At 53.3% G+C, this 113,783-nt stretch overlaps 4 protein-coding genes, 2 long non-coding RNA genes and 1 pseudogene across 25 annotated transcripts; 4 read left to right on the top strand and 3 right to left on the bottom strand.

Annotated features, from left to right (window-relative positions):
• Window positions 1-3,075: 3,075 nt before the first annotated feature.
• On the bottom strand, window positions 3,076-15,350 carry LOC147368117 (uncharacterized). Of its 2 annotated transcripts, XR_015166483.1 has the most exons (3): window positions 15,177-15,304; window positions 4,175-4,309; window positions 3,076-3,395 (listed from the first exon to the last, which is right to left on the bottom strand). It is a non-coding gene; the product is annotated as an uncharacterized LOC147368117 (long non-coding RNA). The 2 variants fall into 2 exon arrangements; XR_015166482.1 differs by lacking the exon at window positions 3,076-3,395 and having other exon boundaries at window positions 3,722-4,309; window positions 15,177-15,350.
• A 5,032-nt stretch (window positions 15,351-20,382) lies between these two features.
• On the bottom strand, window positions 20,383-37,987 carry IL12RB1 (interleukin 12 receptor subunit beta 1). Its single transcript, XM_086408430.1, has 16 exons — window positions 37,791-37,987; window positions 36,590-36,652; window positions 35,569-35,686; window positions 35,003-35,172; window positions 33,598-33,737; window positions 33,153-33,186; window positions 32,327-32,449; window positions 31,486-31,568; window positions 30,410-30,647; window positions 26,965-27,132; window positions 26,154-26,291; window positions 25,516-25,671; window positions 23,786-23,920; window positions 22,515-22,620; window positions 22,129-22,210; window positions 20,383-21,377 (listed from the first exon to the last, which is right to left on the bottom strand). Exons 1-16 carry the CDS (start codon window positions 37,849-37,851, stop codon window positions 21,012-21,014), a joined length of 2,181 nt encoding a protein of 726 aa, XP_086264556.1. The 5' UTR covers window positions 37,852-37,987; the 3' UTR covers window positions 20,383-21,011.
• A 49-nt stretch (window positions 37,988-38,036) lies between these two features.
• On the top strand, window positions 38,037-46,473 carry LOC147368115 (uncharacterized). Its single transcript, XR_015166479.1, has 3 exons — window positions 38,037-38,163; window positions 38,677-38,814; window positions 45,724-46,473. It is a non-coding gene; the product is annotated as an uncharacterized LOC147368115 (long non-coding RNA).
• A 319-nt stretch (window positions 46,474-46,792) lies between these two features.
• On the top strand, window positions 46,793-88,240 carry MAST3 (microtubule associated serine/threonine kinase 3). Of its 17 annotated transcripts, none has more exons than XM_086408421.1 (28): window positions 46,793-46,896; window positions 53,026-53,057; window positions 64,592-64,680; window positions 64,769-64,838; window positions 65,028-65,048; window positions 65,552-65,630; window positions 66,083-66,243; window positions 66,427-66,502; window positions 66,808-67,017; window positions 67,127-67,228; window positions 67,510-67,642; window positions 69,151-69,218; window positions 69,628-69,713; window positions 70,485-70,693; window positions 71,381-71,519; window positions 76,076-76,208; window positions 76,359-76,524; window positions 77,365-77,466; window positions 78,152-78,274; window positions 79,366-79,475; window positions 81,319-81,458; window positions 81,981-82,225; window positions 82,679-82,885; window positions 83,369-83,595; window positions 83,834-83,956; window positions 84,720-84,856; window positions 84,970-85,151; window positions 86,166-88,240. In XM_086408421.1, the coding sequence occupies exons 1-28, from the start codon at window positions 46,858-46,860 to the stop codon at window positions 86,696-86,698; spliced, it is 3,942 nt and encodes a 1,313-aa protein (XP_086264547.1). In that variant the 5' UTR covers window positions 46,793-46,857; the 3' UTR covers window positions 86,699-88,240. The 17 variants fall into 17 exon arrangements, with proteins under 17 accessions (XP_086264547.1, XP_086264545.1, XP_086264549.1 ...); XM_086408419.1 differs by having other exon boundaries at window positions 64,766-64,838; XM_086408428.1 differs by lacking the exons at window positions 46,793-46,896; window positions 65,028-65,048 and adding exons at window positions 51,614-51,715; window positions 56,195-56,284 and having other exon boundaries at window positions 86,166-88,235.
• Window positions 88,241-88,496: 256 nt separating this feature from the next.
• LOC147368113 (uncharacterized) lies at window positions 88,497-89,636 on the bottom strand (annotated as a pseudogene). The gene has a single exon (XR_015166478.1). The product of XR_015166478.1 is annotated as an uncharacterized LOC147368113 (transcript).
• On the top strand, window positions 89,319-101,982 carry PIK3R2 (phosphoinositide-3-kinase regulatory subunit 2). 2 transcript variants are annotated; one of them, XM_086408432.1, is made up of 16 exons: window positions 89,319-89,421; window positions 91,219-91,962; window positions 94,705-94,797; window positions 95,132-95,173; window positions 95,279-95,410; window positions 95,500-95,713; window positions 96,189-96,274; window positions 96,424-96,532; window positions 96,614-96,712; window positions 96,850-97,030; window positions 97,135-97,260; window positions 98,513-98,655; window positions 98,889-99,065; window positions 100,029-100,100; window positions 100,284-100,340; window positions 100,767-101,982. In XM_086408432.1, exons 2-16 carry the CDS (start codon window positions 91,641-91,643, stop codon window positions 100,972-100,974), a joined length of 2,061 nt encoding a protein of 686 aa, XP_086264558.1. In that variant the 5' UTR covers window positions 89,319-89,421; window positions 91,219-91,640; the 3' UTR covers window positions 100,975-101,982. The 2 variants fall into 2 exon arrangements, with proteins under 2 accessions (XP_086264558.1, XP_086264557.1); XM_086408431.1 differs by having other exon boundaries at window positions 100,284-100,454.
• Window positions 101,983-104,478: 2,496 nt separating this feature from the next.
• Window positions 104,479-107,843, top strand: IFI30 (IFI30 lysosomal thiol reductase). Its single transcript, XM_086408433.1, has 7 exons — window positions 104,479-104,626; window positions 105,640-105,822; window positions 105,911-105,985; window positions 106,240-106,332; window positions 107,146-107,298; window positions 107,425-107,478; window positions 107,568-107,843. Exons 1-7 carry the CDS (start codon window positions 104,513-104,515, stop codon window positions 107,628-107,630), a joined length of 735 nt encoding a protein of 244 aa, XP_086264559.1. The 5' UTR covers window positions 104,479-104,512; the 3' UTR covers window positions 107,631-107,843.
• The last annotated feature ends 5,940 nt before the right edge of the window (window positions 107,844-113,783 follow it).

The following is a 113,783-nucleotide window of genomic DNA, read 5'->3' as shown; positions in this document are numbered from 1 at the left end:
TGGACTATTACTCAACCATAAAAAAGAATGAAATATTCCCATTTGCAGCAACAAGGATGGTCCTGGACAATATTATGCTCAGTGAAGTAAGTCAGACAAAGAAAGGCAAATATTATATGATGTCACTTATATGCAGAATCTAAAAATTAATACAAATGAATCTATATACAAATCAGAAACAGACTCACAGATACAGAAAGCAAATTTATGGTTACCAAAGGGGAAAGGGAGGGTGGGGGTGATATATGAGAAGTATAGGACTTTGTGATATAAATAGATAAGCTATAATAGGTAAGCAATAAGGATTTACTGTATAGCATAAGAAACTATAGGGCTTCTCAGGTGGTGCTAGTGGAAAAAAATCCACTTGCCAATGCAGGAGATGTGGGTTCTATCCCTGGGTTGGGAAGATCCCCTGAAGGAGGAAATGGCAACCTGATCCAGTATTCTTGCCAGGAAAATCCCATGGACAGAGGAGCCTTGCGGGCTACAGTCCATGGGGCCACAGAGAGTCTGAAAATGACTTGAGAATGCACGCACAAGGAAGTATATTCAATGTCTTCTAATAACAGATAATGGAAAACGGTCTGAAATACACATATATAACTGCATCACTTTGGGGTACACCTGAAACGGACACAATATTGTAAATCAACTATACTTTTTTCAAAAGCCCCATCAAAAACAAAAAACAAACAAACAAAAAAATAAAAAGCCCCATCAGCTGGAAACAGGATCCAGAGGAAGAAACAGCTGGCTGAGGATTTGTAGTTGACCCCAGGATGCAGCAGGTTTTACTTTGGGTTGCTATGACAAAAATACCAAAGATTGGGGAGCTTAAACAATAGACATTCATTTCTCAGTCTGAGAGGCTGGAGAGTCCAAGATCGAGGTACCGGCAGATCTGGAGTCTGGTGAAAGCCCACTGCCTGGTTTGCAGACAGCTGCCTCCTTATTGCATCCTCACATGGCAGAAAGCACAAAACAGGCTCTCTCAAGTCTTAGAAGGGCACAAATCCCATCAATGGGAGTTGCACCCTGATGGCCTGATTACCTCTCAAAGGTTCATCTCCTTATAGCAACACTCTGGTGATCGGGATTTCAGTTTATGAATTTTGGGGGCATATATCCCTGGTGGCTCAGACAGTCAAGAATCTGCCTGCAATGTGGGAGACCTGCATTCGATCTCTGGGTTGGAAAGATCCCCTGGGAAAGGGAATGGCAACCCACTCCAATATTCTTGCCTGGAGAATTCCATGGACAGAGGAACCTGGTGGGCTACAGTTCACGGGGTCACAAAGAGTCGGACACGACTGAGCGACTAACACACATGTATGTGGGATATAAGCATTCAGTGGATAGCAGCACCCACTTTTCCTTTTTAAAAAATTCTTTTAAAATTAATTTTAATGAATTTATTTGGCTGCACCAGGTCTTAATTGCAGCACTGGGGTCTTAGTCCCCTGACCAGGGAGGGAACCCGGGCCCCCTGCATTGGGAGCCTGGAGTCTTAGCCACTGGGCCACCAGGGAAGTCCCTCTTCCTTTCCCTTTAATAATCTTTTTTTCCTTTTGGTCACATCACACAGCATGCAATATCTTAGTTCCCTGCCCAGGGATCAAGCCTGTGACTCCTTCAATGGAAGCAAGGCGTCTTGACCACTGGACCACCAAGGAAGTCTCTTTTTCACTTTTGAGATGAGGAGATGAAAACCCAACATCTAGGGCCAGAATTAAGGCCACAGGACCCACTGAGGCATTTGTCTCTAGCCTCAGTAGTACTGGCTGTAAAATGGGACTTTGGCCAATTGTGGCTATGTGCAGGCAGACCCCTCACACCAGGCCCTGGGCTCACTCCGGGCTCAGCCAAGGGGGATTGTGGCATGACAAGTCCCCATGTCCCTCCAGTTCAATCTTTAACTCTGACTCTCTGTATCCAGTGGGAAAAGATGAATGAGCTCACTCAGGACTCATCACTTATTGTATACCTGCAGTCGGGGAGGAATTAGTTGTAAAAGGGGCCCAGTGGAATTTTGGGGGTTGTGGGAATATATCCAGATTGACAGTTCCAAGACTATGCATTTCTCAAAACTCATCTAACTGTACTCTATGGTATGTGAATTATAATCTAACCAAGCAGACCTTAAAAAATAGGTATATGCTGGGCTTCCCTGGTAGCTCAGTGGTAAAGAATCTGCCTGCCAAGGCAGGAGACACAGGATTGATTCCTGATCTGAGAAGATCCCATATGCCGCAGAGCAACTAAGCCCATGCACCACCACTGCTGAGCCTGCGCTCTGGAGCCCGGGAGCCACAAGAGAGGCCACGGCAGTGAGAAGCCCGTGCATTGCAACAAAGAATAGCCCCTGCTTGCCCCAACTAGAAAACAACCCGAAGTGGCAACGAAGACCCAACACGGCCAAAAATAAATAGAAAATTTAAAAATAGGTATGTATTTTATTTTGAGACTTTGGGGATGGGGGACAGGGTCGGGGGGTGGTGAGGCAACATAAGAACAAAAACCTAAATGGATTATTATTGGAAGTCTGTGTAAGGAAGAAAAGTGATATCTTACTATATCTCTTGTAACAGTATTTTTATTTTATTTTATTTATGGGCCACACTGAGTGGTTTGCACTAGTCACCTAGTTACCTGCACCCTCAGCAGTGAAAGACTGGAGTCCCAAGTGCCAGACTACCAGGGAATTTCCTAACAATCTTTATTTTGAAGTCTCTTTTGTCTGTATTGCTACTTCAACTTTCTTTTGATTTCCATTTGCATGGAATACCTTTTCCATCCTCTCGCTTTCAGTCTGTGTGTGTCTCTAGCTCTGAAGAGGCTCTTGCAGACAACATACATACGGGTCTCGTTTTTGTATCTGACAGTCTATGTCTTTTGACTGGCACATTTAATCTGCTGTACATTTAAGGTAATTGTCGATACGTATGTTCTTATTGTCATTTTGTTAATCATTTTGGACTTGTTTTCGTAGGTCTTTCTTCTTCCTTTCCTCTTTTGTTCTTTTCTCTTGCGATTTGATGACTATCTTTCATGTGGTGCTTGGATTCCTTTTCCTTTTCTGTGCGTTTATCTATTCTAGATTTTTTCATTTGTGGTTACCATGAGGTTTTGATACAGCAGTCTCTATGTTTCCATGGCTGTTTTAAATTTCTGGTCTCTTTATTTCAAATGCATTTCCAGTATCCTGCATTTGTACTCCATTTCTTACTATATACTCTAGCAGTCCAGACGGGCCAGCAAATATTCTTTTCCTCCCTTCAAAATAGAAGAATCTGGGACTTCCCTGGTGGTCCAGTGGCTACACGTTCCCAATGCGAGGGGTCTGGGTTCGATTCCTGGTCAGGGAACTAGATCCCATATGCCACAGCTAAGATCTAGTGTAGCCAAATAAATAAACAATTTTTTAAAAATCTGTATTTTAAGTTGTGTCAATAAAAACATGCTATATATGAAGCATTTGTGAAGGATATGTGAGCACACCATAATATAAAAACAGAAAAAAGGTTAAAAAGCAATCCATTTGGAAATAGAGACATTATAGCTGTCACAGCTGCCCTGAGACGCTGCCCTGATGAGGCAGCTCATCTGTACCATGGGGGTAATGACCCCCATCTGCTGCGTGGGGCTCTTGTGGGGATCAGGTGGGTTGGGAGTGATGCAGTAGGTGCCATCAGGATAGGATAAATAAAGCCTGGGCTGGATTGAGTATCTTTCTGATGCATTTATTTATTTTATACTAATGAAAGTCAGTTTAAAGTCTAGCTCACATATCTCACCATTGCCCAAATGCTCAGACTGTTAATGTACAGGCCCTGCGAGGTCAGGGCCACCCTCATGAGGCAGCAGCACTGTCCCAGCCTCACCCCAGTGCACAGCTGCCCCTGACCATGGTCTAGTCCTGGGGCTGCTTCTATTCTAGAACAATCTTGGGGGTGGTGAGGAGCCCCAGGCTGGTGCCCTGGGATCCTGGAGTCTTTGGATCACCAGGAGTTGGACTCAGGGCGACCAGTGGGGGAGCTCCTGGCCTGGCAAGGGGATCTGGGGAGGCTGCTTTGGGGACTCAGCAGTGTGACCAGCAGGATGGGGGAGGGGTTTCACAGGGTCAGGGCAAGGTGGCCAGGCCCAGGTTGGACCCAGTGTGTGTAATTCTGACCTCATCAGAAAGTCCAGCCTGTCAACCATTCTCTGGAGGTTCAACAAGAGCTTGTCGGTCTCTCTCCAGCTCAGACTGGAGGTGCCAGGGGAGAGGTAAGGGTTGCAGGGAGATCAGACAGCGGACTCAATAAACCTGCAAGACAGAGGGAGACATAGAGACAAGAGAGAGACAGGGATACAGAAAAAGAGGGAGCGCCTTCCAATCCACACAGGGGTCACGGGTTCGATCCCTGGTGGGGGAATCAAGATTCCCAAATGCCATGGTGCACCCCACAACTAGAGAGAAACCCTCGCACCACAGTGAAGAGCCTGCCTGCCTCAACTAGGGCCCAATGCAGTCAAATAAATTAATATTAAGCAAAAGAACTCTGCAATGACCTATGTGGGAAAAGAGTGGATATATGTATACGTATAGCTGATACTCATTGGAAGGACTGATGCTGAAGCTGAAGCTCCAATACTTTGGCCACCTGATGCAAACAGCCGATTCACTGAAAAAGACCCTGATGCTGGGAAAGATTGGAGGCAGAAGGAAAAGAGGGCGACAGAGGATGAGATAGTTGGATGGCCTCACTGATTCAATGGACATGAATTTGGACAAACTCCAGGAGACGGCGAGGGACAGGGAGGCCCTGTGTGTTGCAGTCCATGGGGTCGCAAAGTCAGACACACCTGGTGACTGAACAATGACAACAGTCGCTGCTTCACTTTGCTGGACAGCAAGAAACTAACATTTTAAATCAACTATACGCCAGTAAAAAAATTTTTTTAAAAGAAAGAAAGATAGGGAGAGAGACACACACAAAGAGTGAGACAAAGATCGTGAGAGACAGACACACACACACACATAGATAAGGAGTGAGAAGGTGAGAGAGACAGGAAGAGAGATATGGATGAGAGGCAGGGAAAGAGAGAAATGAGGAGAGACAGAGAAATGGAAATAGAGAAACAGACAGTGAGAGACAGATGGTGGAGAGACAGAGGGGAAAAAACAGAGAAGAAGAGAGACAGAGAAACAGTAGGAAGGACAGGGGGTGGGGAGAGAGATTTGGGGACATTAATCCCACCCTCCCGCATCTGGCCTGTGGGCCCCTCCCCAGCCCCAGCCAGACTGGTGCCCCTTTGACATACAGACGGGGAAACCGAGGCCCCAGCTCCCGACCTGCCGCTGTGACATAGGCTGGAACCCTCAGGATAGAGAGGTGCCAGTAGGGCCCCAAAGGCTGGGAGGCAAGGAATGAAAGGGACCCTACTGTCTGGTGAGTTGCAGGGGTCAGGCTTGTCCTGTAAGAAGAATTTCACATCTTGGATGAGGGGCATGACCTTAGGATAAACATGAATCTTATAAGGTCACGGCAGGGGTGGGTAGCGTCATGGACGTGGGGAGAGTGTGGCCTGCGTCACTGTGAATCTGGGGATGGCCCTAGGGCCACTGTGCATTCTTAACTGTAGGGCACGTTTGAAAGTTTCCATGACACAGAGCGTTTTTAAATGAACTCTGGGCTCCTGAGGCTGATCCCAGGCCTGATGTCCAGGATCAAGGAAAATCTCAGCTCTTCCTGGAGACTGGCCCAGAGGCACCAGAGTGGGGGATGCTGAGAAAATTCTGAGAATGACCAGGGCCTGAGATGGAGGCGCCAGACAGCCTAGAGGGGGTGGCTGGGAATTCTGTTCCTGGCATCCCCCCACCCCCGCTGTGGCCATTGCAAGAACACATTATGCACACCCCCACACCTGCTGACAGGGTGACCTGAGCAGGGGGCTGCCCCTTACCCCTGGGGAGGCACTTGCAACAGACAGAGTGGCCCCCCACCTCCCATCAGCTGCCTGCCTGGGAGATGCTGGAAGGGAAGCTGGAACTAGTGAAGGAGGGGAAGGGAGAAGTGGTGGCCTAAGGTTTCAGGGGACTTGGGGACTCATCTCATTGTCTGAGACTGGGGTACTGCAGCTGGCCTTATCATTGAGTGTTAGGTGCTCAGTTGTGTCCGACTCTTTGCAACCGCATTGACTGTAGCCCATGGGATTCTCCAGGCAAGAATACTGGAGTGGGTTGCCGTTTCCTCCTCTAGATGATCTTCCCGACCCAGGGATCAGACCCAGGTCATCTGCATTGCAGATTCTTTACCATCTGAGCCACCATTATTGTTGATATTCCTGAGAAAATGGGCTGGAATCAAAAAGATCAGATTTGGAGAAACCCATCATTTCACGAGGAAAAAATTCTGAACCATGGCTTCCACTGAGAGCGAGGGCAGAAGGTCAGATAGGCCCGGAGCTTAAAATGAGCTCGAAGTGCATCCCAAACTGGGCAGGAAAATATGCCGGCCATGTGAAAGTGGGCCCATCTGCACAGAACAAAACAAAATTCAGAAAAGAAACAGACAGAAATAAAAAATACCACGCATGAAAACAACCCTCAAAGTGAAAACAAGTAAGCTGTAGTAAAGCAGAAAATCAGATGGAGGGCCCGCTGCATCACGGAAGAGTAATAAATGAAACAACTGATGTTCTCAGCCCTTCAGGGAAACATAAACAGCAGTACTGAGATTCTAAGGAAGTGACAGGGATGGTGGGTGTACCATATTCATGGACAGTGAGATTGAGGCTCAAGATGCTGATTCTCCCCATCTGAAGTTTTAACAGCCCCAGTCAAATTCACAACAGGATTGTGACTCCCCCCTGGAACTGGATGAGTCAAATTTTTATCTAGAAGAACAGAGTTGCAAGGATGCTTCTACAGAAGAACAGAGTGGTGTTACCTGCCCTACCAGATACTGAGAGCCATTACAGAACCTATAATTGAGTAAGAGGCACAGGGAGAGACACATTGACAAATGGATTGGAATGAAATGCCTTCATACAGCCAATGCAGGTCAGAGATTTTGTTCCAAAGTGGAGAAGGTCTGTCCTAGTAGTGGGGAAGGGAGAGTATCTCATAAAAGAATCTGGGAAGTGAGAGTCCAATTAAGTTGGATCCTTACATCACACAAAACTCAGCTTCATGTGGGGGAAGGGACAATATGGGGGGAAAGAGCTTGAATAAAGCTTGAATGTCTTGGTAGGAAATATAGGTGAACTTCAGTAAAGAAAGATTTCCTTGTAAAGAGCACCAAGGCTCTCTATGTACATGTTAGTCACTCAGCTGTTTCTGAGTCTTTTGCGACCCCGTGGGCTATAGCCCATCAAGCTTCTCTGTCCATGGGATTTCCCAGGCAAGAATACTGGAGTGGGTTGCCATTCCCTTTTCTAGGGATCAAACCCAGGTCTTCTGCATTGCAGGCAGATTCTTTACCAACTGAGCCACCAGACAAAGCCCAAGACATTGTATACTGTACAACAAAATATTGATCAACTTGTATATATTAAGACTTTTTGTTAATCTTTTTGAAGAAAGTAGAGACAAATTGTAAACAAGGGGAAGATATCTGCAACGCAGTGGACTGACGGAGGAGTAGTATCAAACATATAGAGGGAACTCCTATGACTAATCATAGAAACGGTTCCCAGGTGGTGCTAGTGGTAAAGAACCTGCCTGCCGACGCAGGAGACACAGGAGACGAGAGTTGGGAAGATCCCCCGGAGGAGGAAATGGCAACCCACTCCAGTATTCTTGCCTCAAGAATCCCCTGGACACAGGAGTCTGGTGGGTTACAGTTTATAGGGTTAAAAGAGTGGGACTCAATTGAAGTGACTTAGCATGCACGCATGCCTGACTCATCAAAAATAGTAGGAAGAAGCCAAAGAGGAAACCATGTGGCGAGATGTTCAGAATCGATAGGAGATAAGGAAGATGAAAACTGAAACTCCAGTGAGATGCTGTTTGGTTGACAAAAGCTACAAAACCCAACAAAACCAGTGTTTCCCAAGTCACAGATTCACAAGAAACTCAGACTTTTCGACACTTTAGGAAACCATCTGGAGTTTCTACAACCCTGAAATCCCCAAAAGACACGCCTCTCTACTCCTGGTCAGAATGCCCCAGGGGTAGGCACCCCTGTCTCAGGGCTGGGAGACCTGCGGGAAGACAGGGAACAAGTTATTTGGATGAGAGGAAGTGTGGGAGTTTCCTGAGGAGAATCTGTCCAAGGCCTCTCTCCTGGCATCTGCCTGGCTGGCAGCAACGCTTAGCATCCCTTGGCTTATAGCAGCATCATTCCAGGCTCTGCCTCTGTCTTCATATGGCTGTCTCTTCCCCCTCCTTTCTCTCATTTTATTGGGACACTTGTCATTAGATTTAGGACCCATCCTAATCCAGGATGAGCTCATCTCAAGATCCCTACCTTAATTATATCTGTGCTCAGTTGCATCTGACTCTTTGAGACCTTATGGACTGTAGCCCACCAGGCTCCTCTGTCCATGGGATTTTCCTAGCAAGAATACTGGAATGAGTTGTTATTTCCTACTCCAGGGGATCTTCCCCACCCAGGGATCGAACCCTTGTCTCCTGATTCTCCTGTACTAGCAGGCAGATTCTCTACCACTGAGCCGCCTGGGAAGCCCTGCAAAGACCTTATTTTCAAATAAGGTCCCATTCATCGGTACCAGGTAGACATGTCTTCCAGAGGATAACCATTCCGAGTCTCAGGGGAGACTCTCAATCTTCAGATCACACCCTAAAGTGAAACAGCCATCAGCCTGAGGTTCAAAAGCTGTGTCCCTAATATTGTAATTCTTGTTCCCCTCTGTGTCCCCAGCTCCTGGTGAAGACTTGGCACAGAGCAGACTGGAGGTGATTCCAGAACAGTGAAGTGAATAGATCTTGGCTCCAGCAGCCTGGGGTTTAAGTCCTAGTTCTTCAAATCAGCGACCTGATATCTCTGTGGCTCAGTTCTTTGACGTATAGAGTTGATAATATCTGCTTGGAGAGGGTTGAATCATGGTCCCCCCAAAAATATATCTACCCAGAACCTCCGAATGTGACCTTACTGGGGACAAGGGTCTCTGCAGATGTAATTAATTGAGGATCTTGAGACAAGATCAACCTGGATTAGGGACTTCCCTGGTGGTCCAGTGGTTGGGAATCTGCCTGACAATGCAGGGGACACGGGTTCAATTCCTGGTCTGGGAAGATCCTACATGCCGCAGAGCAACGAAGCCTGTGCACCACAGCTACTGAAGGCCGCCCACCTAGAGCCTGCGCTCTGCAGCAGGAGAAGCCACCGCAATGAGAAGCCCAGGGACTGCAACTAGAGAGTAACCCCTGCTCCCTAAAACTAGAGAGAGGTCCATGCAGAGCAACAAAGGTCCGGTGTAGCCAAAAATAAATAAGCACATAATTTTTCTAAAAAGATCAACCTGGGCTAGGGTGACCCTAAATCCAATGACAGGTGTCCTTCTAAGAGACAGAAAAGGAGAAGACAAAGAGAGACGGGGAGAAGATGGAGACAGAGGCTGGAAGGATGCGGCTGCAAGCCAAGGAATGCCAAGGGTTCCTGGCGGCCACCAGCAGCCAGGACAGAGGCAAGGGGTAGATTCTCCTTCAGAACCCTCAGAAGAAACCAGTCCTTACCCCAGTCCACACCTTGATTTCAGACTTCTGGCCTCCTGAACTGTCAGAGAATACATTGTTATTGTATTAGGAACCAGGTTTATGGCCACCTGTTACAGCCACCACAGGGAGCTCAAACATTGCCCCAGAGGATTTCGGGATAATGTTTAAGCGAGTGAGCACCGGGTATACAGCCTGGCATGCACATAATATACGCTCACGGGGAAAATAAAATGTGCCAATACAGCAAACATGAAGTATGCGATAGCTGTCGATTGAATGAAGGATTGAGGCTGAATGAGGATGAGGGGTCAGCGCACCCCCAGGCTCCTGACCCCTGACCACCCCCAGGCCTCAGCAGCACCCTGCCTCTCTGAGCCAGTAGGTTAGGTGTGCCCTTAGCTCAGATACTCTCCTGTAGGCAGCTGTCCAGCAAAGCTCCCCGGCTGAAGCAAGCAGTTGGACCCGGACGCTATTTGCAAACTGAAACCCAGGCCTGCGGCTTTAGCCACCCACTTGTGCAACCAGCTGCTGCTGCTTCTTCCTCATGAGAAAGTCCCTTGGTGAGGCTCCTCGGTGGAAGGGCAGGGCGCCTGGAGGGGGCGGGCTCTGTTCCCAGGGGACAGTACCTCCGTGCCTCAGTTTCCCCATCTGCAACTGGGCCGCATGGGGTGTGTGTGGGGGGCAGGGAAGGGGATTTCAGGCTCCAGGCAGGGGAGATTGGACCTAGGGAGGCTTCTCTTCATATCTCTGAACCTCTATTTCTCTAGCTGTGAACGAGTAAGAGATACCCTGCCACCAGAGTGAGCGCACGCGGTCACGTCTTTACCTTGGAGACACAACAGTCCTCTGCCTTTGCCCCTTGAGATTCTCCCAGGGTGCCTGCTTGCTTTTTTTTTTTCTGGCTGCACTGTGTGGCATGCAGGACCTTAGTTCCCTGACCAGGGATTGAACCTGCATCCCCTGCATTGGAAGCGTGGAGTCTTAACCATTGGGGCCAGCGAAGTCCCCACTGATTGTTTCTAAGGTAAGGACCATCACCCTGGGACTTCCCTGGCAGTCCAGTGGTTAAGATTCTGAGCTTCCGAGGCAGGGGATGCGGGTTTGATCCCTGGTGGAGGAACTAAGACCCCACATGCTGTGCGGTGTGGCCAAAAAAAGACAAAAAGAAAGACCAACAAACTCCCCATGGCCCTCAAGGTCCCATGAGGTCCAGCCCTCCTGCCCTTGCCCCATCATCTCACTCCACAGCCTCCCTGCCAACAAGCTCATTCCCGGGTCAGAGTCTTTGCCTCTGCTTGGAACCTTCTCACCACACTTCCTGCTCTCTCCTTCCCCTCATTCAGACCTGAACCCCAGTGTCACCTCTTCCAGGAGGCCCTCCACGACTGTTACTTCTGGAAAGACCCTCCCTCTGGTCCTGTGTGCCATTTTATCCGCTCTGTCCATCTCTCTCCCTTCCTCCAGATCTTGAGTCCCACAGGAGCATGGATGCTTCCACTGTCCCCAGCTACCAGCCCAGGCTTGACAGTAGGCATCTGAGTTGTGAGCTCATTAACCTGACACTGCCATGAAGAAAATCGAGACTCCTGAAGGCAGGAGAGGAAGAAAGGGCAGGTGGGCAGGAGTTGAGCCAAGACCTGAAGGAGGTTCAGAAAACACTTGGGTGACTCTGGGAAGATGGTCCCAGGTGGAGGTACTGCATGTGCAAAGTCCCTGAAGCACGAAAATGCCAGACTTATCGGAGGGGTTTTGAGGAGCCCGAATGTGACCAGAGCTTCTCTGGTGGCTCAGCAATAAAGAATCTGCTTGTCTATGCAGAAGACCTGCATAGGTTGGATCCCTGGGTCGGGAAGATCCCCTGGAGGAGGGCATGGCAACCCACTCCAGTATTCTTGCCTGGAGAATCCCACAGACAGAAGAGCCTGGTAGGTTATAGTCCATGGGGTCGCAAAGAGGGGGACACGACTGTGATTGAATCAAGGTTAAGGGGAGAAAGGAAGTGGGAGCAGCAAGACCAGCAGGGCCTTGCCATCTCAAGGAAGACTTCAGCTTTTACCTTGAGGGAGGTGGGAGTCATGGAGGTTCTGAAGAAAGGAAGGATGCGTCTGACTCGGGAAGAGACTACAGGGGAAGACGGCAGGAGTGGGGAGGACAGGGACGCCTGCGCTGGTCCCATCAATGATGGGGCTGGACTAGGTGGGGTGGGGGGGACTCTGGAGCACTTCACTCGTGCACGGGGGTGGGGGATGGAGAGTCAAGGATGCCTGCTTGGTCCCATTTCACAGATGGGGAACTGTTGAGGCTCTTGATCTAAGTAAAGGAGAGGCTGAAAGGGTCACCAGGAAGTCAAGAGGCAACCGAGTCTGGGAGGGAGCCTTACACCCCACCCTCCTTTCCCAACCAAGTGTACCAGCTTCCTTCTGATGCAACTACTCTCTTTCGGTCTCTGATTTTATCTCTATAATTTCAAACCTTGTCACAGGAGGAGGTTTACCATTCACAGTTGAAGACAGGCCTGACCCAGCTTCACACAGATTCACTTACTCCCACAACAACCCTGAAACAAGGGCACCATACCCATTTTACAGATGGGCAAACTGAGGTTCCGAGAAGCAAAATGGCGATCCAAGTCAATGAGTGACAGAGGCTAGATGTGAACCCTAACTTGGGGCTCCAGGGCCTGGGCCTGGGACTGCACCCCCTCCCCCCCCAAAGAAAGGAAGGATGCGTCTGACTCAGGTCTCCACACGGGGAAGAGACTACAGGGGAAGACGGCCGGAACGGGGAGGACAGGGATGCCTGCACTGGTCCCATCAATGATGGGGCTGGACTAGGTGGGGAGGGGGCAGGGTGGGGTGCAGATGGGCTCGTGTGTGCTGCATGCTTAGGTGTGTCCAACTCTTTGCAACCCCATGGACTGTAGCCCACCAGGCTCCTCTGTCCATGGAATTTTCCAGGCAAGAATATGGGAGAGTGTTGCCATTTCCTCCTCCAGGGGATCTTCCCAACCCAGAGATGGAACCCGTGTCCCCTGCATCTGGTGACTTCCTGGTGACCCTTTCCTTGGCAGGCAGATTCTTTACCACTGCGCCACGTGGGCGGCCCGGGGGCGCAGACACACACCGTCAAATGTCCTTCCCTCCCTGGAATGTATTATTCACTTCAGGCTTCAGACACAGGCTACAGTGGGAGCCCCTGGGGGGAGAGGGACGCTAAGAATTCCAGCTTCAGTGTTTAGGCCTACGTTTCCATGGTTCCAGGATGCATGTAAATCACGCGTTTGTTCACTCATTTGCTCACCGAGCCACCGTCAGGTACCTGCCTTATGCGGGTCAGTGTTCAAGGCCCCAGCTTGAGAGAGTCCCGGCCCAACACAGATACCCCCCACAGGGGTACCTATGGTTCCATGGGGTCAAGGCCAGCCCAGAGGGACGTACTCAGAGCTGGGGGTCCCCAGGAGTTTGGGAGGCAGCGGGAGATGCTTCCAGAAGAAGGGACCCTCAGTCTGCAAAGTGGCTCCCTCCCTGCCCCACCCCTGCACACGTCATGATGAAAGCCAGCAAGAGTGGGAATACTGTGGGACCCACCTCAGACCTCACCCTCCGGTCCCCATTTCCAGCTGGCACTAGGCAGCTGCCAATGCCACTGGGACACAGCCCGGGCCATCGGCCAGCTCTGCCACCGGGAAACCAGCTCTGGGAGGTGGGAGTGTCACTGCCTGGCCTGTCTGGGTGGAACCAGGTCGATTACCATTCACCGGGCAGGCCAGGGGCAGGGGTGAAGAGGTGGACGAGGGGAAGGGGGACTGGAGGGCCGCCTGAGAGCCACAGACCCTAGAGGCTGGACAAGGATGATGAGTGATGGCCCTGGAGCTGGCGGCTCTGGACAAGAGTCTTCATGATACAGGCCTTAAAGTCAGTCACTCAGTCGTGTCCGATTCTTTGTGACCTCACAGGCTGTAGCCCGCCAGGTTCCCCTGTTATGGGATTCCCCAGGCAAGAATACTGGAGTGGGTAGCCATTCCCTTCTCCAGGGGGATTTTCTCAACCCAGGATCTAACCCAGGTCTCCCTCATTTACTATCTGAGCCACCTGGGAAGCCCTATACAGGCCTCAGTTTCCCCATCTAAACGAATCATGGGGGAGGGGGAGTCAGTGTGTCCAAGACTGTGGGTTTTGATCTGTTGGGCTTTGGGGGGTTAGAGAGAGACTCTTAAGTCTGTTTGGGTGTTCCAGGCAGCAAGTGAGGGCCCCAAGCTGCCTGGATCCTCACCCTGAGGCCATGGGGGCGGGAGTCGGGGGCGGGGGGGAGGCTTCGGGGAGATTAGATTGGACCTTGTCTCACGGAAATGTGGGCTTAAGACACTGGTCAGGCCTAGGCTGAGCTGGCTGATGCAGGCCTGGTCTAGGGGATCTGGAGGAGATTTTAGGGAAAGACAGAGACTGTGAGAAATACAGAGAGACAGTGAAAGCCAGAGAAATGAGGTTGAGAGAAATAGGGAGAGATGAGACAGAAGAGAAAGGGAGGAACTTGCCTTGTGGTCCAGTGTCTAAAACTCTGGGACCCTGATGTGGGGTGGGGTGACTGGGTTGGATCCCTGGTCAGGGAACTAGATCCCACGTGGCAACTAAGGAAAAAGAAGGAGGAGAAGGAGGGCGAGAAACAGGAGAGCTGGGTAGACAGAGACAAAGAGAGAGGGAGGTGGGCAGTTAGGGAGACACAGGTGCCCCCACCTGGCCCCCTGTGCTCTTGAACAAACCAAGACTTTCATATTATTGAGGATGAGGTTATGGACAGCTTCCTAAGGTGTGTGCTTCCAGAGCCAGGTACCCTCTTCACCTCTCACAACACCCAAGGAGGGTTTTGTGTGTGTGTGTGTGTGTGTGTGTGTGTGTGTGTGTGTTAGTCAGTCGTGTCCGACTCTTTGCAACCCCATGGGCTGTAGCCCAACAGGCTCCTCTGTCCATGGGATTTCCCAGGCAAGAGTACTAGAGCAGCGTAGCCATTCCTTTCTCCAGGGGATTTTCTTGACCCAGGGATCGAACCAGAGTCTCTGGCATTGCAGGCAGATTCTCTACCGTCTCAAGCACTAACTACTCCCATCCCACCCATGGGGAAACGCGGCTGGAGAGCCCCAGGCTGCACAGCCAGCTGGAGGCAGAGCAGAACTCGGCCAAGACTTGAAAGACGTTTTTCCGTCTTCTGTGTGACACTGCACCCCTCCAGCCTCCCACCTGAGAGCGCACCAGGCTGGTAAAAAAACCTGCCCCGCCCCCGCTCCCCGCCGCCCGGCCCAGCTCGCCCGCCGCAGATTATTTTTCTTCTCTGCTCCTGGATGTTACGGTTTCATCCGGAACCGCCTTGCCCGCAGGCGGTTCCCGCCCGCCAGGGTCAGCTCAGGGCAGGGACCTGAGCCAGAAGCAGCTTGAGGGGGGCGACCTCCGCCATCACCCCAACCCGGGGACCAGGCCGGTTCCCTCCTGCTCCCTCCGTATCGTGGTTTCCCCACCTGGAAAGTTGCGGGCTCCCACGCGCGGCCATGGGGGAGCGGCGCTCGATGTGGCCAAGGGGCGGGTGCCTGCGGGCGGGGTTTCCCGCGTGGCTGCCAAGGTTCTGAGCTCTCCGTTATTAAGCACTGATGGGAGCTGCCCGGGTCTGCCAGGAGGCCTCCCAGTGCGGAGACAGGGTTGGACGGCTGATGCCCCAACAGGAATTGATGGGGGCGGGGCAGGTGGTGGGGAGGTCAGCGCTGGCCAGAGGGAGAGGCTGCACAGCGGCAAGTGTGTATCTGTGTGTGTGTGTGTGTGTGTGTGTGTGTGTGGATCAGTCGTGTTCAACACTTTGCAACCCCATGGACTGTAGACCCCCAGGCTCCTCTGTGCATGGGATTCCCCAGGCAAGAACACTGGATTGGGTTGCCATTTCCTTCTCCAGGGGATCCTGCTCACCTAGGGACCCAACCTGCTTCTCCAGCTTCTTCATCGGCAGGTGGATTCTTTACCACTGAGCTACCTGGGAAGCCCGTGCCTGCAAGAGGGGGCGTCAAAGACAAGGAGAATTCTTAGATACGAACCTAAAGCGCAAGGGACCAAACGAAAACACATAAATTGGACTCCGTGAAATGTAAGAGTTTTCTTTGATAAAGGACACTTAAGAGAGGGAAAAGCCAACCCACGGAATAGGAGAAAAGATTTGCAAATCATACATCTGACAAGAGATTAATATGCAGAATGTATGAGGAACACTCATAACTCGATAATAAAAAGAGAACCCAGTGAAAACTGCACAAAAGACTTGAATGGACATTTCTCCAGAGAAGATGTACAAATGGCAATATATACATGAAAAGATGCTCACCATCATTAGTCTTTGGGGAAATGCAAATCAAGCCCCCTGAGATACCACTTCACACTCACTAGGATGACCAGACTCAAAAAACAAACAAAAAAAAACTTGGAAATAATAGATGTTGATGAGAACGTGGGGAAATAAGGAGCCCTCACACACTTCTGATGGGAATGAAAAATGTGCAGGCACTTTGGAAAACAATCTGGCAGTTTCTTAATCATTTAAACATAGAATTACAATGTGATCAAATAATTCTGCTCCTAGGCATTTACCAAGAGAATTGAAAATAGGTTTTCACACCAACCCTTGTATGCAATGTTCATAGCACCACTAGTCACAATCGCCAGAAGGTGGAAATAACCCAAGTGTCCATCAGTAGATAAATGGATAAACAAAACGCAGCCCATCCATACAATGAAATATTACTCAGCCATAAAAAGAAATGAAGTGGGGAATTCCCTGGCAGTTGGTTAGGATTCCAAGCTCTCAGGGCTGGCCTGGATTCAATCCCGGGTCTGGGAACTAAGATCTCGCGAACCTTGCAGTACCGGCAAAAAAAAAAAAAAAAAGGAATGAAGTTCTGATATGCACTAGTGTGGATGAACCTGAAAAACACCAAGCTGAGTTTCTTTAACAAAAGAACAGACACAAAGATCACATATTATATGATGCCATTTATATGAAATGTCCAGGCAAATCCATAGAGACAGAAAGCAGATTAGCGGTGGCCTGGGGCTGGGGGAGTGGGAATGAGGGTGACTGGTCATGGGGTTAGGGTTTTCTTTTGGGGGTGATGGGAATGCTCTGGAACTATATAGTAATAATGGTTCCATAACATTGTGTATGCCCCTGAATTTTTCACTTTAAAAGCATAAGGGGACTTCCCTGGTGGTATAGTGGATAGGATGCCTGCTGGTGCAGGAGACACAGGTTCAATCCCTGGTCCGGGAAGATTCCACATGCCTCAGAGCAGCCATGCCTGTGAGCACAACCCCCGAGCCCCCGCTCTAGAGCCCTCAAGCCTCAAATGCCCTCATGGCGCAGCTACTGTAGCCTGTGTGTCTAGAGCCTGTGCTCCGCAACAAGAGAAGCCATGCAATGAGAAGCCCATGTAGGGGAACAGAGAGTAGCCCCCACTTGCCGCAACTAGAGAAAGCCTTCGCACAGCAACAAAGACCCAGTGCAGCTGAAAAAAATCAATCAATCAATAAAAGCGTGAGGGAATCCCCCAGGGTCCAGTGGTTAGGGCTCTCTGCTTCCACTGCAGGGGGCATGGGTTCAGTCCCTGGTTGGGCAACTAAGATCTCCCATACCTCGAGGCCAAAATAAATTTTAACAAATGAAAGGAGGTTAGATTTCCCTGGTGCTGCAGTGGATAAGAATCCACCTGCCGATGCAGGGGGCATGGGTTCGATCCCTGGTGCAGAAAGAGTCCATATGCCGTGGGCGACAAAATCCTATGAGCTGCAACTACTGAAGCCCGTGTGTGTCTAGAGCCCATGCTCTGCAATGAGAGAAGCCCCCACGATGAGAAGCCTGGGCACCACAGTGAAGAGCAGCCCTGAGCACTGCAACTGGAGAAAGCCCTTAATGAAAGGGTGAATAGTGTGGTATGTGGATACAGCCTTAAAAAAAAAAAAAAGATGAATGGGCAAAGATGCACAGTTAGGGGAAGGGCATTTCATTTCAGGCCAAGGGCCTGGCATCTGCAGGGTGAGGGCAGGGTCACATAACAGGCCAGGCCAGGGTTGTTCTGTGTCACCTCCTGCACCCCAGAGATCCCTGATATCCCAGCCCCATCCTGGCTCAAGGGAAGAGGCAGAGACAACATCTCTTTATGACCAAACTACCCAGAGGCTGCTGGAGTGACAAAAGAAGCAGGTTATCTGGGGAGGTAAACTGAGGCAGCCTGTCTCCCTGATGGAAATGTGCATCTTGACTCATGGGGGGATAAGTCTCTTTGTCTCTTGAGATCCTTCACCTCTCTTGCTCCAGAACCTCCCCTCCAACCCCCCACAAACTTAGGTCCCCAGGCCGCTGGAGGCTGTGACCTCTATCCCCACCCCCATCTATTCCCCACCGACCACATCTGCCACAGGGCCTCTGCTCCTGCTGTTCTGGCCTCTCTTCACCATTTGGCCCCAGCACCACCTCTTCCAGGAAGCCCTCCCTCACTTCTCTTCCTCACACTTTCACTTATCACTCGCCCAGGTTTATTGTAACTCTCTTTGTGATGATTAGATTAGCTTTTGTCCTCCCTACCCAACCAGGAGCCCCTCATGACTAGATCAATTCTGACCCGTGCAGAACAGGAACTGGTATACGGTAGATGTGCGATACTGATTTCCTGAATCAAGGAAGGAAGGAGACCGTGAAACAGGGTCTACCACAGTCTTGATTCCTGGAACTGCTGGGAGCAGCTGAGGAATCAACACTCAGAGAAGCCCTAGAATGATGAAGACACAGCAAGTGCTCAGTTAACACTGGGCCAGGGCTCTGCTAAGTAGGATCGCCCAACCCACGGAGGTAGGGCCCTCAAGCCAGTGCCCTGAGCCCTCTCCTATTACACAGATGGGCAAGTAGAGGCCCAGAGAGGAACTTCTTATGGGTCATTTTCTAGCAGCAGAAACAGAGCTCAAAATGCCTTTAACAACAAGAAAAACCAGAATTTTGGGCTTCAGGCATGGCTGGATCCAGGAACTAGGACGCCCTCTCTCTGCGTCGCTGTCCTTTCCACAAGCTTCTCTTCCAGGCATGTTCAACCTTCCCTGAATACAAGCAGGGTGTTCATTTTCTCCATTCATTTCAGCAAGAATTTCCAGTGGTGCTCCATAAATATCAAACTCCTAACTCCATGGAACCAGGAGGTGAGTTTGCCAACTCCAAGGGCCACCTAAGTGGGTACAATACTGGGTCCCATACTGGGATGGCCAGCATGGGGGCATTTAGTTCCCTGAAGCACCATGTACATGTGTATGTTGGGTGAGGGAGAGGGGAACTCTGGACTTGAGTTTGGTAGCTCTGAGCCTCTGTGGGTCGGGTCACTCTGGTCTTTCTCATGAGGCTGCTGACCCAGTATCCCCTCTATCCTGTCCACTTGGTCCTGCCACTGTCCAGGCCTCCTCCTCAGGCTGCAGCCCAGCCCTCAGGAATGAGGAGGGCTGATCTTTAGGGGAGGGTTTATCTAGGGGAGGGTTTATCTAGCGGAGGGCACAGGTTTCCCCATCCAGATGGGGAAACAGAAGACCCCAAAGAAGAAGGGCCAGGACCTCTTGATTCTCGACCCTACCGGCTGCCAGACCTTCTTCTTTTGCCACAAAATTCAGTGGTTCTGAGTTTTAATCTCTGTCCCGTCCGTGTTTAAAACCGGAAGAGTGTGTTTTGCAAACTCTCTGGGAGGTGGGAGGGGGCTGGGCGGACTGGGCGTGGGAGACACGCGCTGCTGCTGCCACCTGGTGGCCATAGAAGGAATCAGCACCAACTTGTTTAAGAATGAGGGAAGGTCTGGTCGGGGAAAGTATCGGAAGCTGTGGTTTCAGGTGTGTCTGGGGAGTAAAAACTCTGCTGCAGGTGTTCGATGTTAGGATGAGCGAAGAATTCCAGGTCTCCGCCGGAGCCCTGGACAGAGGAATGGGGTTGGGAGCAACCAAACCTCCTCCTGTTATTTATTTATTAAGCCTTAGACACCCCCTGCCCCACCAGCCTGTGAGGTCTACATGATCATCACCCTTATTTATTTTTTAATTTTTGGAGTTTGGGTGAATTTTATTCTAAATGGGGTAAGAAAACTGAATAGTAACAAAAGCAGTTAACTATTAAACTTAATTACTGATTCAGTAAGTTTAAAATCCTATCTTTTTATTTTTTTAAAATCCTATCTTTTTAAAATCACTCAATGATTTTTAATATTTAATACAATCAAATCCAGTGAAAGCTCTTTTTATCTAAACCTTTAAAATGACTGGAAAACTAAAACTTAATTCCCATTCATGACTGCATTGCACTCTTTGCTAATGCAATAATCTATAGCTTCCTAAAGACGTTGTGGCTTATAGCAAGGTAGTTTCTTCCTCTCCACCCTAGGTTTACTGAATTTTCTCCTTAGTTTTCAGTTTTTCATTTTCTCTTACAATAACTTCATATTTCTCTTTCAATTTTTCCAGTCCTAGGCAAAGCAGCTCTATTTCTGGATTTTCTGGGGTAGCAGCTCCCGAGTGATGCTTTAAAAAAAAAAAAAACAATCCAAAGCACTATTAGGTTTCTCTGGTTCTTCATATATGTCCAGGACTCCCAACTTTTCCAAGTACCTCTGGAACTGCTCAGCAGTTTTGTAATGAGATATAGTGACAGCAGCAGCGACCTCCCCATTTTATTATTATTTTTTATTTTATATTTTCACCCCCACTTTACAGGCGAGACATCTGCGGCCAGGGAGGGGCCATCACCTCCCTCAGAATGTTTAGCCTTCTTTCCCCCACATCTGGGTCATCCAAGCCTGGAGACCCTGCAGTGCAACAGAGAATTCAGCACCCAGATTCCCCATTCAGACAGGACGCCCAGCCCAGGATCTGGGATCACCCTGAGCCTCTTTGGGCCCCCCTTCAGTCTATCCCACACCCCCTCAACAGGCCAACCACAGCGCCCTACTCCGTGGATGCCAGGTCCTGGCCCTGGGCAGCAACTTCCGTTTCAAGGTGGTTTTTAAGGTTCCCACCATAGGATTGTGGCAGCTGGTGCTGGGCAGAGTCAGCGTCTATGGAGGGGAGTGGCTCCAAAGCCCGGGGAGTAAGGATGGAGTCTGAGCCACTGGGCGTGGATCAGAGTCTTGCGTGTGCTGTGTGGCCCCAGGCCAGCCACTAGCCCTCTCTGAACCTCACTGAGGCTCACTAAACTAGGTCCATAGGACAGCCATGTCACTCAGGGGCATCACCTGAGTGTCTGGAAAGAGCAGGCTGAGTATGCAGTAAACAATAACCAGCCGTCGTGGCGGCAGTCGTCAGGCTTCTCTGTAGGAGGAGGCAGACGCTCCTGTTTCTCCCTGGGAACCGAACCTGGGGGTCCACCCTAGGCCCCCCAGGAGCAGCAGTGGGGACCTAGCCGCCTGGGCAAGGCTGTCCTCCACCAGACCGTCCTGCCAGCCAGGCCCCGGAGCCCCAGCCTCAGGGCATCCTTGCATCTGCTTCCTGTCCTTCAAGTCCAGGGCTGGCTTAGGGGCATGCAGAGGCAGCTCCGTCTTCTCCTTGAGAGTCCCAAGTGTGCCCATGTCAGCTCCCTCGCCTTTTTCCCAGGATATATTCACCATCAGGGCCTCTTGTGGAGACACCTCCTCCGGGAAGTCTGCTGGGCTGGTCCACTGCCAAACCTGGAGAGGGAGGGCGGGGTCAAGGCTGTGGGCGGGGCCTTATTTCTCATCCACACAAGGATGGAGTGGACCAGGTCCCTTCCGGCTAAATTCTCTAAAATCCTGAGGCCAATTCAAGGATCAATAGGAAGGGCTCCCCATTTCTCTTTGGAAAACTGTCTCTCTTCCTCTGATGAGTGATGTGGTTGGGCAGGGCAGTAGCCCCAGGCTGATTCCTGCCATCAGCATGTGATCCTGGCCCAGTCGATCAGAGCATTCCAGCCCCCTGGTTCCAGTGATAGGCTCACGGATGGGCATGTGACCCAAGCTGGGCCAATCAGTGATGGCCCAGAATTTCGCTGCAGTTAATGGGAAAAAGGGATACCCTGTTTCCACAAGAGGAAGGCTGAACCTGCCTGGAAAAGAAGCCTGCAGGGAAGCTAGCACCCCAGAGAGATGGAGTCCTAGTTCCTGGATCCAGCCATGCCTGAAGCCCACAACCTTAGAGTTTTTTTTCCATCAGGTTATGTTGTGAAGTCATTCGAGTTCTGTTTCTGCTACTAGGAAATGATCCACATGAGGGTCACTTTGGGTTTCTATTTGCTTGTCTATAAAATAGGGTAGGGTTTTTTTTGTGTTTTTTTTTTTGAGTCCTTGCACCAATGGTTTGGAAAGAATAAAATGAGTTAACGCATGGCCGTTACTCTTCAGAGCCCTAATCCAGATACGGACCCAATAAACAAGACCTGGAATTAGAAAGAGGGGCCCTTACCTGCTTCCCCTGGCTGCCAGAGAACTTGATGGCAGTGCTGGCACCAGGTGTGGGCAGGGGTGGGCACAGGTGCCTTACAGCCCTGAGGAGAGAGGGGAACCGGTCAGTGCTTCTGTTTGTTCTTACTTTTTAATTGTTCTGACTTACTTTTTTCATCTCCATTAGGTTACAATAAGGCGAGTGAAGATGCGGCTGAGAGGTCAGAGCAGAGGGAAACTGGCAGACCCAGGTTGAAATTCCAGCACTGCTGGATGCCCTGGGCCTGACTATCTGGGCCTCAGTTTCCCATCTTGAAAGTGGACATAAAAACCTATTTGGGGCTAACAATTATTATTATTCATGCTACCACTATTACAGATCATCTCAGGGGAGGGGGTGCAAGTTACCTGTTCAAGCCGAGGTACCCAAAGATTCCCAGGAGAAGGATGCTCACGAAACTCCCCAAAGATGCGAGGAAGATGGACAGGTCGGACAACTCAGAAACCTGGACTTCTAGGAGCAGAAGAGCTTGGGCTGTGGGAGACACACCTTCTGCCTCTCGTTGAGGGGGGGACTGGCAGGGGCGGGCCCCCCATCAGCTAGCTCACTGCTGACCCTGGCGCAGCGCAAGCCGCTCTGAGCCTCAGTTTCCTCCTCTGGAAAGCGGGGCCCAGCCTGCCCTGTGACTGTGGGATAAAGCCCTGGGACACTAAGTGCTCGGGACACCGTAGTGCTGATCACCTGCAGGTGGGGCTCGTGTGGTTGCCCCCCTGGACCCAGACCTGCCCACCACACACCTAGTCTGACTCACTGCTTCTTTTACAACAAGATTTCACTGCGAGGACAACAGGTAGGGACTATGGCAAGAATAGGGGTCATTCGGTCCCCAAATCTCCCACTTCCACATGCCCCAAGACAGCAGAGCCCACCGACTTCCTTATGTTTATGATGAGACATGTTCATTCATATGCATTCATTCCCTCAATAAATACCCACCCCTGCTCCCTCCCTCTCCCCAATAGCTCCAAGGTTGGGGGAGGCAGAGCCCAGAAAGACACCCCCACCTGCTCCCAAGGTGTCAGGCTAGGTAGGCGGGGCAATCACAGCTGGAGGGGAGGGGGATGCCCCAGAAGGAAGCCTGGAAGGCTTCCTGAAGGAGAGAGCTTTTGAGCTGAGTTATGAAGGGTGAATAGGAGTTTGACAAGGAGACAAATATTCTAGGCAGAGGCCTGCAAGGGCAAGAACATGGGAGTGTGAGAAAAGGTTTATGGGAGGAAGATACAGCAGAGGAAGCTGGTGAAGGAGGTGGGAGCAGGTTAGCCTGTGACTTGCTCCTGAGGGAGATTCATGGGGAGCATGGAAATCTGGAGGGTCAGGGCAGAAATGCTTGTTGATGTGGGATGTGGGGCAATGCATGCTGGGTGAATACAGGGTCCACCCCCCACCCTCCTCCATTCAGGCTTCCCTAGTGGCTCAGATGGTAAAGAATCTGCCTGCAATGCAGGAGACCCATGTCCAATCCCTGGGTTGGGAAGATCCCCTGGAGAAGGAAATGGCAACCCACTCCAGTATTCTTGCCTGGAGAATCCCATGGACAGAGGAGCCCAGCAGGCTACAGTCCATGGGACTGCAAAGAGTTGGACATGACTGAGCGACTGTCACTCACCCCCTCACTCACCGATGCTGAAACGCAGGGGCTGGCTCCAGGCACCCCTCCGCTTGGCTGTATCTGCGCGAACCTGCACCTTGTAAGCTGTGCCAGCCCGCAGGCCTTGGAGGATGACCTGGGTCTCTGTGGGCTTCACGTGCAGCTCTGTGAACGGGAGGCAGCCGTGAGTTCCCAGACCCCCTTTATTCTGGGCTCCACCCTGGGAGGTGAGGATGGGGGTGGGGGCTCACAGACATTTTGTGGAAAACTCTTCCCTAAATGCACCCATTCACCTCGAGTTCATTTGGAAAAATATTCTTCATCAGAATCTTCAGCAAACGATGCTGTTTTTCTCAAATTCTGACCAATTCGCCCTTCCCCCACTCCTAGCCCACTCTCTGCCAGTCACGTGTGCCTTCTCCTCAGAGCTCCCTAAAGCCATCAGGTCCCATCATCAACCTCAGGGCCTTTGCACTGGCTGACTCCCTGGCCGCGTTTACCCTTTCCCCAGATGACTGCATGGTTTCCTCCCTCACCTCTTTCCCATCTTTCAGGTCAGGGTCGAGGTTACCTTTGTCTAAGTTGTTTCCCCACAGTGTCCCCAGCACCTTAGCACACAGTAGGACCTCAACAATTGTTTGTGGAATGGGCTGACTTAAAAAAATAAAGCACCTTATAAAAATCTTTAAAATGAGAATACAATTGGTGGTGGTTGTCCAGAAGAAAAAAATTCCTAGAACTCTAAATCCATATTCTTTGTAAATATCCACGAGGACTATTCTTCAAAAGAAATTTCAGGGAAGTCGGTACATTTGGCCAAATGGGCAGTTGGTGCATGAATCTTCAGCAATTTGGCTTTTGGCAAATCGGTTTTCAGCAAACGGGGCTGTTTCTGGCTGTGCCGGAATGCGTCACCAACTCCCATTAGGCTTTGTTTATCCCCTCTAAATCTACTTGTTGGAGATGCAAGAGATGCGTGTTCCATCCCTGGGTTGGGAAGATCCCCTGGAGTAGGAAATGGCAACCCACTCCAGTATTCTTGCCTGGAGAATCCCACGGACAGAGGAGCCTGGCGGGCTACAGTCCACGGGGTCGCAAAGAGTCGGGCACGACTGAGCGACTGACAGTGCATGCGCGAATGCACACTCCCTCTAAACATCACAGGGTGACCAGACTGGTGGCAGGACGTCTACGTCTGAATCTGGAGAGCCCCCATCCCCCCATCCCCCCTCCCCTACCCCTGGCATCATGCCTTGCCCTGTGCTGGGCTTGTGCAGAGAAGGCAGGAAGTAAACCCATGGTCTTGCTGGCCTGTTGCTGCAGGAGATGGGTGGATGAGGCTGTATCTGCAAGGCTGTGCTACCCAGTGGGAGAATGAGGCTCCCAGTGCAGGAAATGACAGGAAGATCCAGCCTTGGTGAGACCTGCCCTGTACATCCTCATTTCTTTCCCTCTTACGGGGCAGGAAGGGGCACCTGAGTTCAAATCCAATCTTGCTTAACCTTTGGGCAGGTGAATCCCAGGTGGGCAGGTGAAACTGGGCAGGCCTCAGTTTCCCCATCTGTGGAATGGGGACAGTCATTCCTGCTCCATGGGAGTTGCCGTCAGGGTCAATCAAACGATGAGTCCAACTCTATCATTTTATGGGTGGGGAAACCAAGGTCCAGAGAGGGACAGTGAGGTGCCCAGGGTCACATAGCAAGGCAGACTCCAGCCCAGACCCCTTCCCCCGCAAGCCAGGCCCGTGCTGCCTCACCTACCAGATACTTGGTTGCTGTCCTCCTCCTGGCAGCACACAACATACTCCTTCAGGACGCCAGGGCAGGTGCTCAGCAGAGATGGTGTCCAGTCCACAGACACCGAATCCTGGCTGAGTTTCCTCACCGACACGTGCTGTGGGCTTCCGGCCTCTGAGGCTGCAATCACACCATTGCCACAGTCATTTCCAAGGGTGCTGGCTCAGCATGTTCCGCCTCCCCAGCTGGTACCGTCCAGAGACCCAGGGAACCATGACCACCAAGTCAAGTGGGTCTGGGTTCAAATCCTGGCTGCACTACTCTGGTACCATCACTTCCCCTCTCAGAGCCTCAGTTTTCTTACCTATAAAATGGGGCAGTGCCTCTTGGGGTGTCTTAGAAGTCAATTGAGTTGACTTTTTTGGGTTTTTTTTTGGCATGTGGGATCTTAGTTTCCTGACCTGGGATTGAACCCACACCCCCTGCAGTAGAAGCAGAATCTTAACCACTGAACCACCAAGGATGTCCTGACTGAGCTGACTTCTAAGTGGCTTTTGGCCAGCCCTTGATAGACAGTAGGTGCCTCTAAATGGTATTCCCCATTCCTTATATCCAAGGACCACTGCTCAGTGGAGACCACCCTGCAGGTTTGGGCCACTCACCATTGCCTCCAAAATGGTAGGTGGACAAGACCGTAGACCATGAGGTTGGCTTCTCTGGGTGTGCAGAGGCAAAGATGGTGATGCGGTAACATGCCTTCTGTTCCAGTGCCCCAGATTCTTGGCTCCAGCTGTGAGTTGCTGGAAGAATAAGCAAGGGCCAGGCCAGTATACAGGTTGTGTCACCATCTTTGCACCTGTGCCATCTACCAGGAACTTTTAGAGCACTCCTACTCATGCCTCAAAACCCTTGCACCAATGTGCCTTCCTCCAGGATTCCTCCAGGATTCCTTTGTTTTGCCCTCTCCCAAAGCATCCCAGCACAGCTCTTACTCTGTGGTGCCAGGGATGTCTGTGTCCAGCCTGTCTCCCCTGGCTGGAAGCTCTTGGAGGGCCAGGCTAAGACTGAGGATTTTGGGGGACCTGGCCAAGACCAGGGCAGAGAGCAAGAGGCTGCCTGGGCCATTCAGTACCCCCTCTTTCCCTCCAGAGGCCTCATTAATTTGCCAGTAGCATCTTGCTAGTTGCCACCTTTCCTGGCACCAGTGAGTGTTTACAAACACCCCGGGACGTGAGACTCATTTCCTGCCAGGGTGCAACCTGCCCAGGGCTGAGCCCTGGCAAACCAGGATTGCAGCAGGAAACTCCAGACTTGTGCGAGTAGGAGGGTCTGACAGGTCTTGGCCTGTCTGTGTGACCTTGAGAAAGTAGCAAGAGCTCTCTGGGCCTCAGATACCCCACATGGAGGATGCCTATAGGTTTGAGTTGACTGGGAGTGGTAATGGAGGATGCAGGGTAACCAAAACTACGGTACCCGTCCCAGCAGCGTCCGGGTCCTGGGGGGCCGTCACGATGCAGGCGGCAAGGTTCTCCTCCTGGCCCTGGAGCTGCCACTCAATGCAGTACCTCATTCCCTGGGCCCGGGCTGGCCAACGTATGGTGGTCCCGTTGGCTCCGGCACTGATATTCAGAAGCCCTGGTTCTGGAAGAAAACAAGGGAGGCGCGTCAGACCAGGGGTCTTATGCCCCGCCCCCAACCACCCACCCAAGGCTCTGAGAGCCCCATCCCACTCTCTCGGCAAACTCTAACCCCCAGGGGGCCGGGAGTGTTTGTATCTGACTCTGTCTCCCCGCGCTGGGGGCTGCCGAGTTAAGGGCTGAGCCCCAAGGGGACAGCAGCGGCCGTTTGAATGAATCGAATCCTCCCCCAGCCTGACCACGGGTTCTCTGCCAGGATGCCCACCATCAGAGCTCCCTATGCTGCCACTTCTACCCTGCCAGGCTGGTAAGCAGACGCTCCAGCAGATGCCTGGCCGCCCACCACCGGCCTCGCGCTGCGGCAGTGGGTGGCTGTGGTGGGGGAGGGGCCTCCTCATCGGACCAGCGCTCAGAGGACACACCCACTCAGCCCTCTTGGGCTCATCTCTGCCACTCCCTACAACAAGGGTATCAGCACCAACCTGAGAGGTGGGTACTGCTTCCAGTTCTAGAGAGAACAGCTGTCATTGATGGAGTTCTGACTGTATGCACCAGGCCAGGGCTGTTTTACAGTCACCATGATCAATGATATAAATCATATCAATATCATGCCACATCAATATCAAATTATATCAATGATATAAAAACTGAGGCTCAAAGACAGAGAGCCACCAGCTCAAGGTCACATAGCAAGGCCATGGCCCAAACCAGACCAGGAACTGACAGACTCCCTGATGTGCCGCCCTGGCAAAGTGGCTGCATCTGTCTGAGCCTCAGTCGTCCCATCTCTGAAATGGGGCATCATCGTAATCACCCTGCTGGGTGCTCAGCAGGATCATGACTAAGGTGAAGCAAGCAGGGCACTTATCTTGGGCATGAAATTTAAGGAGGTGTCAAAGAATTCAGTTATCAGTATCAATGCTCTTTTAATGCAATATTTTTTTAAAATAGAAATGAATGGAAAAATATGTACTGAGTATTGTTCAGGGTTGCCAAACAATGGAAACAGCTTAAATGTTCATCAGTGGACAAACAGATAAACTAAGTGTGGCCCATCCACACAGCGAAATATTACTCAGCCATAAAACAGAATGAAGCATGACACACGATACAATGTAGTTAAATCTTGGAGACATCAGGCTGAGTGAAGGAAACCAGACACAAAAGATCACAAAGCATAGGATCAGTTTCTATGAAAAAGCCCAGGAACATCCACAGAGACAGAAACGAGATCAGAGATAATCAGAGGCTGGGGGAGGGGATGGGAAGTCACGGCTAATGGGGCAGGGTCTCCTTTTGGGGGTGATGAAATGTCCTGGAACTAGATGAGGTGATGGTTGCATGACACTGTGAATGCGATTAGTGCACCAAAGTGTGCTTGTTAACATGGTTCATTTTGCCATGTGAACCTTTCCTCAATAAAATATATGTGTATATACATACACATAAATCTTGATTTTTAAAATTTTAGATTTATTTTTTATTGCGGTAATGCTGGTTTATACTGGAGAAGGCAATGGCACCCCACTCCAGTACTCTTGCCTGGAAAATCCCATGGTGGAGGAGCCTGGTAGGCTACAGTCCATGGGGTCCCTAAGAGTCGGCTGAGCGACTTCACTCTCACTTTTCACTTTCATGCATTGGAGAAGGAAATGGCAACCCACTCCAGTGTTCTTGCCTGGAGAATCCCAGGGACAGGGGAGCCTGGTGGGCTGCCATCTATGGGATCGCACAGAGTTGGACACGACTGAAGCGACTTAGCAGCAGCAGCAGCAGCAGCTGGTTTATAATGGTATGTTTCATGAGTACAACATTATATTTCAACTTCTGAATACCCTACTGTGTGCTCACCATGGAAAATGTAGCTTCCATCTGTCACCATAGAGTTGATCTTCTTTACCCCTCCCCTCCCCCGTCTCTTCCCCTCTGGTAACCACTACTCTTTTCTCTCTGCCTATGTGTTTGTTTTGGTTTGTCCGTTTATTTATTTGGTTAGTCAGTTAGTTTGTTTGGTTTGTGGGGTGGTTTTTATATTCCACATCTGAGAGAAATTACAGCCTATCTTTCTCCATCTGACTTATTTCACTAAGGATAATATCCTCAGGGTCCATGCCTGCTGTCACAAATGCCAGCGTTTCACTCTCTTTACGGCTGAGTGGTTCTCCATTGTATACATGCACTGCATCTTTTTGCTCCATTGATGATCATTTAGGATGTTCCCATATCTTGGCTATTGTGAATAACGCTGCAATGAACATAGGGGTGAATATGTTGTTTCCAATTATGTTTTTCTTTTCTCTGGATAAATACACAGAAGTGGAATTGCTGGATCATATAGCTCAGATGGTAAAGAATCTGCCTGCAATGTAGGAGACCTGGGTTTGATCCCTGGATTGGGAAGATCCCCTGGAGAAGGGAATAACTACCCTCTCCAGTATTTTTGTCTGGAGAATTCCACGGACAGAGGAGCCTGGCAGGTCCATGGGGTCGCAAAGAGTCAGACACGACTGAGCAACTAACACTTTCACTTTTCATGGTAGTTCTAGTCTTAATTTTTTGAGGAATCTACATACTGTTTTCCCTAGTGGCTGCACCAACTTACATTCCTACCAATAGTGCGCAAGGATTCCTTTTTATCCACATCATCACCATTTATTTTTTCATTATATGTAAATATATGTATATATTTAATATATGTATGTGCCTGCGTGCATGCTAAGTCGCTTCGGTTGTGGCCGACTCTGTGACCCTATGGGCCATAGCCTCCCAGGCTCCTCTGTCCATGGGATTCTCCAGGCAAGAATACTGCAGTGGGTTGCCATGCTCTCCTCCAGGGGATCTTCCCAACCCAGGGATCGAACCTGCATTGGCAAGCAGGTTCTTTACCACTAGAGCCACCTGGAAAGCCCTTAATATACATATACCTGTATATAAAGTGAGCAAATTGCCTAGATTTTAAATGAAGACAGGATCAGCCCTGTTCTTGTACAACCCTGCCTCACTTGACACCCTGATCCTGCCTCTGGTCCCAATAAAACTTTATTTACAAAACCAAATGTTTGACCTGAGCTGTAGTTTGCCCGTGAGATTATTTTTTGAACCATTCCATTATAACACTATGCCTTTTTAAAAACACTATGCATTTTTGATGACTAACTTTTGATACACTCCTAAATTAGACACCCCCTTAAATTTTTGTGCTTCACTTGTCTGACCTAGTCTAGCTGAGGTTCAGATGCGCTCAGCTCCAAGGGGCCCTCCCACCACCCAGCCAAAGGCACCTGAGTGGATGCAGGCAGGAATGTGCCATGTCTGATTGGGGCCGAGGCCAAAGCGATTCCGGGAAACGACGGCCAGATCATAGGCAGCACTCGAGAGGACGAGCTTTTTCTTCAGGCGCAGAGTCCTCTTGGCCCTGGTCTTACATGGGCAGGACAGCATGTGCAGATGGATGTGGTAGGTCACCTCCATCCCAGAGTCAGGCCCAAGGCAGCCTTCCGGAAGCTCCAGTTGGGGCAGCTGTCATGAGTGTGAGAGATGGTATTTTGGGGACCTGAACATGCTCCTTGTCCCCATGGGTTGACATCAGGATTCAGCCCATGAACACAGACTCATCCACAGGCCCAGGTGATGACTTGAGCAAAAATTTACAAACTAGTAAACCTCAGTGCTGGCAAGACTGTTGGGAAACTGACACGTTCACTGATCGTTGGTCTGGGGGAAGGGGGGAATAATTTGGCAAAACCCACTGAAAGCCAGGGGAAAAAAAAAGTTTCCATCTTTGAACCCAGTTGCCTCAAGTCTGGAAATTTTTTCTAAGAAAAAGGATTCAAATTATAGGAAACCTAGGAAGAGAAGGAGCTTCCCTGTAACTTCACTGTGACAGGTCACTGGGGATCTGGCTGAATCAATTATGGTGAAATCAGGGGTTGAAACATATGTTTTTGCCCCTGACTCAGGCAGGAGACTTTTCCTCTGTACCTCGGTTTCCTTCTCTGTAAAATAGGTACATTTGACCATACTTAATGAGTTATTTGGGGGACTTCAAAGAAATTATCTCCCATCCAGACCAACTACAGTCAACTACTTCCTGTCCTCCCAGCTTCCACCTGAGCCCCCCACAATTTATTCTCCCAATGGCCACCACAGGGAGCCTGTGAACACCTGAGTCCAGCCATATTCTCAGCTCACACACCTACCACGGCTCCCCATTGCCTTCAGATTTCAACCTACAGTCTTTCCGGTCTCAGTCACCTTCACGGTTCATCTCCCTGAGCTTTACACATTTCCACTCTAGCCTCCTGTTGCCTTCTCTCTCTTCCCAGGCTAACCCACAGCCCAAGGACAACCCTGTTACCTGCTCATGCAGGGTCACCTGCCTCCTCCCATCTGGGCGAAGCTGCTCTACTGAGAACCTCACCTCAGCCTGTGGAGGGGTTTCTGCAATGAGACAGCAAGACAGTGACACTGGGGGTGGTGCCCTGGCTCACAACCTCCTGCAGACCCTGGATGAAGACATGGGACCTTTTCCCTCCCTCCCATGAAACACAGGATTCTGCGGGTTACATAGTTTTCAGAATCTGCAAACATGGAGATCCACCTCATGAGGGTGAATATACTTGATGCAACTGGCTAAAATGGTTCAAATGGTCAATTTTATATCATGTCCTTTTTTTAAATACTACAGATTTTTTTAGACAAATCTGGAAACAACTACTGGAGCTGTTTCCCAGCAGGTACACTCTTGGGCTGACAGGAGGAAGCTCCAGTTCAAAGGGTGGGGGCCAAATATTGACAGTCACCCCTTCTCTCCCTTGCACCCCCACCTTGGGCTACATGTCCACTCTGGAACTGCCCAGGCTCCAGCTTCCCGTGTTGTTTGGGAAAATCCATCTTCACAGCACAGCTACATGCACCCATCAACTCCCTGTTCAGCTTTCAGAGAACAAAACCCACCAAACTAACCGGAAGGAGAGAAGGACTGAGAAATGTTTTCTTTTGAGATGACAGGTTGGCTGCATTATATAAAGTGAAACTCTCTCACTGCCCTGTCACCTGGCACCAGGTTCCCCTAATTTGTCCTGCCAGCTTATTTCGAACACCCATCACCTTATTGCTAACACTTGCCACCTTATTTCTGATCCCACTACCATCTTTCGGATGCCTGTCTCCCTTCCTGTGGCCCAGGGTTTTCTCACCAGGGGGGATGCACACAGGGCTGCTCCAACTGCTCCAGGGACCTCTGGGGACCCCTGGCCCCAGACGCCGCCGCAGCTGGAATTCCTGGGCCATGTCCATCTCCAAGGGGCAGAGGCATGACTCTGAGGAGAAGCAGAACAAACTTCAGGCCAAGGGGCTGTCCCACAGCTAGCAGTACCCAGAGCTTGGGATGGTCACTTAGCCACCATGTACATATGAAGCGCCAACTGTATGTGCGCTTATTGAGCATCAACTGTGTCCATGCACTTATTGAGTGCCAACTGTGTTCATGCATTATTTGAGAGGTACCTGCGTGCCAGACCCTGGGGACAAGGACAGTCAGAATAGGCCAGGTCCTGTGCTCTGGGGCCTCAGGGATCACCCACTTCTTACACTGTCTGGGGTTCGAGTCTCAGCAATACCATTCCTTGGGATGTGACCTTGGCCTTGTTGGGCTTCTCAAGCCTGTGTTTCCTCCCCTGTGGGAATCATCCAGCATTGAACTACAAGGGGGCACAAGTCTACAAAGAATTTAGCACTGGGCCTATGACACAGTGGGGGCTTCTCCAGTGGCTCGGCAGTAAAGAACCTGCAGTAAAGAGATGCAGTTTTGATCCCTGAGTTGGGAAGACCCCATGGCAGAGGGCTTGGCAATCCACCCAGTATTCTTGCCTGGAGAATCCCATGGACGGAGGAGCCTGGTGGGCTACAGTCCATAGGGAAGCAAAGAGTCAGACACAACTGAAGCGACTTAGCACTAGCACACCGTGGGTGCCTAATTAGTGCTAACTTGCTGCTGCTGTCATTATTCATTATTATTCTCACCGAAGCCAGCATCATCCTGATGTCCACAGTCACCCTAAAATGAAATCATATTTATCCATGACTTTACACTTGGTGTTGAAAATATTAGTTAGCTCTTTTGAAATCTTCAACAATTATTTTGCTAAATGCCACACAGAACCCTGGACTGGATCTGGGAACAGAGAGAGGACATCCTTGGAAAAGCAAATGAAGGACTTCCATGGTGACCCAGTGCTTAGGAATCCGCCTTCTAACTCAGGGGATGCAGGTTCAATCCCTGGTTTGTGTGAGCAAGGGCAGTCGTAATCAGATCTTCAAGTCAGAGACAAACCCCAGAGGCTAACTATGGGGCAACAGTGGAGGCCGGGTGGAAGGGGTGATAGATACAGAGACTGCAAAGCTGATGGGGGAAATGTGAAGGTGCCCTGTGGCCTGTCCAAACCGCTGATCTGGGGAATAAACTCACCAGCTTCCACGGGCTGCCAGGTGTGCGGTGCCGGAACTGTACCTGGGCACCATCCTGGCGGGCTGGGGTCTCCCACTCCATACGCAGCTTCCCTGCTGACTTGGACACCTTGATGTTTTCTGGGGGAGGGTCGTATTTAACTGGAAGCAGAGGTGGGGGTTGGGGAAGGGAAGCAGGCGTGTGTGTGAGTTGCTGGTCCTGAAAATCCCAGAAAACCTGCACGTGATCCTCCCGGTCCAGAGAAAGCCCCAAGGCCCACCCCAGCAAGACCCCTCTACGCCTGGGATTCTATGAGTCAAAGAGTCAAGATTCATACACAGGATCCTGTTAGTAAAAATATCTTTAAAATATTAATACTCATTGCTGGCAAAGCTATGGTGAGACATACTTCTGTAAATTGCTGATGAGAGAGTAATTAACTGGTTCTATGTTTCTGGAGGACTATCGGGGAACTCTTGCTAGCTTTTTAAACTCACTTCAGGGAGCCTGACCTAAGGAGAGACATCTGTCACCCTTCCTGTCTTTTGGTCAATGGTGTTTGATTCTACCTCAGGGCCTTGGCACTTTGCTGCCTGAACCACACTTCCCTATCTTTATTCCTGCTGGATCTTTTTCATCCTTCAAGGACTCAGCTTGAACCAGGGGCCTTCCTGATCTGCCAGCAGTATCTCATCATGTGTAATGATCATTCCCTGTCCATCACCCTATTTGAATCTGGGCTCCATGAAGCCTTGTTCATCACCCTACTTGAATCTGGGCTCCATGAAGCAGGGATAGGGTTTGGATTAGGGTGAGGAGAGTGAGGCAGGGTTGTACAAATACAGGGTCAGATCCTCTCTTTATTTAAAATCTTGATATTTTGTTCGTCATGGCTTCTTTTTTTTTTTTTTTTGCATCAATATTATTTTTTTTAAACATTGCATCCTGATACCGTTTATCTTGACTACTGAGGTTTTTCGCCACCACCCCCCCTTAAGTTCTGTGGCCAAGGAGGGTGCCTCATTCACCCCTCCCTCGTCCCAGCCCTGGGCTCTGACCTCCTTTGGCCTTATCCGTGTCCTTTATGACTGAGCATGGCACACAGTGGCAGCTCAATACATCTAAACCAAGCGTGTGTTGTTGATTAACAAAAACAGATTCTAAAGACCCAATAGGATCTTGGGAGCATTACGGTATCAAGGAGAAACCAGAAGCTACCTAAATGTCCAGTAGTAGGGGATCGGTAAGGGAACCATGAAAGACTCTGCCAAGTCATAGGGCAGTGTTGGATGGGAAAACAGCTGGCACTATCCAACCCCTTGCCAGAGACCCAGAATCCCCCCAACCCCGGCTCAGGTCTTGGCTTGGGGACCAGAAGCTTCTCTGGGTGAGGAGAGGGTCGTGGGGAGGAGAGCAGGGTGCTGACCTGAGCTGTAGAGGTTCAGGGTAACGTTGGGGGACTTCTCTGTCCGGTTGGCGGCCCGGGATTCCACCCAGAGAGTGACATTGTGGAGCACGGATATGCCATCCTGGTCGGAGAACTGCAGCTTGGTGGCCGAGCCTGTGGCAAAGTAGCAACAGCGGCCAGACTGGAGGCTGCGGGAAGGAAGGTATTGGTGCTGGGTCTCGGCGGCCGCGGTGGATGACGTGCATCACAACCCACTGTCCTTTCCTGCCCCTTCCACCCCTCCTCCCAGCCTGGGGGCTTCTTGGGGATCAGCCTGGGACTAAGGGTTTTAGAGGACCCCAGAGTCTCCTAACAAAGCCTGTCACGGAGGGAAGGAAGAAATGAATGGGTGGATGAGTGAATAGAAGTATGAGTCAGTGAGAGGGCGAGGAGGAAGGAAGGACAGAGGGGTCCTAACTGCCGCCCAAACTGGGTACCCACCTGTGCTGAGCGCCCACAACACGGAGCCCCAGCCAAGGCCCAGGAAGGGGCACAGACCCCGAGAGCAGAGGCAGCCGTTGCGGAGCAAAGGGTAGGGTCCTCACCAGCATCTGAGGAAGTGGCTGACTCCAGCTGCAGGGCCCTCGTACTCCCAGGAACATTCATAACCAGCGCTGCTGAACACCCGGTAGCAGCTTGGGGCCCTGGGGCCTGAAGCTGAGCCTGGAGGTTTGAGAATAGGCTACAGTGTCAGGGAGGGGGTGTCCCCACACTGACTCAACTCAGGGAGGTATCTTTGTGACACTTATGTAACCCAGTAGTACCCCAGCTTAAACGCGCTGTGGCTTCCAGCACCTTCCACTGCCCTTCCCACCTGTCTCCTGCCATCTCCCCTGCACTTCCTGCTCCAGCCACTTCAACCTCCTCCCTGGTGTTCAAACGTATCGGACTCACTCCTACCTCGGGGCCTTCGCATGTGCTGTGCCCTCTGCCTGAAACACCCTTGCCCCAAATCGTCACATTCCAATTTCTCCTTCAGAGTCACCGCCTCAAACACTAGGTTATTTGAAGCAGCCCCTTCCCTCTCCACCTCCCACTCTGCTCTGTTTATTTCATAGCACATCATTATACACAGGATATGCATTAGTGTGACTGTCGTCCACCCCCTGCACTAGGCTGTGACCCCAGAGGACAGCTGGGTTCGCAGCTGATTCCTTCACATCCAGGACCGTGTCTGCACATAGTAACTGTTCAGTAAATATCTCTTGAACAAAAGAATAGATGAAACGCCTGCCCAGGGGCAGATCAGTGAATTTGTTATAAGCATGAGTGTTCCAGCAATGCTTGCTTCAGGGGAGGCAAAATATTTAGCGGCTGCTTAACCCCACATGCTGACCAGTCCGGACAGACACACAGTCCTGTGACTCTGTTAGGGGGCAGACAAAGCTTACAGAGGTGGATGACTGCACTGAGTTTGATGAGGACAGGCTGTCAGGACGTCAGGGCAGGGCTCCCAAGACCCCAGTCTTGGGCTGAGCAGGAAGGAGCTAAGGGAGGGGCTGCTAGGGAGGAGTCAGTCAGAGCCCAGCAGCAGCCCTCCCTTCCACGATGGGGAACTGCCCAGACCTGAGTCTGCATCTGGGTATGGTGGGTTCTGAAAACAGCATCCGACGGTACTGCAGGCTTCAGCTGCAAAGGCAATGAAGAGATAATGACAGTCTCAGCCTTTCACTGCAGAGGGAGAGGCGCTCACCCAGGGGTCATCCACACACCTATCCACTTTCCCACCTATGCACCCCCCACCCATCCATCCAGCTTTCTATCCATCTGTCCATCCTCCCATCCACTTATCTATCCATCCAGTCATCTATCCGTCTTTCCATCTACCTGCACATCCATCATCCATCCACCCACCCACTTGCCTATACATCCATTCATCCATCCACTCATCTATCCATTTACTCACCCATCCATGCATCTGCCCATCCATTCATCCATCCATTCAGCCATCTGCTTCTCAGGCTGTTCCTCTAAAGCAACTCGGTGTCCTCTGCCCCCTCCCTTTTGCTGGTCTCTAGGCCTGCCTGACTTCCAAAAGTCCCAAAACCTTGCTGATCTCCAGTTTACAGAGAGGGAAACTGAGGCACAAGGAAGTTATCCAAGTTTATGCAACAGCAGAGTTGGGATCGGAGTCCAGACTTGGCTCTTAGAAAGGGCTGAGTCCTTTCCCGTTGGAGTCCACAAGATGGAGAGAGAGTATGTATGTTACACACACTAGATACATATCTATTATATACATACTTGCTCTTTTTCCCTTCCTTAGCTACTCCTCACTAAACTCTGGCAAGTGGGAAAGATTCAGAGATTTAGCCCACTCCACCATGGTAGCTCAGCTGGTAAAGAATCTGCCTGCAGTTCAGGAGACCCTGCTTCGATTTCTGGGTCAGGAAGATCCCCTGGAGGAGGGCATGGCAACCCACTCCAGTATTCTTGCCTGGAGAAGCCCCAGTGGCAGAAGAGCCTGGTGGGCTACAGTCCATGGGGTCACAAAGAGTGGGACATGACTGAGTGACTAAGCACAAAATACAGCAGACAAAATTAAGACCGGAGAGGAAATGCCCAAGCCTGACATTAGAAGTCAAAAATTAAGACCGGAGAGGAAATGCCCAAGCCTGACATCAGAAGTCAAAATTACTGATGTCCCATTTGACAGAGGGAAAGACTGAGGCACAAAGACACGGAACTAACCCTGGAACTAGCCCTCCACATACACACAACCCCACCACCCCCAATAAGAAGAGGCGAATTGTCAGGGGAGGGGACTCACCGCCCTGTCTGTGGCACAAGAGGAGAAGGAGGGCAACCAGCCTGAACCCCCATTGCCCCATCCGGTCCTTGAAGAGGGCAGCAGCCCCAGATGAACTTCTGTGCTGCCGGTGAGGCCCCAGCCACCGGGTCTTTCCTCACCCAGGAACACGCTGAAGCTGATAAAGAAAGACTAAAGAGATTAAAAAAAAAAAAAAAGTTATGAGACATGGCCCCTCCCAGGGCAAGTCAAAGTGAAAGAGAAACCCAGGAAGTCAGCTTGGGGGTGGTGGCCTCATCTAGGCCACAAACCCACCTGAGCCCTAGACCCTGAGCTATACCCCCTGAGGGTCTGGGGTCTTCTCTGCTGGCTCCAGACGGGAGCCGGACACCAGGTGAGAACCCCGTGGGTGGCCTGGGGCTCTGTGTACTTGGCTAGGTCTCCAGCTCTCTCTGAGAGAAGGCAATGGCAGCCCACTCCAGTGTTCTTGCCTGGAGAATCCCAGGGATGGGGGAACCTGGTGGGCTCCCGTCTCTGGGGTTGCACAGAGTCCGACACGACTGAAGTGACTTGGCGGCAGCAGCCAGGCCTCTCTGGCCCACTTCTGAGACCCAGGAGCTCAATGAGAGGCCAGGGGCCTTTGGACATCAGAGTTCACTCTGCTGAAAAATTGTTATGAAGTGTATTCTGTAGGCTGGACCCCCCCCAAAATGTCCACCTCATTGTTTCCCAGACTCAAACCTCAGGGCACCCTGGGTCCCGTGTCTGAAGAATTTCCTTGTTTCCTTTAGATTCAACTTAGTCTTTTCTCTGTATCTGTTTCTCTGCCAGAGACGGGGAGGCTGGGGACTGGGGTGGGGAGGCGTTGTCTCAGTTTCTGATCTTCTCTCCCCACTGTCAACAAAAGTCCAAAATGTCCACAGAGAAGAGCTGATTCATGTTACAAAAAGTGGATAGCACCCCCAAGCAACATCCTGAGTGGAAAAAGTCAGACCCAGCAGCCCACATGTTGTACGATTCTGTATATACGAAACGTCCAGAACAGGTAAATCCACAGAGACAGAAGGTAGAATGATTGCCAGGGGCTGGGGAGGGGATGAGGAGTGACTGTTCATGGGGATGGGGTTGCCTTTGGGGATGCTGGAAATGTTTTGGAACTAAATAGAGGTGATCATTGTACAATATGGTGAATGTTCTCAGTGCCACTGAATTGTATATATTAACACAGTTCATTATATGTTGTGTGATTTTCACCTTTAAAAAAAAAAAGCTGTTCTCAGAACCCAGGTGGACAAAAAAACAGGATAAGGATCTCTCCTGGGGAAAAGCATCTGGGGAAACTGAGGCCCGGGGTGGCTGGGAGGAAGCACTTTTTCTGAGAGCCAGTTCCGAGAGGCAGCTGGGCCGGCCAGGGTCAGGCGCCCAGCAGGCCATGAAGTCAGAGCCATTGGAACAAAGAGGCAGTGTTCCAGGCCTGGCACAGTGGGGACGGGGACCCTGTGATCCTGTACAGAACAGCCTTCACTGGCAGCAGGGCCCAGGCCAGGCCAGGGGCGGAGTAGCTGTGAGGTCTGGGGGAGGGGCAGAGACAGAGAGAGAGAAATGAGAGAGACACACAGAGAGAAATATAAAGATGGAAGAGACCACTGGAGATAGGGTAAATCAATGGGCCCCCCCTCAGTGATCCTGAGACTCTTATCCCAGGCGCCCCATTTTACAGATGGAAAGACTGAGTCCAGAGACACTCAGCCTACTCAGGGCCCTGGCTAGAGGTAAAGACATAGATGCAAACCGAGGCAGAGCCCCCCACACAGTGGGGCTGAGCTTCCATGAGCAAGGCTCATGCCCTAGGGCTACTTCCTATCCCCAGGAAAGTCAGGCCTCCCACGCTTCAGCTTCCTCATCTGCAAATGGGCTAAAGTGAGGATAAATGGGGCTTCCCCAGGGGCTCAGCGGTAAAGAATCCACCTGCAATACAGGAGACACAAGAGATGCAGGTTCCATCCCTGGGTCAGGAAGATGCCCTGGAGAAGGAAGTGGCCACCCACTCCAATATTCTTGCCTGGAAAATCCCATGGATGGAGGAGCCTGATGGGCTGCAGTCCATGGGTCACAAAGAGTCAGACATGACTGCGCAACTGAGCCCAAGGATAAACAAGGGTTGCTGCCCACCAGACAGCCAGTACGATTTGTCATTCTTTGGGGGCTCTCAGTGACCTCTGCTCTTATCACACCTCTTTCCCATCCCCCCAAAGCTAAAGCAGCCACTGAAAAAACATCAAGGGGGTGGAGCAGAGCTAGACACAGATGCTCGCAGCTCCTTGGGGGTTAGGGGCTGGCTGCAGGGAGGGGTAGAGGTTGGGGGGCTCTGAGGGGGACCAGAGAGGGCTGCCCAGAGAAGGGAAGTATTAAACTGGCTTTGTAGAGCTAAAGGGCATTCCCAACAGAGGTCAAAGGAGAAGCAAAAGTCTGGGGGACGCGCTTTGGGGAACACCAAGATGAACTGGCAGGTCTGGGGCTCCATGTGAGAGATGAAGATGGCAGAGTGGACCAGACCCTTGACTGCTGAGCTGAAGGGCTGGGCTTTTCCCCAAGGAACTGTGGCAGCAGTATGAGCAGGAGTCCAGCCACGTGTGAGGTGTTGTTTCTACCCTTATTGAGGTCACAGTTGGAGGCTCACCCTGAGGTTCACCGCAGCCCACCTTCCCCGTGTCAAATCTTTGTACGCCCACCTCTCTTGGCCTGCCTTGCCTGCCTGCCACCTACTTCAGGAAGCCCTCCCAGCTGCCCCAGAAGCACAACTGAGGTACGTCCCCAGCACCGTCCCACTTTCAGATGCCCCACAAACTGAGGAGGGGCAGGAAGGATAGGTCATAGCCCCGCCCCCCCCCCTGCCCCCCGCGGCCCCTGCCCAGGAAATGGTAACAGGAGGAACCACAGAACTTCCCCACCCCCTCAGCTTCCGTCTTCTGTGGGGAGGGTGGGTAGTGACCTTTAGCCTGAGAAGAACTGAGCTACCCTCTATGTGGTCAAGAGATCTGATGCCCTTGAAGGGTATCTAAGGAGGATCTTGAGAGATGAGTAGGAGTTGGCAAGGAAACGATCCATTAGCTCATTTAACAAACACATTTATTAATAAGAACATCTTTTCCACCAATAAGAGCATTTTTCATTCACTCAGCCAGGACTTTCTGATGCCTCCAGAGGATCATTTGAGGATGTTTTAAAGGATACATAGTGGTGACCATTTTGTAAAGTATAGAAATATTGAACTAATATATATTATATTATATATGTATATTATATACTGACATAATGCTGTAGGTCAATATTTATTCAATTTTTTAAAAAAACATTTATTTAATTTATTTGGCTGTGCTGGGTCTTAGTGGGCTTCCCCCTGGCAGACTACAGTCTACCGTGTCACAAAGAGCTACTTAGCAGACACAGGTGTCACTCGTGGTAAAGAACCTGCCTGACGATGCAGGAGACGTAAGATACGTGGGTTCGATCCCTGGGTCCGGAAGATCCCCTGGAGGAGGAAATGGCAGCCCACTCCAGGATTCTTGCCTCGAGAATCCCATGGACAGAGGAGCCTGGCGGGCTGCAATCCCTGGGGTTGCAGAGTCGGACGCGACTGAATGACTAAGCCCAGCACGCGATGGGTCTTAGTAGAGGCATGTATGTGTATGCCAAGTCGCTTCAGTCGTGTCTGACTCTTTACGACTCTATGGACTGCAGACCACCAGGCTCCTCTGTCCGTGGGATTCTCCAGGCAAGAATCCTGGAGTGGGTTGCCATTTCCTCCTACAGGGAATCTTCCCGACCCAGGGATCGAACCCGCATCTCTTGCGTCTCCTTCGTTGGCAGGCAGGTTCTTCACCAGTAGCACCACTGCGAAGTAGCGGCACGTGGGGTCTTTTTTCAGCCGCAGCGTGTGAACTCCTAGCTGCACGTGAGATCTAGCTCCCTGACCAAGGATCAAACCCAGCCACCCTGCATTGGGAGCATGGAGTCCTAGCCACTGGAACCCCCAGGGAAGCCCCTCATTCATTTTTTATTTTTAAAGAATACATACAAAGTGTGTGTGTTGGTTGCTCAGTCATGTCTGACTCTTTGCAACCCCATGGGCTGTAGCCCCCCAGGCTCCTCTGTCCATGGGATTTTCTTGCCTGGAAAATCCCATGGAGTGGGATACCCACTGGAGTGGGTAGTCATGCTCTTCTCCAGGGGATCTTCTTAACCCAGGGATCAAATCTGGGTCTCCTGCATTGCAGGCAGACTCTTTACCATCTGAACTACCAGGGATGCCCATTTGCATACACATTATTCACTCCCTGATGCCCCTTATGGAGACATTTGAGGAGGGTTTTGATGAATGTGTAGAAGATTGCAAGGAAAAAAAAAAAAACACATTTATGTCCATTCAATAAATGATCTCTGATGTTTCTCAAAGAGAATTTGAAGTGGATTTTGAAGAATAGGTGTTCACTGTGGGAAAATTGCATTCAGTCAGCCCATCAGTGTGTCAGTCAACAAATGCTGCCTGTTGCCCGTTGAAGTGGTCTTTCAGAAAGGAGTTTTGGGAAGGAGTTCTTCAGAGGGATCAAGGACATTGAGACCTCTCTGGTGGCTCCCCCTCTACTAGCTCCTCATCTGTCCACCCAACCACCTCTGGTACATGAGAGTAACAGGGAGGAAGGCCAGAGGTCCCCAAGCGGCAGGAGGAAATAAACTTTAAGTGGCAGACATTGTCTTCCTTCTCTACACAAAATTAAAAGAGGCTTCTTTAACTATGTGTTGAGGACACCTGGTTCTGCCTTGACCTAACCAATGCGTTTTTCTTAGAGATGTTTTTCTTAAGCTATGTTAATGAAACTATGTATTTGTTTTAGAATCTGCCTTTCTTTATCTGCCTAAGACTAACTTTTTTTACTCTTCTCAAATCTTGGGCTGATAATGGCTCAACAAGCCAGTTTTCCTGGCAATTGTTTTATGGCCGGGGGATGGCACACCTCATGTCATCCTATTTTGAAAATACATATTGTTGGAGAGGGGCCTGGTGAAACTCTCTCAGCCTTGAGGTGTCTCTCTTATCTGATTAATAGTTTTCTAACAGACATAAATGGAGAAGGCAATGGCACCCCACTCCAGTACTCTTGCCTGGAAAATCCCATAGACGGAGGAGCCTGGTAGGCTGCAGTCCATGGGGTCTCGAAGAGTCGGACACGACTAAGCGACTTCACTTTCACTTTTCACTTTCATGCATTGGAGAAGGAAATGGCAACCCACTCCAGTGTTCTTGCCTGGAGAATCCCAGGAACAGGGTAGCCTGGTGGGCTGCCGTCTATGGGGTTGCACAGAGTTGAACACAACTGAAGCAATTTAGCAGCAGCAGCAGCAACAGACATAAAACACCTTGCTAAAAACTATCAAGGGGGCACTCTTTCTGTCCACTTCTGATGTCTGTGTCAGAAGTTTTCCCTATCTCTATTATACTTTAATAAAACTTGGCTACACAAAAAGCTTCAAGTAGTCAAGCCTTATCTCTGACCCCGGATAGAAATCCTCTGCTCCGGAGGTCACGAAACCTGGTGTAACATGCAGCTCGCAGCAACCTTTCATACATGGAACCTCTCCACCTCTGGATTCCGGCCAAGGTCCCAGGAAAGATACTGATTGGCTGAATTTGAGTCACATCTCCATCTTGAACCAATCACAGTGGCTGGATGCAAGACTCTAGGTCACATGTCCACCCCAGCCTGGACTACAATAGAACTTTTAGGCAGAACTAGCCAGAGACAGCCCACTCCAGTACTCTTGCCTGGCAAATCCCATGGATGGAGGAGCCCGGTAGTCTGCAGTCCATGGGCTCGCTAGGGGTCAGACACGACTGAGCGACTTCACTTTCACTTTTCACTTTCATGCATTGGAGAAGGAAATGGCAACCCACTCCAGTGTTTTTGCCTGGAGAATCCCAGGGATGGGGGAGCCTGGTGGGCTGCCGTCTCTGGGGTCACACAGAATCGGACACGACTGAAGTGACTTAGCAGCAGCAGCAGCCAGAGACAGAAAGTTGGCTATTTTAGGGCATGAGTTTACGATTACCTGGGTGTATGCAAGCTCCAACTGAAGCCCATTTAGTGTAGGGTTGTCAGATAAAATACGTGACCCCCCCCCCCCCCAGTTAAATTGGAATCTCAGATAAATGAAAGTGAAAAGTGAAAGTCACATTCAACTCTTTGGGACCCCATGAACTATACAGTCCATGGAATTCTCTAAGCCAGAATACTGGAGTGGGTAGCCTTTCTCTTCTCTAGGGTATCTTCCTAACCCAGGGATCAAACCCAGGTCTCCCACATTGCAGGTGGATTCTTTACCAACTGAGCCACAAGCGAAGCGCAAGAATACTGGAGTGGGTAAACTGTCTCTTCTCTAGCAGATCTTCCTGACCCAGGAATCAAACTGGGGTCTCCTGCATTGCAGGCAGACTCTTTATCAACTGAGTCATCAGGGAATCCCGATAAATAATAGAGGGCTTTTTGCATACTTACATCCCAATTATTGTGGAGAGTAATATACTGAAAAAGTATTCATTGTTCATCTGAAATGAAATGTAACTAGGGGTCTGTATGAGTTTGGTAGAACTGCCATAACAAAGTATCGTAGTCTGAATGACTTCAACAACAGAAATTTTCTTCCTTATAGTTCTAGAGGCTAGAAGTTTAAGACCAAGGTGTTGGCAGATTTGATTTCTTCCAGGATCTCTCTCCACAGCTTGAAAATGGCATCTTTCCCTCCTGTCTTCACATAGTCTTCCCTCATACATATTTGTATACTAATCTCCTTTTCTTGACTATCTGAGCCCTCAGGGAAGCCTCTTCTTATTAAAATATCAGCCATATTGGATTAGGATCCACCCATATGACCTCATTTTACTTTAATTACTTCTTCAAAGGCCTTTTCTCCAAGTACATTCAGAGGTACTGGGGGATGAGGATTTCAACTTACGAATTTGGGGAGAACACAGATCAACCCCTAACAGTGAGTGCTTTGGAAAACAGTTTGGTAGTTTTTTTAAATATTTAAAAGCAGGGTTACCACGCATGCATGCTAAGCCCCTTTAGTTGTGCCTGACTCGTGACTCTATGGACTGTAGCCCACAAGGCTCCTCTGTCCATGGGATTCTCCAGGCAAGAATACTGGAGTGGGTTGCCATGCCCTCCTCCAGGGAATCTTCCTGACTCAGGGATCGAACCTGCATCTCTTCCATCTCCTGCATTGGCAGGCAGGTTCTTTACCACCAGCACCACCTTGGAAGCGCACGCGACTATAGGACCCAGGAATTCCACTCCTAGGTATATTCCCAAGAGAACTAAAAGCATATTCATATCCACACAAAAGCTTGTAATACAGGTAATACATGAATGTTCACAGCAGCACTCTTCACAAGAGGCAAAACGTAGAATAACTCAAATGTCCATTAATGGATAGATGAATAAACAAAACACTCTCCATGCAATAGAATATTATTCATCCCTAAAAAGGAAAGGAGCAGCATTTGCTGCAATGTGAATGAATCTTGACAACACTGTGCCAAGTGAAAGACGTCAGACACAAGAGACCACACGTTGTGCAAGTCTATTTGCGTGAAATATCCAGAAAGGCAAATTCACAGAGATGGAAAGCAGATTGGCATTTACCAGGGGCTGAGGGGAGGGAGAGTAGGAGGTGACAGGTCACTAGTATAGGGGTTCTTTTGGGGTTGATGAAAGTGTTGCGGAGTTAGATAGTGGTGCTGATTGCACAACTCTGTGAATATGTCTAAAAACCACAAAATTGTACGCTTTAAAAAGGTAAACTTTAGGGTAGGCAAATTACATGCCAATTTCAACACATGTATGAGAAAAGCAAATTTTGCCTTGGAGTCCTGTATTTTTTTTTTTTTTAACAGGCTTCCCTGGTGGCTCAGTGGTAAAGAATCCACCTGGCAATACAGGAGACATGGGTTTGATCCCTGTGTCAGGAAGACCTGCTGGAGAACGAAATGGGAACCCACTCGAGTATTCTTGTCTGGGAAATTCCATGAACAGAGGAGCCTGGCGGACTATAGTCCATAGGGTTGCAAATTGTCGGACACAACTTAGCGACTAAACAACAACCACCACCTATATTTCTATATGCTCAGTCTGGCTACCATAACTTGGTGGGATCTTACAGTACCACACAGACGATTAGCCAGGTCACCTCCAACCTGAGAATGTACAGTCATGTCAGGTGGAACATTAGGGTAAACGAAGGAACCTGCGGCTGCAGAGACAGTGGGAGTTCCAGGGAAAGAGAGAATGCAGATGCCACCTTGGGACTTCAGGCTTTTTCCAGCCTCCCTTTCCCTTCTACAAACTCAGGTTGAACAATTACCATCAGATACCTATGAGGGGAGGTCTTCATGAAGCATTTAGTTGGGTGCTCAGTTGACACTCAGCAAAGGCAGTCATCATCAAAAAAGAAACTGACAACTATGGTGGTTGCTTATTCTTCTAAATAAAGTTTTATTGGGACAAGGGCCAGGATTGGAGTAAGGCAAGCAGTCGGGGTTGTGCAAGGGCAGAGTCTGATCCTGTATTTAAAATGTTGCTGTCTAGTTCATCATGCGTTTTTGCGTTAGCTTTGATTCTTTACACTATTGTTTTTAAAATGTTGTGTATCTTAAGGATTTTTGTGTGTGTGTGTGTGTGAGTCCTTGTTAAATTTTGCACAGCAGTGAATACCCCACCCACCTCACCTTTGTTGTGTGCCCCAGGCACATGGATCCTGAGCCTCAGTTTCCTCGTTTGCAAAATGGGGATAATTCTCTCTTCTAGGAAGATGTATTGCAAAGTGTTTACTTCTAGGCTCTAGGGGCGGGGCGGGGCCTGGAAGGGCGGGGCAGGCTCTCCCGAAAGGGGCGGGCCTTTCGCAACCAGCTCCTGGAGAGGGGCGGGGTCAGGCCTCGTCAGCTGACCAGCTTGGCCAATGGCGCGGGGTGGCGGGGCCTGGCCGGCTGAGGCGGGGCCGGGAGCCGGCCGGCAGTGCGGACTAGCGGGCAATGGACGAGCCGAGCCTCCTGCGGCGCCGTGGGCTCCAGGTGAGGCCCCGTGCGAGCGGGCAGAGATCGCTGGTGGAGTGAACCTGCCTGGGTGCAGGGTGCGGGATCCGGGCTTGGACGGACCAGGGGGGAAGCCGAGGCAGAGGGAGGGGCGCGCTCCGGGGTCTCCCGCTTGTGCACTCACATCTCAAAGTGCTTTTCGCTAGGTGAGAAGAGGGTATGCCCATTTGCCATATGGAGAAACTGAGGCTCCTTGGGGGAAAGGGGCTGAGGGTTTCGCTCTCTCCAGCAGGAGCTCTAATAATACGAGCAACGACAGCCTTTGAGCGCTCATCGTATGTTCATGTCGTTGGTGTTAATCCTTTTACTAGTGATATGTTGTATTAATCTTTTTACTAGGGATATAGTAATATTAATTAACGTGTATTAATACGTGCTTCGTGCCTTCGCAGCGCCATCGCACCCCTGTCTCAGCTCACCCATAAGGCAAGATGGGGAGGCTGGGGCTGTCAGGCAGCCCTTTCATCAGACGAGGAAATTGAGGCTCCAGTCTAAGAAAGTCACAATCCCGAGGTCCCCCAGCGGCATGTAATTTGCCCACGCTTAACCAGCTCTCTGGTGCACCAGTCACTGCCAACTGGCTGTGTGGCCTGAGGTGTGGGGGCAGGGGCGGTGGGAGGCACTCTTGCGTCTCCGGACTTCAGTTTCCCCATTCACTATAAGGGCCCTCCTTTTCTGACCCCTGGCCTCGGGTTTGTGTTGCGGAGGCTGCGCCACGAAGAGATAAGAAAAAAGGCGTCACAGCTAGCAGAGGCTGACCTTCCGATGTGGGTGACCTCAGGCGGCAATTCCTTTGATCTCTCTGGACCTCAGTTTCCCCGTCTGTTCAATGGGAATTTAGACAATCTAGCCCTTTCCCTGGAGCTTAGACCACACATGTAGAAGCCACGAGTTGCAAGTGGGGAAACCGGGATTCATCATTTATCCAACAAACATTTATTGAAGAGGCAGCGGTGGTGGTGAGGGGTGTTCACCCCTGGAACTGCCCTCCTGGATCTCCCAGCTTGTTGGGGGAAATGAATGCCTGAGCAGCAGTGACCCTGCCGAGGGGTCAGGTGCCATGGGGCACCCTCAGGCACCCCTGGAGAAGGTACCTGAACTGATGGTTGCCAGTGGCTTTGGGACAGAGAAGGCAGCCCCTGGTGGCAGGGCAGGGGGTTGGTTTTTGGGGAATGAATGAGGCTGAGAGAAGCCAGAAAGGACAGGGGTGGGGAAATGGGCACTGAAGCTGAGGAGAATGGGGAAAGGCAGGCTTTGAAACTGGCTGCCAGACTGTGAACTTGTCTAAAGGTGAAGGGGCTGCGGTCACCTGGATTTGGGTTGGGGAACAGGGAGGGTGTGCGTAGAGCTGCAAGGCAGAGACCCTGATGGCATGGGGAAGGAGGGGCAGGAGAAGGGCAGGGGTCATTGCCCAAGGCAAGAGTGGGGGGGCCCTGAGCATAGACGAAGGGGTGCAGCTGGACTAGTGAGCACTGGGGAACCAGGCCCCGCCCAGAGCCCCAGATAGATTTGAGCCCCGCCCACAGCCTCTTAAAATAGAGAAACTGCCTTTGGGTAGGCGAATGGGGGTGCAACTGACGTCAGAAAGTGGGGGCCTGTTCCATGGGGAGGAGGTACCCATTCCCTGAGGACAAATCCCACGTTACAAATGGGGAAACTAAGGCTCATAGACTCATAGGCTCTGTCCAGGTGTCCTGGTGGGTATCAGAGTCAAGATCTGAACCCACACAGACCTGGCTCTCCCTCCAGACCAACCCCACATTGGCAGGACTCCATCCAAGGAGGTGGAGGGACGAGTAGGGATTGCCCAGGTGAGTGAGGGCAACCTGAGCAGGGGGAACAGCACGTGGAAATGCTCAGAGGTATGCAAACATATGTGTTTATGGATCAACCAGAAGCCATTTCTTAGCGCTGAAACTGGGCACGCGAGATGGATTCATCTACTTCCAGGGCTTCTAGCGCTGATTTTGAAGAGGTTAGACTTTCTCCCTAGGGTGATTAGGAGCTGTGGAAGGTGCTGGAGCAGGGGAGGTTATGTCAGATCTGAGAGCTTTGAAAGACTCCTCTGGAGCAGGTGTGGGTCTAAAAAAGAGCCAGAAACAAGGAAAGCAGCTACAGTAAAGGACCAAGTAGGAGATACAATGAAAATATTTTTTTAAATAACAGTAGGAGTGTAAATAACTGCTCACATTATGCGGCACCTACAAATGCTAAATGCTAAGCATGTATTTAAGTTTCCAACAGCCCAGGGGACTATTAGCTTTATTTATCAGAGGGGGAAACTGAGGCTCAGAGAGGGAAAGTAACAGCCGGGAAGTCAGAATTGAAATTCTAACTGGTCTGGCACTTGAGAGTGCAAAGATGTTGAGGGCTTCGGTTTGGGGGATCAGTCACACACTCCTTTAATTGGAGCCCTGAGAGCCACCCCCCACCCCCAATCAGGGGGCAGCCTGCTGATCAGAGTCAGTCAAGTCAATCATTTATCCTGGAGGCTAATCTTTGCCACAGGTCAAAGAGTCAATTCATAAAAGTTTGAGAAAATCATGAGCTGATTGAGCAGTCCAGACAATACATGGAGGTGTCCTGGCCAATCTGACTGTGGCCATGCAGGGTATGCTGTTGGTTGAGTGGTTTTGTTGTTGTTTAGTTGATAAGTGTGTCCAGCTCTTTGCAACTCCATGGACTGTAGCCCAACAGGCTCCTCTGTCCATGAGATTTCCCAGGCAAGAATACTGGAGTGGGTTGCTTTTTCCTTCTCCAGGGGATCTTCCCCACCAAGGGATCAAGCCTTTGTCTCCTGCATTGGTGGGCAGATTCTTCATCGCTAAGCCACCAGGGAAGCCTGACTGAATACTAGGAGGTCATAAATAGGACCTGGCTTGGCCCATGGGCCACCAGTTTGCCTTGGCTGTGGGTAAAGGGAACAGGAGACTGGCTCTTCCTGGTTTGGGTTAGGCTCAGCCTCTGTGTAGCGATTGTCGGCGCCAGTTAACATAAGCTGTTATTACTAGGATTACTACCACTATTATCCTACCATTATTTTCATTTCCCATTTGGCCCTTTGCTTCACAAATGACAGAATTTTATAACACCAGATCCCCAAACAGAGCACGCAGGGACAGAGAAATTGGCCAGTCTGTGTCTGGACTTTGTCTCTTGTTGCTGCTGGGGAAGCTCCCTGGAAGGACCATCTGGCATTCTCATGGCCCAGTTCCAACTATTCTCCTCCTCCAGGAAGTCCTCTGGCTGGTGCCATGTGGTCCCTACTGGTCTCTCTCTCTCTCTGCTCCAGCTGCCATCTCCCCGTGAGACTTGGTCCCACTGGGCTGAGTCCCACCTCCACCCTACTGTCTCCCATTAGCCTGCTGGTCCAACTTGAAGACCCCTCCAGGAAGTCTTTTGGCTCCCCACTCCCTCCAGCCCCTTCTCTTCCTCTGGGTCCATGCTGGTGCCTCCAGTATGGGGGTGTCCATGCCTTCCCCTGTCTCCTTCAGACTGGGGATTCCTCCAGGTGGAGCTGAGGCTTCTGGTGAAGAGGCAGCATCACCCAGCCCAGAAGCGGATACCATAAATATTATCTTTAAAGGGCGGTTCCAGGGGGTTGGACCCGCCACACATACACACCTCCACCCCCTTTCTAGGCGAGAACCACTCCCTGAGGAACAGCTGGCAAAGAGGAGGCTGAAGGCAGAAGCAGATGGTTCAGGGAGCAGAGGGTCCGGGGGTGGTTCCGGGTTCCGGGAGAGTTCCATGTGGGCCCAGTGTTCCACTGAGCCTATGCAGGGGGCTACTGACCTTCCCTCATTTCTCTTTGCCACTTCTCACCTTTTTGTATTTTGGAAGTAAATTAAAATTTGTGGGTTAATTGTGATTTATCAACCTCACAAAACAAGTGTCTTGGCTTCTTTTTATCAAAGCCTCCCCCAGCATCAGGCCCTGAGCCTGCTGCTTGACTCCTTCAGGGCCCCATGTAACTGGACCATTTCCAAACAAGGAAACTGAGACTCAAAAGGATGAAGTTGTTTGGAGGAGATCATACAGCCCAGATTGGGGAGCCAGACTGGGAACCAAGGACTGTCAGGGTTTTAGAAGGAATTGGCTGGGATGGAGGGTGTGTGTGTGTGTGTGTGTACACGTGTGGGCACAGCAAAAACCCCTGAGCTCAGATCCCAGCTCCCCACGTTTTGTGGGTTAGTAGGGGAAGGAGGAAGCTGGCAAAAGAACTCACAACAATTGGAGGGGGCCAATTAGGGGAGCCCCTAATGGTGGTGGGTCTGGGACCCTTTGCCCTGCACGATACTGAGCTCTCCATCCCCAGAGGTATTCAAGCAAACAAGGAGACCTCAGGTTGGCAAATGAGCCTCCTCCCATCTTGAAGGGCTCTGACTTGGTTTTCTGAGCTCAAGGTAGTCGGGGTCCAGCCTCGGGGCTTCGCCCCACCCCTGCAGATCCATCTCTTCCTCCGCCTGGAGACCCTGTCAACCTTTCCCAGCCCTGTCATCTCCGCGCCCAGCAGCTTCCGGCCCCCTCCAATTGGCAGCGGGGGCTGATGACGTCATTGTTGCCATGACGAACGCCCAACTCTAGATGTGGGCAGCCCTGAACCCACCGAGATAAAAATAGTTGTGCATCCTCGACGCTACCGCCCCAGCGTGTGTGTTTGTGTGTGGTGTCCAGAGACCTGGATTCCCGACCCTACCTTAGTCAAGAGATGTGGACAGCTGCTGCCCTCCGCGCCTCAGTTACCCTGCCTCTAAAAAGGCCTCTGCTCCTGGTACGTAGTAGAGTCTCAGTGAATGTGAGTAAAATTTAGCGAGTATTGAGATAGTCTGCGAAGGCCCTTGCTAAGTTCAAAAATAACACAACAACAACACACGACGGTAATAATTTCTGATCATTTTTACCCCAGACCCCGTTTTACATTATCTCCACATTACACGTGGGGAAACCAAAGCACAGGGGGTACCAACCCCTTGGCTCAGGGTCCCACGGACAGGAAAAAAGAGATAATAGATCTGAACCCAGGTCTGAGTGTAAACTTGGGCTACACAGCCTTTTGAGAATTAAAAAGTCCTCTTGGGCAAACCACATTTCAGGGTGGACTCTGGAATCACAGTGGACCCCAAGCATAGGGATTTCTTGTATATGGTAAGGACACCCAGGATTGGTGCAGATCAGCTTGCTGAGCTCTGCATCTTCAATAGGGTTTGTGCCCCCAGCCCCCATTGATGACCAGGACCCAAACCTGCCTGGATTTTGCAGAGGGTGAACAGAAATAGCTTTCAGATCTGGGAGGGCACAGGGTAAGGATGATGCAGGAATCTCCCTTTCCTCAATTGTTGTTGTTCAGTTTCTAAGTTGTGTCTGACTCTTTGCGACCCCATGGGCTGCAGCACACTAGGCTTCCCTGTCCTTCACTATCCCCCAGAGTTTGCTTAAATTCATGTCCATTGAGTCAGTGATGCTATCTAATCATCTCATCCTCTGCCACTCTCTTCTCTTGCCCTCAGTCTTTCCCAGCATCAGTGTCTTTTCCAGTGAGCCAGCTCTTCGCATCAGGTGGCCAAAGTATTTGAGCTTCAGCTTCAGCATCAGTCCTACCAATGAATATTCACAGGCTGATTTCCTTTAGGACTGACTGATTTGATCTCCTTGAAGTCCAAGAGACTCTCAAGAGTTTTCCAGCACCACAATTTGAAAGCATCAGTTCTTCGGCTCTCAGTCTACTTTCCTCAGTAGAATATTAGTATTAATATTTAGCCACTACCGATAGAGTTCTTTGTTAAATCAACTAATTTATTTTAAATAATGAAGTTATTTTTAATGTAAGGAGTCTGAGAGGGCTTCCTGGAGGGAAGGATGTTTGAGCTGAGACCTGAGGGATGAACTTCAATTAACTAGCACCAAAGGGAGGGAAAGTGGTCCTGACAGAGGATACAGCTGGTGCAAAGGCCCTGAGGCAGGGCTGAGTTCAGTGTATGGGGTGAGCAGAAAAGAGGCATTGGTTGGAACAGGGTGAATAAGGGGCCAACTGGGAGATGAGGTGAGTGGAAGGCTAGGGAAGTGAGGGGTTTGTCTCCTTGGGAATGACTCCTGTTTTCTTTTCAGAAGGAGCTGAGCCTACCACGCCGGGGACGTGGGTGAGTTCACCTGGGGCCAGTTGGCTGGGTGGAGCCCTATGGTTCTGGGCACAGATATTTCAGTGGCAGCATCTGAATTGTGAATTTATTTAATAATTACTACAAAGCTTCTCACCTTGATCCTGCCCTGCCCCCTTTTCCCCCTGGTGTTTGCAAAGTGCTTCACAGGCACCTCACCACAGGCTGGGAGGTGAGGTACAAATCATGCCAGTTTGCAGATGGGAACCTGAAGTGCCTAAGAGTTGCATCACTGGCTCAAAAGCACCCAACTTGAAAGGGTGGTATCCAGGGTCCAGACTATAGAATTCCAATCTGGTGTCCTGGAATTGGCTTGCATGCCTCCCATGACAGAAAGCTCATTCTATTTCAGGGAACATTGGTGGAAAATCATACAATTCAGGGTCACATTAATGTTCCTGGTGGTTGGCATTGTGAGATCCCTCAAACTCAAAGAAGATTTGTTAAGTGTCTTCACTGGTTTGTTGATGTTGTTTAGTCACCAAGTTGTGTTCTACTCTTTGTGACCACCTGGACAGTAGTCCACCAGGTTCCTCTGTCCATAGGGTTTCTCAGGCAAGAATACTGGAGTGAGTTGCCATGCCCTCCTCCAGGGGATCTTCCTGACCCAGGGATTGAATCTGCATCTCTTGTGTGTCTTGCATTGGCAGGCAGATTCTTTATCACTGAGCCACCTGGGAAGCGCCCAGGTTTACACAGGTTTATGTGTGAGCTACCCTGGTAGCTCAGTTGGTAAAGACTTCGCATGCAATGCAGGAGACTGCCTGCAATATAGGAGACGCAGGATTGATGCCTGGGTCAGGAAAATGGCTGAGAAGAGAATGGCTACCCACTCCAATATGCTTGCCTGGGAAATCCCATGGTCAGAGAGCCTGGTGGGCTACAGTCCATGGGGTCACAAAGAGTTGGATATGAGTGAAGCCACTTAGCACACTTAGCAGCATTGGTGGGAAAACCAAAGTCCAGGAAGAGGAGGAGTTTGCCTTGTGCTGGTGGTCTGGGGCAGTGTGATGGCAAACACTCGCTCTTTGGAGGCTTGGAAGCTGTGTTGGCCTGAGTTGAGGGTGGGAATTCCCTTGCGCCTCAGTGAAATCACTCCCTCAGCAAACTTCTTTTGAGTATCTACTGTGTACTAGGTTCTGTTCCAGGCACAGGCGACAGGGTGAGAAGTCAATGCTGGACCCTGTCATGCAGCTTGCACTCTCTTGGACAAAATGATGAAGTGATGTTCTATAGCACTGTGTGTGTGTGTGTGTGTGTGTGCACTCTCTCAGTCATGTCTGATTCTTTGAAACCCCATGGACTGTAGCCTCCCAGCTTCCTCTGTCCATGGGATTTTTCAGGCAAGAATACTGGAGCAGGTTGCCATTTCCTACTCCAGGCTATCTTCCTGACCCAGCGATTGAACCCGTTGTCTCTTGGTCTCTTGTATTGGCAGGCAGATACTTTACCACTGTGCCACCTGGGAAGTGATGTTATACAGGGGAGAGATTAGAGGCAGACAGAGGGGGCTGGGGGGTGGCTTAGAGGAAGTGACATTTGAGACTAGATATGGAAGAGGAGGGAGAGAGGCCAAGGGAAAGGGTAGGGGGAACCGCATTCCAGGTAGAGAGAACGGCATGGTCGAAGGTCCTGAGATGCAAACCTGCTTAGTATTGGAGAAACAGCATGGAGACAGGAGTGGAGAGAGAGGAAAAGGGGTAGATCCTGGCGGCTGGATGAGAGTTTTAAGTCTGGTGGTGGGGCTGGTGTCAGAGTAGCCCCCAAGTTCAGACCCTCTCTTGTTGGACAGAGGGTAGTGCAGCAGGTGGGGAGGGACCTGCGGGCCCCGGTAGGGGCAGGGAATGGACGCCGCCGGGAAGGCCGGCACTGTCCCCAGCCTTTGCCCAGGCTGGGGGCGGGTGGTGGGCGGTGAATCAGTCCAAACTGCAGAGGGCGAAGTCCGGGACCGCTGCGTAGGACCAGGACAAACACTCCCTGAAGGCGGTCTACTCTTAGCCACCTGCGGTGTGCCTGACTCGTTCTAACCAGGATTTCTAGGGGCCTGCGGCCAAGCACAGACAACCCCAGACTTTCGGGAGTCTGGGCTGGGCAGGACGGAGGCTGGGGCTCGGAGCGCCGGAGGTCCACTTGTATTAGGGAGACTGGTGGGGCTGAATTCGGATATGAATGAGGGCGATGACGGTCCTGGCAGAGGGAATCCAGGGAAGCAAAGGCCCGGTGGCGTAGTCGGGGCCTCCGGTGTTCGGGGAGATGCTGACACCGGCTGTGGGTGGCTAGGGACGTGGGGCTGAGCCCCTGCGGTGGTGGCCAGTGGGAGGATAGGGGCGGGGCACGCTCAATCCCGGGTCCAGAGACGCCCCCCCCCCGAGGGCGGGGCTCGGCGAGGGCCGGGTCTCCTCCGGGAAGGGGCGGGGCCAGTTGATGGAGCAATGAAACTGGTTGAGAAGGCAGTGACCGCCTTTCTTTCCGACTGTGCAGCTCAGTGACTCGAAGCCCGGCACCCTCGCCGGCCCTTCCTGGGAGAAGGTGGCACGGGTGCCTCCCGCCTCCCGCAATCCGATCTTTCCTGCTAGGCTGGGCCTGCGCGTAGGTGCAGGGCTCGGAGCCCCGCCCCTGGGCGGAGAGAACCCGCCCTCCCCGCCCCCCGCAGCCCAGCCCCCACTCCGCGTCCGCCTCGCCTGCTAGGCGTGCTGTCCTGGCGTCCTGTGTCTGTCCGTCCGATTGCGACACGATCAGGGCGGCCACGAAGGGGGCGTCAGTACTCGGTCGCGGTCGCATAGACGCGGCCTCGGCATGAAGTCCCGCAGGGACAAGCTGCACATCCCGGCGCTGACCCTCGAGTGAGTGCTTGACCCTGGAAGGGGAGAGGGAGGGGAAGAGGGACAGGGTGACAACCACTCTTCCTCCGCGTCTCTGTTCAAGTCGCCCCGAATCGCACCACCGCCTCCGGGGAGCCCTCCCGGCTCATCGATCTGGCCCTGCCCTCGTGGCCTACGGTAGACCCAGTATCCCCAGCCTCAGGCCCCTTCTCCCTAAGGGAACCACGCCCTGGTCCGTCTCCAGCCACACGCAGGGGCTGTTGGCAGGTTCACCGTCCCCGGCCTCTTTCTTTGCAGTCTGTCTCCAAGCAGCCAGAGCCCGTCCTTGCTGAGTCCCAGCAGCCCCTGCAGCCCCTGCAGCCCCTCGCTGGGCCTGCACCCCTGGAGGTAAGTGACCGTGCACACGGGCGGGGCACGGACATTGCCCTGGCACCCCAGAGACTTGGAAGCCGCCCAGATCCAGCTCCCTCCCCCAAGGTACTGTGGGCTGGTGACTTGGACTCTCTGGGCCTCAGTTTACCCCTCCATAAAATGACACTGTGATCCACACTAGGACCATGATGGGAAAATTCCATATTCACTCAGAGCCAGCGGGTCCCCCTTCTGGCAGATGGCCAGGAGGAGGCCAGAACTTGAACTGTTGCCCAAGGACTTCCTTGAGACAGGTGCTGGGTTCCCAGCCTGTTCAGGGCCTTGATGAATTGGCCTGGCCTCCTGGGCTGTGACCCAGCTGAAGCTGGCCTGAAAACTCCTCCCTCTAAATGTACACACACACACATACACACACTCACTCACTCACTCACTCACTCACCCCTAAGGCTGAGAGTCCACCTTTGGAGCCCTGGCACCGAACTTAACCAGGCAGAGTAGTGTAGGGAGAAAAGAACCAGCTTGACTGAGCACCAGCTCTCTACCAAATGCCTTCTTTTCCCCTCCACAACCTTGGGAGAGAAGCGCCCTTTCTGATCCCATTTCCGAGCAGAGGAAACTGAGGTTCAGAGAGGAGACATCAGTTCTCCTGGTTCAGTATGTCTGGGGGCTAAGTGTCTGGACCAGCTTTGCCATCAGAGTCTGTTAAGGGTTTGAACTACCCTCTGTAACTGGCATCACCGACTCAATGGACGTGAGTTTGAGTGAACTCCGGGAGTTGGTGATGGACAGAGAGGCCTGGCGTGCTGCGATTCATGGGGTCACAAAGAGTCGGACACGACTGAGCGACTGAACTGACTGAACTGACTGTAACTGGAGAAGTGGGTGTCTCAGGCTCTTGCCCCTGTACAGGAAAGAACATCAAGGTTATAATGGGCTCCTCGCACAGCGTGGGCAAAATTTAGGGAGGTGACAGAGGTATAGGTGAGTGATGTCTAGAATTTGATGGCCTATCGACTATTTACACATTAGTATGAAGGGGCTGCTCGGACTCTTTCCCTGGGCCTTTAATGGAGAGAAGAGAGAGCACCTTGGAGCCCACACAAGGTGCTGGGCACCTACTGTGTGCCAGGTGCTAAGGGCATATCTGTGAACCAGAGGTGCATAGTTTCTTCCTCTTGGGGCTCTCAGTCAGTTCTTAGGCATCAGGCAATGAACAAGGGGATGAGCTAACAAGACGCATTCAGGGGGAGACCTCTGAATATGGTGTCTGAGCCAAGGCCTGAGCAGAGCTAGGGGAAGGAGGGCGCCAAACAGAGCGATGTGAACATGCAGAGGTCCTGAGGCAGGACCAAGACTTTTTGTTTTATTATTTATTTATGGCCACGCTCCCCGCACTATGTGGGATCTTAGTTCCCCAACCAGGGATCTAACCCACATGCCCTGCAGTAGAAGCACACAGTCATAGCAACTAGACCACTAGGGAAGTCTCAGGACCAAGATGTTAAAGCCTCTGTGGCCACCTTGGGGAGAGAAAGGTTGGCTGGGGACAGGAGATAGGAATGGAGGTGACAGAGGCAGAAAAGTGGCTAGGGCAACATCCAGGTAGGAGATGGTGTGGTCTGGACCAGGCTGGGGTGCCTCAGTGGAAGGCAGAGATGGTGTCGCCCCCCGTTTAGCAGAGGAGGCGATTACAGCTTAGGACCTCTGAGTGTGTTGTCCAGGGGCACCTTGGGAGAGAATATCAGGCCAGATCTGACTCTTGAGTCTTTGGCCTCAACCCCAGGTGAGGACCGGATGAGGGGAGGGACCTGTGGAAAGCAGATAAGCCAGTTTTACCAGGAGGAAATGGAGGCAGAGAGCTTGGGGCCCAAGCTCAGTCCGCCGGTCCCCTTTCTCGCCACCGGGGGGCAGCAGAGCCGCATTGCCTTGGGCCAGGCAAAGAACTGGGTCCTGGTCTCCTCTGCTCTGAGCACTTTAGGAATACGCCCACTCTTATCCCCTCAGCCTCCAAAGCCCTGTGGGTCCAGCCCACGGTGTGCCAGTAACTGTGTAAATAGGATAGTGTTAGGTGGACACAGTGATGCACCCCGCCACCCCTGCCCATCCATCTCTCTCCGGAGCTCACCTGACTACTCATGTGGCTTCCTGGACTGCCATAGTATAAGCTGGTCCAGCCTCAGGGCCTTTGCATTTGCTGCCCACCCTCTGCTTAGAGCTCCATTTTCTCTATTTACTCTTTTATTCATCTGTCAAGTCTCCGTCAAGCTCTCAGATAGGAAGCCTTTCCTTACCAACCCTCCCCGCCCCTGCCCCCCCATAAGGGCCCCAAGCCCCACTTACATTCATGTTGTACATCCTGACCCCCCCCATGAGTGTGTGATGCGGCGGGCCTTAGTTACAGCACTCAGGCTCCTGGTTGACGCATGCGGGATCTTTCATTGCAGTGCACAGGTTTCTCTCTAGCTGTGGTACTCGGGCTCAGGATGTAAGCTCAGTAGTTGGGGCGGGGTCAGTTGCCCCACAACATGTGGGATCCCAGTTCCCCAACCAGGGATTGAACCCGTGTCCCCTACATTAGATGGCAGATTCTCAACCACTGGACCACCAGGGAAGTCCCTCTATGTTTTCTTGTGTGATTATTGGGTTGTTTTTTTTCACCCAAAGGTTTGGGAGTCCCTTGAGGGCCTGACTTCATCTGTCCTGGTCATCCTATAGCCTCAGGCACAGCCTGGTAGACAGCAGGTGCTCAGTTAATGCTTGGGGCACAAATAGGAAGCGGCTGGGAGGGCCCCACCTGTGTTGGGGTGCAGGGAGCAGATTGAAGAGAAGGTCTTGAGTTGGGTCCATATGGCCAAGGGGACAACAAAGAGGCTGTTCCAAGCAGGAACAGCGTTGTCAGAGGAGGGTTCCCTCTGGCCTTAGATACCAAGGACAGGAAGATTTTGGATTTTCTACTGAGGGTACTGGGAACCCCACAAGGTATGGAGCTTGGAGGGGTGTGGACAGCTCATGGGCAGGTGGAAGGGGCTGTGATCGTCCGACCGATGTGGGGTCAGGAATGGGGGTCTGTATGTCCACCAAGGGCTTTCCTGTTTACACAGTTACTGGCACAGGCAGAGAGAGGCAACTCCCTAGACAGAAAGCTAGGATCTGAGCTCTAGGAAAGGGATTAACCCAGGAGTGCAGATTTGCTGTAAAATGAGGAGCCATGGAGGGTGTGTGAGCAGGGGAGGACCTTGATCTGGTGGGCAGTGGGCTGGTGCTGGAGATTACTGGCTCAGCCAGCCTTTCACGGGAGGTCTTTGCCATGGCCATGGGTCCCCTGGATTGCCAGCTGTGGCCTGGTCTGCAGAGGAGGAAACTGAGGCCAGATGGGCGTGGGAGAAGCAGCTGCTGGGGATGCCAGTGCCGTGGGCGTAATGGGAGGCAGGCAGGCGGTGCAGGCTGGGAATGATGGGCAGCTCCTTTCCTAACTGTGTGCAGAAGTGTTCCTGGCACATGTGGTGGTGGTGGTGGGGCGGGGGGGGAGCTTGTGGATACAGCGTGTTAGCATATGGTGCATGAGACTATGACTTCATCCCCACTTGGGTTCCTAGACCTATGGGACCCCGAATTCCTCCCAGGCAGGAGGCTCTGTTTCCTGTACGTGGCTCTGGCTAAATACCTGAGGATCCTGGGTGACCTCTCTTATCCTCATCTCTTCATCCGACCCCTTAACAGCACCTCTTCTTTAGCCTCAGAATACATCCAGAATTTACCCACTTCATTCTATGGCCCCACCCTGGTCCAACCCTCAGTATCCCCCTCCCAGGCCCTGTTACAGCTCCTCACTAGCCTCCTGCCACCTTCCACTCTTGCCCCAACAGCTCCTGTTCCCCATGGCAGACATGAGGGAGGCTATTTTACAATAGTCCGGATCACACCCTTCCTCTGCACACACATCCTCCATGGCTCCCTATTGCCCCTGCAGTAAAACTGCCATCCTCTCTGCAGCCCACAAGGCCTGTATGGAGAGTCTTGCTGGTGTCTTCCTGTCAGCCCTGCCTCAGGGCCTTTGCATGAGCTGTGCTCTCTGCCTGAGATGCTTTTTCTCCATGGCTGGCCCCTCTGCCTTCTCAGTGTGTGGCTGGCTGCAGTGTCACTTCAGAGAGGCTAAAGTTGTCTTTTGCCAGTGTTGCCCCTGTTCTTTGCCTTCCTTGACTTCAGAAATTAACTGGTTCACGTAAGTGTTTCATGTCTCCTCTCTGCCTCCTGAGTCCCCAGACTGGGGACCCTGGCTGCAGGGATTATTTGTGTCCTGCATCCCCCGTGTCCAGTACAAAGGGTGTATTTTTTTTTGAGTGAACGAGTGGCTAGGTATGTGTTGTTTGAGCCTCAGTCTGGAGGGCCTGGGGAGACACTCAGCAATATCTGGGCCACCTGAAGGTGACACCGGGCTTAGAGGGAGCAAGGTGGGGATTCTGAGAGAGACTTGAGAAGCAAAATCAGTGGCACGATGGATGCACAGGGTTAGGGCTATAGGGCTATGTACCAGGCAGCAACGCCCTCTGTATGCCTTGGTTTTCTCAGATGTGGGGTCAGGCTCCAGGTCAGTCCTGCCTGGGGTAGTTCCCAAAGTGTTGTATGGCCTGTGGAGGGTTCACCTTCAGGGTGACACTGTCCCTGATTTCCGGGGGGGCTGTCATGAAAGGAGGAAGCATTAACTCACAGTCTGCTGTGTGACACATTATGTAATGAAGGTGATCTGTGCCCCAGCTCTGTACCAGGCACTTTCTGTGCCTCTGATTTCGTTGTTATTCAGTCGCTAAGTCCTACCCGACTCTTTGGGACCTCATGGACTGTAGTCCACCAGGCTCCTCTGTCCTCCACTGTCTCCCAGAGTTTGCTCAAATTCATGTCCAATTGAGTTGGTGATGGTATCTTCGGCCGCCCCCTTCTCCTTTGGCTTTCAGTCTTTCCCAGCATCAGGGTCTTTTCCAATGAGTCAGCTCTTTTATTGCATTTTCACAAACAGACATGTGTAGATGGGGAAACAGGCCTGGAAGTTTACCTAATGCTAACATTGATCAAATGTTTACCAAGCACTCTTGGAGACACAGAGTAATCTTCGTGTCAGCCCCATATTCCTCCCATTTTACAGTTGAGAATACTGAGGCTTGAGAAGTTAAATCAGGTGTCTGATTCCTGATAGTAGCCAGGCTGATGGCCTTTCCTGTCATACAGACAAGAAGAGGATATCAGGTGCTCTACTCAGTTTGCTAAACACGTCCACTATTGGAAGATGCTGGGACAAAGAATCCCAAGCCAGGGGAAGACAGAGCTGGACAGACACAAGAGAAGTCTTCCTGGACGAGGGGGACACTGGATTTTGCCAGACAGGAAAGGCATTCCAAGGAGTAAAGCTAGCGTGGGCGTGGTAGCATGAGCTGAACCTGGCCACTGGATGGGTCTGAGTGCCACACTCCCTCCCGAAGGGCTTAATGCCTAGGGAATGGGTAGAGGGAGAAGCTGTCGTATTTACATTTTGCTGGAAGAGAGCCAAGTTCCAAGGCCCTGCATCCAGGTACCGCCAACGCCCCGCCCCTGCCGCCTGCAACCCTGGCAATGTCCCGCCCCTCCGCCCGCGGCCCTGGCAACGTCCCGCCCCTCCGCCCGCGGCCATGGCAACACCACGCCCACTCGCCAGCACGCGAGTCCGCCGGCCTGGCTTCCGAGTCGCTCACCCCTCCCAGCCAGGCCAGGCCCCGCCCCCGCGCGGTCCTGGGCGGGGTTCCCGGCCTCGCTCCCGGGCGCGCGCTTCCTCCTCTCCCTATACCCCCAGCCCCGCGGCGCGCCCCCCCGCCCCTCACCGTGGGGCTCCGGGAGCAGATTCCACGGTGAAGGTTCGCGCCCCGCCGCCGCTGGTTGCGCCCCCGTGCCTCTCGGGCCTCTAGCGGCGGCGGCGGCACAAAGGGAAGCAGCATGTCCGACCCCAGCTACTGGACGGCGGTGGCGGCGCCCGGCCACCGGAGCCGCCTGGCCAAGGGCGCGTTGCTGCAGCGCTCCAAGAGGTAGGGGGCTTCGCGCGGACCTACCGAGTGGCGCGGCGGCCGATCGAGCAGACACGAGTTGCTGAAAGTGCGTCTCGGCAGCGTGGCGAGGGCCACAGTGTGCGGCGGTGGGGGGAAGTGGGAGGATGCTTTGGGATCTAGGTATCCCCTGGGGTCCCAGGTACCCTCCTGTTACCGCTCCTTACCCAGACTGGAGTGTCTGTCCGCCAGGGTCAGCTCAGGTGGTGACAGAGGCTGTAGGGATTTGGGACTGAATCAGGATTCGAACCTAGGTCAGTCCTCTGGCCAGACCTGGGGAGGAGCTTCTTGGAAAAACTGAGACTCTTTGGTCCTTGGGGCCCAGTCAGCGGAAATGTTGGTTCAGAAGTAAACATTTGCTGCAGGAGGCTGGTGTGCATGTCGGTTATCAGGCGGGGGTGAAAAATCACTTCGTTCTATACAGAGCAAAGTGGAGTCTCAGTTTCTCCTTCTGAAAAGCAGAGAAGCTAAGTGAGGGCTGTGAGCCCTGCTGGACCTATGTGGAAATTCCAGCTCAGCCAATGTCAGGATATGTGACCTCAGGCAGTTCCTTAACCTCTCTGTGCTTAAGTGTCTCACCAGTGCTTGGTCTAGGCATTCCCAGAGGGAACACAGGCAAAGGCTGAGTAATGGGACCAGCAGCTGAAGGACCTTGAATGCCTAGTTTAGGATTCAGGCTCTTCTTCCAGAACCCGGGGAGCCGCAGAAGGCTCATGGGCCCCTCAGGGATCAGGTGCCAGAAACTGACCTCAGGCCCCTCTTTTCTAACATACTTCTCACTCTCTGTTGAACCACAAGGGTGATTCTTGAAAAACTAGGCAGCTTCTTGGGGTCCTGCGCCTTCTCCAGGAATGGCTGAGCAAATAGTTGGGGCTCAATAGATGCTCAGGAATTGAACAGAGGATGCCCAGATCCCCTTTGAGAGCTCAGATGTAGCTGTTTTTGAGAAGGCCCTGCCTGAGAGCAAGAGGGAGGAGGCCAAGTGTTTTCCCCAAATGCTGTTGGAAGTGAAAAACGATGCGTCGGAATGAAGAGTCCGGTGAGGGGTTGGAAGAGGATGTGGGCTGTGAGTGTGTGTGTGTGTTGGGGTGGGGGGTTGACAGGAAGTTTTGCAGGAACCTGTGGGTTTCACTTTTGCTTCTGCGCCTCAGACTAGAGGACAATCTCTGTGGCTGGTGACATCTGTGGCCTCAGTTTTCCAGGCTGGGAAATGGGTGTAGCCTGTCTCTCCCTCCTCTGGGCTTATTGGTATTGGTGAATGCTGGTGATTTCTCTGGCGAGTCATTGTCTTCTCTCCCACCATGCACCAAACCCTGTGAGTAATGGATACGTACCCGCCACACTTCACCCTGTGCCCCGCCCAAAGCTGAGAACTGTGTATGCACCTTGCAAGGTGTACAGATGGGGAAACTGAGGCTCAGGGGGGCAGCGGCAAGTACAGCAGTGGGTAGGCGGAACCCCTCCTCCCTATGCATTGAGTCTCCTGAGCGGGTTGCTGACCTCGCCTTCCTCGGCCTGCATTGTGCCTCTGCCTGGAACACTGTTCCTGGCCCCGCGAGGCCCCAGCGTTTCATCTCTCCCTCTCTACGCAGTTCTGCCGAGGCCGGGCTGCGTTGGCAGCTCTGGCTGCGTGGGCTGATGCACTTGTCGGGCGAGCAGAGCCGTTGCCAGGCGACTGCCAGGGTTGGGGGGGGGAACCATGTTGCTCGCAACTTCCCTATGCCAGGGCGGGGGCTGGGGCCAGGGCCCAGGTGGGAGAAACTGGGCCAGGGATCTGGTGGCCAGGAAGGAGCTGGGATGAAGGGAGGAAAGCACGTGGGCCAAAGTTTGGCAGAACAAGATGCAACTGTGCATGATGCCGGCTTTAGGGTTTCCAAGGGTCACATTGACGTTTTAGGGGGGTCTCAGGGGAGGGGATTGGCCAGGAGATTGGAGCAGTGGTCCTGGGAAGAGATGCTTAATATGGAGTAGGGGATCTGCCTTAACCCCTCTGTGGGTTCCAGGGTCCTCTTCACCCTCTGTCTTGTCTGCCAGTGTTCCTGGCAAGGCTCTGGGAGTGGGACTGTGAACACAGAAGCTGGAGAAGCAGGGCCAGGGGCTCCCAGGCTGAACTCAGGGCCATGGGGGAGTCCACCTGGGGAGCAGAGAGGGCACAGTCATGTCCCTGAAGCTGCCGCCCATGGGCTCCCGGTTGGGCATGTGGTTCTCTGAGCCAGGAGGTCCAGGTCTGACCTTATCCCCCCTCCCCCAATAGCTGCCGCAGCGGGAACCGCAAGAGCCTGGTGGTAGGAACACCCTCGCCCACCCTTTCCCGGCCCCTGTCGCCACTGTCCATCCCAACAGGTGAGTGCGGGACGGGGCAAGCGGGGTGGAGTGGAGGTGTCCTGTCTCCACTCCCGCTGACTCAGTTTCCCCACCTCCTCCTCAGCAGGCAGCAGCCCCCTAGATAGTCCTCGGAATTTCTCAGCTGCCTCTGCCATCAACTTCCCTTTCGCACGGAGGTGAGTGGTTGCCAGTTTTGGGGGATGGTGGCTGATACCATGGGCAAGGGGCCAGGCAGGGGCCTGCTCTTGGTGGCTGGACCTGCCTCCTCATCAGCCTTTTTTCCCCCTCCCCTGGCCTCTGCCCTGCGGTGGTCCCCCCTCTGGCTCCCGCCCCTGGCAAATGCATGCATGCACGACCTCTTACAGCCACATCACACGCACAGACAGGTAATTTCTAGGAGCCCTTGGGGAGGGGGTGGGGGTGGGGGTGGCATGGCCTGGTCCAGGAATCTCACTCCCTGAAAGTTATTAATTCACCTAACAAGAGCTGGTGGAGGAGCTGTTGTGTGCCAGGTGTTTAAATGCCGCTTATTCATTCAACATTTATTGCGTTCCCGTTGGGTGCCGTGCCCTCCGCTGGGGGGCTGAGGAATGGGAGGCTGGACTTTGGCCCTCAGGGCATCCTCAGGCTGGTGGGAGTGGCCAGCATGTACCCTAGCAGCTGTAACTCAGAGAGCAGCTTTGATGGCAGCTGGCATCAGGGAGCACTTCCTGGAGGACGCGTCTGGAGAACAAGGAGAAAAACACAGTGGATTCGCTCACCCTGTATTCGTGTTCTTGGCCTTTGCAGAAGATCCTTCCTCCGGCGGGGCCAGCCATAGTTCCTGCCCTTGGTCCCCACAAACCACAGGGGCCATGCTTCCCTTCCAACGTCTCCTTCTCCTCCCCAGGGCCGACGGCAGAAGATGGTCCCTCGCATCACTCCCGTCTTCTGGCTATGGAACCAACACGCCCAGCTCCACTGTCTCGGTACACACAGTCCTACCTTAACAGGCAGACCAGGGAGTGCCAGGTTGGGGGTGGGGGAGACACATCTTTGTTTTGTTTTGGTTTTTTTAAGGTGTTGAATAGTTGTCTAGTCAGTAAACATCCTGACTTCCCCCCTCTGTGCTCCATTTTGAGCGATGTGGGGGTCCCAGCCTTGGCCCAAAGGGTTCCTGGTCGGGTATACACAGATATCTGCATCCTTGTGTGGTAAGGGAAGGTCTGGTCAGAGGGGGTCTTGGAGTTGCCAAGGAAGCAGCGAGGGCTTCCTGGAGGAAGGGGCATCACAGCTGGAGTTTTGAAGCATGCACAGGAGAGAGGCAGGAGAGGTACCATGTTGACCGATAGACAGCTGGGCCTTGAGAGTTAGGATAATGCTGGGGTCCTGGCTGTGGTGCTGACCGTGAACGCGTGGCCCTGATACCCCCTCCTGCCAGTCGAGCTCATCCTCTCGGGAGCGCCTCCACCAGCTTCCTTTCCAGCCGACGCCGGACGAACTCTGCTTCCTGTCCAAGCATTTCCGCAGCTCAGACAGTGTGGCTGATGAGGAGGGCGGCCACCGCTCACCTCGCCTCCGCCCCCGCTCCCGCAGCCTCAGGTGGGCCTCCGCCTCTGACCCCAGCCCCAGCCCTTCCCTGGGCGCAGCTCCTCCTCCTCCACCTCCGGTCCTGACCCCACCCAAGCCTGGCCTCTAGCCCTGCGCCCTCAGTCCTGGCTCAGCCACCCTTCCCTGGGCTGTGTTTCGGGTCCCGTGTCTTAAGCCAGTTGTCCCCTCCTTCAGCCCCGGACGCACCACAGGGACCTTCGACAATGAGATCGTGATGATGAATCATGTGTACCGGGAGAGATTCCCCAAGGTGGGCAGCACCTGGTGGCTGGACCAGCCCCAGCTCCGCCCCCTCTGTTGTCCCTCTGTGGTGCGCGCTGCCCTCTTGGTTGTGTCCCTCTCCCCATCTGTGCGTTTCTGTTTTTCCCTGTCACTCTGTCTCACGCTGCACCCCCCGCCCCCTCGGCATCTGTGCACATCACTTCCTCCCCTCCGATCCTTGGACCCCATCGTCACACCTTCTCTCTCTCCTGCCCCCATCTGCACACGTTGCTCCCAGGCCCTGTCCAATGACCAGGTCGCCCCATCTCCCCCCCGCCCCCCACTTCTGCCCAGGCCACAGCACAGATGGAGGGCCGTCTGCAGGAGTTCCTGGCCGCCTTCTCACCCGGCGCCCGGCTGGCACTGGCTGACGGCGTCCTGGGTTTCATCCACCACCAAATCATCGAGCTGGCCCGCGACTGCCTGGCCAAGTCTGGAGAGGCGCTTGTCACCTCCCGCTACTTCCTGGAGATGCAGGAGAAGCTGGAGCGGCTGCTGCAGGATGTGCGTGGGGGTGGGACGGGGGGGAGTGGATACAGGGTTTTGGGGTCCCCAGACAGGGCAGGGCAGGACCAGGGGCTGGTGTATGATGCTACCATCCATCTGCTCCCAGGCCCACGAGCGCTCAGACAGTGAGGAAGTTGGCTTCATTGTCCAGCTCGTCCGGAAGCTGCTGATCATCATTTCACGGCCAGCGAGGCTCCTCGAGTGTCTGGTGAGTGTCTTGGCATGTGGCCGGGTGCAAGGCTCAGACCAGGCCCTCAGCAGTCCTGCAGAGGTTAAAAAGAGACAGTCCCCATCGTGTAGGGCTTTGTCAGGAACACTGGGGGCCACCAGACTCGGGCGGGCTTCCCAGAAGAGGGACCAGGAGCTAGGATCCCAGGGACAAGTCAGAGCCACCGGTAAAATGCTTCAGACAGAGGTCAGTGGGGGGAGGTGTGCAAAGGCCTGAAGGTGGGACCAGGCCTTGACTGACCAATCCCTCTGCATCCCCAGGAGTTTGACCCCGAGGAGTTTTACCACCTGCTGGAGGCTGCTGAGGGCCAGGCCCGAGAGGGCCAGGGCATCAAGACTGACTTGCCACAGTACATCATTGGGCAACTGGGCCTGGCTAAGGATCCGCTCCAGGGTGAGCTGGAGTGGGGGCAGGGCCAAAAGAGGAAACTGGGGTGAGAATGCGGACGGGCCAGGGTTCCAGCCTATGCCCGTGTGGCTGCAGCATGCGCCATACTGTCCTTCCCCTCTGTCTGGCCCTGTCCTCAGCCACCTGCAGGGCACATTTTGGGTAAGGTGCCCAGGATTCCAGGGTAAGGTGGCCACAAGTTGGACCCCCTGACCTGCCAGCTGCCTTGGAGCCTCAGCTTTCTCAATGCTAAATCGAGTTGGGCCAGAGTGCCAGGGAACCACTGTGAGCAGTGGCATTCACTTGAATTCCAAAGCACTTTCCCAGTTTCTTCTGACTGTGGCCTGGGAAGTGGGACACGGAGTCAGACAGGGCAATCCATGGGCACAACTGAAACAGCCAGGAACCTCCCCCAAACAGTCAGGACAGGGAAAAAGACATGGTGCTGGGGGAAGCATTGAACTTGAACCTGGCCTGGTCTCGGGGTGGTCAGGGGAGCTCTGGGGAAAGATTGTATTCAAACTGGGGCCTGGAGGATGGAGAAGCGACCGGGTGCAGATCTAGGGGAGAGAGGAAGTGAACCAGGCAGGGGAACCGTGAAGGCAGAGGTTGCGAGACAGGCAAGTGTCTGGCCTTTTGGAAGAGCCGTGAGGAAGGGGTGTGGCTGAGGAAGGGGCGACAGGGTCAGCAGGACCCAGCCGCAGTGGCTGGCACCCACGGGGACCAGGCTGCCACTGTCCCATTTGAAGTTGCAGAGACTGAGGCTCTATGCTGTTCAGCTGGATTCAGGTCCAGGCGTGCCCAAGGCCGGACCACGCTCAGACTAGCTGTCTGGCCGAGACTGTGCTCTGCCAGCGGGGCTGTGGCCGGGGTGGGGCCCCAGTGACGGAGGAAACGGGAAGTGGCCAGGCAGACAGGTGGCAGCTGAGGCTGAGTGCAGATCACCCGCCCAGTGCCGCAGGGGGCCCTCTGAGAGCATGAGGGGCTGCATCAGACCCTGGGCCTCGCTCACCCGAGGCTGTGCTGCCCCGTCTCAGCCTTGCTCTGTGACCATGAGACACTGTCTTCATGGTCACCGTCACCATTGATGTTCACCAGCTGCTGACTCTCACTCAAGACTGCCCCTGCTAAACCCCAGCTGAGGCTGGAGACTAAGGGGGCTCCCCCGGGCCCTGCCCCGAGCTGAGGAGCGTATCAGCCACCACCTAGAGGGCCTGCGTCACAGCGGGTTTTCACGGCCCCGAAGCATGGAGCCAGGATTCAAGATAGCCAGAGCAATCAGAACCTGGGCTTCCCACTGGCCCGTCTAGAAGGTTCCTCAGTCGTTGCTCAGTCCAGCCTCCTGGATTTGACTGAAACCTGGACGCAGTAGGGACTCAACAACAGGATCCTGGGAGCTGGTCAGGGGAGGCACTGTCTCCCCATTCCAAGATGAGCCCTGGAGGCCTCAGGAAGTCTCTGGTGGAGGGGCCGCACTCAGAAACCCCATCTGAGGCTCCTCCCACATTTTACAGAGATGGTGCCTCTGAGTCACCTCGATGACAATGGAGGACAGCCACCAGCACCAGAGGAGTCCCCTGAGGTAAGACAGCACGGAGCTTTAGAGCCCCCACGTGTCTTGTTCTTTTGATGGTAGACCAGGTGGCCCTGAGAGGGGCTAGGTTTGCCAGTTGCTGAGGGTTTGTATGTAGTAGGTGCTTAATGAATGCCTGTGACTTTGGGAGAAGGTGGGGGCAGGTGAGATTGCCCTGCTGGGAAGGTTGGGCAGGGCAGGGTTGGAGGGGGCACTGGAAAGTGGGATTTTGCAGGCTGTGTAGGAGTTTCCTGGTAGGAGGGCATGCATGGCTTCAGCTAAAATCTCAAACTTGGAGGGTGAGTTTGAGAAGTATGTACAGAAGAAGTAGCATTAGGTGCCAGCTGGGACTTGAGGGCAGGAAGAACACAGCGTGCTCTGAGCTGGGGCAGGACCCTGACCCCTGTTGCCCCACCAGAGTCGTGCCCTGGTCGGTCCTTCACGGAGGAAGCCATGTGAGAGTGACTTCGAGACTATCAAACTCATTAGCAATGGGGCCTATGGGTGAGTCCTTGGGTTCCCCGTAGACCCATTTCTCAGATGCCCTTGGGGATGACTGACGCCCACACAGCCCCTGAGTATGTAGACAGAGAAATAGACCTGCAGAGGGAAGTAAAGGCACAGCCCAGCAGGGACATGGCTTGGAAGGGTTCATCCATGATCTCGGTCCTTACTCGCCCCGAGTGTAGGGTTCTAGGAGTTTGGGGGCTGAGCAAGCGATGGCAGTAGTGCGAGCATTATTTAAATGCCACTTTGACAGATTTGCTTTGGCAGAGGTGGTAGGGGGGAATCCCTCATAGCATAAGACTGTCGTGTGGGGGAGGGCGGAGGGGGAAATTACAGAGGGGGCTTATGCATCCAGGCTAAAGTGTTAGCAACGCGGTGGGGAGTTGCTGAGTCAGAGAGCTCCATCAGGCGGAAGCAGCTTGGGGTTTTCATAGCCCCAGCATTTACCTTATCTGAGGGTATGCAAAACCAACAGGCTCTAAATGGCTAAAAATCTGCTTATTTGAGTTGTAATGGACACAATTTGAGTTTGTGCCAGTGAGGCTTCTGAACTAACGGGTCTCAGTCAGCTGTGAAGAAATAAACAACCTAGGAGCTGTCTTTGACTCTTCATATGACACCAGGGAGTGTGGCTTAAACCCTCGGAGAGGCTGCCTGGGTGGAGGGCACAGGCCAAGGCATGGCGTGTGGGCTTCTGGACCCAGGTCAGGTCCCGGTGCCTGCCGGGGCTTCAGCAGGCCCCCCACCCCCGCTGCAACCCCACCCCAGGGCCGTCTACCTGGTGCGGCACCGGGAAACGAGGCAGCGTTTTGCCATCAAGAAGATCAACAAGCAGAACCTGATGCTGCGCAACCAGATCCAGCAGGTCTTCGTGGAGCGTGACATCCTCACCTTCGCCGAGAACCCGTTCGTGGTCAGCATGTTCTGCTCGTTCGAGACCCGGCGCCACTTGTGCATGGTCATGGAGTATGTGGAAGGTGTGGTCACAAGGGCTTGCCTGCCTCCAGCAATGGGGAGCTCACCCCTTATCCAGGAGACAGTCTCTTCTTTGACCCAGCTAGAGTCTGCTCTGTCCTCCATGGGGTCCCAGCCTGCCTTGGTGAGAGGAAGGGCTCAGTCTGCAGTGGGGGACCCAGCAGTGGGGTTGGAGATGGGGAAGCCCAAAGACGAGTGTGAAGGCAGAAGCCTAGGGGATAGGGTAGGGGTAGGATGGACAGCCTAGGCAGAGGGGACTGGTGGGCAGAAGCTTGGAGGCTGGAATAAAAGCAAGGGAGGTCAGGAGGTGTGGGTTGGAAGGACTAGGATGGTTGGAAGCCAGGCTGAGGAGTTGTAGGATCAGGTTTCCAGCTCAGGAAAGAATAGTATCTTCAGGTAATGGCAGGAACAAGCATTTACCAAGGTAGCTGCCAGTCAAGGAGAGGGAGCATGCACTTAGGAGGCACCAGCTCTGTACAAGGGAAGGGGCTGTGCACTTAACAAAGCTGCTGCCTGCCCAGGGCAAATCAGAAAGTAGGGTCTGCATCCCCTCCTGCCCCTACCAGCTCCCCACCCCAATTCAGGACAGACTGGGGACACTGTGCCGGAGGTGGGGAGGGCAGGTGGGTACAAGTCTAGGCACAGCTGCAGAACCAAGATTCTCTGCAAGCGTGTCCACGCTTCTGCAGGTGGCGACTGTGCCACGCTCCTGAAGAACATGGGCCCGCTGCCTGTGGACATGGCACGCATGTACTTCGCCGAGACGGTGCTGGCACTGGAGTACCTGCACAACTACGGCATCGTCCACCGAGACCTCAAGCCTGACAAGTGAGTGACGGGGACCCCGGGAGCGGGGCCTCTGGAGTGGGTCTGGGGCTGCTCGGAAGCACCATTATCTGGATCCCACTGGCATCATGGGGCCCCGGCGGCAAGCAGATAATTAATAGATGCCTGCTATGTGCAGGGGAAAGACAGTGCACTTATGGAGGTGCTCTGGCAAAGAGGGTGCCCATGCACTCGAGCACTGCTACAATGTAACGGAAGTGAACTTGACTATATGAGGCACCAGCTGTATACAAAGGGCAGGGCCATGCACTGTGCAAAACCTCATGTGTGAAGAAAGGGACTGTGCGTGTCTTGAACACCTGGTGTGTACTAGTGCAGGGAAGAGAGTCTGGGGCTGTTTATTTCAGTCTAGCGTCTAGTAAGCATCTATTGAGTGCCAGGCCCTCTGTGAGTGGCTGGAAAACACGCGTGTGAGTGTGAATGACCCCTCAGGCTTTGTAACTCCTCCATAATTTTCAAAGCACTCTCCTCCTGCATTGAGCACCTGCTGTGTACACAGGAAAGGGCTGCTCTTATATCAAGTACCCTCTGGACATCAGGCAGGACATGCGAGTCTCAGGTACTTGCTGTGTGGAGGTGTGAACGTAAGCATCAAGAGTCGGCATGTTTTAGACTTACTTTCCTGGTGGCCCAGTGGCTAAGACACAGCACGTCCAGTGCAGGTTACACAGGTTCGTTCCCTGGCTGGGGAACTAAGATCCCACGTGCTGTGCTGCGCGGGGTGGCCAATGATTAGTTAATTCAGAGAGTCTGCATGTTTTCAGGCCATCTTGTATTTTGCAAATGGCTTAGAAAACAAAACACATGTGTTTGCACTTGCTGTCTACCTTGGGCCCAGATGGCGGCATAACTGACTCCTCACACACTGATGACTTTTGAGTTTCTAAAGCGCCTTTTTTTGCTGGTGTGTATTTATTGGTCACCAGCTGTGTAGAGGTGATCAGAACACCTCTGCTTAATAAATGTGTTATTAAGCGAGGACTGCGGAGAAGGCCATGGCATCCCACTCCAGTACTCTTGCCTGGAAAATCCCATGGACGGAGGAACCTGGTAGGCTGCAGTCCATGGGGTCGCTAAGAGTCGGACACAACTGAGCGACTTCACTTTCATTTTTCACTTTCATGTATTGGAGAAGGAAATGGCAACCCACTCCAGTGTTCTTGCCTGGAGAATCCCAGGGACGGGGAAGCCTGGTGGGCTGCCGTCTGTGGGGTCGCACAGAGTCGGACATGACTGAAGCGACTTAGCAGCAGCAGCAGCAAGCAAGGACTGTGTGTCAGGCCCTGAACACTGCAACTATCTTTTTATATGAAGTGTTTATGTTGAGGTCAGCATGGAATGAACACCTGCTGTATACTGGGGACAGGGGCCCTTTTCTCCAATGAAGGTACTTGCCGTGTGGAGTTGTGAACCTGAGTCTTAAGAGCCCTGCATGTTGTCAGGGCATCTTGTAGTTTGCCAGAGGCTTAGAACAGCAGTGCCCAGCCTTTTTGGCACCAGGGACCCATTTCATGGAAAATAATTCTCTCACGGACCAGGGTGGCACGGAATGGTTCCGGGGTGATTCCAGTGCATTATATATGTTGTGCACTTCACTTCTATTACTACATCAGTTCCACCTCAGATCATCAGGCGTTAGATACTCGAGGTTGGGGACCCCTGGCTTAGGAAACAAGCAAATGTGTAGTTGGCGCCTGTTGTATACCTAGGCCTCCATGCTCCATGTCCTCTGGCTGCTTGCTTTGTGCCCATCAGACCTCTTTGCGATCATCCTGGACTGGGGTCTTCCCAGTGTTCCCGAGGCAGGACTGGCCCCTCCCATGCTCACGACCCTCATCTGCAAAACGGGATGGGAAGGGGTCCAGCCCCAGAGGGTTCAGGGAGGGATAGGTCCCCACAGTTGGTGCTGGAGATAAATAATTTTTCCTTTGCAGTTCAGAAAATTTCAGGTACACCCCAAGTCAAGAGAAGGTGCATTCATTTGCTAGGGCTGCCCTAACTAAGGGCTTAAACAACAAGAAGTTTATTCTTGGGACTTCCCTGGCTGTCCAGTGGTTAAGACTCTGCACTTGCACTACAGTAGGCGTGAGTTCGATCCCCGGTTAGTGAACTGAGATCCCACATGCCGTGCAGTGTGGCCAAAAATAGATTAACTAATTCAAGTTTTTTTAAAAGAAATTTACTCTCTCAGTTCTGGAGGCTAGAAGTTCAAGATCAAAGGGTCAGCTCCCTTTGAAGGTACCAGGGAAGGATGTATCCAGGCTTCTCTCCTGCCTTCTGGTGGTTCCTAGGCTGTGGTGGCATAATTCTAACCTTTGCATGGTGTTCCCCACTGTGTGCAAGTCTGTGTCCAAATCCCCGCTTTTTATAAGGACTCCAGTCCTGCTGAAATTGTGGTTACCTGGTGGCACAGCGGGCAACGAATCTGCCTGCAATGCAAGAGCCTCAGGAGACGCAGGTTCGATCCCTGGGTCAGGAAGATCCCCTGGAGGAGGGCATGGCAACCCACTCCAGTATTCTTGCCTGGAGAGTCCCTGTGGACAGAGGAGCTTGGCGGGCTACAGTCCATAGGGTGTCAAAGAGTTGGACACAACTGAGCGACTAAGCACAGCATAGCACAGCAGCTAGCTATGTACTCCAGAATGACCTCATCTTAAGTAATGACATTTGCAGTGACCCCGTGCCCAGATAAGACCCCATCATAGTTCCTGGGGGTTAGGAGCTCAGCATGTGAAGTTGGGGGATACACAGTTCAGTCCATAACGGAAGAGGGGTACAGCGTCCCACCCCCACAGCTGTCAACATTCATCCAGTCCAGTTTCCTCCCAGGCCATTCAGTCCTCCCCACTGGGTGAGTTGAAGCAAATTCCAGGCATTGTCTCATTTTCTCTGTGACAAGGAAACAAATTTTTAAATACCACATATAGTCAACATTCAAGAAATGAACTTTTTAAAAAAGATTTATTTATTTGTTATTTTATTTTTATTTGGCTGCACCAGGTCTCAGCTGCAGTTTGTGGGATCTAGTTCCTTTAGCAGGGATCGAACCCGGGCACCTTACATTGGGAGCGTGGAGTCTTAGCCACCCGACCACCAGGGCAGTCCCAGGAAATGAATGTCTTTGAGGCAGGGACATGCCCATAGGCACTCAGGAAACACTGGTTTGTCTTAGCAGAGCATGGCCAAAGGCCTGCTATGAGGCCTTGGTTTTTGGAGGGAGTTGGCTTAGCTGGTAGCTACACCAAAGTGTTTCTTCCACAGCTGGTATACACAGTAGTTGCTTAAGAAGCATCATTTTAAAAAACAAACAAGAACCAGCAGAGGCATGGAGTGGGCACACAGAATTGTTTCTTTCTAGAGTTGAGGTATGCAGTAGGTGTCAAATAAATGACTCCTGCAACTACTTGGATACAAACAGTGAATTCTCCAGAAATTTATTTATTTATTTTAAAATACATTTTCAAATACTTGTATTTACTTATTTTTGGCTGTGCTGGATCTTGGTTGCTGCATGGGCTTTGCTCTAGTTGCGGCGAGTGGATGCGCCTCTCTAGTTGTGCTGCTCAAGCTTCTTCTTGTGGCGGCTCCTCTTGCTGCGGAGCACAGGCTCGAGGGCTCACGGGCTTCAGGAGCTGCAGTTCCCAGGCTCTAGAGCCCAGGCTCAATAGTTGTGGCGCCTGGGGTTAGTTGCTCCATGTCCTGTGGGATCTTCCTGGACCAGGGATCAAATCTGTGTCTCCCGCACTGGCAGGCAGGTTCTTTACCTCTGAGCCACCAGGGAAGCCCCTATTTATTTGTTTCTCATTTTATTTATTTTTGGTTGTACCTTGTGGTATGCACAATCTCAGCGCCCAGACCAGGGACTGAACCCATGCCCTCTGCCCTGGGGGCACAGAATTTTAACCACTGGGCCACTGGGGAAGTCCTGCAGATATTTATTTTTAAATGGGCAGGTGTACCCAGGAGGTGCATGAAAACATGACTTTATAAAGCTGATGCATGTGATTTTTATCACTTAAAATATTTATATATTTAAACTTGCAAGAGAACAGGAACAGCAGCGTACATGATAGGTGTGTGAGTTTTAAACAACTGGTGCACCCATGAGGGGCACAAATATTTCTAAAGACATGTTCACTTCACAGTAGGTGCTTGCACAATATTTAATTTGTTAAAAATAATGGCTGTAGGTACAAAAATATACTGTAGCTCTCCTGCTAGGAGGTGTTCAGGAAATGTTTTATTGCCTAGTGGGGAGATGCCATGATTCTCAGGAACTTAATTTTTGCACAGCAAAGTATACAGTAGGTGCTCAACGGTAATACCCGACGCACCCAGAAAGTGCACAGAGATGTTTGCCAAATTTGTAATGTTCCCCAAGAACCTCTGTTTCTTTCAGTAATGTAATCAGGCATAGGACGTGCGTTCCGACCCTTGGTGGGGTTGGGCTACCTTGGATGGGACAAAGTTCGTGATGGGGGGCGGCAGGAGCAGCCAAGTACCCCCCAGCCCTGAGCGCCCCACCCACCTGCCCACAGCCTGCTCATCACCTCACTTGGCCACATCAAGCTCACTGACTTCGGCCTGTCTAAGATTGGGCTCATGAGTATGGCCACCAACCTCTACGAAGGCCACATCGAGAAAGACACCCGGGAGTTCGTGGACAAGCAGGTGGGCAGCCTCCCCCTGCCCAAAGCCCAGCCCCGGGCCATGGGGAGACTCTGCAGCAGAAAGGCGTATGTGAACCCTTCCCGTGATTCTCCCCACCCTCCCTTTCCCGACTGGGAGCCGCCCTCAGTTTCCCTGTCCCGCCCGGCCCAGGTATGCGGGACGCCTGAGTACATCGCCCCCGAGGTGATCTTCCGCCAGGGCTACGGGAAGCCAGTGGACTGGTGGGCCATGGGCGTCGTCCTCTATGAATTCCTGGTGGGCTGTGTGCCCTTCTTCGGCGATACCCCCGAGGAACTCTTTGGCCAGGTGGTCAGTGGTGCGTTCCCCACCCCCGTGGCCCAGGTTTCATCCCTGTGTCGGGGAGGGGAGCAGCCCCCGTGTGGATAGATTGGGCACCTTTGGCATGCCAGGCCCTGGCTGAGCACTGGAGATACAGCCAAGGGCAAGATGGACAGTAAGGGAGATAAATAAGCGAACTATGGAGGGACTTTCCTTGCGGTCCAGTGGTTAAGACTCCACCTTCCTGTGCGGGGCTAGGGGTGGGGGGTTCGATGCCTCTCGGGGAGCCAAGATCCCGAATGCCCTCCTGGTGTGGCCAAAAAAAACCCACAAAACTGTAGAACAATCAGAGGCAAAAATGCAGAGGAAGAAAAGAAGCAGGAAGAAGGGAGGGCGTGGGGTGGCAGGTGTGGGGTGGTTAGTCACTCAGTCACACCTGACTCTTTTGCGACCCTATGGATTGTAGGAGCCCAAACGGGCTCCTCTGTCCATGGGATTTTCCCAGGCAAGAATACTGGAGTAGGTTGCCATTTCCTCCTCTAGGAGCTCTTCCCAACTCAGGGATTGAACCTAAGTCTCCTGGGTCTTCTGCATGGCAGTGCAGGGAAGCCCCAGGTGTGGGGTAGAGGAGCTGTATTAAAAGAGTCACAGAGAATGACACTGGGGTGACATGTGAGCAGAGTTTTAAAGGAGCAAGAGATGGAGGAAAGGAAGGTGCTCAAGGCAGAGAGCGTGGCCAGAGCAAAGGCTGTGAGGGACCAAAGCTGGAATGCTGAAGGAGCAGAGCAGGCTGATGGCTTGGAGTGCAGAAAGCAGAAGGGCTAGGAGATGCTAGGAAGCACTAGCCCAGCTTCCTCACTCTCTCCTCTCACTTCAGACGAGATCATGTGGCCAGAGGGAGAGGAGGCCCTCCCAGCCGATGCCCAGGACCTCATCACCAGGCTGCTCCGACAGAGCCCACTGGACCGCCTGGGCACTGGTATGTTGGAGTGGGTGGGCCGGAGGCTGGAGTAAGCATGAGCTCTATTTGAGAGGCTGCATAGAGGAAGGGGACTTGAAGCTGGGGTTTTGAAGGATGCATATGAGCTCACTAGGAACTTGCGTAAGACTGAAAGTAGCTGGGTCTAGTGCAGACATGGGGCACTGAGGCTGTGTATGGGAGCCCGCCAGGTCACCATGGGCTGTGTCCTAAGGTCCCTAAGGACCAGCGCAGTGGGTCCCACTGTCCAAGTTTCCCCAGCCACCAAAATGGTGATAAGAGGATTATTTAATACTGATGCAGCCACCCAGTATGTGGCCACTACGGATCACTTTCAGGATGAAACTTGGCCACTGGAGAGGACCACGAGCGCTGAGGTTGGGGAACAGGATACATTTGTGCATTCGACTCTGCTCGTTGGGGTAGAAACATGTGGACAGGGGCCCTGGAAGGAATCTCTCCTGAGGTCCTGGGGTTTCTCCGGGCGTTGGGATCTCAGAATCCAGCCGAGGGAAGATCAGGGCCTAGGTTTTAGCCCTACCTTGGTTCCCCTCTGGGCTCTTAAACGATGGCTGTTTTCCCTTCCCATCTTTGTGGCTCTGCGCTGGCCAAGTTTGGGTTCATAACTGGCCTAGGGGGTCGTGGGGGGTGGGGCCCAGCAGGGCTCAGCCGGCTTTGTCTGCAGGAGGCACCCACGAGGTGAAGCAGCACCCCTTCTTCTGGACGCTGGACTGGGCCGGGCTTCTGCGACACAAGGCCGAGTTCGTGCCGCAGCTGGAAGCGGAGGACGACACCAGCTACTTCGACAGTAAGCGGGGGCCCAGGAGACGGGCTGTGCTGTCCCGTACTCTCCTAGGGCAGCAAGGGGTCTCTGCCAGGGTCCCCATCCCAGCTCGGCGCCTCACACTGGGCCTGGAGCTTCTGACTTGCTGAGCTTTCCAGGACTCTGGGCATATGTGTGCTGGCTGCCCCACCCCCTACCCCCCCCCACACACCCCCCTGCTAGGATTTCCTTTGCATCTGAGCTCAGGTACTGCAGCGCCCCCTCAGGTTGCAGGAGGGGACACCATGCTACTTAGGGTGGCAGACCCTTTTCTGGGATCCCGCATCAGGTTCGGCCTCCTGAATCTCAGTCCTGACCAGGCATGGAACCTTGCCTGTCATACAAGAGGGTGGGCTGCCTCACTCAGCTTGGGTGGAGGTGCTCCCCTCAAGCACTTCAGATGGGCTCAGACAAATCTCCCTCTTCCTACGTGGGGCTCTGGCCAATCCCAGAGTAAATGCTCTTGGCTTCCAGCGCCTCCTCCAGAACTGGATGTGTGACCTTGAGCATGTCAGAGGTCCTCTGTGAACGTCTGTTTCCTTTTCTGTAAAATGAGGAACGTCTTTTATGTTTGAGCTGTGCAGTGTTACCTAGCTCTAGGGGACCCATCTCAAGAGTGAGGAAACTGAGACACAGGAATTCCCATCCACAGCCCCACAACTTTTAGGGACACACCTGAGATTTATTCCCAGACACTAAATCTGCCAGGGGTTCCCTGGTGGCTCACAGGTAGAAAATCCACCTGCCAATTCAGGAGACGTGGGTTTGATCCCTGAGTCGGGAAGATCCCCTGGAGGAGGGCACACAAACCCTTCCAGTACTCTTGCCTGGGAAATCCCATGGACAGAGCAGCCTGGCAGGCTACAGTCCACGGGGTCGCAAAGAGTCGAACATGAATGAGCAACTAAACAGCAGCTGAATCTGCCACCCAAGCCTCCTCTGCCCTTAAACGTACCAGGCATAGTCCCACCTCAGTGCCTGTGCTCTGACGGTGTCTCCCCACCCGGGAGCCCTCCCCACATCACCCCTGTGTCCACCTCCGGGGATCAGGTGGGTGATGCCTTTCCCTCCTGCAGCCCGCTCGGAACGTTACCGCCACCTGGGCTCTGAAGATGACGAGACTAACGATGAGGAGTCATCCACAGAGATCCCCCAGTTCTCGTCCTGTTCCCACCGCTTCAGCAAGGTGAGACCGGGATCCTGGGTGTAGCTGGCACTCAGGAAACAGGGCAAGGTGTTTGTTTGGGGTTGTTTTGTTTCTTTGGGCTGTGTCAGGCCTTAGTTGCGGCATGTGGAATATTCACTGCAACCTGTGGGCTTCATCTCTAGCTGAGGTGCACGGGCTCAGCAGCTCACGGGCTTAGTTGCCCTGAGGCATATGGAAGCTTAGTTCCCCATCTTGGGAATCAAACCCGTGCCCCCTGCATTGCGAGGGGATTCTTAACCACTGGACCATCAGGGGAGTCCCTGTTTGGGTTTTTGGTTTTTTTTTTTAATTTTTGTTTTCATTGTAGTGAAATATATATAACATAAAATATACTATTTTAACTTTTTTAAACTGTACAGTCCAGTGACATTTAGTACATTCACAGTGTTGTGCAACCATCACATTTATCTGGTTCCAGAACATTCCATCATGCCCAAAGAGCAACTTTGTACCTGTGGGCAGCCACTCCTTACTTCCTCCTCCTGTCTCCCCCTCCCTCACCCCTGCTTTCTGTTTCTATGCATTTACCTGTTCTGGACATATCACATACATGATGTATGTATGTGATACATATCATGTATCACCCAGTCCAGCGTCCAGAAGAAGGGGTGCTGCTTCACCTCATGGGTGCCTCCTGCAGACAAGGCTGGCTGAGCCCTGCTGATCCCCACCCCCCACGACCCCCTGGGCCAATTATGAGCCCAAACTTGGCTAGCACAGAACCACAGAGATAGGAGGGGAAAACCAGCCGTTGATTAAGAGCCTGGAGGGGAACCAAGCTAGGGCTAGAACCTAGGCCCTAATCTTCCCTTGTCTGGATTCTGAGATCCCAACATGCGGAGAAACTGCAGCACCTCAGGAGAGGTTCCTTCCGGGGCCCCTTTCCACGTTTCTACTCCATACACTCTGTGGGCTTTCGTGTCTGGCTTCTTCTTCTTCTTTTTTTAATATTTATTTATTTGTCTATGTGGGCTCTTAGTTGCAGTGCGTGGGATCTAGTTCCCTGACCAGGGATCAAATCCGGGCCCCCTGCGTTGGGAGCTCAGAGTCTTAGCCACTGGACCACCAGCCAAGTCCCTGGCCTTTTTTTTTTGGCTTCCCTGCATGGCTTGTAGGATCTTAGATCTCTGACCAGGGATTGAACCCAGCAGCAATGAGCACTCGGAGTCCTAACCACTGAATCACTAGGGAAGTCCCTGTTTCTGGCTTCTTAAGGCTGATCTACGTGACAGCGTGTCAGTACTTCACTCCTAGTTATGGCTGAGTAATATTCCACCGTGTGACTGGACCACAGTTTTGTTTATCCGCTCATCAGTTGATGAACCATTTTGCCTTTTTCCACTTTGGGGCAATTGTGAATAGACCTGCTATGCTAGGTGTTACTTTATAGCGTCATTAGCTTCACTCAAGTTCCTTCCTTTGTTTATAATTGGATCAGAAAACCTGCACAGGGACTTCCCTGGCAGCCCAGTGGTTAAGACTCCAAGCTTCCACTGCAGGGGGCATGGGTTCAATCCCTGGTGGGGGAACTAAGAGCCTGCATGCCGTGCAGCATGACCTAAAAAACCCCCCAAAGCCTGCACTGCTTATGGGCCTGGGGCCCACGGGTGGGAAACTTCAGCCGGGGCCCCTTGGTAACCAGGCCTGTCAGAGCCTCAGTCTCTCCATCTGTACAGTAGGGTAAAGACACTGTGTCTTTAAAGAAGTGGTGAGAAAGGATTTGAGGAAATGACTCAGAAGCGTCAGGCATGTAGGAAGCACTCAACTGAGCCATCCCCCAGGGATGCGGTTGTTGTGACTGTTATTTTTAATTGCTTCCCAGGTCTATAGCAGTTCTGAGTTCCTGGCCGCCCAGCCCACCCCAACCTTCGCTGAACGGAGCTTCAGTGAGGACCGGGAGGAAGGGTGGGAACGCAGCAGCGAGGGGAACTATGGGCGCCGGCTGAGCACCACTGAGGTCCGGTAGGTGGGCTGGGGAGTGGAGCCTGCTGGGAGGTGGAGCCACCAAACCCAACATTGGAAAGAGCTGCCCAGTGGCCCAGTAGAAAAGGGTCACACATATTGGCCAGCCTATCAGACCCCTGCCAACCTGGCCTCTATCATCACTCCCTTTGGATTTGCATTCCTAACCATACTAAAGGTAAAAGCAGCCATATACCATCATGCTTCTAGGCTTTTGCTTGTTTCCTCTGCCCAGAATGCTCTTTGCTTATGCTCACGAAGTCTCATTCATCTGTCAAAGTCCAGACTCAACACAAATAATCAGTGTCTGTTTGAGGAGGGGCATTGGAAGCTGGGTTTTAAAAGATGAATAGGAGTTCTCTGGGCAGTCACAGAGGATGGAGCAGGCACAGGGAGCTCACTTTGTCTTTACAGATTACCTCTGACTCTAGGCTGAGGGTTAAGATGCAGCCACTAGAGGAGACTGGGTGCTCTGGGGTGAGGGCACCAGGCAAGTGTGACACAGGCTGTTCCCCACTACAGGCTGAGATCCTGCACATCTTCTGGTTCATCTTGCCACTCATCCTCCTCCCAGCCTGAGCGGGGCCCTAGCCCATCTCTCCTGAACACCATCAGCCTGGACACGATGCCCAAGTTTGCCTTCTCATCAGAGGATGAGGGAGCTGGCCCCGGTCCTGTGGGCCCCAAAAGGCCCATCTTCATTCTCGGGGAGCCCGATGCTCCCCCAGAAACCACCCCAGTGATACCCAAGCCCTCCAGCCTTTCTGGTAGGTAGAATCCAGGATGGGAGCAGTAGTCTTATTTCAAATTTCCCACAGGAGGGACTATTTAAGATGGGTTTTGAAGGATGAGTAGGAGTTCTCTAGAGAGAACATTCACTTGTTTAACACAGGCCTCAGTCTAGGGATGATACCCTCAGCTTCAGTGGATCAGGACAGGAGAGAGGAATTGAACTGGGGAGCTCTGAGAGTGGGAGTAGGGATCTAACTGGAATGAGGGGAAGGTTTCGTGAAGGAGGGGACCTGAAGAATGGAGGTTCCCAGGGAGAGCAGTGCAGGAAGGGTGTGCAAGAAAAGGGAACAGCCTGTGTAACAGCCAGGAGACTGGACCGTGTGCATGCCGACCAGGAAGGAAGGGGCTTTGCCTTCTGAGGGCAGAAGGGCCACATGGTAAGCTGGAGGGTGGGGCAGACTAACCCCCGACCCTGTTGTCCCTCACAGCTGACACCGCCGCCCTCAGCCATGCGCGCCTACGAAGCAACAGCACCGGTGCACGACACTCCACGCCACGGGCCCTGGATGCTGGCCGGGGCCGCCGCCTCGGGAGCCAGAGAGACTCTGCCCCCGAGAAATCCAGGACCTCCCCCAGCGGAGGCCGCGTGCCCAAGTCAGCCTCGGTGTCCGCCCTGTCGCTCATCATCACAGCAGGTAACACCCATGGCCCAGCCTTGTCTTGGTGTGCCTGCCCACGTCCATTTTTAACCACAGGGTGGAGGCAGTTTTGGCCAGTGGTAGCTGGCAGGGGTCCTTCCAGGTGATGTGGGGGCTGCTGTTTACAGCTGAGCCCAGGAGAGGGGAAGCAGCAGGGGGAGGGGACTGGCATTCTTGGCAGTGGGCACTGCATGTGCCAAGACTTGAAGGGGAGGGGGAGGGGTCTGGGGGCATTGAAGCAGCAGCAAAGCAGCCAGAGTGATCAGTACGGGAACTTCCCTGGTAGTCCAGTGATTAAGACTCTGTGCTCCCACTGGAGGGGCATGGTTCGATCCCTGGAAGGGAACTAAGATCCTACAGGCCGCGTGGTGGTCAAAAAACAAAAACATGAAACAGCCATCAGTGTGCAGGGGGAGGGGAAGGTGCCTTGTGAGGGGCCCCCCAAGGCAGTGACCCCCTCCCTGAACCTTGTCCCTGCAGATGATGGCAGCGGTGGCCCCCTCATGAGCCCCCTGTCCCCACGCTCACTGTCCTCTAACCCATCGTCCCGCGACTCCTCTCCAAGCCGAGACCCTTCCCCCGTGTGTGGCAGCCTGCGGCCCCCCATCGTCATCCACAGCTCAGGCAAGAAGTACGGCTTCAACCTGCGGGCAATCCGCGTCTACATGGGCGACAGTGACGTCTACACTGTGCACCACGTGGTGTGGGTAAGTTGGCCCTGGGATGGGCAGGAACAGCCGGACCTGGTTGGAGTCCAGCTCTGCCCTGGTGCGGGGCTTTCCTTGCAGAGCTGCGTTTGTTAGTCTGGGAAAGCTGGGAAACCAGGCAGAGTGGAAGCATCAGCTTGCTGGGGGCCCGAGGCTGACTCAGCTGGGCTGGGGTCTCTGTCTGTGGGGCCCAGACCACTGACCGTCTGCCCCCCGTGCCCCGCTACCCCCACCCCAGAGTGTGGAGGAAGGAAGCCCTGCCCAGGAGGCAGGTCTGCGAGCTGGGGACCTGATCACCCACATCAATGGGGAGTCCGTCCTGGGACTGGTGCACATGGACGTCGTGGAGCTGTTGCTGAAGGTGCAGCCCTCTTCCCCCTACTCCCACCACCCACCCCGGCCTACCCATAGGGCTCTGAGCCCCCACCCCTGGTCCATCCTCAAAGTACCCTGATCTCCCCGCGCTGCTCCTGTAACCCCTGTCCCCTCCCCTTTGTCTCAGGTGCCGATTCCGTGTGGTTCTCCCCCTCCAACCACAGCATTCCACTTGGGCCCTACATTCTTCTCCCTTCTGCTTCTTTCTTCTCTTTTTCTTCCTTCTTTTTTATTTTTTTGGCCAAGTGGCATGCGGCATCTTAGTTCCCTGAACAGGGCTCAAACCCGCACCCCCTGCAGTGGAATTGCAAGTCCTAATCACTGGACAGCCAGGAAAGTCCCAGCTTCCTTCTTTAGCCCTCTTATATCACCCCTCATAGCCATTCCTCCAGGAAGCCCCCTGGGGCCCCACTCCTGACCTTCCCTCTGGCCCACCTTGACCCTGTGGGGGTGGTATCTGGGCCATCTTTGCCTCCTGCCTCCTTGAGGGCTGAGGCCCAGGGGAGGAAAGGTGGGCACAAGTGAGGAGGCAGGCCACTGGTTGGATAGCTCCTGGGACCAGTGGGTGAGTCGATGGCTCATTGGATGGATGGACAGATGGCACACATCCATCTTTGGCCCAGTGAGTGCGGAGGCCATTAGTTGAGAAATGGGTGGTTAGGATCCAGGGCTTTTGATGGACGAGTAGGTGGGTGGAGGTATCACTGGCTAGGAGGCACACTGGCGACCCCTCGCCATCCTTCCTGCAGAGTGGCAACAAGATCGCCCTTCGGACCACAGCACTGGAGAACACGTCCATCAAGGTGGGCCCCGCGCGGAAGAACGTGACCAAGGGCCGCATGGCGCGCAGGAGCAAGCGGAGCCGAAGGCGGGAGACACAGGACCGGTGAGCGGTGGGCTGGCCCCCGTGGAGGGTTGATGCAGGACGCGTGGCATGGTTGGGCAGCCCCGGCCACTGGGGGGCGGGACTTGTGGAGAATCTGGGTTTCTAACCCCTAGGCGGAAATCACTCTTCAAGAAGATCTCAAAACAGTCGTCCGTGCTGCACACCAGCCGCAGCTTCTCCTCTGGCCTCCACCAGTCCCTGTCGTCCAGCGAAAGCCTCCCAGGCTCCCCCACCCACAGCCTGTCCCCCAGCCCCACCACACCCTGCCGCAGCCCGGCTCCCGATGCCCCAGCAGGTGGGTGCACCCCCCAGAACCATCCTGGGAAGAAGGACCACACGGGGCTGCAGTGGTTGGCCCAGGGAGGGGGGGCGAACAGAGTTGGAAGGATGAAGTGACGTGATGAATGACTGCCTCAAAGGCAGCCTGGGGTGGGCAGGGCGGGTGTGAGGGCAGGGAAAGGCGTGTCCAGCAGAAGGGAACATCACAAGCTATGGGCGTCTAGATAAGAGGGATGCGGAAGCTAGAGGGAGGCTAGGCAGAGGGGATTGGGGGATGGATCAAGCCAAAGAGCTGGGCTTAAATTGGGGTGGGGGGCAATAGGTAGCCACAGAGAGTGAGTGAGCCAGAGAAGATATGGAAGGATAGTTCTAGAGCAGGAAAGGATGGTCCCCCTGAGGTTCGCCAGTCTGTGAGAGACAGCCAGAGATGGACATCCCTGTTTCCACTGGGTTAGCATCAGTCTAGAGGGAGAGAGAGACAGGCTGAGGCAGTCCACAGAGGAAGGAAGGCATCCTAGAGGAGAGCCACAGAGCTGCTCTCCCAGGAAGCCCTCCCTGCCTTCTGAGGGCCCCACTGCTGTCTCTCTCTCTAGCCTTCCCTGACTTCAAGGGGCTGGGGTTATCTATGCCATCGTTGCCCTCCTTAGACCCCTAGACCAGCCTCTGAGGCTGAGGCCTAGGGGTGGAGAGTGGGTACAGGCAGAAGCAGGGCCCTTATTGGATAACTTCCTGAACCAGTGGGTAGATGGCTCATGGGATGGACAGATGGACAGTGGACAGGTACCTTTGGCCGAATGATTTGGTGGGACATTTAGATAAGAAGTGGGTGAAAAGGTGCTAGAACTTTGATGGTTGAATAGGAGTTTACCAGATCTAAGCCAAAGGAAGAACCCGTGCAGACAAAGGGAAAACCAGGCCTGATAGGTGACCACATGCCTGGAAATGATATGGGCTTTGCAGTCAGTCCCAGGGCCCACCTCGAGGCTGGGACATTGAGACTGGTGGCCTGACCCTCCGCTGTCACCCGCAGACACAGCGTCTCCACCCAGTATATCCCCAAGCTCCAGCAGCCCTGCATCTCCAGCTGCCGCTGGCCACACCCGCCCCAGCTCCCTGCATGGCCTGGCCGCCAAGCTCGGGCCACCTCGCCCCAAAGCCGGCCGCCGCAAGTCCACCAGCAGCATCCCACCCTCCCCACTGGCCTGCCCACCTGTGCCTGCACCCCCACCCCGCTCACCCTCACCCCTGTCAGGGCACCCGCCTGTGCCTGCCCGATCCCCAAGGCTGCGCCGAGGCCAGTCAGCTGACAAGCTGGGTACAGGTGAGCGACTGGACGGGGATCTGGGGCGCCGCAGCCGAGGGCCGGACTCTGAGCTGGTGATCATGCGACGGCTGCATCTGTCTGAGCGCCGAGACTCCTTCAAGAAGCAGGAGGCTGTGCAGGAGGTGAGCTTTGATGAGCCACTGGAAGAAGCCACTGGGCCACCCACCTTGGTGCCGCAAATTGCCGTGGAGGGTGCTGAGGCTGTGTCAGGAGCCCTTGGACCCTCTGGGAAAGACTAATCTACCTGGCCTCCCCCTGGCCTGGCAGTCAATGCATTTTCTGTGGAATGTGTTTTCCATAAACTGACACCTGGATGGAGACTGAGCCACCAGCCTTTGACATCTGAAAGAAGAGAGGTCATCGCAGTTCTTGCCGGAAGGTGTAGACAGTGCCTCCTTAATGTCCTGGAGCTGGTCGATCTGGGGCCCGTAGGGGCAGGAATGGGAGACTAGGGTGGTATTGTAAATAGCAGCAAATCCCTGCAACTAATTTATTACTTTTTATAAGCGATAGTCAGACTGAGTCGCCACCCTTAAGGCGGCTGCCCGGGTCTTGCCCCAGGCACCTGGGACCCATTTGTAAACCCTGCCCCCCTGGGCTGAGAAGGAAGCACTTTGGACAAGTCAACGCGTGTTCATGTTTTATGGTTTTTCTGTTCTTTTAAAGTTTTTTTGTGTATTGTGTTACTTAACCCATCCCTGACTTAAGACCCATACATTTGAAGGGATGCAGCCTAGCTTATCAGTCCAGGCCCAGTTTGGATGACTTGGAGAGTCTGTAAACAATTCCCCTCCACCACAAAACGAAGTAATTCTGATGATGGACTGGATTCTGCAGGCCACTTCCCACCATCATGGCCTCCATCTCCAGGCCAGCCTTGCTAGAGTCTGCCTCCAGTTCTGTAGGCTTAGGGGTTGTGGGAACTGGGGCTTTGATGTATGAGTAGAAGTTCACCAAATATAGACAGAGGAGTCATGCACTTCACAGGCAGACACTGATGCCCCAGGAGGCAGAGGCCTCAAAGGGCACTGCCAGGGTAGGGGAAGAATGTCCACCCTGGACAAGATTGTTTTGTATTTGATGCCTACCAGGGTGAGAACTTGACCATGATGTGTCTAAAACACCCCCTGGGAAGTGCCCTCGATATGTCAGAGCCTTGCTGGGATGAAATCCGAATAAGAAAATCCAACTGGGGGTCAGTGAGGCCCAAGTTGCAATCTTGGCTTCACTGGCTCTGGGAAAATGGCTTCCCCACTCTGTGCCTCAGTTTCCTTGTGTTTACAAAACTAATACTAATGACTATTTATTAAGCACCTACTGTATGCCAAGCGCTTTTACTTGTGGCTTCTCCCTCAGTCAGTCAGAAGGCTGGAGGTGGTGGTGTCCTCCCCATAACTAAGGCCTGGCAAGGGGCACAGACATGCCCCACACTTTCCTGGTAAGAGTCATGCAGCCAGCCCCTGTCCTGGGCATTGTCAAGGGAGCTGTGGAGAATTTGTTGTCAGATACAACAGACTCCAACTCCAAGCCTCTCCCCTGAAATGCTGTGTGACCCACCGGGCATCTCAGAGCCTCCATTTTCCATTGGGAGATGGCTAACGTAATGGCTGTGTCCCACATGATAAGGGCACTTTCCAGGCTCTGCAGCCCACTCTGCGTTCCTTCTGGAGACACCCACACAGCACTGCCTGGTGTTGGAGCTAGATCAAGGCTGTGCATGACTTTTGCTCCCGCCTTCCATCCTGGAGCTGACAGTGAATAAAAGCTCACATTTACAAAGAGGAGGTCCGATGTCTGGATTTCTGAGGGGGTGAGAAAAGGGTAAGGGAAGAATGGGGTGGGGTTGGGATGAAAATGGACCCTTGGCTCAAAGTCACCTGAAGTGGGTTTTGAAGGCTGCTGGGAGTTCACCATTGAGATCCTTCTTGATGCCTTCTCTGATCCAGGGCTCCTGCTACCCTCTCCCGGTTGAGTACCTATCAGGGGCTCTGTCCCTAAAAGCTTCATACAGACACCGTCTGGGCCTTGAAGCCGTGATAATAAATAAGCCATCTTTGCGACCTTTTTATACTGGTCTTCGCTTGGGCTGTGCCCTAAAATTCCCCTCACCACGTCGGAACCCAGCCTGAGCGCGTTCAGATTACTTCTGAAGTGTTAGGAAGGGTCGGAAAGCTTTGGCCACGTCCCTTGTCTCCGAGTGTCTTCGGCTCTTTCCGGAAACAGTCGTACGCCTGTGGGCCGGCATTGGGGTAGTTCTCTCCGCCCGCGAGTTCAGTTGTTTCTAGACGCTCTGGGCTACCATGGAAACCCCGGCTTTGAAGCCTGATCCCTTCTCGGCCCTCCCTTCCACCTAAATGCCACCTTCAGTTCCTTGAGCTCAGGGCCACCTCACTTGCTCTCGGGAGCCGTCCCTGCTTCGGCAGTTTCCAGAAGTGGGTAGTCGCCTCTGGATCTAAGTTCTCAGGGCCTCATTTGAGGTCAAGCCCATTTGGTTCTTTCCAGTAAGTTTCCGAAGTTTCGGGGGCCAGCCTGTTTTGCGAGTCCGGCTGGAGAGCGCTCAGCCGTTTCCACAATCTCGGGCATCTCAGTACAGCCGAGCCCAGCCGAGCCCAGCCTCCGAATGACTCATCTGACCCGATTGTGTTCGACTATTTCCGGAAATGATCGGCTGTCTCGGGGCACGTTCGCCCCACAGCACCCTCCAGTCCCGCGGGAGTACGTTCGGCTCTTTCCGGAAGCATTCGGGCGTCCTCTGGCCCCGTCTCGGTCCCAGAGCACTCGCCCGGCCCGAATGCACTCGGCCGTTTCCGCCGGGGGGCGGACCCGACCGTTCGGAACCGCGGCGGCAGCGGCGGAGGCGGGGATCCCGCGGCTGCGGCGACGGCGGCCGCGGTGAAGCCACGGGTCTGGCTCGGTTCGGCGTGACGGTGGCCGCGGCGGCAGCGGTGGCGGCTGCGACCAGGTAAGTGTGAGCTGTCCGCGTGGCAGGCCGGGTTAGGGGTGCGCTCAGATGCGGGGCGCCCAGGCAGAGTATGGGGCCGCGGTGGAAGCCGGAACGCGAGCAGGGCTGCATCGGGCCCCGCGGGAACTGGGGGCCGCAGGGAGCGGGAGGCCTCGGGCTCGACCTGGCCCTGGTGCAGCCTGCCCTGGAAGATGAGGGTGGAACGGCGAACTGTAGGCAGAGATAAGGGGTTGGAGCCGCGGCCCTGAATTGAGGGAGGCCCTGCCGGGAGTGGGGCGTCGAGCAGTAAAGAGGGGTCGCCCAGGCATTGTGTGGGGCACAGTGGGGTGGTGGGGTGCAAGACGGTAGAGGGTCGACTGCGCTTCCGGCCCCCGAGCTGGGCTTCGGGGTCCACGCAGGCCCGAGTGCGCGTTTGCACACGCGTGAGCGCGCAGGCCCTGCGTCCCCCGCCAAACCCCCAGCCTGGCCCCTCCACCCCGCCTCTTGGATTCGGGGAGCGCTGGTTCCCAGGCGCGCACACCGGGGCGTGTGCAAACGTGTGCACGGCGGGGCGCGGAGGCGGGCAGGCAAGCGGATTCAGGCGGTTTTCTGGACGTCCCTGTCGCTGGGCCTCAGTTTCCCCATCTGTAGAATGGGGCGCCAGGGGCCAGGGAGCGGATAAGTTGGGGCGTCCTGGAATGTGGAGCTTGTGCCCAGTACTTGGACACCTCTAGCGGTTCCCCGCGGTCCACGGATAAAGCCTGACCCTCTACCTGGACCCCAAGGCCTGCATGGCCTGTGGCTTTAAGGCCACTCTGAACTCTTGACAAGTATTTCTGGCTATCCAGCCTTTGCCTGTACTAGTCCTTCTGACCAGTGCTCCTCCTGTCCTCTGTGAGGACCCGCCTTTTGGAAAAGCACCGCCCCCCACCCCACCCCACCCCCAATCTCTCAGGAAGACCCAACCTGCAGGGCTGTGATTGAGAATGTGTCTGTGCTGGGCTGTGTCTCCTGAGATTGGTGGCTCCTTGGGGGTGATCATTGCCCCTGCATACAGCAGCCACCCACTTGGCAGCTGCAGTGCCCTCCTTCCTTCTACCGTTTCCCAGCTCCATGTCTGTTGTGGGGCTAAGGCCCTCTTGGCCTCCCACCAACCCTCTTCTATTTTAAGTAACTACTGTGGGCCTGAAGCTGAGACATGTCAGGGACCCCCACCACCACCGCCCCGTTCTCTCCTCCCCCTACAGAGATCAGAGATCCATTTGCTTGGACTCACCTTTGCTTGTGCTATGACATCTGCTTGGACTTCATCCCCTATCCCTTTTGGCCCCTGCAGCCACTTACTGCACTCAGCCATCACAGCCCCTCCTCAGGGCTCCACAGCACGCTGAACATCATCACCCATTATGCTCTGAGCATTCAGGGTTTAACTGGCCATTTGGGATGGATGCATCCTGGGCCTTGTGAAAATGGGCAGCTCTGAGCTTTTCAGTCCTGGCTTCCTGGCCCATTGAATGTCCAACAGAGACCTGCCTACTCTGAGCCTTAGTATCCCCATTTCTAACAGGGGCGAAGAAGAACTTGTTTACTGAACTTGCAGTATGCCCAGAACAGATTCTTGGGAGCTCTGCCCCCAACAACCCCAAGGGAGGGCCATTCACCCATTTTACAGCTGGGGAAACGGAGGCCCAGAGAGGTGCAGGGACTGACCCAAGGGTACCCAGTTAGGGGATTCTAACCTGGGATTTGGGTTTGGCTCTGAATTGAGGGTGGCAGGAGTTCAAACCGACTCATGCTGCCCCACCCCTCTCCCCCTAGGTCGGTGTCCCGAGCCGAGCATGGTGACAGCCCGTGCCCTCGGCCCCCTCGCCTGGCGCAGCTGGAAGAGCCGCCAGCCTCGGGAGCCGATGGCCCCCCACGTGAGGGAGTGAGCGACCTGGCCCCGCCCTACGGATTGAGGGGGGACGCAGCAGCTGAGTGACCTGAGATCAGGCTGCCGAGCCCCTCCCACCAGTTGACGAATGGTGGACAAGCAACGAGTGACCCTTGTTAGGGTCATGAAATAATGGTGGGAAGCAAAGCGTGAGCATCCCGGGTGGTCACCTGTAACTTCTTGGTGAAAATCGAAGCCTGAGTCCCCAAGCCCTCCCAGCGGACCCTCCCGGCCCCCCACCCGGGGCTGATGGGGCCACTGGGGCCCCAAGCAGCCACCTGACCATCCAGACCCCACCCCGCCAGCCATGGCTGGCCCTGAGGGCTTCCAATACCGTGCATTGTACCCATTCCGCCGGGAGCGGCCGGAGGACCTGGAGCTGCTTCCGGGTGATGTGCTGGTGGTGAGCAGGGCCGCCCTGCAGGCGCTGGGCGTGGCCGAGGGCAACGAGCGCTGCCCGCAGAGCGTAGGCTGGATGCCTGGCCTCAATGAGCGTACCCGGCAGCGCGGCGACTTCCCTGGCACCTATGTGGAGTTCCTGGGGCCCGTGGCCCTGGCCCGGCCTGGCCCTCGCCCACGTGGCCCCCGCCCACTGCCCGCCAGGCCCCGAGACGGGCCCCCTGAGTCAGGTGAGCAGCAGACTGGGCCCCTGGCAGGAATGAGGGAAACCGGGAGTGCCCGCAGAGCCTCAGTTTCCTCTTGTTTCCCATGAGGCAATGGTGCTTCTCCCCGGAGAGGAGGAATGAGGATATCTGATTGGTTGGCAGGTATCAATTACACTGCTATGGAGGACTGGGTGCAGTTCGTGGCTGGGCACCCAGAGGCGGACACACTAGCCTCACCCTGCTCTCATGGGGCTTCTGGTTCAAGAAGTGAGAAGAAGGTGATTAAGTGATGACAGATGCCAAGAGAAAGCAGCCTCTCAGAGAGTAGGGGGAGAAGGCAGCAGGCAAAGCAAAGACAAAGGCCCTGAGGGAATGTCACAGCGGGTTCAGGGAACCAGCCCTGACAAGTGGAGCCGAGTGAGGAAGGGGCAGGGTCCTCACCTTGGATTTCATGGGATTGATTCTGAAGATAATAGGGAGTGTCCGGGAAGATTCAGAGGCTCAATTTAACTTCATCTTGTGGTTTGCAGACGGAATCCCTTGAGAAACCCGCCCCCTTTGTTATAACCCTGGTTTTCTGATTTCCAGAATGATGGGAGCCAAAAAGCCCAAAGGTGGGCTACTCAGTTGAGGCCACACAGCACAGTGGCATGTGAGGATGCTCCGTCCCTTTCAAAGAGACCCTCGGCCCCCCCTCCCTCCAAAGAGCATGCTCGGAATGGAGAACCAGGACACTGAACGTACATTGTGACTGCATGCCGGCCTGTATGCTGGGCAGAGAAACGAGGCACAAGTTGTAGGAAGGAGGCTGATGAGTGCTGAGCACCCAGCATGGTCTGCCTCATCACTCACAGTGGCCCAGCGTGGTCCCGTGTACACATAGGGAGACCAAGGTGCTAGGGAGTCAAACCACTCGCTCAGGGAGTCACCCAGTGAAGGCTAAAGCCTTGAGAGGCACCATGGCCCCTCCCAATGGCCCACCTGGTTTTGTGCCCAAGGGACTCTGATGCCCAAAGAGGGTCAGCCCAGAGTCCCCATGGCGTGGGGTGGGATGGCGGGGTGCCGAGGCGGCATGCTGCAGGCTTGGGCTTTGCAGCATCTGGTGTCTCCGGAGCCTGTGCCTGCGTCCCGCCTCAGCCTGGAGGAGCAGGAGGCGGCCCCATCCGGGCTCCCCGCCAGAGTCTGCCTCTCCCCCTGGTAACAGCCGCCTCCCTCCTCTGCCTGGCCTGGGTCCAGCCACCACACACATCCCCACTCCCAGGCAGCCACCCAGCTCCGCCCTCCCAATATCCCAATATCCACGTGACATGGGTTAGGGCCAGCCCTCTCCAGGCCTCGGTCTCCTCATCTGGAAATGGGGGGTATTGGTCCTTCTGTTCAAGCCCTGACCCTCTGAGGACCACTAGGCAACACGCTGTAGCTGCCTGCCTTCCCTCCATGCAGCTCTGCACAGGGAGCTGCGTGCCGAGCCCTGATGTCACCTGGGCCCCCGCTGGCCTGTGCATCTAGGGGAACTTGCTCTTTTCCTGAAACTCAGTTTCTCATCCATAAAATGGGGGGTGACATCTATTCTAATGGGACCTCCCTCCCTGCGTTGCAGACAGGCAAATTTCAGAGTGGAGTTTCGGAACTGTGGCCCCCTTACCAGCTGGATGTCACCCACCTCCCCTTGTTTGCTCTTTTTTTTTTTTTTTTTTTTGCATTTTTGACACAGCTGGGCCTTTCTGCAGTTCAAGCACCACCTGGCCCATCACTCAGGGAGGCCCCACAGGCCCTGGCTTGCCCCTGCTGTGTGCCAGGGCGTCCCCGCCAAGGGCCAAAGCTGCATCAAATGGTGGCTGTGCCGGCAGAGAGCGCCTGCACACAAAAGGTTGGGTGGGGCGAAATGGGGCCAGGAGGGGCTGGGACAGGGAGGGGGCCAGCATTTTTAAAAGGGGGGACTTTTTTTTTTTTTTTTTAAAAACAAAGTGACTTAGAAAATGGAGATTTTTCTTGGGATGAGATGTCCTGACCCCGATGAGATATTTTCCGTTTATTCTTTTCAACTGCTTTGTTGTTCCCGCTAAGAAAGGAGAGATGATGCCATTGACCAGTTTCTCAGCTGCAGGATTCAAGGCACAGAGAGGGTATGTCCTGTGCCCGAGGTTGGCCAGCAAGCAACAGCAGAGTCCTAAACCTGCTGCATGAGTGTCCTGTGGCTGCTGTAATGAACTGCCACGAGCCAGTGGCCGTTCAAACGACGGGAGCATGTTCTCATGGTTCTAGAGACCAGAATTCTAGACCAAGGTGTGGGCAGGGCTGTGCTTTCTCCAGAGACCTTAAGGGAGGAGCTTTCCTTGCTTCTTCCAGCTTTTAGGGGTTCCAGGCATACTTTGGTTTAGTGCTACATCACCCCAATCTCTGCCTCTCTCTTCAGATGGCCTTCTCTTATAAAGACACCAGTCCTTGGGTTTAGGACCCTTAATCCAAGATGGTCTCGTCGTGAAACCCTTATCTTCATTATATCTGAGAGATTAGGAAGTGGACATCCCATTTGGTTGACACTGGTCAATCCGCTCCACCTCATGTCTGAAGTTGTGTGAACTAATCTTTTAACCCAGAACACTGCTTCCCACCAGCTCAGCCCTCCCAGCTCCACCAGCTGGGCCTTCTGTCTCCCCCAGGGTAGTGGGCCAGATGCCAGGCCCTTGGGCTGAGATGCAGCAGGCAAAGACGGGGCTGGGGTCCTTCTAGGGACCCTGCCAACACTGCGTCCCCTCCTGCCAGGCCTTACACTCCCTGACCTACCCGAGCAGTTCTCCCCCCCTGATGTGGCTCCCCCTATCCTGGTGAAGCTGGTGGAGGCCATTGAACGGACAGGTGAGCCTTGGCCTGCCTGCAGCCCCTGGATTCTGCTTGCTTACCTCTGGGGATGGGCAACTCATCCTCTTCCCTGGGCTCAGGTTGCATGGAGAGGCTGAGTCTGGATGCTCTGGGTCTCCCTGTTGAGTTGGGGAAGGAATAACTCCCTAGGGAACGTGGACCCCTGCATAGCATGTGCCGCGCCCTCTGCTACCATTTCCCTCCCCTCCCTCTGCTCTTACCTCTGGGGGGTTGAGTAGCCACCCCAGACCCCACATGGGGTAGAGGCAGCATTTGAGAGCTGGTCTTGGCACCTAGGGTGACGCTGACCTACCCCATCCCTTCCCCCCAGGGCTGGACAGCTACAGGCCTGAGCCACCTGCCGTGCGCACAGGTGAGGGCAAGCTTCAGTGGGTGAGTGGGAAAGGAACCTGCCCTGGACGGATGTGTCCCCTCCCTGCGCCCGCCTTGGACCGAGGTATCCCTCTTGCACCCACAGACTGGTCCCTGAGTGATGTGGAGCAGTGGGATGCGGCAGCCCTGTCAGATGGTGTGAAAGGCTTCCTGCTGGCGCTGCCAGCGCCCCTCGTGACACCCGAGGCTGCGGCCGAGGCACACCGAGCCCTGCGGGGTAAATCTGGAGGGAAGCCCGGGCTGGGGAAGGCATTGGGCAGGCGGGCTCAGGCCCTGGCTCACTCAACCCTGGCCATCTGTCCACAGAGGCTGCGGGGCCCGTGGGGCCGGCCTTGGAGCCCCCGACGCTGCCACTGCACCATGCGCTCACGCTGCGCTTCCTGCTCCAGCACCTGGGCCGGGTGGCCGGGCGCGCCCCAGCCCCGGGCCCCGCGGTCCGTGCCCTGGGCGCCACCTTCGGGCCGCTACTGCTACGCGCGCCGCCGCCGCCCTCTCCGCCGCCAGGGGGCGCACCCGACGGGTGAGAGGCCGATGCTGGGGGGCGGGGCTGAGTCGAAGCAGAAAGGGGTGGCCGGAGACGTAGCCAGGGAGGGGTCTAGAAAGGAGAGGGGAGTGTGGATGAGGGTCCCATGGGGAAGAGGCCAGAGCTGTCGTGATGGGCGGGCTAGGAAAGATGACTGGGGGTGAGACTTGAGCTCCAAGAAGACTCCATCAGGGCTTGGGACAAGGCGAAGGGGCTTGGACGAGAGAGCAGGCAAGTGGATTGTGTCTGTTCTTTCTGCTTCCCCACCCACGTGCTGGACTCCTGTTGTTTGTTGCATGAGACTTACCCATCGCTTGCTGTATGTGCAGAGACAGTAGTGGGTCTCCCACGCCTGCCTGCAGCATCTACTCTTCTTCCACTCGCGTGCTTTCACACATACCCCCTGCCAGTTGTGCAAGCACACAGAAGGCCATGTGCACACCAGCACTCACCACACTCCCCTTCCCCCTAGGACCGAGCCCACCCCTGACTTTCCGGCGCTGCTGGTGGAGAAGCTGCTTCAGGAACATCTGGAGGAGCAGGAGGTTGCCCCCCCAGGTGACCCCCACCCCCTTGGATTAGCTCTTTTTGTTGGGGATGAGAATGCTGACTCGGGGCCCTGCCTGTATCAGCAGGCTCAGTTGCCAGGGGAGCTCACCCTGGGATACAGTTGGTGCTCAACGCATATTTGTTTTCCTGTCCCCCAGCACTGCCACCAAAACCCCCCAAGACAAAGCCAGCCCCCACAGGCCTGGCCAATGGGGGCAGCCCACCCTCCCTGCAGGACGCCGAGTGGTACTGGGGTGACATCTCCAGGTAGGACTGTTGGGTGGGGCCGCAGAACCCAGGGGTGGGGCAGGGCCTCCCAGCAGGCACCCATCCCGGCTGTCTCCACAGGGAGGAGGTAAACGAGAAACTTCGGGACACGCCCGATGGCACCTTCCTGGTCCGAGATGCCTCCAGCAAGATCCAGGGAGAGTACACGCTGACCCTCAGGTGGGGGCCCATCCCTTCAGGGAGACTGGGGCGAGGGGTGGGAGTGGGCCACTCAGGTCAGAGGACTGGGGGTCACACAGGCAGTGCCACACGGATGGACCTGCCGCTGGGCACTGACACCCCCTCACCCACCCCAGGAAGGGCGGAAACAACAAGCTGATCAAGGTCTTCCACCGAGATGGGCACTATGGCTTCTCGGAGCCGCTCACCTTCTGCTCTGTCGTGGACCTCATCACCCACTACCGCCATGAGTCACTGGCCCAGTACAACGCCAAGCTGGACACGCGGCTCCTCTACCCGGTGTCCAAGTACCAACAGGTCGGGGGCTGGGGTGGGCGCTGGGGGTGGGGGTTGGCGATGCCCGGCTGGCGCTGGGCCTCAGTTTCCCAGGTAGCTTGCCTGATGGCACCGGGTATTCCCAGGACCAGATCGTCAAGGAGGACAGCGTGGAGGCGGTGGGTGCCCAGCTCAAGGTCTACCACCAGCAGTACCAGGACAAGAGCCGCGAGTACGACCAGCTCTACGAGGAGTACACACGCACCTCCCAGGTACCACGGCAAGCACACCCCAAGGAGGCCTGGGCACAGGGGCAGTGCTGAGGTCGCAGTGCCACACGTCCACTTCTAGGTCACGAGCAGGCTCTTAGCACCAGGGACTGACTGAAAACATAGAAATCAATGCGGGGGTGGTTTAGTTGCTGAGTTGTGTCTGACTCTTGAGATCCCATGGACTGTAGCCTGCCAGGCTCCTCTGTCCATGGGATTCTCCAGGCAAAAATACTGGAGTGGGTTGCCATTTCCTTCTCCAGAGGATCTTCCCGACCTAAGGATTGAATCTGTGACTCCTGCATTGCAGGCAGATTCTTTACCAACTGAGCTCTGAGGGAAGCCCAGAAATCAATATATATGATTCTAAAAAACAAAAACACAGATGAGGAGGTACCCAGCAGCCTCACGAGCGGCTGAGCCATGGGAGGCATCTTGGTTGAGCCTCTGGGCCTCAGTCTCCCCATCTGGAAACTGGGACCATGAGTTTCAGTTCCTTTTCTTCTCCATCCCCTTCAACCTGGATGTTATCAAAATGATGGTAACCACCTCACCAAGAGTTGCCTAAGACAAAGGGTCAGGAGGTCATGGGAAACAGCAGTATCTTTTAAAAACAGGCAAGTGGGGAAAGGTTTTATCACTCCAGGACTGTGTTAATCAACTTCTTTTGTAAGTTGAGATGCAACTTATTCAGATTGAACATCCCATCTCCATCAGGGAGTTTCTCTGTCTCCCCTGTAATCTCTGAGCAGTCTCTTTCTTGTCTCCTTTCTAAAGACAGGTTACCTGAGGTTCTGAGTGGACAGGACAACTGTCTGGGATCAGTTAGGAGCATCATGACCTTGGAAATGGCTTAGGCCTCCCAAGCCTCAGTTTCCCCATTAACAATTCTGACTTTGTATAGGCTGTTGGGAGGTTTGATGAGAGGATGCATGAAAGGGGCTTGGTGCAGCATCTACCCTGAGAAGGAGCCCCACGAATTGTAGCAACTAGATTTATCATTAATTCTGAGCAGCGCTCACGCACTCAGTTGTTTTGTAAGATGCCCAAAGGAGAATCTAAAAGAAGAGTGGGTTGGGGGATGTGGGCTTTGAAGGCGGAACAGGAGTTCGTTTGGTGCAGCTGGAGGAACGGTGCCCTTGGTGGAGGAACCAGCTTGAACAGTGCCTCCACATCAGAGTTGGGATCTGCCTTTACCTCTCATGAGGGATTTGCCGGGAGTCCCAGGAGGTGCTCAGACTTACCCCTCTTCCAGGAACTGCAGATGAAGCGCACAGCCATCGAAGCCTTCAATGAGACCATCAAGATCTTTGAAGAGCAGGGCCAGACGCAGGAGAAGTGCAGCAAGGAATATCTGGAGCGCTTCCGACGTGAGGGCAATGAGAAAGAAATGCAGAGGTGAGTCCAGTTCCTCTTCTCTGCCCTACCGCACCCTGCTCCAACACAGCTCAAGTGGGGAAAGAAAGGAAACAGGGTGGGCAGCCTGGGTTCCAAGGTGGGGAGAGGGTCGGTTGAAGTGGACTTTGAAGGACGAATAGGAGTTTGCCAGAAAGAGAACTCAGGGAAGCAGCCTGTCCAGAGGCTTAGAGACTGGGAGCCAGTCTGAGGCCTCTGAGCCACTCCTCCCACAGGATCCTGCTAAACTCGGAGCGGCTCAAGTCTCGCATTGCCGAGATCCACGAGAGCCGCACAAAGCTGGAGCAGGAGCTGCGGGCACAGGCCTCTGACAACCGAGAGATCGACAAGCGCATGAACAGCCTCAAGCCAGACCTCATGCAGTTGCGCAAGATCCGAGACCAGTACCTTGTGTGAGTGCCTGGCTCTGCGCTTGCCTGGGGGGGGTCCCCCCTGTTAATGCAGGGGCACCTGGAGCAGTGACCTCTGCATGTATCTCACTTTCTCCACCAGGTAGTCCCATCTACCTCCCTACCCCATTATCTGTCCACCAGCCCCCTTCCCTCTCGATCAGGCCCCTCCTGGCCCACTCAGAAGGGCTCTTGGACTTCCCTGGTGATCCAGTGGTTAAGATTCTGTGCTTCCATGGCAGGGGGCACGGGTTTGATCCCTGGCGGAGGAACTAAGCATGGTGCTGCCAAAAAAAAGGGCTCCCTGTACAGCAGCTCCATTCAGCCTCAGCTGTGAAATGGGAGCGCTGCTGCAACACAGCGGAGTCACTGGGAGCCCCGGATAAATGCCGACTCCGTGACCCAGCATGCAGTGCCCAACCCGAGCCCCAGATCCCGTCTCTGAGGCTTCCCCCTCCCACCTGGACCTTTGACACTTGTGTGCACCTAGTGTGTGCTGAGCACCGTGCATACATTAGCTCACTTGGTCCTCTGAAATATTGTAAAGTTTCTCTTTTGCAGGTGGGGGAAACTAAGGTTCAGAACAGGCAGCTGCCATGGGCAAAGGCGTACTACCGTGCAGCCCCCTGGACTGAGCTTCTGATGCTGATAACACCTGTGATGGCACAATCTGGGGTCTCAAAAAGTGTTAACAGAAACATAATAAATGGCGGCGGCACGGGTAGCGGGGGCAGAGCGGGTTTCCCTGGCATAGCCTGGGGCATCCACCTGAGTTGAAGCTGTCCTTGCCCTGGCCAAGGCTGACCCCTTGTGGTAACCGGGGGTACTGCACCCAGAACCTACTCTGGTCAGCCCTTGCCTCCAGCCTGGCTGGCCAGGACCACGGAGGGCTTGCCTTTCCTATGCTGCAGCCTCTGTTCCCCTCCCAGCCAAGCAGCAGGAGCCCACCTTTCCTCTTCCCTCCAGGTGGCTCACTCAGAAGGGTGCCCGGCAGAAGAAAATCAACGAATGGTTGGGGATCAAGAACGAGACTGAGGAGTGAGTAACCACTTCAGCCAAGGGGTGGAGGGGTTGGAGGGGTGTTCTTAGAGGAGGGGCCATTTTGCGTGGGTTTTGCAGGGTGAATAGGAGTTCACCAGGGAAGGAGCGTTGTCCAGGTGACAGGGGGACCTTGGAGGCTGGTGAGTAGGTGACCAGGGCTCCTCCCTGCCTCCTCCACAGCCAGTACTCACTGATGGAGGATGAGGATGACCTCCCCCACCACGAGGAACGCACCTGGTATGTAGGCAAGATCAACCGCACCCAAGCTGAGGAAATGCTGAGTGGCAAGCGGGACGGTACCTTCCTTATCCGTGAGAGCAGCCAGCGGGGTTGCTACGCCTGTTCTGTGGTGTGAGTGCCTGGCCAGGGAACTGAGAATGGCTGAATGTTGGGAGGGGGATCTACCCATTCCTTCTGAGGGCTCTCATTGAGCACCAGCTGTATGTTCGGCCTTGGGAGACAGCCGGGAAGAAGCCCTGGGTTCTTGGGGACAGGGGAGGAAGCTGGGGCAGGATCAAAGCAGGGTCGGGGCCTGGTCAGCAGCCAGCACCCAGGAGATGGGGAAGTAGGGGTCCCAGGCAGGGTCACCTGAGAGGAGCCGTGGGGCGGAGTTGGGAAAGCCTGCGGGGGCGGGCGCCCTTCTGACCCAGCCCGCCCCCGCAGGGTGGACGGGGATACCAAGCACTGCGTCATCTACCGCACGGCCACCGGCTTCGGCTTCGCGGAGCCCTACAACCTGTACGGGTCCCTGAAGGAGCTCGTCCTCCACTACCAGCACGCCTCGCTGGTGCAGCACAACGACGCGCTGACCGTCACGCTCGCCCACCCCGTGCGCGCCCCCGGCCCTGGGCCCCCGCCGGCTGCGCGCTGAGCAGGCGCGCCCCCCGGGCCTGGGCCCCGCCGGCTGGGCCCAGAGCGGAGCCGCTGCATCTGGAGTCTGTCTGTCTAATCTGTCTCTTCCTTGGGTCTCCTCCGCCTGTCTCTTCTTTGTGAATCTCTCAAGGTGTATCTGTTTTTCTTTTCCTCTCTCCGCAGTTCTGTCTGTCTCTCTGTGTCTGCCTCTCTCTCCATCTTTCTCTGAGTCTCTTTCTGTCCCCTGCTGTCACTCTGTCTCTTTCTAGCTCCATCTGTCCGTCCCCGCCCCCCCCCCCCCCCCGTCTCTGTGTATCCGTGTTGGGGGTCCCGCCTCCCCAACTCCACAGCCCTTGCCCCCACAATCACTGCCCTCCAACGGCTCTGGCCACCCACAACCTTGTGCCCTGTCCCCCACGGGCCTCCGGGGGTCCCCAGAGCCCCACCTGGCTGCACCTGCCGTGTTTACAGAGGCCCCTGGGCTGCGTGGCCCCCGCCTGGGTGCCCCCATTTTTAAGCCATAGACCTGGGGTCAGGGCAGGAAGGAACTTCGCTTGGCCACTTCCAAGAACCTCAGCCGTGACGTCTGGGGCCAGGCGGGACCTGCCCCATAGACCCCAACTTCCCCTTCAAACCCTGAAGTGAAACCCGGCCCCGGGTTGTCCCCACCTTGGGGCTGCTGCCAAGAAGTACCCCTGAAAAAGAAAATAATTAAAAATAAACTCACAGGCTGACCCCAGGCCTCCCAGGAACTGAGGCCACCAGCACCTCCGGGCAGTCGGCACATAACGGTGCCAGCACCCTAGTCAACGCAGACTCAAGGCTTCTCCATCATGTTGGGCTCTGGTTTCATTTTCCCTCAAGTGTACCTAAAGCCCTCTTTTCTCTCCTCTTTTGGGACGAGAGCCCTGATTTTCTATGCCACCCACGGACCCTACCCCCCTTTTCCTGCCTGTCTGGCTAGGCTGGCAGGCGGGTTTTGTATGGTACGTTGATACTGATAATGGATATAAAACATTGAACTCGATGGACGCTTCTGTTTTCAGTGACAGGCTTTAGCTCTGGGCTGCCGAATGGAGGCTGCCAGCCCCTGCCTTGTCCCCCACCTCCCTCGCCATCGCAGCTTAGATTGCTCATGTGCAGAGAGATTGAGACCTGCCTGAGGTCACACAGCAGAGAGTCTCAGACCCCAGCCTCTGCTGCAGGGACCCCAGGCCATAGCTCCCAAGTTTTGAGTTTGAGTTTGAATTCTGACACTCAGCCACCATCCCTGGCCCCAGAAAATCGCCACCCCTCTAATGTGCAGCTTCCTCGTGGCCAAGCAGAAAAGACTGTCACACCCACTCCCATGCCATCCAGAGGGGCCTCCTGTGTCCTGGATCCCCACAGTGTCAAACCCCTCTTCTCCACACCTGCCCAATGCGGCCTGCCGTGGCTCTAGGGACACTGAGCTGGGTCCTCATGGTGGCACTGACCCGGACTCAGTCACCATTCCCTGGCTGCCCTCCCCTCACATACCCCCAGGGCTGGGAACCTCCTCTCCTCCCCAGCCCAACGGCACCTGTCAGGACCCAATGTGGCTGAGACAGCCCCCAGGGATGAAGGAGCCGCTGTCTGATCCATCTCTCCCCTGGGCTCTCAGAGGGACAGGAGTTACCTTCCTTGGCCTCAAAGCTTCGGTCCTCCAAGCACTGTCCCCACTTGAGTGACTGACCAGTCAGGAGGCACCCTCTAAATAACTCCAGCCCAGACTCTGCCCCCACTGAGGGCTTCCCCAACGCCCTGAGTGGAAGCACGGTAAAGCTCACCTTCTCAGTCCCATGAGCCCAGCCGGGTGGAGCCTGAGCACAGAAGAGAACGTCCCACATAGCCTCTAGCTGGTCTCCACACTCAACCAACTGTGTCTCCTTGGGAACGTCACCTCCCGTTTCCGTCCCATTTCCTCTTATCAAGTAAGGCCAACAGTCTCTACTGGGCATCTCTGAGGATTTCATGCTCAAATGGGTGAGGTTACCTTTAGGAATTCCTCCAAATAAGGCTGGTGATTAATACCCACTGGAAAAATTGTAGCAATTATATTTATTGCTATTTCTTCAGCCCAGTACAGGACTGAATACAGACTAAGTTCCCCAAAGCCGTGTCGCTTAGCCTTGCAGAGGCTTCACAAAGGAAAGGGGTTCTGCGAAGAGTTCAAAAGAATGAGGTGGGATCTTCCAGCCATGGGGACTTCAGGGGAACCCCAGCACCCGAACCTGCTGCTATGCATGTAGCCATGTGGGCTGGGGTTTCCCCAGAACTGGAGGGGGACCTGGGCTGTGGAGCTGGGGGCTAGACTGATTTCCCGGCAAGGGTGGGGAGCGTTTCCTCCCGTGGGGCCCAAATCTTTGCCATGCAAAGTCTGAATGTGTTGGTTCCTTCCCCAACACTCCTAGCCTCCAAGCCTTTATCTAGGTTATTCTCTCTGCCCAGTCTGCCGTCCTGCAAATACCTCCCACCCTACCCCCAGCCTGGGGCAATTCTCTCTGTTCCGAGCCCTTCATGATAGCTTTAGTCCCTAAACCTCACTTCTCCTACTTTATAGAAGGAGAAGTTGGGGCTTCATCACCTGAGGTGTCCAGCACAGTCCTGGAGCAAACCTGGGTCTGCCTGATTCCCCTGGATTTGGGTCCTACAGGGCCACTCCCACATCCCATGTATTAATACATCACACAGGCTTCAGGTAATGACTGCTCCAACCCAGGCTTCTCTTCTACCAAAGGAGCTGGCAGAGGGCAGGGGTGCACCCCTCCTCAAGCCTGGGAGAGCGGCAAGAAGGAAGACCAGCTTTCTCTTCCCACCCTCCAGCCAGGGATGGGGGTGCCGAGGGAAGTGAGGTGCCCCTCCCAGCACTGGCTTCTGCTTTCTGGCCCTGCTGTGGTCAAGCCTGAGTCAGCCCCACGCGACCACGCTGTCCGGGTTGCGGGGGGAGCCTGAGAGGGGGAGGGGTGAAGCTTGGGAATGAGGAGGGGTATGGGCCAAGCTAGGAGAGGGGGCCTGGCTGCCCACGCCGGGGCAAGGGATCACCTCCCGTGGGAACACAGGGTAGGGAGGTCGGAGAGTTGGCTCCATGGGCTAGGTCCGGGGTGGGGGCGGGGCAGGGCTGCTCTAACGGCCCCTCGAGGAATCCGTGGACGCATAGAGACCTCCTATCTCTCGATCTCTCTGTTTCTCTGTCTCTAAGCCCCCACCTCACCTCTGCTCGAGGTGCTCAGCCTCAGCTTCACAGGGCTGGGCCGGGCTGATTGCGGGGAAGGGTTGGGGGAGACGGAAGGGCAGCGCGTTGTTCAGGTAACTGGGGGGCCCAGCACCTGGCGGGGAGAATGGGGCTGGGGTGGGGTTGGGATGGGAAGAAAGACCCAGAGAGAAAAGTAGAGATACCCAGAGGCACCAGCCCGGGCCCCCGAAGGGCGTGGGCACCGGGAGGCGGGTTCCGCCTGGGGGCCGGGCCACCGCCGAGTTAAAGGCGGCTTCTTCCCGGGGCCACGGCTCCCCGCCGTCGCGTGTTCGCCGCCGCTGTGATGGCCTCGTCGCCTCTCCTGTTCGTGTTGCTGCTGCTGCTGCCGCTGGAGGTCCCCGCCGCAACGCGGTGGTCCTTGCTGGAAGCACTCCCCGAGGGGGCGGCCCCCTGCCAGGTAGCGTCGGCGACGCGGCGGGCGGGCCAGCCGGGACCCGCGCCCAGGTCGGGGGCCGGCCACTCCTCTCCTCTCACCACCCCGCCGACTTCGACGGGGACCACCGGGGTCCGGAGAGGATGCTACACGGGGGGGAGGGGAGTGGCGAGCCCCTCCCCAACCCCACCCTTCAATCCGGCACTTTGGCCATACTTTCTTTTCCCTTTCTCTTTCCTATCTGGAGTCCGAGTCCCTCAGCTGTCCCCCACCCCATCCTCCCGCAACTCCCTCCTCCCCTCAAGGTGCACTGAGCACCAACTGTGTACATCTGGAGCGAGAATCAGAGTCTCCTCTTTTAGGCCAGGGGAAGGAAGCCCAGACTAGCTGAGCTGCCGGCCCCTGGCCACGGGCATTCATCGAGGGTGCGTTTCGTTCCGGGAAGAGCGCGCGTTTTTGTGGTCCGGAGTAAACAGATGCCCCGGAGGCTAAACCACTTGCTCACAGACTCGGCCGCCCGCACCCCTCAGCTGGAGCCGGAAGTCAGCACCTATTAGGCGCCGCCTCTGCAGTAGCCTTGGGAGGAGTTCAGTGGGCTGGTGGAGAGGAAGAGTAAATAAGGAGTCAGTGAGGTGTAGGGCCTTGCTCAGCCCGGGGCCATGGCTCGAGGGGATGAAGTGGCCACAAAGGAGCAGGCGGTGGTGATACACACCACCGGAAGTCAGGGCTGACCCGCAGTGACCCAGGCGGGTGAAGGCCATGAATTCTTCCACCCTGTCTCCCCCTGGGTAAGAAGTTTCATCTCTGGAGGAAAGCAAGTCTTGTGCCTCCATTAACTGCCTACTGTTTGCAAATCTGTGTCACATCCATCTTGCAATTTGACTGATATTTAGGAAGATTTAGGCTTTCGGTGAAGCCTCAGCATCAGACTCCCACCTGGCAAGGTGGGGAAGGAGTGTGAGATAGAACACCTACTGTCTGCAGCTTCCTTCCTCCGAGAGGGTTTAACTTGACTCACACCCCTTTCTCCTGTGCAGGTCGGTGAGCTGTGCCTGCAGGCATCGCCCCAGAAGCCTGATGTTCCACTGGTCAACGTGAGCCTCTACTATGAGGCGCTGTGCCCTGGCTGCCGGGAATTCCTGATCCGAGAGCTCTTCCCGACGTGGCTGATGGTGTTGGAAATCCTCAACGTCACCTTGGTGCCTTATGGGAACGCTCAGGTGCCTGGGGACCAAAAGGGAGGCACGTGGCCACAGGAAGGAGGTCTGGGGGAGGGGCCAGCCAGCACTCACCTCTCTTGTTTTTCAGGAAAGAAACGTCAGTGGCAAGTGGGAGTTCACATGCCAGCATGGCGAGCGGGAGTGCCTGCTTAACAAAGTGGAGGTGAGCAGCTCCCTTCTCCCCCAGTTCCCAAGGGAGGGGCACAGAGGCTGGGGCGACTGCCCTGATAAGGAAGGTGAAATCGTGACTCAGAAGGGATTGCAGACAGCTCTGTCCCTTGCCTCTGTGCCTCCATTTAATCATGTCTTTGTTCTCCACTTGATTGGTGGACACCTCGTGATTATTCCTGGGGTGGTCCTTGGGGTGGAGGGTGCTCTGAGCCATTCACATCCTTGCCTGCCCGCTTCCACCCCCAGGCCTGCCTGCTGGACCAGCTGGAGCAGAAAGTAGCCTTCCTGACCATTGTCTGCCTAGAGGAAATGGATGACATGGAGCAAAACCTGAAGCCGGTGAGTAGCACCCCTCATTCAGCCTGGGTTGGGGGGCCCTGGCCTCCCTGCATCCAGACAGACCCAAGCTCAAGTCCTGGCCCCAACTGCCACTCACTGTGCAGTCCCAGGAATACAGCCTCCTTTCTCAAAGATTCAGTCTCTGAATGGAGAGAACCAAGATCTTCTGCGGGCCTGCCTGATAGATCAAGGAGGGCTTCCTGGACGAGGTGCCTCTGAGCTGGGCTTGGTTGAACAGGAATATACAAGGATACAGACAGTGATCCTTCTCTGGGGTATGGAGATGACACATCTGGCCCACCTCCCTCCCTGGAGGATTATGAAAAAGAACTCCCAAAAGGGTGACTCATCTGCCCTGATTGTTTGTTTATTCATCAAGCATCTGGGCCACCCAAGAGACCTGAAGCCTCCCTGAGACACCTCCAAGCCCTGCAGAGTCATAGTGTGGCTGGGGGTGTGCAAAGGAGGAGGGAACACTCAGGAGACTCAGAGGAAGGAGGAGGAAAAGTGTTCCCGGCAGAGGGAACAGCGACTACGGATGCTCTGGGGAAAATAAAACACTGCAGGGGTGGGGCTGCAGGTCTGGTCTTCTTGGAGGCAGCCTGAGCCCCTGCCCTGGGGCCTCCACTCAGGCATGTGTTAAGCACTTGCTGTTTAGGAGCCTTGCTGCATCCCTGGAAACCACAGTCGTAAGTGAGGAGGCAGAAACTGGGCTTGAGGGCGTGGGGGTTGCTAGAAGGAGGACCGTTGGGGAGATAGCAGGGAGGAAGCTGAGGCAATGCCCCTGCTGATCAGCTCCCCATCTGCCCTCAGTGCCTGCAGATCTATGCGCCAAAGGTGTCCGCGGATTCCATCATGGAGTGTGCTACGGGGAACCGTGGCATGCAGCTCTTGCACATCAACGCTCAGCTCACGGACGCTCTGCGGCCACCCCACAAATACGTGCCCTGGGTCGTCGTCAATGGGGTAAGAACTCTTGGGGCCCCCTGGCAGGGACTGGGCTGATGGGCATGTACATTGATCTGGGAGGCAGGAGGCAAGGGCCAGACTGGGAGCCAGTGGAACTTTTAACCCCCTGTCTTGCTTGTTCAGGAACACATGAAAGATGAGGAACATCTCCTACACCTTGTCTGCCGGTTGTACCAGGTAAGCCAGGCAGGGAATGGAGGGATCTGGCTAGTGGGGGTAGGGTAGGGTCTCCTTTCAGGACCCCAACTCACGGCCACCTTCTCCAGGGCCAGAAGCCAGATGTCTGCCAACTCACAGCTGAGCTGTCCAAGGAAGTCCACTTCAAGTGACTGACAACCAGTGTCCTGGGAGGGAGCTGGTGCAAGAAGAACGAAATCACACCTGTCCTTGTTTTTTGATCCCTGACTCAGCAAAGCCACTACTTCTACCTATTCTATGAAGCCCAGACTCAAAATTCTGCCCCAGGATCAAGAATCTTGTCTCACTGTGAATGGTGCTACGTCAAAACTCACTTAATAAACACTTTTGGATTTTGTGATTCAGCAAATCTCCTTTTTCCAGATATGCACAATGCTGGGACCCCTGAGAACCTCCCTGTCCTGGGGATGAAGAGCCAGACAGATAGCCCTAGTCCCATGGGGCAAGGATGGGCCAGAGTGGGAGGCACCAGTACTAGAGGAGCCCAGAGGAGAAATGAAGGTTCTTCATAGGAAGGAGGGACATTAGGGCTGGGGTTTTGAAGGGTGACTAGGAGTTCATTAGGCAAAAAATATATCTGTTACATCAACACACATCCCTAGCTACTCTTTTTCGCTGCCCCACACTAGGTGTTATGGGTTAAGCCAGAAGGTGGTAACTGGAGTCATGCAAGGCCACAAGTGGGGCAGTGACCTTGTCTGGGGAGTTTGAAAGAATATGTTTACTGGGGAGAAGTCATGGAGTTCCAGGGAAGGGGAACAAGTGTGAAAAGACCCAGACAGCAGCAAGATCTGGAGTTAGAGTGCCAGGCTGAGGCATCTAAGAACAACAGGCCATGTTACAGGATAACTTTCAAAGAAGGGGAACAAGTCATGGTTCTCACGCTGGTGTAAAATGATTGCATGTTAAAGATTTTCTCTATTTCATGATTTATGAGGGGCAGCTGGTCAGATAGTCAAAGAACAAACAGGTTTATAGATCAGGAATATTGAAATGATTGGGCAAACTGACTCACAGGGGCAGAGAAATGATCAGCTTTCCCTTTTTTTGCGCCCAGTTTTATGATGTTTTTATAATCTTAATACAGTTGACCCTTGAACAACACAGGCTTGAACTGCATAGATCCACTTCTACACAGATTTTGTAAAATAATTTTATTTATTTATTTTTGGCTAAGCTGGATCTTTGTTGCTGCGTGCAGGCTTCCTCTAGTTGCGGCGAGCTGGGGTCTACTCTTCACTGCAGTCCATGGGCCTCTCATTGCAGCGGCTTCTCCTGTTGCCGCGCACAGGCTTGAGGGCGTTCAGGCTTCATGGCGGCTCACAGACTCTAGAGCACAGGCTTGTCGTTGTGGCGCAAGGGCGTAGTGGCTGCTCAGCATGTGGGATTGTAATAGACCAGAGATGGAATCAGTGTCCATACACTGCAAGGCGGACTCTTAATCACTGGACCACCAGGGAAACACCCTACACAGATTTTTCCCCCCAATAAATACAGTCCTGCATGATCTGCAGTTGGTGTGTGTGGTTAGAATGCTTAAAACGTACTTGCTTAGCAACTTTCACATGTGACAATACAGCACTCTAACTATAGTCACCATGCTGTGCCTTGGATCCTCAGGGCTTATGGTAAAAGTTTGTACCCTTTGACCAACGTCACCCCATTCCTCACCCCATCCCCTAGCTCCTGAAAACCGGCATTCTTCTGTTTCTGTGAGTTGGGCTATTTTAACTTCCACACATAAGTGAAATCATGCAGATTTTAATCGTTCTCTGTCTGGCTAATTTCTCTTAGCATGACACCTACCAGCTTCATCCACGGTGCCACAGATAGCAAGATTTGCTTCTGTTTTTTTATGACTAAATAATATCTGAGCTGTCCCTTTTGTTAAAAATAATCTCAAAGAAAGACCTTCCTTGCCAGGTCTCATCGAATTTGCCCTGATTATTTTACATGGGTACAGCAAGAGTTCAGCTTGCTTTACTGGAAGTTTCCATAAGGAATCTCAGAGTGGACTTCCAAAAGCCTCTATCCTTTGCTAACTGAAGATACGAGCCCGAGCTTCACCTGCTATATCTATGCCTTTTGGTGAATTTGGCTCTTCTTTGATGTCCCCGAAATCTGCAAAGCTTGGCCTGGCTGGATCTGTAAGGCTTACCCTGCAAGCTAGGGACAAGCCAGCTTTCCTGAGAGGGTTTTGTAGAACTTGCTGCCAAAAGTCGAACTTAGTCTCTTGACACTGGTTGATGAAATCCTATCTGGGGATGGTCTCTCTTCCAGAAAGTGGAGCTTAATTCCACCCCCTCACCCCAACCCTGAGAGTGGGCTGGATTCAGGGACTCAATTCCAAAGAAGGGAAAGTGAGAAATGGTAACTCGATAGTGGAGCAGAAACAGCTGGCAGACAGCCCCTGAACTACGTGGTCCAGGTGAGGGTCACATGCTTCGGACGAGCGTCACCAGGAGTAAGTCATGCAGTATCATGCACTTTCTCACAGACACCTTTGTGAACCCCAATCTAACCACGAGAAAACAGCACCTGAACCCAGATGGAGGGACATTCTACCAAATGCCCCACCGGTCCTCTTCAAAGGTGTCATGGTCATAAAAAGCAAGAAAAAACCCTGAAGGACAAGAAAAAAACCAGAAAGATCAGAGACCAGAGGAGCCTAAGGAGAGGGATAGCTAAATGCAATATGGTGGGATCATGGCCAAGTTTACATTTGAACAAATAACTGGAATTAGGACTGATAAGTCTGTCCTGTGGTTCCCTGATATCAGTAAATGCCCCTTCAGGAATCTGCCCCATAGAAATGTTTCACAGAGCTAAAAAACGACAACCTGCTAGTAAATATACCAAAAAAGAGGCAGAGTCCCAGATATAGAGAACAAAATAGTGATTACCAGTGGAGGGGGTAGAGGGGCAATATAGAGGTAAGGGATTAAGAGTATACAGACCATCAGGCATAAAATATGCTACAAAGGGGCTTCCCTGGTGGCTCAGTGGGTAAAGAATCTGCCTGCAGTGCAGGAGATGGAAGCAGATGAAAGTTCAATCCCAGGGCTGGGAAGATCCCCTGGAGGAGGGCATGGCAACCCACTCCAGTATTCTTGCCTGGAGAATCCCATGGACAGAGGAGCCTGGTGGGTTACAGTCCTAAGGTCCCAAAGAGTCAGACATGACTGAAGTGACTGAACACACACACACGCACACCCTACAAGGATGGGCTTCCCTGGTGGCTCACACAGTAAAGAACCTGATTACAATGCGGAAGATCAGGATTTGAATCCCCCAGTCAGAAAGATTCTCTGGAGAAGGGAATGGTTTCTCACCCCAGTATTCTTGCCTGGAGAATTCCATGTTGCCATCAGACACGACTGAGCGACCAACACACATATTCTACAAGGATACATTGTATAACATGGAAACTATAGCCTGAGCGACCAACACACATATTCTACAAGGATACATTGTATAACACGGAAACTATAGCCAATGTTTTATAATAACTACAAATGGAGTGTAACCTTTAAAAATTGTGTATCTTTATATTGTACAACTAATTTATATACTAGGATATATCAACTATACATCAATGAAGAAAAAGAAATATGTCACAAGGAGGGCACTAGCCAAGCTCCTTTTTAATTAACTGACTAGAGTAATTACGACTACAAAGTCCCTTCTAAAAATTAATACAGCATTGTAAAGCAACCATACTTGAGTAAAATGAAATTTTTTACAAATTCCTTCTAAAATACAACATCACATCATATTCGCCATTTTATCATATTCACAAGTTCTACCTACACTTAAGGAGGAGGTACAGATATGCATCTGAGGCAGAAATCTTGGGACCATATCTTAGAATGCTGCCTTTCACACTTCCTGATACAGAAAAATATACTCACAGTGAGAAGTAAAGGCCTCTCTGAATTACAGACACGACTGAGTGACTTCCCTTTCACTTTTCACTTTCCTGCATTGGAGAAGGAAATGGCAACCCACTCCAGTGTTCTTGCCTGGAGAATCCCAGGGACGGGGGAGCCTGGTGGGCTGCCGTCTATGGGGTCGCCCAGAGTCGGACACGACTGAAGCGACTTAGCAGCAGCAGGCAGGCAGATGGTGGCTCATTCGGTAAAGAATCACCTGCCAATGCAGGAGACCTGGGTTTGATCCCTGGGTCAGGAAGATCCCCTGGAGAAGGAAATGGCAAACCACTCCAGTATTCTTGCCTGGAAAATTCCATGGACAGAGGAGCCTGGCGGGCAACAGTCCGTGGGGTCTCAAAGAGTCAGACACGACTGAGCCACTAAGCTATCACCAGGCATGCAGACAGAGTTTACAGCTTCAAAAAGTTCAGCTGCGGCTCAAGAGGAAACAACATAGGGGAAGTAAAATTTAGAATTCGATTTTGGGAAGCTTGTCCAAAACAGCAAAGATTTGAACACTTGGTTAAAAAGTTCATAGATTACTATGCAACCATTCTTCAGTTAAGTTCATTCGCTCAGTCGTGTCTGACTCTTTGCGACCCCATGAATCGCAGCACGCCAGGCCTCCCTGTCCATCACCAACCCCCGCAGTTCACTCACACTCACGTCCACTGAGTCGGTGATGCCATCCAGCCATCTCATCCTCTGTTGTCCCCTTCTCCTCCTGCCCCCAATCCCTCCCAGCATCAGAGTCTTTTCCAATGAGTCAACTCTGCACATGAGGTGGCCAAAGTACTGGAGTTTCAGCTTTAGCATCATTCCTTCCAAAGAACACCCAGGACTGATCTCCTTTAGAATGGACTGGTTGGAGCTCTTTGCAGTCCAAGGGACTCTCAAGAGTCTTCTCCAACACCACAGTTCATTAGTAACTCTAATTTCCAATAAAAACTAGGAAGCAAGCAATTGTAAACTGTCTGTGGCCATACCAACATTTATACTAATGTCTATACCAATATTCTGCAGTAGACTCACAAAATTATGAATATATCATTTAATAATCTGTAGAGACATATGCTTCCTTATAATACAATTTTTTGATGTGGCAAAGGACACATTAGTAGTCTAAACATCATTAGTGCCTCTGTAAAAATTAAGAAGCCAAGGAGATAAGCTTATGTTTATTAATTAATATTGTAGTATTTTCCCTTATTTGAAAATGACCTACATATTCAATGATCCATCATTTCTTAACTTAGTGTAACTCCAAGGTTTCAAGCTTCCAAAATGATTCTGGAAGTTATTTTTAAGCACACATATTGTAACACATAATTATTGTTGAAAAGCTCACTTATAAACATGTATCTCATTTATATGTATTACTTGTTTTCTAACAATTATACTTAGATTACTCGTGAAATTTTCATGAGTCGTTAAATAGCTAGCCATGACCTTACCCTGTTTTTCTTGTTGATAAATCAGGCAAGTGTCAAAAATTACAGAAGCAAAGAGTATAAAAAGTTAAATATATGACTTCCTTTATATAAAATTTTAATCGATCGATTATTTTTGGATCTGCAGGATCTTTGTTGCTGTGTGCAGGCTGTCTTTAGCTGTGGTGAGTGGGGGCTACTCTTTGCTGCCATCCCCAGGTTTCTTATTGTGGTGGCTTCTCTTGATGCAGAGCACGGACTCTAGAGCACTGGCTCAGTAGTTGCGGCACACAGGCTGAGTTGCTCGCCAGCAAGAGCGATCTTCCTGGGCCAGGGATCGAACCCATGTCCCCTGCGGTGGCACGTGGATTCTTATTCACTGTGCCACCAGGGGAGGCCAGACTTCTGTTATTTTAAAATTTACTGTTGCTATATGTCAAGCAACTCACTTTTATCATTTGTTTTGTCCTCAAGTTGAGTTCATGGTTTTAAAATCTTAAACATTTAGCCAAGACAGCTAAATTTGTTTGTTTGACTAATCATTGTAAGTACCTTTTTTAAAGCCAACTAAATAGAGCTCTTTTACAAGTTAATTTTTAGCAATACTTCCTAGAGGTAAAAAAAAAATATTACATACATGCAACATAGTGTCAGGAAACGTTTAACAGGAGGATTCCTGTGTGCTGTTTTCTATCTCTCATAAATCCTTGTTCCTTATCAGTTCCTGATAATGGGAACGAGTGGAGTGGCACGCTGCTCCCAGGAATGAGGTCATGAGATAAAACACATTTGTGGAATTCCTTCAGTAAACATTCTCCTTACGACAAAATTGCTTGTTCACGACTCTCTTTCTTGACATATAGATTGACTTCTTACTTATGACCATTGCTAATTCCTTGTTTCCTTGATAACGGTTGTTGTA

This window comes from Bos grunniens, chromosome 7, assembly GCF_055505025.1.
Source record: "Bos grunniens cultivar Pamir isolate PY7600 chromosome 7, Bosgru_T2T1.0, whole genome shotgun sequence".
Lineage (NCBI taxonomy): Eukaryota > Metazoa > Chordata > Mammalia > Artiodactyla > Bovidae > Bos > Bos grunniens.
The sequence above is the reverse complement of the archived record's forward strand: the minus strand, read 5'-3'. Positions and strand labels throughout refer to the sequence as shown.

Bases quoted from the DNA above. Each gene is read 5' to 3' on its own strand.
- IL12RB1 (XM_086408430.1), bottom strand. From the start codon at position 37,851: ATGGGGCAATGGGGGTTCAGGCTGGTTGCCCTCCTTCTCCTCTTGTGC. The intron at 23,921-25,515 runs GTAGGTGAGGCA...TCCCGTTCACAG, and splicing joins GGACAGCAACCAAGTATCTG to AGCTGCACGTGAAGCCCACA. The intron at 22,211-22,514 runs GTAACTTGCACC...CTCTCTCCTCAG, and splicing joins GGGTACCTCGGCTTGAACAG to GGCTGTAAGGCACCTGTGCC.
- MAST3 (XM_086408428.1), top strand. From the start codon at position 51,629: ATGTGGACAGCTGCTGCCCTCCGCGCCTCAGTTACCCTGCCTCTAAAA. The intron at 51,716-53,025 runs GTGAGTAAAATT...TTTTCTTTTCAG, and splicing joins GTAGTAGAGTCTCAGTGAAT to AAGGAGCTGAGCCTACCACG. The intron at 67,229-67,509 runs GTGAGTGTCTTG...CTGCATCCCCAG, and splicing joins CGAGGCTCCTCGAGTGTCTG to GAGTTTGACCCCGAGGAGTT.
- PIK3R2 (XM_086408431.1), top strand. From the start codon at position 91,641: ATGGCTGGCCCTGAGGGCTTCCAATACCGTGCATTGTACCCATTCCGC. The intron at 97,031-97,134 runs GTCGGGGGCTGG...GGGTATTCCCAG, and splicing joins CGGTGTCCAAGTACCAACAG to GACCAGATCGTCAAGGAGGA. The intron at 100,101-100,283 runs GTGAGTAACCAC...CCTCCTCCACAG, and splicing joins ATCAAGAACGAGACTGAGGA to CCAGTACTCACTGATGGAGG.
- IFI30 (XM_086408433.1), top strand. From the start codon at position 104,513: ATGGCCTCGTCGCCTCTCCTGTTCGTGTTGCTGCTGCTGCTGCCGCTG. The intron at 105,823-105,910 runs GTGCCTGGGGAC...CTTGTTTTTCAG, and splicing joins TGCCTTATGGGAACGCTCAG to GAAAGAAACGTCAGTGGCAA. The intron at 107,299-107,424 runs GTAAGAACTCTT...TTGCTTGTTCAG, and splicing joins CCTGGGTCGTCGTCAATGGG to GAACACATGAAAGATGAGGA.